Source organism: Plutella xylostella, chromosome 4 (assembly GCF_932276165.1).
Source record: "Plutella xylostella chromosome 4, ilPluXylo3.1, whole genome shotgun sequence".
NCBI classification, from domain to species: domain Eukaryota; kingdom Metazoa; phylum Arthropoda; class Insecta; order Lepidoptera; family Plutellidae; genus Plutella; species Plutella xylostella.
The window spans coordinates 3,246,983-3,377,829 of NC_063984.1; the positions used below are offsets into that span (position 1 = coordinate 3,246,983).

At 37.1% G+C, this 130,847-nt stretch overlaps 5 protein-coding genes across 8 annotated transcripts in view; 4 read left to right on the forward strand and 1 right to left on the reverse strand.

Moving 5' to 3' along the window:
- Positions 1 to 9,741, forward strand: part of LOC105381743 (clavesin-1) — a 17,750-nt gene extending 8,009 nt beyond the window's left edge. For both annotated transcript variants that reach the window (XM_048629778.1, XM_011551539.3), the window contains exons 3-6: positions 2,207 to 2,363; positions 4,229 to 4,371; positions 8,194 to 8,355; positions 8,850 to 9,741. In XM_048629778.1, coding sequence (XP_048485735.1) covers positions 2,207 to 2,363; positions 4,229 to 4,371; positions 8,194 to 8,355; positions 8,850 to 9,032 — 645 coding nt within the window. In that variant the 3' untranslated portion in view covers positions 9,033 to 9,741. The remainder of the gene's footprint in view (positions 1 to 2,206; positions 2,364 to 4,228; positions 4,372 to 8,193; positions 8,356 to 8,849) is intronic.
- A 15,905-nt stretch (positions 9,742 to 25,646) lies between these two features.
- On the forward strand, positions 25,647 to 34,368 carry LOC105397434 (alpha-tocopherol transfer protein-like). Its single transcript, XM_038121159.2, has 6 exons — positions 25,647 to 26,186; positions 29,464 to 29,558; positions 30,426 to 30,579; positions 32,367 to 32,560; positions 33,484 to 33,745; positions 34,002 to 34,368. The coding sequence occupies exons 1-6, from the start codon at positions 26,000 to 26,002 to the stop codon at positions 34,046 to 34,048; spliced, it is 939 nt and encodes a 312-aa protein (XP_037977087.2). The 5' UTR covers positions 25,647 to 25,999; the 3' UTR covers positions 34,049 to 34,368.
- Positions 34,369 to 34,695: 327 nt separating this feature from the next.
- LOC105381742 (alpha-tocopherol transfer protein-like) lies at positions 34,696 to 64,330 on the reverse strand. Of its 2 annotated transcripts, none has more exons than XM_011551537.3 (7): positions 63,990 to 64,330; positions 45,682 to 45,861; positions 40,839 to 40,933; positions 40,323 to 40,476; positions 37,295 to 37,488; positions 36,241 to 36,502; positions 34,696 to 35,793 (listed from the first exon to the last, which is right to left on the reverse strand). In XM_011551537.3, exons 1-7 carry the CDS (start codon positions 64,045 to 64,047, stop codon positions 35,762 to 35,764), a joined length of 975 nt encoding a protein of 324 aa, XP_011549839.3. In that variant the 5' UTR covers positions 64,048 to 64,330; the 3' UTR covers positions 34,696 to 35,761. The 2 variants fall into 2 exon arrangements, with proteins under 2 accessions (XP_011549839.3, XP_011549840.3); XM_011551538.3 differs by lacking the exon at positions 63,990 to 64,330 and adding an exon at positions 55,865 to 55,998.
- Positions 64,331 to 72,982: 8,652 nt separating this feature from the next.
- Positions 72,983 to 89,164, forward strand: LOC105381741 (alpha-tocopherol transfer protein). 2 transcript variants are annotated; one of them, XM_011551536.3, is made up of 6 exons: positions 72,983 to 73,138; positions 83,922 to 84,062; positions 84,852 to 84,946; positions 85,608 to 85,758; positions 87,161 to 87,354; positions 88,187 to 89,164. In XM_011551536.3, exons 2-6 carry the CDS (start codon positions 83,924 to 83,926, stop codon positions 88,532 to 88,534), a joined length of 927 nt encoding a protein of 308 aa, XP_011549838.2. In that variant the 5' UTR covers positions 72,983 to 73,138; positions 83,922 to 83,923; the 3' UTR covers positions 88,535 to 89,164. The 2 variants fall into 2 exon arrangements, with proteins under 2 accessions (XP_011549838.2, XP_011549836.3); XM_011551534.3 differs by lacking the exon at positions 72,983 to 73,138 and adding an exon at positions 73,552 to 73,692.
- Positions 89,165 to 113,339: 24,175 nt separating this feature from the next.
- Positions 113,340 to 114,248, forward strand: LOC119693584. The gene has a single exon (XM_048627723.1). The coding sequence runs from the start codon at positions 113,340 to 113,342 to the stop codon at positions 114,246 to 114,248; it is 909 nt and encodes a 302-aa protein (XP_048483680.1).
- Positions 114,249 to 130,847: the final 16,599 nt, after the last annotated feature.

The window sequence follows — 130,847 nt, forward strand, 5'->3', positions numbered from 1 at the left end:
TCTATTTAGCCACTTTAATTGCACAAAACTTAAGCTTTTCCTATTTAATTATAAGGTAAGGTTAAGTATGTAAAAATATTTTAAAGACGTTAGGACGAAATACAATTGAATAGTCTTAAGTACGCAAGAAAAACCCTGGTAGGTACATTATCACTAATTATTCTTTACTTTTTTATGTGGTTTGCATAGACTGACAAATAAAATAGAATTTAGAGGCCAAACTTAGATAATTTGTCTTCATTAAGTAAGTGTGTAAGTAGTAAGTACGTACCGTCTACATATCGTGCGTTGCCTAAAATATGTGTTACTTTAAAGCATTTCAAATCTATAAGTACACATACCTACTAGTAATTACGTTTTAGAATCCATGACCCGATTAAAAAAATAACAGTCTTCCAAGACCTTGCGGACTGCTCTTGGGCAAGAGATCATAAGTTCTTTGTTATTGTTTTAAATCGTACTTAGGTATACGTATTAATGTAAAACATGTTTGTAAACAGTTTGTTATCGAGTGATAATAATTGACCTAGGCATGAACGATAAACTGCACATAAATAACTTATACTATGTTAGTTACTGAGTTGGTTATATTTAGTTCGTTTTTCAGGAGCTATGTTTAATCCACCCCACCCTGTAACCGTAACCAAGTTAATTATTATATTTCGCGACCTTATACTTACTTACCATTTCCTGAAATTCTGAAAAGTATTCCATAAATTTTGGTAGGAATTATTCAATAAAATTGATTATCCTATATTCATACCATATGGAAGACTTTTCAGAATTTTCAGGAAAATTTGTAAATGTATGTTAGTTCAAATTACTATAACAGTACCTACCTAACCTAGTTATTTACTATTTACCATCATTTCAATGCACATGATATTTACTGGTGAGAAAGTGGTGTCGACGGCGGCGTGGTTAGCAATCAGTCATTCACCCGCGACTCTGCCGCCAGTTGAGCAACTGTATAATGCGCACGCGCCGCGCCGGCGTGCAGCATAACGTAACAAATTATCAAACAAAGACGCTCGAGTCGAGGTCAAGAGTTTTATTTCGATATCCATCCACGCCGCCCGCACCGGGGAACGCAATGTGTAGCATGCGGAGTGCGGGTTTTCACACCGTTCTAGTAGTGGCGGACCAACCCGCACTAGGCCAGCTTGGTGGATTAGGCCTAAACTCTTCCTATATTGGAAGGAGACCCGTGCCCCAGCAGTGGGGACATGATTGGTTGTGGCAAGTAAACGCAACTTCGTATAGCGCGGGAGAGTCGCCACCACGACCACGTGCTGCTCTGCGCCATACAAAGCGTCGATTTCCACTGCAGGATCGGTTGAGAAAAACCTACACTCGGCCCTCAGAACTGCAACACCTAATGGCTCAGCCGTCGATGCGGAGAGTTACGTGGCTACGTGATTTGCATCATTTGCTGTTTTATAGTTTTCTTCGTCCTTTGTTCGAATCGCGAATCGTCCTTAGCTATAAATTGCTGTAAAGTAATTTCCTTTATTGTTGTATCTACGTAGGTTTATGCACATCGTATTATCGAAACCCACGAGGAAGCATGGTGCTCTATTGTGCTCAGTAATGTAAACTGTTCAGTATTATGATAACAAGCTGAAATTGCATGACTTTTGAATGTTATAGCAATGTAAGAAATGGACAACGATGTGTATGATGTCATATAAACTATTTCATGAAGGCTATTGGAGGGTAAATGCATCTCCTAACTATGACCAAACAACAAAAAATTGTATAAGTGTATCAATGCGTCTCTCTGTAGCGAAAGAAAAAAATATACATTGCATGGATTATCCTGAGGCCATATCGGCATCGGCACCGAAAACCAGTGCAAATTTTGAATATTTTTAAAATTCAAATCTACTTATGTAAAAGCGACGGAACCTTTCTTCGTTTCTGTGTGTCTGAAATAACTTCAGCAAAAAATTTCATTTCCCTCTCTTTGGCCCTTTATAAGGCAAAAAGCTGTAATATTTCGTTTTATTTTGACCTTACCCATATAGTTACGCCCAACTAGTTTTATTCATCAAGTTGTTTTAATTTTCGATATGTTTATGATAACGGACGACCGTTAACCACCCCCTGGGAATATATTCGTTAAGCGCTTTGCCTATACGGTGGCAATACTTCAGACACTGCATCTACAAGGATTTTCATCACGTTCTTCTCTTTCCATCTGCAGATGCGTCGCGTGGCGGAGTTCAAGCGCGACAACGCGGCGCTGCTGGACAACCTGCTTCCTGATGATGAGAAGGAGGCCTTCCTCAACCACCAGGTCGTCAACGTCATGAAGGGCAGGGACCACAAGGGCCGCCGCGTGCTCATCGTCAATGTTGGAGGTGAGGAATTGACGTGTAAAAGATATCCGCAATGTAATAGTATGCCTGATACCATTGGACGGCCAATCTCCCACTATCTTCGAGCGGAAAGAGTTAGTAAGTACAGCTACCGTACCACCACCGACGCATTAGCTAACACCAACCAGCAGTTCGTCAATGTCATGAAGAGGAGGGACCACAAGGGCCGCCGCGTGCTCATCGTCAATGTTGGTGGTGAGGATTATCATTATTAATCAGAGTATGCATAATTGACAGTTGGCGCAGTTGATGGTAACACCAGTCCTGAGACCTTCGACCATTGTTAATTGTTATTAACGTAATTAAGGGCCATGACAATAACACTAGACTTGACTTGGTAAGCTGTACTGTACTCAAACCAAAAAATATATATTTTTATACACAAACATATTTTATACCTTTTCATAAAACCCTTCAATGTGTTATCTTTATATACTTATTAGTGGATATATACCTACCTAACTTAACTCATACTTATAAATTACAAAATATCTTGGTAAGTACCGTTTATGTGGTAGTTACAGTCCAAATACTTTAATAATACAAGTAACCACCTATAACTATTTAATTATAAAGTTGAGTTTCGGATGTTTTATGTTACACGATTTTGATTTTTAATGATCCAGTGTAGAGGTCTTATAAAATAAGAATATTTACGGTCCTTGGCATTGTAGAGTCATGGCTAACGCTTGAGAAGTGACATCAATTACAATTCATCAATGTAATTATCACGTAAAAAAATACGAAATTTCATCATTACGGTGTGGGTTTTATAAAGTTAAGATGGTCTAAAAGGTTGTTATTTAAACAGCACAAGTGTTTATTTGTACAATGTGCAAGACTTAGCATATCGCTACACCGGTAGCTATAATAATATTAACTTGAAACTGACGGAACTCTGCATAGATGATGCTTGTATACTTAAATCTGAGGAAGCCCTTATGTCGATTACCATTTTAGTTTTAATTTTAAGGCTAAGCCCTTGGTTTGAGAATACTTACCGGAAATTTAATTTTACCACAATAATAGATAAGTGCTATTATAAATTTAAGTACAACTTTACGAGGTCATTCAGATGAACTGCAAAAACATATTTGTATGCACAACATAAGACAATAATGACATTCCCTTGATCATTAGCATATAGTATTTCCTTAGTCTACGATTATTAATTTGCTAAATATATACAAGTAAGGAAATAAATGTAATAGAAACCTATAAGAAATGCCTTAAATTTAGTTATATATTTATACTTCCTTGTAATTAAAGTTAATAATAAGATCAGTACGATTTATGATGATTATCTTTTCTCAATAACAAGGTGTGATCTTCATCCGTTGTTATTGTGTGCTTGTATTTATAAAGATAAGAAGTAGACTCTATCTCTCTTATAACGATTCACAGTGATCATAATTATGTACGTAGCTATACTGTTGCATAATGCGTAAGAGATAGATTCTATTTAGCTTTGAGCAAAATATAATTTGTGATAGTATTCATATTGCGACGACCAAAGGGCGGCATGCCTTATGTTTAACTACAAATATACAAAACAAAACCTGACTTAACTATAATAATTCACGTTCCATTCAAGAGTTTTATGTAGTCTCTCGGTATGCATTTTTCATGTGAATACCCTGATTGAGACAGTGTCCTCGGCCGAGCATTCGGTTAATGGCTAGCTGTTCATTGGTCGAGGATCATGATCATCATCACGACCCATTATGTCCCCACTGCTGGAGCACGGGTCTCCTTTCAATGAAGTAAGGGTTTTAGGCCTAGTGCGGGTTGGTGGACCCCATTCTACTCATTAGTGTCACCTAATCACACCCCACACCTGCTTCCAGGCTCGTGGGACCCCAAGAAGGTGAACGCGGACCAGCTGTTCCGCCTGTTCTACCTCATCCACGAGGCGGCCATGCTGGAGCCCGAGTCCCAGGTTCGAGGCACCATCGTGCTCATGGACTTCCACAACATGGGCTGGGGACAGGTCAGTACATAATATACCTACAATATGGACAAAAGCTTACGTTTACTTTGCTGTATCTGCTGTAATCACGAATGGCTTGTCGGAAACAATAATGCGAACATTTTTTTGCCGACTTAAAAAAGGAGGGTATTCCGATTTGGTTAATTGTGAATAACCTACAGCTACCTTTTCTAACATAAGTTTCACAATAAAATTGTTTCCTCGAGAAAATTAAAACTTTTACCAAAACTATGTAAAGCTGTACTTTGTACTCCCTCTGGAAAGTTCTGTAGTACCTTTGTACTTACCTAATTGCGTGTCTTTTGTTTACAAGTGTGACTAATGTAATGTTATATTATAACAATTGTACATTACTCATGTGATAAACTACAATAACATACTGGTAAAAGTTTACTACATTACACATAAACACCCATAAGCGTCCATTTTAGAAAGGTCCTAGAATAGAATATAATAGTCAATAGTATCCACTAAACAGGGGGGATTTGAACATCTTCCACTTAGGTAGAAGCGATGTCTCTGATTATACTGATAGTTACACGTTACCAAATCCCATTAGTAATTTTATTTCAAATAATTATTTTTATTTTCAAATACTTATGTTAAGCTTCAAGATGATCTTGTTTTGTAATTCAATACGTATTTTTATTGTCACACAACTCACAAGCTCATCAACAAAGAATATTGTCTTGCAACTAATGAAAGAGATGTACAATAACTAGCTGATTTGCCAAGGAATTTTAGCTTTTTGGATATTACATTTTAAGGTGGATATCGCCTTGAGTCAGTTTCTGCGCACGCGGCTGGCCCACTGCCCGATTATTTTCAGGAAGTTATTCGAATGTAGTTTACTGAAGGCATTGTTTACATGATTTAAGTGACCTACTTATTATTATATACTTACTTATGTTATTTTTTTTCCATCAGATATATATTATATACCATGACGTTAGTAAATTAAACACATATTTTAAAAGAAGAAAATGGAAATTTTTCATCTTTATCGCAAAGATAATAGGAAAAACTTACCCCCTTATTCATAGAGAAGTTACAATACGTTTTAACTAATAAACTGTTTTGTCCCTCTCCGACAAAGAACAATTTGTTCCTTGACGGAGAGGGACAAAACAGTTTATTAGTTAAAACGTATTGTAACTTTTCTATGAATAAGGGGGTATGTTTATGTTATCACACGGTTGTAGAGTGGATAAATCACTTTCATTCTGTGTGAGCATTTAGGATGCGCGTGCGCATGTTGATGAAGCGAGCTGAAACTTACCCGTTTGATTGATATGCACGACATTCCGTTATTGCAATAGCTCGATGAAAATGTAAACATTGTGAGTGTTACATAATAAATCAGATTTGTTTTGTGGACGGTGCCACCGGGACGGGCATTGGGAATGTTTGGAACTCGTAGCCTAGTCCTACTCTTCTTCTTCTTAGCGTGTCAGTGACAATCATCAGGACTTGGGTTTGTCACTAAGTAGAAAGAGATTAACTAGCTGTTGTTGTTGTTAAAAAGTTTTCCCGTGGGAATTCCGGGATAAAAAGTAGCCTATGTTCTTTCTCAGGGTCTATACCATATGTATACCAAATTTCATTCAAATCCATTCAGTAGTTTTGACGTGAAAGAGTAACAGATAGACACAGTTACTTTCGCATTTATAATATTAGTTAGGATTAAGATTGATCAACTCGGTGACAAACCCTAGTCTAGGTTTATTAAAAACCTACTGTGTTAAGTATGTAGTATAATTCGGAATCGCAATTTTATACAAAAACAATAAAAGGGACTCTGTACTTTCTTACTTATTATTTACATGTACTTATGTACGTACGACAGTCCATCCGCCTCCATTGTTGTTTCAAAACAAATGTTTATGTTAAACTTGGATAAATACTGCGTTTGAAGATACGCGTTTGTTTGTATACTTTGACACCGCATGAATCATGCTGCCTTTTGTGATATCAACAAAGTAATATTATATATCCTACCTAAAGTAGTTCCTTTTTATTTTTACTAAAGATGAAATAATGAATGGTATGGTGCACGTTGTTCATATTACGACATCTAACACTGGAAATCAAAGTTCACTAAGTGCTATGATATTATAAGGTACCAGTACTAAAGTAACCTACCTAAGCCTAGGTACCTACTAGGTAGGTATAGTATATTTTATTAGATTCCATGAAACTATTTTATCCACGGCACTCAGTATCATCATCATAAAAGTACTAATTATCAGGTATTTTTATAAAATGCCCTATTGCCATTTTGTAGTGAGACTTTTACAGAATGTTGCTTATTTACCATTACCACTTCTAGTTGAGAATCCGATCACGATGCACCTTCACAGAGGTGGTATGATTCACCGCGGCTTATCAGCAAGAACTTGCGTCCGTTTCCGGTAGCGAAACCGGAAGTAGATAGGTTAAACGAAAGGTTCGGCTTTTTAGTTCCATTAAAAAACATTACAGTTTTATTTAAGTTGAGTGATATTAATACACGGGTTAAAAGAATATGGGACATAGGCATTTGATAGCCCTAAGCTTCTGTTTTACATGTTTCTAGATTTGTGGTAAGACTTCTAACCGATGGTTTATGTCCAGCTAAGGTTGAGTCTTAGCACAGGTAAGATGTGAGGAAAATCAGCAGAACTTGACACGTTCAGGGCTCAGTTTCCGATTCAAGGGACCTCATGTCCAGCCACAGAATACTAAACAGTTTTATGAATAATAACTTCGGTACTTACTCAACCTATTCTGCAGAAGTGCGCTCAAATAGGATGTAATCTTATACACACAAGTGCGTGATATTCTCGATGCAATCTCGTGAAGTTAACCGAGTACTTAGGGATATTATCTCATCCACGTATGTAGTCTAGTTGTTCTACATGTAAATAGTTTAGAACAAATATCCGCTGCTTGCCCTCGACTCGGCAGGAAGTCGGTTTTCCTTTAAGGTTCTCGCCAAACATCCTTAACAAGAAAATACCTTCAAATTACTGAACTAAAAATGTGTTAAATACAATTAGGAATATGCGTTCGTTATATGTTTAATAGCACCAAATAGTTATGATAAAGCTTGTCTAATGTTTCAGCACCGATGCAATAAGTATAATATAAATACGTGATTCTGATACTAATGATTTTAATACTAAAACAATCATCGAATTTTTAAAAGGTGAAATAGTGTGTAGGATTTATGTAGGTATGTTTTGATAACATTGTTGAGTTTGTGCCAAATTACTCTCAATTTAGGTTTACAACAGCATCTGAATGTTATCAAAACAAAACACTATCAATCAAGATAACGGGTATCCGATGACTGTTGTAGGCTTTCCCTTGTTAGCTAGAATTCATGACAAATTATCCGTGCCAAGATGTCAAATCAGTTAGATACTATACCAGAATGTAGGCCGTTGTTGTACCTTGGTTTTATTTTAGCCATATTTTAAACACATGGGCTACCATAATAATGGATGTAGAAGAACCTACAGCAACTTTTACGTTAGAAAACGGAATGCACTTTATTTATATACTTACGTATAAGTACACTGAAGAATATCTGAAGCAATAAAGCAACGTTGACTTATCATAAATATCCACTTTCTACTCTCTGTGGAGGTACAGAGATTTGAAAGTGCATATTGCAGGCATGGCAGGTTGAATGGCAGAAAATGCTTCTAGCATTAAGCATTAAGTCCACCTGATAGTGTCTTAATTGCCAGAGAGCGACAAAACAGTTCAACAGCTAAAACTTTCAATAATATTTTATATGAATAACAGGGTAAATAAATAAATCCATGTTGGTTGCAGACGATGGGCCTGACGCCGGCGTTCTCGAAGCGTCTGCTGACGTTCATCCAGGACGCCATGCCGCTGCGGCTCAAAGAGGTGCACTTCGTGAAGCAGCCCATGATCTTCAACGTCGTCTGGAACATGTTCAAGCCCTTCATTAGGGAGAAGCTCAAGAACAGAGTAAGTGGACTCTATATCAGAAAGTCGGATACCACCGCATCCGTTTCCATTCGAAGCCGTGACGGCCGCTTGTGGAGATGGACGGAGAATGAGCAATAAAACTCATGAACATGTAGTTTCAACTCCTTAAGCTGATTAATCAGTTAGCCTAACTATATTGCTGAGGCGTCATTATGTGTATGTAGCTAAGTCCATTCGAGCTATCATCAATATTTATTATCATCATGTACACGTGTACGACTCCATATTTTATTTAGGAGTGTTGCTAAACTCTGTCCTTGGCTTTCCATTTTTCAACATCTGCGTTAAAGGTTAAAAAGGCCTATAAACCTATCATCATCATCATCCAATAATCGTGAACAGCTGTAAATAGTGAACTCGCTCCAACGAACCTTTGGTCTTTGGTCTTACTGATTCAACAAATGTCTGTCTAATATCCGTATAGTAGATCAAAGAACACTCATGAGCTAACAAACCCTTCCCTTAATTCGCAGATCTTCTTCCACGGATCCAAGATGGCGTCTCTGCACAAGCACGTGGCCCCGTCCCACCTGCCGGCGGACTACGGCGGTGAACTACCGGCCATCGACTACTCCGGCGCGGACTGGTACCCCGTCATCAACGAGGTGCTGCCACACATCCACAACTGGAACTCGTATGGCTTCGTCAAGTCATAAGCGATGTTGCATCAGTGAACGGACTATCGCGGTCTCGCGGGGACTGTCGTTCGTAGTGATATTAGAATCCAGGGTTAGGTCACGTTTGGTTTAGAATCACAGTCAGCCGCTTCCTCAGTGTTTTGGTTGCCTCCTATACACGTTTATATTTATGGGAGGCGCCCAAGGTGCTGGCACAGGATTAGGCAAAAGTGGAATTGTATCCCGAAAGAGGTTAACTGAACAAAGAAATTCTTTCCAACCTGCTGAGTCACCGACTTTCGGGATACAGCTCCCTTTTCCAAACACCATGTGGATTTGTACGGAGAGGCATAGTGTTCGAATCGGCGTGCCCTAAGTACATCGAATTAGTGTAGTTGATTATTTCTGGAATGAGTAAAATGTTCGTTACGAGTATTGTCGAGAAAAAATATTTTATCCATTTCACAAAGCAGTTGTTAATTGAAGATGTGATAGCCATAAAAGGGTATGTTTGGTCGAACCTTGTGTTAGCGGAAGACGCTAGTGGACGCCAGTTTCCTAGTACATTTACGTTCTATTGGTTAAATAGAAATAAGGATATTTGTGAAGGAAATGAGTGCCTACGGATAGATTAAGTATTTTCCATGAAGAGCTATGGTGTTAATAAGACAAATAATATTGTGATAAGTACTCGTATGTATTGTGTGAATACGTAGGTTGATTGATATTACTTTTATTAATGTTTTTTTTTTTAATATATTTTAGAACTCATCGTAGAACTTAACATGGATAGACTCAGGGGTTTAATTTAGTTTCAATGTGGTATTTTGAAAATGAGATAATTTGGTGCCTTAAATAGTACTCTTAGGTCTTTTATTATAGGTCTTGAGGAGATTCCGGTATGTTTGATGAACAAACGGGCGTATTTCATGACAAAGATTAGTGGACCAGACAAAATATTTGTATTTATTAAGCTTAGTGGATAAATAGTAATTAGGTACTTATTAATTATTAAGTAAATATATATATCATATTATTGTATAGTAGTTCAGAGGCTGTGACATTTATAAAATGCTGCTGAGCCAGTTTTGTTACCATCTTCACTAAAATTTATTTAATCCTGAATTCATGACAGATTTTAATTAGTAAATTAATTTCTTGTGTGTTTACAGAGATGTTGTAAAATTATAAGTACTTAGGTACAATTCCGCTCTGATTCTTTAGAGAAATAATGTAAATGTAGTTACATTCCAAATATAATTTTAGATAAAACCAAACTTTTATGAAAATGTATACCTGAATTGCTCAATGGCTTTATTTACCCTTATAATATGCAAAGTCCTTAAGAAATTTTATTTATTACTTTTATAAGAATTTAATAAATGCAGTTTTTTAAAAGGATGTTTTTATTTACATGGGTTATTATTTAATAAAATATAGAGGTATTATGTCTTGTGTACCCTACGTGGATACACCTCGGTAAAAACGGTTAAGATATAATATCTACAAGGTTGGGAATAAGTACGAAGGGGACTAGTAAGTGTAAAAAAATCATGAACGATTATTTATTGGCATCAGCACTTGTAATTATTTGCTTTTTTTTAAAACCATAAGGGATATCGAAAATCTAATTAAAATTTGGTACCCCCTACGACGAATACCAATATGTTGTATATCGAACAACGGTCAACTTAGAATCTACACTACAAAGAGGATAAGTATAAAAACTATGAAAACACAATATCGACGGTGGAAAGGCAAAATGTATTATCCGCCACTTTTGGCGAATATGAGTTATATATACCGTTGGAATCGCCTGATTTTTCTCTTTCGAATGGTGCGGGTCTCGTTTCGATCTGAGCACTTTTTGGCGCTTAAGACAACGGTGATTTTGGAAATCTTAATACTTTTTTCATGTATTAAGAGCCACTTTTTTAGTCATTTGTATGTTCAAACATACTTGATCAAAACTAAAGTTATACAAAACATTGTACCCTCACTAAAACAGTAAAACATTGTGACTTAATTCATTTTGAACTAATGTGAATTTGTATCATTAGTTACTTAAGCGACCTACCTGATTGCGTAATTGATATAAAACAAAATGCCTTCTGGTCAAAAATAACATAAAATCACTTAGTACATTTTACAATTTTGTAATTTGAAGCCATACTGGCACTTAAACCATTTTACCAGTCAGCCTTACTCGCGGCGTTTGGCGGTTAATACAACTTTACCTAAATCTGTTTAGTGGTACAATTGGCACTTAAGCAGCTTTTTGCGATTTGTAGATAATTGATATAAGTGATATAAAACAATTCAAAAGAATCGCAATGAAGCGGTCTATGGTGTTTAAGCTGTTATATCCAGAAGGATATTGTGTGAAAACGCCAATAATATAAATAGTACCGGTTGGAAAGGTGTCGCTTCAGCACCCCGCCGGGACGTTCATTGGGAGAGGACGTGCGTCTATGCGACAGTTGGCGCCGCGTGCGCAGCGTAATTACGTAGGTACAAACTCAGATTCGTTCGCCAGTATAAAACTGTAAATATTTTTTGATTATATCACCGATAACTACATTAAATTATGATATCTATTATATTACTCTTTACACAGGTTCTAAATAATAGTGTTGCTATAATTAATATTTATTGAGTTATAAATATGCACTTGGATCCTTTCGCCTAAATTGCTGTTTCTATGCAAGTAGGGAATTTTAACGTTTCTCTAAAAGGATCCAACCAAATATTTATTTTTTATAAAATATTTTTTCTATGACAATATGGTTCTTAATGTAAAATATTTGTATTGTATTAACATGACATTACTTTTTATACAAAATAATAATTATATATCATAAATAAACTTATTCATAAATAATTTATATCGAAATCTAGTCAGAAACAGGATTTCTTATCTATATAAAAATCTAACCGAAAATGTGTTCCCAAGCGCAAATCTCTGGATCAACTTAACCGATTTTGATAATTGTTAGGTAATTATACGAAATAGAAGACCAGTGACCACGAGTACCACGACCTGTTTGTATCCCATAATTTTCAGAATAAAGTATTTCAACGAAAAGCAAACCTTATAGGAAAAAGTTGGACATGAATTAAATTAACTTTTCTCTAACTTCACTTCATCATCCTCCATCGCTGAAGAGTGCAATATCTGGTATATTCCATCTATCCTGCTTTTTATGCCACCGTAGGAAATCCATCGTTCCCTGGTACTTTGCCACTCTTCAGCGATCGTATGGTCCGTATCAATTCGTCTTATTCGGGGGTTGGATATTTAAATTTCTGTCAAGATGCAGGATAGTCATAAATCTCATCACGAACCATTACGTCCCCACTCCTGGGGCACGGGTCTCCTTCCAATGAAGGAATGGTTTAGGCCTAGTCTACCACGTTGGCCTAGCGCGGGTTATTGAGCCCCAACACAAGCAATCTTGTGCTGAGAGAGTTTTCGGGGAAGTGGGCTACCCAACTGTCAGACGTTTTCAAGCCACCCGAAGGCCTCTGACTAGCCTGTAAGACCTGCCGATTTTATTAATCATAATGATTACGATTATGCATCAAGATACAAGATGCTCCTGGTATATTTGCATCTGCATCCAACTCCCCAGGTGATGGTTAGGATCATTAAAAACTTCGGCAATGTGGCCATACCATCTTGAAAGTCACTCTTTCATAGTAACAAGGAGATATCCTGGGTTTTGTTGCAATGTTCTTCAAGATGCTTTGTATAGATCCTTCATGTTTCCTATGGCATCCGATGAGACCATCGCTGGATATAGGGTTACCCCTAGCAGCGTTTGTCCTTTTATAAATTTCGTTTGATATTAAGTTCACAAAGAAAATACTCGTACGCAAGTGCTTCTTTAGAATGGTCGTCTAGTTCGACGTTAAGTCTTCCTTGATGGTTGATCATATCCCATGTTTCTTTAGACATCCATTCATTCTTTAAGTGTTCCTTGTGCCTTATTATTTCTTCGCAAATTTTTAACAACACGTCTTTGATGCCAGTTGTTGCCGATCTGGATACTAAGTTTTCTTCTAACTTGTGGGTCCTGCAGCTTATTTACACGACACCTTTGGCAGATCTTGTGGCCTGCTCCTAAACTCCCGCTATCTTCAAGCACATTTTTCCATCGACTAAGTGGTGATCACTATTGACATCAGCAACCCTCTTATTCCTAACATCCAGAAGTGTCTCCATTTTCGACTAATCGTCGGTCGATTTGGTTCTCGGTCCGGTTGTCGGGTGAGACCCAACTCACATTGTGATAGTCCTTTGGGGTTACCACCACTAAAACTTAGCCATTAACAATCCTAAAGCATCGTCGCTTGCTTATCAAATCTAGCGTATCTTGTATGAATCTGACAGATAGTTTAAAGCGAGCGACGCTGCTTATGGATTGATAATTGCTTATGTGTCTTGCCCACACTAACATACGGTGCCGATACATGGACGCTGACCAAGGAAACTGTGCACCGAATCAGAGTTGCACAGAGAGCTATGGAGCGATCCATGTTAAGAATTTCGCTTACAGACCGTATTCCCAGCGTGGTAAATCACCAAAAGACAAAAGTCTTCGACGTCGGTATGCAGGTCACGGAACTGAAATGGGAGTCGGCAGGAAACTTGGCTCGAAGGCAGGACGGAAGGTGGACAAAGGCGGTGACAGAATGATGGCATAGAGACGGACGAAGAAATGTCGGTTGGATTATGATTATTAATTAATGAATAAGTAAACCTGCTGATCACTTGGATCTCAATCTCAAAGTGATTTCGCGGTGAACAATATGTTAATAAAGTTTATAATAAAATAATGCTTCGAGAAAAGGTACGGCCATGCCGCTTCTTTGCTCGACTTGGTGAGATATTATGAATTTTTTGTTTTCAATCTAGCTGGCCCGCAGGTACCGCTTCTTACCCTACCCTACCCTATCCTACCCTACCCTACCCTACCCTACCCTACCCTACCCTACCCTACCCTACCCTACCCTACCCTACCCTACCCTACCCTACCCTACCCTACCCTACCCTACCCTACCCTACCCTACCCTACCCTACCCTACCCTACCCTTCTTACCTTTTATACCTTCCCTGGACTTCCACAAATGTTTCTAGACCAAAATCGGTTCAACCGTTCTCGAGTTCTGAGGTCCAATTATAAGTTCATTTATTCTTTAAGTCATTCATCTTAGATATAAATTGCCTTAGTCTGGCGGTTAATTCATTCTTATGGAATGTTTAAAGTAACATAAATTATTATAAAACATTATCCTGGTGTGATGGTTAAATCTCCTTGGTGTTTAAATTGTTTTTACTTGTATTTAATTAAAATGTTAATGTCGTTTAAGCCAATTTTACCTGACTGAGATTTCAGATGCCTATGTCTTATGTCCCTTATTTCAGTAAATAGAATATGTACATTCATTTTATATACAGAATAACATAGAAAACTATTTCAATTTAACGTATTTTAATTTTCAAAGCCATAGCTAGAATAATTACAGAGATATGATTTTTTTTCGAAAATTTCAAACTTTAAATCGCTCTGGTGAACATTTTATGTCATGGCGCTTAAACCATTTTGCCTTTCCACCGTCGATATTTGGTCTCTTTCTGAAGCCGCGTACAGACCGGCCAAACGAACGGCCAACGAACGCTGAACGATGGATATTTATCATACATAATACAGGGCAGATTGCAGCAACGAAGGTCAACGAAACCCGTTCGTTGACGTTCGTTTGGCCGGTCTGTGCGCAGCTCTAATCAAAGCACGTGTCATTATTTCACAATTTCTTCATTCTTGTAAGATACTTGGTTAATAAAGTTAAAAGCGCCTGAATTTTTACATTCAGGCGCTTTTTACAAAGAATAAAGTTTAACAAAGCGCCTGGTATAAAGCTGCTTTGTTTATGCAGTTCATCTATTTGTTTCTCAATGGCTACGTGACGGCAAAATTAACTTGAACTGTTTCTACCTATGTAACTACATAATAATACATAATGATGTATTTGTACATACAGTATACATGTATAGTTGAACATTATAGGCTTTGCCATCCTTACGAATGTAGGTGATTACGTGTTTTTTTGGAGTGGTGGACTAGGCCATAAACTAGAATATTATGAATAGGCTAAACTCTTAAATCATGGAAGGAGTGCCGTGCCCCAGCAGTAAGGACGTGATGAGTTGTGGATGATGGTTATTAAGGTAAAGACAATCAGGCGCGGATCCACCCATATGGGCAAGGTGGGCATGCCCATCACCTAAATGACTTGCCATATCAAACCACGGGATTTTATAATTTAGTTATTTTATCAAATGGCTTTTTTTATAGTTATGATGAGATGATTTCCTGGAAAGCCATAACATTTTGAGTCATGTCTTCAAGAGTCTATGTTACGGCTTACGGCCAAAGTCACTATTTACGTATGGGCACAACGAGACTAGTTTCATCTCGATTAGTCAATAGGTAGTTTCGTTATTTAAAAGACACCCTTTTTTTTAAAAAACGACCGGAATTTCCGTTTTTTTAAAATATTTCCCCAATTTTGAGCCCTGGACTGGGTTTGTGTTTTAAATTTAGTTATTCAATTTAGTTAAAGGTTAGGATAAAAAAGGATCTTTCACATAATTATAATTTAAAAAATGCGGCACTTTTTTAAATGATGGCGCCTTGGGTTATGGCGGAACAACCAGAGTTTAAAAAATAAATAAATAGTTGTATACAATGTGTTGTTTTTCGAACCCGACAAACTTTAAGGGTGTATTCTACGATTGATTTCATCGAGAAAACACCCCCATATGTGCGGTCAAATTTCAATATTCTAGAAATGGTGGCCATTTTAAAGTTTTAGATACTTAGTTTTCATAAAAAATCATATCTCGAGATTTAAACGCCTTACGGACATGAAATAAAATGATTTTATCCGCAAAAAGTCATCTCTATCCAATAAAAATATGCACAACTGCTAAAAAGTTACATAAAATAAGTTACAAGCACCTAATCTAGTTTTTTTGACAAAAAAAAACAGCTATTGTATTGGTATCATTGTTTAGCTTATTTCAAATACTTTTTAATAAATATAAAAATACTATCAAAATGGGGCTATTTTCAAAGTAATTCAAGTAAATGTAAATTTTTGCTGATTTTTTGTCAAAAAAACCTAGATTATGTACATATTGTACACTATGTGAAGGTGAACAATATAAGTATTGTAAAAAACCGGCTAAGAGCGTGTCGGACACGCACGTGAAAGGGTTCCGTAGCTAAGTGGGTCTAAAAAAGTTTTCTCTTGTAAATTCCGCAATAAAAAGTAGCCTGAATTTAACCCGTTACTGTATACGATGCCATATTTGGCATTGAAAGTTTATGGCCCCTCATTTAAATTTTATGGAATATTTTAATCTGTGGCGTGACTTAAATAAATCTCAGATAACGTGGTTTGACGTTTATAAAAAAAAAATAGGTCCACCGCCAAAAAACAAAAAGTTATGTCAGTTTGTTTCTTGTTTGAAGAAAGTTGCTTCAGTTTACAGAGGATTTTTGTATGGTGTTCTTTCATAAATTGACATGTTACCTATTTCACATACAAGATTCATCTATTGAGAAGACATCAAGCTAAATAAAATTGAATTGGAATGAAAGACTTCAAATATTTTAGCTATCGAATGTAGTGGCCAAATATGGGATAGTATGCAGTTTAGCCAAAAAAAAATCGGCAAATATGGGATTGTATGCAGAAAGGGGATAAATATTTCCAAGTCAAAAATGGCATTGCATGCATTGGTAGAACTTTTTGAATATTTCTTTGGAATGTGTCTACAATATTTTATTTTTTGCTTGGTAACAATAATCTTGCTTTTTTCTTATAATGTATGAATAATAATGTGAAAAATAATTAAATGCATATTTTAAACACTCATGACGGCATATAAGGTGTAGAATCTTTAGAATGTTCAGGTATGAAATTAATTATGATACAGAAAAAAACTATTGTACATTCCTGAATTATGTAGGGTAACGTAACGTACCTTGGGACGCTTGTACCTCGGGACATTGATTGTATTTTAAAAACCGGCTAAATAAACACAGTAAAATTCTACCCTAGGCATAGAATTTTACTCGCTTGGCAAAACTAGTGAGTCTCGTGATCATACCAGCATCGAGTGTGTCGTGAAGACAATATGAAGTTTTTTGGAGTCAAAAGTAGCTTTTGTATAGTTTTTTGTGTTGCTTTATCTCATTGAAACATGCTCAAAATAAAGACATGGATGTCACGTATAACTTTTCAGTTATTCAATTTTATGACATGGCAATTATCTGAAAGATTCCTATTAATTAAAAATAAAGATATTTAAATTTTGGTTAAATATTGCTTTTTTGTACCTTGGGACACGATTAAATTTGTACCTTGGGACACTGTTTCCTATGGCTTTGTACTATGGAAAATGCAAACATCTAAATAACGCCTTATATCTCTGTTCTCATTAGTGCCAGAGTGAAACTAGACAGAAGAGAGTTGCAGTAAATCAATAAGAACAGAGATATAAGGCGTTATTTAGAAAATTGAATTTTCCATAGTACAAAGCTATAGGAAACAGTGTCCCAAGGTACAAACGTGTAACGTACCTTGGGTCAAAACAAGCATTTTTACTTTTATCTTAATTTAATAAAATCTGGCCACACTAAAGCTTTAGCACAAATACTAGTGATAATAGATTATATATCCTACCGAATAAAGAAAATTTCACATTAATATCTTAGTTGTACGCTGCGATAGCTTCATTCAAAGTTGGGGTAGTCGAAAATGTCCCTAGGTACGTTACGTTACCCTAATCATGATCTAATATTATAAAATAAGGGTGTGAGGCATTTTTAATTACCACTCTATTTAATTATTCCACAATATATAAGTAGTTAGGTTACATAATTTCGTATTCGAATGCATACAATATGGAATGAACCCAAAACTGCATACAATGCCATATTTGTATTTTTTAGTTTTCAGTAAATTTTTTCATAATTACATGACCTGGATTTTTTTCCTATTTTTTGTAGGCTTTTTGGATAGTATATTATAAAATATATTTTTTTCATCCAAAACAAAAAACCATGCAGTAAGGGGTTAAGTTCAGGATGTCAGTTATCTACATCGGTTTACAAACATCCATCCAAACTTATTTATAAACTTTTGCCTTCTGTAGGTATTTGGGTCAAAACTGTGGAAATCGGAAGGTTTTATCAAAAAAATGCGTTTCTTTGAAATAGCTGTAGGTATCTTAAAAAACTATTTTGCCTATAAAGTCAACCACATTTAAATGCGAATTTAGTCTAGTTGTTTAACGTGCCTCCAGCTATAATCCTCCAAAATTTAAACTCAATAGAAACTAATTCTGATGATGCCAAAAAATAGTCGTGAAATAGTCATAAATAGTCGTGCTTTCCAAAAAAATAGTCGTATCATACTTTCGGAGTTAGAGCTATACTTTATGGAGGATTATAGCTGGAGGTCTCCAGCTATAATCCTCCAGCCTCTGCAGAACAAACGGTAAGGCCTATCGACTTGGTTAAGGTCTCAAAAAATAGTCGTGAAATAGTCGTAATGACATGCCAAATTTCAGAAATAGTCGTCAAAAGATAGCAGAGATATAAAGGTACTTTGCTGCAGCCCTGGTGGAGGATTATAGCTGGAGGTTTTGAAAATATCGAATATCTTTGGAACTACTATGACTATCGGTTTGAATTATGTCTCAAAAAATAGTCGTGAAATAGTCGCTTCTATTTATTATAATTTTAAGCTTGATAAAAGCTGTTAAATAATTATATCAAATTCTTCATACAAATCAAAGTGGACGAGAATGCCAAAGCGAGCCAGTACACAAAAATAATAGCACCGTAGCATTGAAGTACTCATGTCGAATTTATCTATAAATCATTTATTTCGTCATACTTTGCATCAATAGTATCTAAACTAATCTTGGGTATGACATTTTATTGCTTTTGCTCTTAGCCTTTACCTTACTGTGTACAGAGAAAACGTATGCCTATACACGCACACATTTATCTCTGTTGTCTTGACAAACGATAGCGATGACGACTACGGTGAAGTAGTACCTAGGTCAGTTATTGTCATCCCTTACTATTCCGTGATCAGACAAATATTGCTATCCTTGTCTCCTTTCTAACCGGCATGCATCGCACGCATAGAACGCGTGAACGAACGTGTCATCGGTTGCATCTTGACAAGCGATAGCAAAGCGGTATTTATTACGTCCCTTACTATCCCGGGATCACACAAATAGTGCTGTCTTGTTTTTTTATTAGCGTTGATGTGGCCGCCACCTCCGCCGGTGAAATTGGGATTAGTTTTATTGAAGACGCAGTACAGGGTAGCACTCAAGCGATAAGAATAAAATACGGTGTTTGAAATATAACTCATTTAATTACAATCACCGGCCGAATGTTGTTTTATTTATACTTAAGTTATTCATTAAACAATCTTTAGGTAGATTAGGTTTCATACAATTATCTCAGTATTATTTGACTATTACCTATAAACATATTTAGTTTAATTTAAAATAATCACAGTTATTTTATTGCTAAGTAATAATATAATATTGACGTAGTTCAATAAAAAAAACATGGTATGAACTTAAATATGTAATTATTTCACTATTAAAAAATAATTATTTTCTAGCCCTATATCATAATAAGCTTAAGTTGAAGTAATCACAGATTGTTCATTAGTAGGTTTAGGTAAGTATAATCACGGTTATTGTCATAATGAAATATAACTCATTTAATTACAATCACAGGCCGAAAGTACTTTTATTTATACTTAAGTTATTCATTAAACAATCTTTAGGTAGATTAGGATTTAATTATTTTTATTCTCCATAGTAAAAAGTCACGTGACCAACTAAGTTTCTATGAAAAATGATATATTTTTTTAGCGAATATTTAAATTCTGTTTTCAGTTTCGGGCTTAGATATACCATGCTGCACATGTAGCTTTCAGCTTAGTATACCCTTTTTGCCACACCTTGTATAATGGTTTTAATAAATGTACCTAAATAACTTCGTAGGTGATTATAGGGTATCTATAATGCCCAGATAACTGAATCCTGTAGGTGTAGAACTTGCAAAAATTATCAACAACCACTGTAGCTTGCGACGTTATTAAAGAACACACGTAAGCTGCGCTGAAAAAAAAATAAGGCAAATTAACGTCTTATTAATAAAAATATTTGTTTTTTTTTTTAATATTATAAACATATATATATGATATACGAGTAGGTAGATACGAGTAGTAATAACGTTATTTCACCTAGACTATTTGTTTGGTAATTTATTGTCATTTGGAGACCACAGCAAACAGTGGAGTAAAATTTCTTATCAGTAACTTATTGCAACAATTACTTGAAACTGCGAACTTTTGTGCGAAAAGGGTAGAGTAGAAATACTGTTCATTAGTGTATTCGCCTTTTTCAATATATATGTCCCATAACCGACCTCTATTGTTTTTGAGCGAAAGAGATAGCTGAGAAAACAATTTGGCTTTTGTCCAAAACCGGTTTGGTCGGACGGTGCGTTTGAAACTTGTATGAAATTTCACAGGGTGTGAATTACTTACATAGGTATTTAGTTCAGAAACACGTTTTTGTCGCTTGTAGCTGATAGGTACAAATGAGTTTTGACAAGTAAATTGGCTGTTATAACTTTATCAACTTCAGCACCACAACACTGTATAGGCCTAGCATAAGCACAATACCATATGAAAATAGTGATAAATTCTTACCCAGGATTTGTAATCTGGTAATCATGTATTCGGAGCCATTGCAGTTTTTAAGCGCATTACATCAATGGAGTCATGATAATTTATCGGCGCATTACATCGATAGGCTGCGTTTTCACCTGAAATAATAATGGGCTTATAGGTATTTTTATTTTATTTTATTTTATTTTATTGGAAAAGGTGTAATAACAGCCAATAGATTACCATATTACATAAAATTCAGCACTATAAAAACATTTTAAATCTATTGCCCTATTGATAATTACACACAACATTTACATTAACACTAGCTTAAATAAAACTTAACTTAATTAAGCTAAAAATATAGGTAGGTTACACATATTTTTTTTTAATACATATATTTATTTGCCTAGTTTCATTCAGAAATACAAACAATAACGCCTTTTTTTGCTATTGAGGGGTAAATATCCACATTTAACCAGGACTACCATATGTAGGTAATCGATGATACCCACATATTTTCGTATCTACTAAGATATGTACATGAATGCCTTGATTGCATGTATGCACAATTTACTCGCTCATAGTGTAAAATTGCTAATTTAATAACAATCCCCATACATATTAAGCATAGATATTAAAAAAATAATTTGGCTACGTTACTTCAATAAAAAATCATGTTAATAAATAAGCTGAGCATAACAAAATGGGATGGCTTGCTTTGATATTGAGTATTAAAAAGGATACTTACTTGCAATATTCAAACATAGCACTCACTAAACACTCTTATCTGCATCCACTAATATCTTTTAGAATATAACATCTTGAATATTCATTTGCGTATAGAGCACTCACAATATTTTAACAACCAACAATAACACCGATCGTGACCATAGTTTGCACTAAACTGTAAACAAATTATCAAACAAAACATGCAAAATACTAACCCCAACTTCACCGGTGTCGGCGCGCGGCGGCGGTCACATAAATGACGAAATAAATACCGGTTTGCTATAGCTTGTCAAGATGTTATGCGGTCGCTCACGCGTTTTATGCGTGCGATGCATGCCGGTTAGAAAGGAGACAAGGATAGCAATATTTGTCTGATCACGGGATAGTAAGGGATGACAATAACTGACCTAGGTACTACATCGCCGTAGTCGTCATCGCTATCGTTTGTCAAGATAACAGAGATAAATGTGTGCGTGTATAGGCATACGTTTTCTCTGTACACAGTAAGGTAAAGGCTAAGAGCAAAAGCAATAAAATGTCATACCCAAGATTAGTTTAGATACTATTGATGCAAAGTATGACGAAATAAATGATTTATAGATAAATTCGACATGAGTACTTCAATGCTACGGTGCTATTATTTTTGTGTACTGGCTTGCTTTGGCATTCTCGTCCACTTTGATTTGTATGAAGAATTTGATATAATTATTTAACAGCTTTTATCAAGCTTAAAATTATAATAAATAGAAGTGACTATTTCACGACTATTTTTTGAGACATAATTCAATCCGATAGTCATAGTAGTTCCAAAGATATTCGATATTTTCAAAACCTCCAGCTATAATCCTCCACCAGGGCTGCAGCAAAGTACCTTTATATCTCTGCTATCTTTTGACGACTATTTCTGAAATTTGGCATGTCATTACGACTATTTCACGACTATTTTTTGAGACCTTAACCAAGTCGATAGGCCTTACCGTTCGTTCAGAAGAGACTGGAGGATTATAGCTGGAGACCTCCAGCTATAATCCTCCATAAAGTATAGCTCTAACTCCGAAAGTATGATACGACTATTTTTTTGGAAAACACGACTATTTATGACTATTTCACGACTATTTTTTGGCATCATCAAAAATAGTTTCTATTGAGTTTCAATTTTGGAGGATTATAGCTCGAGGGACGTGTTGTTTACGTTGTATTGTAATTTTTCCTGAGAGACACAGAGTTTTGTCTGTAAAAAAATTCAAAAACTGTAAGTAAGCACTTGTATTACAGTTTTTAATTATTTAAAAAAAATGCACTGTGTGACACCATCATAATTATCATCACTACAACAACAACAAGGACAAAAACAGCTATCAGTACCTCAAGGCGAGGCAAAATCAGTTTTTTCGACTTGCCCATCACCTATTTTGAGGTCTGGATCCGCGCCTGAAGACAATACACACTGAGCAGGTCCACGAGGCTCCAGGGTCGGCTGCTGCATTTCTGAGGTCAGTCCAGAATTACATACCCTAGTCAGCATGTGCTGGCCTGAGCCCCAGCGGCCTGGATCGATATTCTACATTTTACCGCTTTTAAAGTATTTCACTGGTTCCATCCATTCGGCTAGTGTATGTTAAAAATATTGCCTTGACAATAACAAGATTTTGATTAATAATTACAATTATAAGTATTGCTTTCGAAGAGGCACTGTGTGTATCCATATGTATAATACCTACCTATATGTATAGGTACATACCTTCCATAACTTTCTGACAAGTCAGGAATAATAAGGAAGTATTTAAGTCTTAGTCTCAGGACATTGTTGCGTGAATAAACACTTATATACCATAGGTAACTCAACTAGTCCCTTATGTAGGACATGTAAGGAAGTAGATGAGACGGTTGAACATATTCTGTTAGCTTGTCCACCTACTACAGAAACAAGATTATCTATTCTTGGACCAACAGAGCGCCTACCTCAGCTATTACAACACCCAGGCCTGCTACTCCAGTTTACTCGGGAGCTAGGCTGGCTGAGCTGAAATCAAGGGGATATGTACAAAGGTTCCACTCGAGAGAGCCACGTACAGGAACTTCACCCCCTATGAGAATAGAATAGAATAGAATAGATTAAGTCTTATGTATACTTATACCTTTCTTTTAAGTATATCTACTACCTAGAAATCTATGTATTATAAATTTATAGATTCAAATATTTATCTACTGATATACCTACTCATCAGTAGCTTATGGGTCACAGTTGGTTTTCTCTCCACCATGCGATAATAAACACATCTCACAATGTTTAACTAGGTTTCAGATAGGCTCAGACTACATAATAGACGCATTTTTCCTGAAATAAAAATGACATATTATGTATCTAGCCTATCTGAAACCTAGTCATTTCTGCATGGTGATATTACAACTGAGGCGCGCGGGCGACTCACTCTATTTATATAGGCACCCGCACCTTGCAAATTAAAGGTGTAGAGAAAAATGGACTTTATTTAACTGTCACTGTGACCCTTATGATGCCGAACACGGAGAAAGTCGAAACGCCATATCTCACAATGTTTAACTAGGTTTCAGATAGGCTAGATACATAATATGTCATTTTTATTTCAGGAAAAATGCGTCTATTATATCTAGTTTAACATTCTTTCTAATATAGAATAGCTAGTATGTTTGTGAATACTTTCTTCAATTAAAACTTATCATAATGTGAAAAAAACTATCAAACAAAAATTAACAGAACTCTTTGTTTAATAACAAACATTAAAATCGCTGAAAATATAACAACTTAATACTAAGAAATATTTCCATTTTTTTTTGCCTATAAAGCCGTTGTTTTTCAGCCGCTGTTTGCGCCATTGAGTCTGAAATGTTATACTGTAACAATATAATATGCTCAAATGTTATATTTGTACCATAAATTGAGTAACAGATATCTGAAAACTATAACCCCTGAGTTACTATAGCTACAACTGCGTTACTGAAAAAGTAACGAAGTGTAGCGGTAACGCAGTTGTAAAACAATAACCTATTTGAAGTTAGTACTTAAATGAATACACATACATAGGATACCAAAATGCCCTCATAATTGTTACTAATTATTACATATATTGCATGAAACAAAATAATAAATATCTAGAAAACTCACCGTATGTCGCCGGTAACTCAGTGGCGTCACAATAAATACACGCGCTACTCTCCAGGACTCTCATCCGAAAGACTTGGTCATTTTACCCGTCCCGCTCTCCTTCCTGCACTCCGATACAAATACACAGCCATTCAAATGATCTTAGGTGTAAGAAAGTGAAAAAAAGTTAATTTATGATTGAATTTCCTAGGGTAACCTAGTGTAGGTGTATTTTTGCTTAGGCTTGGGGACTCGGCCAGGAATATTAATTGTCCCATAATATGTTCATATAAAATCATGATTATTACCGTGAAGTAAAGTTTAAATAATGAAATATTCGTTATAATATTCAAAAAAATTGTTTCCATTATATTTTTTTACACACGTTGTGCTTGTTTCATATGACTCGCTCCGAGGGACAGACAATTTTTGTATGAAAAACAATTGCGTTACCAAAAACAACAACAGAGTTACCGTAATTTGTAAATAAATAAAGTATTTTTCATAAATTCATTATATTTTCTGTGACCGGTGTCTTATTTGATTCCTACAGACGGTAGCTTTATTCCTGAATTTCATTATTTAATTAAAAAAAAAAAGTTTCTTTGTAGGGGACCGATAATGGTACCTAAAATAAAATGATGGCCCAAATAACCGGCCTTATACATATATCAGCCTATCTTTCCGCCTTAGTGCCAATTTCACCATAATGGGTTAGAGCTTAGTTATGGATTCCAAAGTCATAGGACTCTTGCTATATTTTATAAAGTATAGGATAACCCTTACCCAGGCCACTCCAGGCTTGGCCACTTGTATTTTTTCATTGGATTTAGATTTAGTACTTAACTCAATATACAATACGTAATAAAATTTTAGTAAGTACTTTAAAATAATATGGTCTCGTAAGGTACACTGTCTGGTTAAGGGATAAATAGGAGCCGAATCGCCTGTCGGACTGTCGGTGCGTAAGTAATTCTCATGATGCAAGTGATTGGCCGGCGGAGGTGGAGACCTCTGAGACTAGTCACTCCGAATAGCGCTATAGTGCGCGCGCAGACTCGCCCGGTGTAGGTGCGCGCCGTCGGTCAGCAGTCAAATTGTTCCAACTTCGAAGCGAACTCCGAAAGCGCTACAACTTTCACAACCAGTTGACTGACAACTTTTGAATTAAATGTTAGTTTATTAAGTTAAGTGAAGACAGTGTTAAAGGTTTAACAGTGAAATCTAACATCAAACAAGATAAGTACATGTTGACGGATATTTTCGAAAATTGAAGAAGAAGAAAAGTGAAGGGCTACGCTGTGACCCACTGACACAGCCCAATAAAAAACAAAACACACAAAAGTTACGTGATCCAAACTATTGCAAAATGAATGAAATGAAACTGGAATTTAACGATGATGGATCACCGTACGTCATGTGGGGAGACAATAAGATTGAACTGGAGAAGAAGCCCATTACTGAGAAGTATTACAAGGAAATAGCGGAAACGGAACTGAGGGAAACGCCGGAAGTAGTCGAAAAGGCTTTAAAGGAGTTGCGTGTTCTATTGGCAGGTAAACACTAAACATAACTGGGATTCAGTTAAACTGTGGGTGAGCTGACCACTTTCTATTTAGCTAGTTAAAACTGGCAGGTAGCATGGCAAGTGGTACCTTAGTGTTATGTTTGATTATATACGTTCTTATAAATACCAATATTTTCCAGTTGTATTAAATGACAGCGTTCGCAAAAGTATGCACCTTCACGATGATAATTTAGTCAGATGATAAGTAATAAATGATTCCACTATCTGTAAAAAGTTGGAATTAGCAAGATAGATTTGTTTTTTTAATCTGGACTAACTTAGTTCATGATTAAAATGCTGTCCATACGTCTATTAGATTATATTGATTAAAAGATGATTTGTATTTTTTTCTTTATTGCAAGTTGCATTAAGCGTGAAGCCAATATAATGAAGATCGTTGGTAGAACTTTTTGGTGTACCAAGTAGCCGATGCGATCCGAGAAAACCTTTTTAAGGCTTTGCCCGCGTACATAAGCTAAATCCTAACTAATCCTAACTAATATTATAAATGCGAAAGTAACTGTGTCTGTCTGTCTGTCTGTCTGTCTGTCTGTTACTCTTTCACGCCAAAACTACTGAACGGATTTGGATGAAATTTGGTATACATATGGTCTAGACCTTGAGAAAGAACATAGGCTACTTTTTATCCCGGAATTCCCACGGGAAAACTTTTTAAGGCGAAGCGAAGCTCGCGGGAACAGCTAGTTTATAATAAAATACGCTTCCTGTGATAACACTACATAATGTATTAAAAAGCAAAGCCGTTTTTCGCGTCTGTCTGTATTGGTATCATGTATGCTCAATATCCTTTTTTATATAGAGACAGTGATTTAGACGGAAGGTATATTTTGTACTTTTTATCCCGGAATTTCCATGGGAAAACCTTTTTGGGCGAAGCGAAGCTCGCGGGATAAGCTAGTGTATTTTTATGTATACACAATTTACTTATTATCACACCGGAGTGTGAAATAATAAAAAATAGTATATTGTTTTACCTTCTTATTTAATTATTATTTAGCACGTCTGCTACAAAGTCGTTTTTATTGGTGCGATGAAGATGCTGATCCAAGAAGTTTTTGGATCAGCATCTTCATCGCACCACGCTTCTTGGCAAGAACCCCTCTAGGATATGTACTTGATTGATTGGTTAGTATGATTAAAATACAATATAATGTACATTATTAGAGGTGTGATGTTGTAATTAACTAATATAATCACATGTGGAACAATAATGCAGTGGGTATGTGTGTACGTAGGTACTTCATCTTACATAATCATGTAGGTATTTGCATATTTAATTATTTCTTATCAGATTCTAGATCTAATAACAACTAACAGATTTATCTTAGTTATTTTTAACTATAATTCTTCCTTTAAAGTCATCACACCACATCACCACACACCAATATAATTATTTTATGTTGTTGCTTGTCCATGTAAGGAAGTAAATATATATACCTAGGTATACGTACTATGTAATTGGTCTCAAGGTACATGGCACATTATCAAAAGTCAGTAGGTAAACCAGAGAGGTCATATCTTAATGAGTTGCAGATTATGTGCACTGACTACAAACCAACAACAACAGTTACACGGGTGCTACTAAACACATAATAGTGGCAATTTTCCTTGCTTATTATTTGGGAGTTAGGACTCCTTACATAGAAAGATTTTATCAGAGAAACCACAAACATACCTTTATTCAGAAAAATAAAAAAGCTTCGATTATTTGAATTACATTCACGGGCAATGAAAAAGTTCCACTCACAAAATATCGACACCGAACAACCCCAAGTTTTCCAATAAATTCATTAAAAATTTGAACAAAATATTATTGTTTTTAGTTGGTAATATCCTGATGTTCTGTTAAATGTACTTTAATGTTGCAGAAGGCGTCATTGAGCTAGTCTTTTCAGCTTAGGAGTAATTTAGTGCTTTTTTCAGTGGAACCTTAACATTGCCCGTGAGTGTATTTCTAAGATTTTTACTCAAATTCAACCCATTTGATGTTGATAATAATTATGATTATATACAATAATAATTACATAAGTATACTGATAAAAAAATACCAGCCACGGAACCTTTTCAGCTTTTTATATATAAGTACCCAGAAAAGGCTCGAAAGGCCGGTTATTTTTTAAAATGACGGTTCCATTGAGCAACTGTCGGCCAACCTCTGATGATGGTGTTGCAACTCATACCTAATAGTGGCAGATTTGAGGAATTACGTAAGTATGCGTTTTTTTCCTCAAATTTTGTAGACCACAACGTAATTTAGTAATTTGATGGTTATTCAGATTATATTCTTAAAATTTCAGAGATTTTACAGAGTTTGTAGTGACCAGTTCTTAAAGTTTTTATGAGTTCCAGTACTTACCACTACTAATCATAATTAGTTAGTAAGTACTTAGTATTTCGAAAATAGAAAGGGTGAACCTAAATTGTGCCAGGATGCGATTGTAGTTTTATATTTTACCAATATTATAATTTAATATTTTAATGCGATGCAAAGCTTGCGGGAATATCTAAGCTGTATTGAACAAAGTTATAAACAGCATACTTATATACCTACTTGCTATAAAAAATACATCATTTATGAGATATGCTTGGGTGCGTGATATCTCCACGTAGGCGCAGGTACTAGGTAAGTATAACTAAAGTAACGTGATGTCTGAAGTACTGAATTGCCGTGTAGTGAGAGAGATTAATTAATAATTAGTGCCAGACCAGTCCGTACATTTCCGCTCAATTATCCAACATCGAAGGATGGTGATGATGAGTCATCGTGAGTTGCAATTGGGATCATGATCGGACAATATATCATGTATTGAGATACTTCTAACTAGGTAGTAGACTATCTATGTACCTACACTGAACTAGGCTACTTGTTTAAATAAAGAAGTTTCATGCATGAACTAGCGATTTCATGTAAAGAAAAATACCAATGGGAAGATAATTTATTTTTCAAGGATTTTCAAAAGTCGTAGAACAAAAGTTGTTCAGAATGACCCTCCGAGGCAACCCTTTTCAGTTGACTATGCCACTTTTCAACACTCTGTATAAACCTACTGAGTACAAGCTACAACACAGGCGTTGGCCACCCGTGACGACCTAGGTAGCAGATATATACTGACTGCTCGAGGAGTCATACACGATTCGAGTTCACAGAGTTTTGTGGTGCTTCTTGGCATAGCACTTACTGATAGTGAGATGACGATTAAAAAAAGAACTATTGTCTTAATCCTTAATCTTTACTTATTTTACAGGAGAGAAAAATCTTCACGTGCCCCTGGACCGAGATGACTTTTTGATGAAATTCCTCAGACCATGCAAGTTTTATGCAGAAAGCGCATTTAAACGGGTAAGAAAATACAATCATTAACTGAATATATTTATTTATCATTATAAGCTAATTCATATTTTCAACTTATTTTATTTCAAGTTCAAGTCTGTGAGACAACTGAGACAAGCTTTGCATTATCTTATCAGTTAATCAATTATCTTAACTGACACAGAAGGTTTGTAATCTTTGTACTCATTATCTAAGTAGCTTATTAATAATTATTAATTAGCAATTACATACATTATCTACTACTGTAGGTAGCCCTGCAGTCGGGCAATAAGGCTGACAACCACTAGAAGTTTAGATGTAGACTGCTGATCGCACCCAGCGGGGATTTTAAAGAGCCCTATATATTTGACTGCTTTTTCATCTTATCTATAACAAACACTAATACTTAGAGTCGGTCTAAGGTTTGTCACCATGGTGAGAGGTTCAGTACGTTAGAATAGAGTCAGCCACAGACAGCCTAGGGTACCCAGACGTATAGCAATAAAGTAAACTTAATGCTATTCCCTCCAATGGACTTCTTTTGGTTGAAGACGGATGCGCGGACCTATAGGTACTTCAGGCTTCCAAGGCAACCAAGTGCAGTATTTTCTTACGTCTTACCCTACCTCACATTTACCTTCATAATTTAACTTCCACTTCGCTACCAAGTACCCACAGCTGAAAATTTGCCCAGAAGCGCCAAAGTCGCTGCATTTTGCTGAGCTGAGAGCTTTTTTCATTACCACAGCACTTTCCATATTAAAAATTGTTTGTTTGACTGTATAGGCTATAGGATTTTATAGAATTTAAGGTGAATACTGTGAAAAAGAAATAAAGGTTTTATCTACTTATCTATAAGATCCAGGCATAATAAAAGTCCCGTGTTCTATCTCTCAGATCCAGGCGTACTACAAGTTCCGCCTGGCGCACGCGGAGTATAGCCGCGACCTGACGTCCACCGCCATCCGGGCCGCCTTCGACCACTCCGTCATCTCCATCCTGGCGCCGCGCGACCAGCACGGCCGCCGGATCATGCTGGTTGAGTCTGGAGGTATGTGAAACATCATCACAGCCAATAATCATCCACTGCTGGACATAGGCCTCTTTCAAGGAGCGCCAGAATACTCAGTCCTCGGCCTTCCTCATCCAGCCACTACCGGTGGTAATGAACACAAGAAATCACACGCAAGAGCATAAACTAAAATATTGGTTGACAGAAAATGTATTTTATTCAATCAATGATGTTGATTCTGAAGGCAGAAATTCTAATTTTAACGCTGTCAAACTAAAAAAAATGCTAGCATAAAATGACATTTACGGAAACAATCATAGTCGAATTTAAAACAAAGAAATTAAGGTTTTGACGTCTCTAAATTTAAAATTTCCGCCTTCAGAATCGATATCAATGACTATTTTAATTATAAAAGAATGAATTATAAATTAAATTATGAGATTGCAAATGAATTTTAATATGTATTAATATTTTGTTATTCTTATTTTAATTTCAATTGACATATAACTAGTACCTATTTAATTAATTGTATTGAATTGGCATAGTATTTTAATTTATGTAATTATTGTGGTGCATTTAATACCTATTTAAGTAATCTCAATTTGTGCATGAAGTAACATTTTATTTGTTAAGTATTTCACATACCGATTCCTCGGTGAAGCATGATAGAAACTGTAATTTGATGTTTAAGATCTAATGTATAACCTTGTTTCTTGTGAATAAATGAATTCTATTCTTCTATTCTAAGAGCTAGAATCGATAAACGTTAGTTACTACATCCCATCATCGTCACAAACCATTACGTCCCCACTGCTGGGGCTCGGGTCTACTTCCAATGAAGGAAGGGTTCTTTGCCTAGTCCACCATGCTGGCATAGTGATTGATATGTTTCGACAGCAGAAGATTGATATTATGTTTCTGTTAACAGTAACAAAACATACACTATTACACGCTTTGTCGAAATAATATATTATGTATGAGTATTATCTGAAAAACACAACGCATAAGTACCTAGTAGTTAATACGAAAACCAGGATGTAATTACACTCCACGGGGCACCAATTTTCCTTTGTCATGCCACAATGAACTTTATACCCAGTTGAACTATTTAGTTGAAGCGATTGAATTGGCTTAATAAAACAAATTGGAACAGACTCGTTATAAATTTAAAGATTATTATTAGAATGTGAGAAGATGTATGCCATACCTTTATTAACTAGAGTCTAATAGACAACTGCCCTTTTAGAATACGTTATCATCGCTCTTGTCTGTGAATAATTCCAGCCACCATCCCTGCCTATTGTATCTTTCTGTGGTAGCATAGCTCCCATGTAGCTCCCAAACAGCTAAAACAATTTTCGTTATGTTTTTTTGGTCATAAGTACCCCGAGTGTTCTTAGCCATGTTCCATGAAAATCTGTTCAGTCGTTTAAAAGTTATGCGCCTTTTCATATTGAATATCGGAGGTTTTTAACGTCGTTGATTAGGTTATGGTACAACACACGTCCTTTTTCTTCAGTTGTTCAACGTCCTCCCTATCTTATGCCGAGTTGTTGTTGTTATGTTAAGTTGAGTTGAGTTAATTTCAACATTATATCTAGAGACAGGTCTCTTTCTGTCTGTATACTGTCAAAGCAAGGCAGCATTTATTTATTATTATTATTTATTACACACACACATTGTAACATAACAGGAACACAAAACCCAAATCGATCAATAATAATTTAACATATAGAACTCACTTTCATTACATTTAAGGTCATCATTAGCTAAAGTTCCTTTGTGCAACTCAGGGTTAAACTCTTCAAAATCTCTCCCTCTTCCAGAGCGCTGGAACCCCCGCGAGGTGTCGCTCTCGGAGATGTTCCGCGGGGTACAGCTGGGCCTGGAGTCGGCCATGGTGGAGCCGCGCACCCAGGTCTGCGGCGTCGTCGTCATCCTCGACGTCAAGGGACTCTCGCTGACGCACATCATGCAGTTCACGCCGTCCTTCGCCAAGATGGTCGTTGATTGGATACAGGTGAGATGTTGGGAAAGGTGGCTGGTAATGATTGGATAAAGGAAAGCTATAGATCGCATCCAGTGGCTTGCTTTGGGAGCGGCTTCCAGCAGTGGACTGGTACAGGCTGATGATGAGATGTTGTGGTTGGCAGAACCGCCATAATTATTGGGCTACTGATGCTGAACGATGACTGTAGCGTGGTATGCGATGCCATCATTTCAGGCGTGGTGGTGCTTGAAGGCAGAGATGTGCTTTTCCAAAATAACAGTGATTTATCAGTGTGTTGATGATTTGTTGACTTTTTAGAAAATATGGTTGTGAAAGTTATTATAGCTACCTACTCTGGGTATGACATAGCAGTAGTACTTTAAAATTAGGCTTTTGTCATAAGGAAAAATACAAACTTTTAATATAAGATCTACTTTAGAGGATACTTATGCATAATAGCATCATAGTCGACCTGTCACGAGTCGTTTAGAAGTTTTTTGTATCATTGACTTAAATTACCTTCGTACATTGGTACAGTTTTTTGTTCGTACTTTTTATTGAGCTCACGGTCTCACAAAAGACTTGCATCATCAGATTTGGCGTTCGACTTAGTATTACAACTGTTCTAATAATCTAATACTTGTTTAGTATTCTCTGCCCGTTGGTAGTTGGCGTGAGCAGTGGCAGCGTGTATTGCATCCTAATGGGGTCCAGTGAAGGTCCCTGGTGTACTACGAGCAGACTACGAGTGAATGCGACACGCATGTCGTTACTTTGTTGATGTCCCAGTAATTTGACCTTTATACCTCTTTTAACTGAGACTTTCATGTCTATGTTCGACGATGAGGTCAGAAAGCTTCGCATATTCATTTTTCGCTGTAATTTATATCCGACGGATAGTTAGGAGAATATCAAATCTGAACTCTCAACAAACCAATCCTCTCCCATTCCAGGACTGCACACCAATTCGCCTTAAAGCGGTCCACATCATCAACCAACCCTTCATCTTCAACATGCTGTTCGCGCTATTCAAACCGTTCCTGCGCGAGAAGTTGCGCAAGCGCATCTACTTCCACGGCGCGGACCGCGCGTCGCTATTGGCCCACGTGGACGCGCGCGCGCTGCGCCGGCGCCACGGCGGCGCGCTGCCCGACCCCGAGATACCGGGGGAACTGCTGTGGAAGATGCTCAACTATTACGAGGATAACTTCCAATGTAAGTGGTTATTCTGTCCTGCTCAGTTAGTTTGTATACAGTCAAAGCAAGAGAGCAATAGATTTTAAATGTCTGGTGCAAATCACCCTAAGAGGTGTGTGCCGTGTTACGCTCTTACGTTAAATTACCCAGGTAGCAATATAAGCTAGTTTTCATTATACATTGATAATAATTTATGGATTTGAATTATCCCATGTTATGTATTTGACTTGAAAATATTTAAGTACTTATGTTGTATGTTTTTGCATTTTTTCAGTGGCCAACTCGTACGGGTATAACGTCAACAACAATGAAAAGAAGTGAACTCAAGAGAAGACATAGAAGAATGCAACCGGAAGTACAACCATTTGCTTTTAAGACTTTAGGTGTAAGTATTGTTCAACCAGGTTTGCTGATCACAATTTGTGCAGTGCTGGTGGATTGGAAATCGGCTCATCCTAGGCACTACCACCCTTGTAAACGGATGTCTTTTCTATCTACGTAGATACTGGTGCCATGCCGCGGGATCAGATTCCCATAGAACATCTATAATATTTTAACTAAATATCAGCCTTTAGGATTTGAGCTCGGAACCTCCAGTTATGTAAAGTATGTAAACAAGTATGTTCTTAGAAGAGTTCTATGTAAAGACTTAGGCATATCAAATATTGTAGGTTTAAGGTGCGGAAGGATTAATTTTTAAAACTGTTGGAACAGACTGTGATTTTGACCCCTGACAAAAAACATATAATTATAAGCTATACAACATATAAAACATGTTACATTAAATAAACGGTATTCAATGCTTGATGATTATTTTTACAACATGTTCGTAAAATAATATTTATAATTTAACAAAAGGTGATTGTTGTGAATTTATGTTTATATGAAAAATCTGTAGTTTTTTCATATTTTTAGTGCTATCATACATAGCTGTTATGTTACTTATCTATATTTTTTAATAAAATTCGTTTTGAACATTTTAAAATATAGTTTATTATAAAAATATCCCATCTTTATCATAAATAACTAGTAAATTTGTGATAGGTTTACAATTTCTTGGCTCACTACACTATAACTCCCTGTATCACAGGATATACATTTATTACTAAGACATAACAGGATATTACATTTAACTTTTTTGAGATTTTGATATGATTTAATAACGTTTTCCATTATTACTTTCTGTAATTTTCTCTTCTATAAATAAGTACATGAATATATTGGATTACATTAGATACAAAACAAACCTATAAAATAAGGTTTATAATCTTTATATAAACCATGCAATCACAGCCTATACTACTTAATATTACATAAGGTTAAAAATATATAATTTATATCAATTTAGAGTTGTATATAATTTTTAGTCTGCCACCTCTGCCAGAGCATCAATAAGTTTAAAAAATATGCAGACGAAGTATTTAACAAAAATATACCTACCTACATAATATACTCACCTCGCCTTATATTATAATATAATTACTAACATTGACACATTGCAGGCTTTACAGCAATATAAATGGATAATTCTAAAAAGGAATGTAAAAAAAAATTGCATTATCACGTTAAATATAAATAAACCCACGTATTCTTAGAAAATACAGACTCCAAACTTAGAATGTGTTCAGGATACGGAAATGACCCTTTCCTGACTCCAGACCCCTTAGCTTGAATTTTCATCGTGAACGTGAAGTAGAATTCATCGAGTAATTTTGTATGAAAATATGAACATGCGGTAAGTAGCAGAACTAAAATTTCCCTACAAAATTCATCGAGTAATTTCACGTCACGTTCACGATGAAAATTCATGGTAAGGGGTCTGATAAAAAGAGTTCGACACCACTAAAGGAGCCTTTATTTTTTATAAATACGTGCACCAGCAGTCTTCTAAACAAACGCCTTCTCACCACTAAACATAATTGAGCTACTCCATCATCCTTTGTAGTCTAATAAACTCATCGATATGTCCCAACTCTTATCACAAACACTTGACGAGTCTAAGGCAAGATGGCCTGTGGACTGTGGACACCCACTTTACTTCTTCTTGTAGCCGTAGCTGTTGATGGCTGGAATAAAAAAAAACATGTGAAAGCTTATTCAAAGTGTAAAGGATAAAAGGCAGCCAGTAAGTAGTACTACCAATAAAATAAAAAAAAACGGCCTTGGATCAGTTGTTGCTCGCGAGTTTCGCTTCACCTAAAACATATTTGCTGCAATAGCGAGCAGAATACTATTCCATACCTACGCGTCATTCCATAAAATATTTAGATCATTATCAGCACTAGGGTGCACAAAAGGAGCCTCCTCGAGTGACGTATAACCTGCTTTTTATAATACACACATGAGCAATGAAAAAGTTTCTGTGACAGCACGTCAATGGCAGGTGAAACTTTTTCATTGCATGAGAGTATGCGATGCACCCTGGGCAGTCAGCGACTGAGACCAATCTGAGACCAAGCCGCACCACAGTGGTACTATTTCCCACAGACACGCTAACAAGAATAATCTCTCACCTCCAAACTCCTGATCGCACATAAGCAGCAGCTCCAACCACTGGGGTCCCGTGACTCGCGGCAGAGTGAGGGTTCCGCCGTAGCACTCCGGCAGACACTTGGGGCTGATGTGCTTGTGCAGCTGGTCCTTGTCACTGCCCATGAAGATGATGCGGGACCGCAGCTTCTCCTTCAGGAAGGGCTTGAAGAGTTGGAACACCATGTTGAAGATGTAGGGCTGGTTCACAATGTATAAGCCTTTGATCCTAAGCGGGATGCTTTCCTGGAAAGAAGGTTGGGTTTGGTTAGGAAGGTATAAGTGGTAGTAGTATTATTAAACGCTGACGCTGAGTTATTTTGTGAATTGTGACGAAGGAGTGTGAGTAGGAAGGAAGCACGGATGATCCTACAAAGTTGAAAATAATCAATGATGTCGTTTTTTATGGATGCATATTAAGAAAATTCTGTCCATATGGGTACAGGGGAATGATAGTGGTGGAATTGCAAGTTTTTAATTATATTGCTGATTATATCTTAATTACTTAATCATTGTAGGTACTCGTAAAAGCATGCCTTCATTTTATGACTTGATTATAATTACAAGTAGGTATCCCTATAAACTTTTATTGTCTTAATGGCACTAAGGAGGCAGTGATATCGATTCTGAAGGCAGAAATTCTAATTTTAACGCTGTCAAACAAAAAAAATTGCTAGTATAAAATGAGTTTTCAGGGAACAGTCATAGAGTCGAATTTTAAACAAAGAATTTAAGGTTTTGACAGCATTAAAATTAGAATTTCCGCCTTCAGAATCGACATCAGTATAGCTGGTAGTAGTGGTATACGTAAGTAAGTTTCATGTAAGTAATAAACAGAAAAGAATAGTTGACTGAATTTGGTCAGCTCTAAAATCTCAATCGGCAATAAAGCATAGTACTTACGGCCAATATTCGAACTACACTCACAGGCAATGAAAAAGTTTCATTGAAGTATGGAACGTGAGGTGGGACTTTTTCATTGCACGTGAGTGTATGAATGACGCCACCACAAAAACAAAACAAAACAAACAAACAAACCTGCAGCCAATCAACGATGCGCTTGGCGAAGGGCGGCGTGAACTGCCACACCTGCTGCATGGACAGCCCGTCCATGTCGAAGATGACCACGGCGCCGCAGATCTGCGTCTCCGGCTCCAACATGGCCGCCTCCAGGAACAGCACGCAGCCCTTGAACACCTCGTCCAGGGAGCACTTGTTGTGCTTCCATTTCTCTGGAAAAGGCGGGTGGTTTTTGGTTAGAATAGTGGAAAGCTACAGGAGAGATCATGACCGCTGTTGACGGTGCAGTAAGTGTTTGTTTCTCGTCAACATGATAAAAAGTTTTGATTTATGCTTTGAATTTACCAGTGATTTTTGTAATTTTTTTTGGGAAATGGGAAAGATAGGATCTTTTTGTGCTGAGAAATTACTTAAGTAACATTGCCTTTAGCGTGCTATGGAGAGAGCTATGCTTGGGGTTTCTCTGATGGATCGTATCAGAAATGAGGTTATCTGTCAGAGGACTAAGGTTACCGACATTGCTTGTCAAAATATGAAAGCTGAAGTGGCAGTGGACTGGTCATATTTGCCGAAGAACCGATAACCGTCGGGGTAGACGAGTTCTCGAGTGGAGACCACGAACAGGAAAACGCAGCGTGGGACGCCCTCCTGCCCTGTAGTGGTTGGATGAGGAAGGCCGAGGACCGAGTGTTGTGGCGCTCCTTGGGAGAGGCCTATGTCGAGCAGTGGATGATTATTGGCTGATGATGATTGCCTTTAGTGATAAAAATAATCTCTGTAAATGAATAAAAGCGCAAAGACCGCCGAAGATCTGATACCTCTTGAAACCTAACTACTGATCTGATAATAAATTCATCCGCGTAATTATCAGTACATTGCAATAAAGCGTATTTATAAGACTGCATGTGATGTAGTGTGTACAAGATCAGTTATTAACATTATACGTGCCTGCATTACCTTACAGTTTGCATGAAGTCACGTAGAATCTGAAATGTTTACAAGTCTAACGTGTAATTATGTGGATATGACGTTGGAATCATATTATACCTAGGTACATGTGCCTGCAAGGGGCAACATTGACTTGGTTCTTGAACTTTGCACGTTTAATCATTAATTTATCTTCTTGATTCTTGTAGTTGATGAAACCATAGACAAACATAGCAAGCACTCTTTATGTGCTACTGTTTTAATTTAACAAAGCCTTCGTCTGTTTTTGCCTTTTCCATATAAATAAGTACCTAAGTACCTACTTTGATTATATAACGTAAATGAATGAGAGAGAAAACTTCCTATTCTGAAGGAATACAAATTAGCACACTCTTTTTATTTTGGAAATTAGAATAATTATAGTTGTTAACCAATGTCCAAGCTAAAATTTGGAATCTAACAACTAATTTAACGTTTTGACCGTGCTTTATTTAAGTTAAGTTACCTAGATGCTTTCAGAATTGGCTGCTTGTTTCATCATTATTATTATTATGGTCTAAATAGAAACTAACTTCAGCACTGTCTTGTTAATTAATATGTGTATGCGATAGAATATAAAATAACACCTATAAGTAAAATGTTATAAAGTCAATAGAATAATTATAATAGTCTATCCGTATAGGAAGGTAAGTTTGTTTAAGAAGCGCATAGATACAACTTGGGTTTATTAGCACAATCATGTTGATGGATTCTTTTTATCAATTAACACTGCTATATAAACAATTTATTAGCATTTGATTAAAAGTGACCTCAGCTTCAGCCGGTTCCTAAAACTACGATTGATGTTACGAAATGTTCTATTTACGTAGTGTCGCTGTTCAACTATGGTGTAATCTTGTAGAGATAATTTTTATGTATTTTCTCTATTTGTACACAAAAACAGTACATAATTACAGACCATTACCTAATGTTGTTATGTCAAAAAATACAGCGATCGATAACAATCTGTATTACATTAAATTACTCTCAGTATAGGGCATTATTTTAGTAAAGAGGAGGTTATTCAATCCACAAATCCATGATCATCAAAAATTACCAAATACATGATGACCTCGATGGAAATGAAAATTTTCCGGGGTGAACGAAGCGCATCCAAATATATACTGCTGCTACACTCAGATATATATTTATATATTTTTTATGACGTCTGTCTGTTTGTAGTACTATAAAACACTATGTAATTTGTGTCATCACAAGATTCATAAGCGTAGAGATTCACGTGATATCGTCGGTCAAAACCATGATGATGATTACGAAGCATTATCATATTAATCATAATTTGTTCTGTATTTTGGTTTCATTTATTTGTTTACAGGTTTTGGTAAGATTAGATAAGGTAAGATTAACATTTCCAATACAACCTAGACAAATTGTGTTTGCTTCTTCTCCCTCCGCCCTACTCCCCGTGCTTGTGTGATCCAATAATTATGAATGTCTATGCGTTACACACTTTTGTCGGTTACGAGCATACCCTCCCTACAGGGACTTTGAACTCTGTCCTAATCTCGATATGGCCTAAATGGTGGACATGAGATACGGCCTACGGCCACCTAGGAAGTATTGACCCAATTGAACTGCGTTATAAAGAACATCTTATCAAACTGGTAAATAAATCTCACAAAAAATACACCATTGCGTAAACTAGATTAAAAAGGTATTCTGACGGACGTATATATTCCCATTTTGATTCTACTCACGTCTCAATGCAATTCTACGTACTTTCCACTTTTATTCTGTCAACTTTTCATTTCGCATCTACTCAGTTCCCAGTTCGCATCTACTCACTTCCCACTTCTCATCTATGTACTCATTTCCCAGTTCTTATGCGATTCTACGTACTTTCCACTTTTATTCTATCAACTTTCCAGTTCGCATCTACTCAGTTCCCAGTTCGCATCTACTCACTTCCCAGTTCTCATCTACTCATTTCCCAGTTCGCATCTACTCACTTCCCAGTTCTCGTCTACTCACTTCCCAGTTATCATCTTCTCACTTCCCAGTTCTCATCTACTCACTTCCCAGCTCTGATGTACTCCCTTCCCATTTCGCATGTACTCACTTCCCAGTTCGATGACGAGGATGCGGCGGCCCAGCTGGTCGCGGTTGGGCAGCACGGTGAGGATGTTGTGGTTGAAGATGTTCTGCTCGCGGCTCGGCAGCAGACCATCGTACTGCTTCTGGTGCTTCACCTTGAACGCGTAGTACCGCTTGATCTGCGAACGGCGGCTACGGTTAGTGAATGTTCTAGTGGTGGCTAGGGCCTGTTTCATAATATTGTCTGTGTCTTCTATTCCACAGGTAGCCATTATCCAGACATTGTGAAACAGGCCCTTATGTACAGTTTTTATAGCTGTATTGGATGATATAACCACTTAGTTTATTAGAGTATGGTTATTATTAGTTCCTGTAAATTCTAACTGCTATGCCCAGAACCCTGGGTACCATTCCCGGCTGGGGCAGAAGACAGAAATATTCGGTCTTTTAACCTGCACTGGGACAGAAGACATAATTATATTCGATCTTTAGTATGAAGTAATGAACTTTTTTTAACCAATGGCCAATTATATGTACTCACGAGATCGTATGCGCTCTCCGGGTAGAACTTGCAGGGCCGCAGGAAGCGCACCAGCCACGCCTCGTTGTCCAGGGGCACCAACAACTCTTTTTCATCTGGAAATAATATAGTTTTTTTATTAACACAACTTACCCTCAACCTTAGCCATCATAGCATAGCCTATTTTACGGGTTGCCCACTTACCCGACAACTCTCTCAGCACAAGCTTGCTTGTGTTGGGGTCCACCAACCCGCACTTGGCCAGCGTGGTGGACTAGGCCTAAACCCTTCCTTCATTGGAAGGAGACCCGTGCCCCAGCAGTGGGGACGTAATGGGTCGTGGTGATGATGATGATGACTATTAGTTGTGAAACATTTTTCAGAGGATTATATGGTAGAATGTATACTTAGATATACAAACTATACCTAGAAGATAACATCCTCCTCGTTCTAGCTAGGTAGCTAATTAATAATATGTTCGACCACTAGTGATTAGTATTCTAGTGAGATTATGCTAGTACCTGTACCTTCTAGGTACTACTGTAAGTTTAATGACATTTTAATCGTGGAAATTGCATTCCCTGTACGTGGAAGATGATCATAGTTTAATTAAAAACCCATTAGGTATTGAAATAAGTACAATATAATCTAGTTAGGTACCCTATTATAACAAAACTTGTTAATTATCCAATGTATTGAAGGTACATTATACCTATACTCGTAGTATAGTGAGAATATGACAGTAGGTACCCTTTATACAATGGTAAATATAATGAGAAACGTAAAAACTGAAAATAAATATTTTGGCTTCCTATGCTAACCTATGTACCATGCATAGCTCGTAAATAGGTAAGTCATTATTTCATACCATTACAAGAATATATTATTAGTGTTCTTTATTTGGAGATTCGACTATATTAACGTATAACACAATACAAGGAACTGTGAGCAAAGTATCAACCATCAAAATATTTATATAGATTCTAAAGTACTTCAGTGCTCTAACGGGATTGTTGAACTTCTGAACAAAAAGTGTGGGTAGTAGTGACATGAGCGTTTAAAACACACTGGACAGTAAATAGGTACATTAAATTGATGATTTTTTTGTATTGATTTGACATAAGCAGAAGTAAGTACCTACATATGTATAGGTAACTGTTATATCTGAATGTTCATAAATATTAACTGCAAACTTAACTCTTCTTTTTCTTTCTTCGTTTACTTACTCGGCCTCCGTCGAGAACAGACGTACATGGCAAATAAACCATAATTAAATAATCGCTTGCAAAATCGTGACCTAGATTTGTTAAACGTGTTTAAAATATTGATAGTAAAAAAATGTATCTGACATAAGTGAACTATAGACAATAAAATGAGTGCGTCGACGCCTCGCAGCCCGCCGGCTGCGCCTGCAGCCGCGCCCCCCGCGCCGCCCGCGACGAGCCCACGCAGGGAATGTGCCCAGATACTGTCCACTCCAGAGATCCAGGACTACATGAACAGGATTGACTGTTGTTTAAACGCTATCTGTGCTATTGCTACCGAGGGAAAACTAAATACCGACCAAAAAATTAGAATCCACAATTTATGCCGGAAAGTAGGAAGTGAGACCTCACATATAGCGGTTCTGTACCAGGCTTTGGGGCAGAACACTAGACAAGCCTATACCGCTCTGGATGCAGTTCAAGATAAAAATAACCTGTCCCAAAAACTTGAAGATCTTAAGTGCATTATAAGTGAAACCCCAAAATCTCATCCCGGAACCTCCACCTTCGCCGATATCCTGAAAAAAGGACCATTGCCCCATATCCAGCCCAACCACTCAAGTTCGGTAGCTATCTACCCTAGTGACAGAAATAAATCAAGTGAAGACACTAAGTCACTAGTCCAGAAAATTATTAGCCCCAATGACATGAAGCTGCATGTCACGGGGTTACGAAAGACGAGAAATGGAGGTGTCATCATCAGCACCGACACTAAGGAGGATATCGAGAAATTGAAACAGTCGAAGCAGTTGACGACCTCAGGTCTTACCATCGATGAGCCCCATAAACGAAAGCCCAGAGTTGCTATCATCGGAGTTCCTGTGAAGATGCAGGACTCAGAAGTTTTCAACTACCTCTACCACCAAAACCTCGCCGACAAACTCCAGGATACTACCCAAGAGTCCTTTATGAACAGTATTAAATTAAGTCATAAATCTGGTATGAGAGATGCTAAGACCTGCAATTTTATCGTCGAAGTTCCAGCAATGATACGCAATGTCCTTATAGCCCAAAGAAGAGTATTCCTTAACTGGTCGTCCTGCCCTGTGAAAGATTTCACAATTGTGACCAGGTGCTACAAGTGCCAGCAGTATGGCCACGCGGCCAAGTCGTGCCGGGAGACGATCGCTACGTGCGGCCACTGCGGGGAGAGAGGCCACGTGCAGAGCGAATGCACCAAAAAGGCTGAGCCGCCAAAATGTGCTACCTGCCTCCACTTCAACAAGCCCTGCAATCACAAGACGGGAGATGCCGAATGCCCAGCTAAGCTTATAGCCCAGAAACGGTACATTGCGTCAATTAATTATGAAGACGTCTAAAGGCGCCTCTTATTAAGTAGTCTAATTTGAACTTATTCATGTATAATATGATGTATGTACTTATCTTAATTTAATGAACTAGATTAATTCTACATAAGTAATAGAACACACGGAACTGTCCTACTAACCATAATAATAAACCCTTACCTAAGCTAATTTACACGTAAACAATGTATCAAACTAAATCTAAACAGACTTGAGAAAGAATTTTAGTATGTACTTAATACCTATCGATCTTGACCCAGTTTTCTAATATATATGATGATGCGGTCACCTCTGCACGTTGTACATATACACAATTATTCAGCAAACAATTTTACTTCTACTTAGCACATTCCTTTTACATAATTTTGCCTTGTTTAAACTTATTCATAATATTAAGATGTTTAGTTACTAAGATTATTTAATTAGATGCTTAAGTTTCTCTATGTAACTTTTTAATCTGTAACACAGGAAAAACTCTGTTATTTCCTAGTTCAGAGCAGTATTTCACCTACCTTTAGATTTAAGAGTTGACCTATTTTTAAAATATGTATTACCTATAGTTATCTGAATAAATTTATTCTTATTCTTATTCTTATTCTTCAGAGACGGAGTTCTACTTGATCGTACATTTTATCTGTGCTACCACAAAAAACTGTAAACACTGTTTAACAAGTGTTTAAAACGAAATTTGACAGATTTTGTAGGCGTTTGACAGCGCTAAACACCTGTTAAATACTGTCTAAGTTTTTGTGGTAAGGCCCTATATGTTTAGACTTTTATACGCCAAGCCAAATAACACATACTTAATGTATCTCATATATTATCTACATTATACATCAATGCTTTTTTATCGTGAAGTTGGTTAAAAAAATACATCTATCGTAAGGCTGTTATTTAGAACTTCTTCTGCAAGTCAATAGATTATGTACTTGAACTGTTGTTCTCGAGTTGCTAAGATTTAAAGCCTATCATTACATTCAAATAGCCACATTATTCACCCCAAGTTCAAAGGATAAACCAATTACTTTGCAGGAAAACAAAGGGTTTAATTCTACAAACTGTGAATACTGACTATTTATGTTTTATGACTTTTGACATGTGTGGTAATGCGCTCATTACACCATTCTTACCATTTAATTCGCAGGTTGGTGTTTATACATAGCGGAGTGTGTTCGCTAATGCCTGGCAATATCACAATCAAATAGCAAGTCACAGTGGTTCTGGCTACTTGGTCGCCATTACTGGTATGACATCATCCCATCGTCCGCGCTTTCTAAGCAGTCAACTATACTCCACTCTACTCCGTATGTTTACAAATAGGCATAAGTACATAGATACATACAGTTCATTGGCATTTAGAATAAGTTTAATTATAATTGAACTTGAAAGTAAGTTGACCTAACTATGAATTTAACAGTGGCAATTTTATTGTATTGGTGTTTTGCCTGCCATTACTGTTGTTGCTGCTATAGCAGATAGAAAAATACTGATTGTTTCTATTTATGTATAGCAAGACTAAAATGATCTTGATTAACATGTTAATACTCAAATCTAGATGTTTTCATGACCATAAGAAGATATAAATAACGTCTGCCCCAGTTTGGACTCGAACCTAATTGCACAGTACGGTACCTTTATGTTTCTTTTTTATCTATACTACATACGAGTAGCAAAAAAGCCTGTGGTCGTTGGAATCGTTGCTAAGTATTATTATACTAACTTGGCGAGGCCATGGGTGAGAGTACATTGCTCTTTGGTTTTTTTACTTGTTATTTCACCCTTTCAAGTACTACAAAGCTATCTTGCAGGCTCTGACTACGTTCCATCATTGAGTTATAATCTTATAATGTACTCATTCCAAAATGATTTTCTACTTATATGATAACTATTATTGACTCAACGTAAAATGCACACATAAATAGCCTGATAGGTAGGTATCTAAGTTGAAAATATGCTCGAGGAGTTTTTTTCCATATTTCTTGACCTGAGCGACTGAGCCTTTGTGAAATGGTGGTAGACCTGTGGTAGTCCAATCTATTCCTATGAACAACCTTTGTAGCCTTATAGGTACTCACAAGTCACAAAGGACATGGGAGTTACCATCGACACAACAAACGTAAAGAAGCTACCCAACAACTCACCAATAAGCAGCCGCTTCAGATCCTCAATGGCCGCGTTTGTTATTTTACCCTTTCAAGCTATACAAAGCTACGTTGCAGGCTTGGCCACAAAAAACCCTGATGCGCGCATGGGTTATCATCGGCACCACAAACACCAAGAACCTACACTACTCACCAATAAGCAGCCGCTTGAGATCCTCAATGGCGGCGCTGACGACCTCGGGGGTCTCCCGCAGCTCGCGGCGCGCCACCTCGCGCACCGCCTCGCGCGGCTCGTCCAACTCGATCTGCAGCAAGAAGTCCCCCAACTGCACGGCAGGGAGGCGTTCTACGTCCGTCAGCATGTGCTTGGATACTGGAACAAGATGGTAATGGTATTCACTTGTGAAATAATAACCTAAACTTTCTAAACAACGTTAAAAACCTCCGAAGAACTTACTCCCGAATTCAAAGAGCTGTTTTGCTTTTTCCACTTTAAAAAAAGATTTGTTATGATACCAATTATGGTATACGAATTTCGACTTTTTAACTGACACAAAGAGTTGTGTTAGCTATAACTATTCCTTTGTTAAAAATTGTTGTTATTTTCCAATATTTTTAAATATGTTATAATTATTTTGTGCATTTTTGTCGCTTACAACACATGATTAAAGACGATACTGGCAACACAGGATTAAAAAAGTAGGGATCAGAAAAAAAATATGAATGGCGGTTCGAAGTTACAATTGTTACAAATGTGCATGTGAATTACTGATAAATAAGCTTTGTTACTGTTTAAAAAGTTTAAATAAAGTGTAAGTGAGTAATTAAGGTGTCTAAATTAATAATTCAGAAGTGAAAAGACCAGCTCACCGATCGGTATGTACATATTTACGTAATAATTAGAAAAACATGTTGTGTTTCTCAGTTTATTGTGAGTTTACTAACGATGCATGTAACGATTGCTATCTTTAGAGTACCTAAAAGCACCAAAATAACATGAGATTCTAAGTTTGGTAGAGAATAATTATGGCTTCTGTATTTACACCGGATTTTATTTTAAGTTAGAGGCCTTGTTCACGAACATGAACTAACTGATCAAAGTGGTACTTAAACTGAACTGTAAATAAACTGAACAAACGAACATGATCATCAACCAGCAATAAACTTGTCTGGATCTGCACGTGGTCCTCTTCTAAGAGTCCTACAGTAGTTAGTAGTTGCTACTTAGTACATTTGTACGCGTGACTGAGTTTCTTTTATACCTAGTTTATTTTATAATTGTATGTGCTCTATTTAAAATTCTCATTACGTAGGTGTTTAATTAGGGAGCATCCGAATTTTGAATTTTTTTCAACATTCATTCAGCTTCCATAGGTACCTACGTAAATTTTAGACAATCTGTCATTTTGCCCGCGATTCTGCCAATATCATGTATTGGATAAAAAGTGTTCTGCCAATATCATGTATTGGATAAAAAAGTGCTCTGCCAATGTCATGTATTGAGTTGACATAGAAAAAAAAAGTATTCAGCCAATGTCGTGTTTTGGATTAGTTTTAAGTCATTAAAAAAATTATACAAATCCGCCATTGCCGTGTTTTAGATTAGACAAATATTACAATTATCAGTTTAAAATTAAATAAATAAACCTAATATTAATTAAATTGAAAATATACATTTTATTAATGGAGATAATTTTCTTCCTTATCCCTTCCTTATCCTTTTATACTACGTAACTTACTTATTGACAACATGTACTGACTTATAGCAACATGTCTGATGATAGTAATTGTACTCCACCTATTACGGAAGAAAGAAGAAAAAGGAAAAGTTACGATCCACTGGAATCCCCCTTTACTAAGCGGCGTTGTAGTAGGTCACGACCATCCCGCTCGAGATCTAGGTCTCGCCACAACAGACCGCATAGGCGACGCAGACACACCCGTTCGAGCTCCGTACATACTCCGAGTAGGCGCAGAGGAAGGAGTCGACCCCGCGCTCGTGGCTCTCACAAGCAGCACTGGGAACACAAATACGAGGCGAGACATTCTACGAGTCCGAGTACCAAGAGCTCAGATAGTTCTCGAAGCAGTGAGTCTTTCTCCTCACATCGGTCGCGATCAAAAGCAAGACGTTCCAGCTCAAGATATCGCAAGCGAGAGGCACGTCCAAGTCAAGGACGGTCTCATAACACCAGCATGATGGAACGATTTATTGATGCAATTAGCAACGGAAGAAACTCTTATGCTGGTGCTCATGAAGTTATACCTAAATTCGACCCTAGCCAGAGGGCACAATCTACTAAGGCTTGGATTAAGAAAGTTAAAGAGACTGCAGCCATTTATAACTGGAGTGACAAACAGACAGTTTTTCACGCTTTACCTAAATTGGCCGGTATAGCTCGAACATGGTACGATGGACTGACTTCGGTGAACTTAACTTGGAAAGAATGGCAAAGAAAACTGTTGCAGAATTTTCCCGATGATCGTAATTATGCGGAGAGACTAACAGAAATGTTAGCGAGGAAGAGCCGCAGGGAGGAGAGCCTGGAAGAGTACTTTTACGATAAATCTCGATTAGTCAGTCACTGTAACATCAAAGGAAAAGAAGCCGTAGATTGCATAATTCATGGCATATTTGACCATAACATCAAACTAAACGCTCAAGGGGCTAATTTTAAAAGCCCGACCAAATTACTAAGATATTTACGCAGTATTACGGTAAAAATCTTCAAAGATGAAAAACATCCTAACGCTGCCGCTGCTATAAAAAGATCTATGCACACACCTCAACAAAATGATAATTCATCCAACCATAACAGACATGTACCTAATAATCGAATCTGCTTTAATTGTGGTGGCCGTGGTCATTTTGCCCCTATTTGCAGTAAAGCACCACAGAAGTGCCTAAAATGCGGTCGGATGGGACATATGACTTCATATTGCAGAAAAGATAGAACGACAGAAGGCGCTCGTCCAAACCAGAGTATCGATAGCAAAAATACTGACGTTCAAATACAACGTATTACTGACCAGAGAAAATCGGGCATCATATACAATAAACTTGTACAAGTCAATGGTAAAACGAAGAGTGCATTCATTGACTTTGGGAGTCAGTGCACTGTAATCAAAGATAGCGTAGTAAATGAATTAAAAATACAAGTTTATGATGATAACTTACCATGTATAAAGGGTTTCGCGTTCGGAAAAATGCAACCCATAGGAAAAGTTGATATAGACCTTACACTTGATTTCATTGAAGTTAATGTCCAAGCTTATGTCGTACCAGACGAATTTTTAAGTACAGACATTCTTGTTGGTCAAAATGTTACTGAACTTCAGGATATAGTTGTATTTAAGACTAGCTCGTGTCTCGTACTCTACTCGGACAAATCAGAGGCTAACAAAATTAACATACACGTTATGGACGACATCTCTATTAACGGTATGCAAGCTATTAAAGTACGTTGTGATGAGAATTATACTGGTCACATTTATATACCTGGGAGCACATCTTTCAAGATCGGAGAAGAAATAATGATTTTGCCAGGAGTTTACTATGTTGAAGATGGTATCAGCCATATACCCGTTATAAGTTTTGTAGGTGGTGCGGTCACTTTAAAGAAAAATAGACTAGTGGCGAGAGTATATTGCTTACCGTCACTAGCAGAATTAATTCCTACAAAACCACCACCAGAGTTTGAGGTAGGTACGGAAAATTACTTTTACACAGACTGACCAAAATAATGATCCAGGACTTATTACCATAGACATGCTAAACGTAGGAAATGACGTTTCATATGAACATAAAACAATGCTTTTAGACTTATTAAACGAATTTAGAGATTGTTTTGCTTTAAATTTAACCGAATTAGGTACTATGAACATTACACAAATGCATATTAAGCTGCAAGATGACACCCCAGTTACATACAAACCATACAGATTACCTTATAGTGAACGGTTAATAGTTCGTGACTTAATCAATGAGCTCCTTGACACAAAAATTATACAAGAGTCCAATTCATCATACGCGAGTCCCATAGTCCTTGTAAAAAAGAAAAATAATGATTACCGACTATGCGTTGATTATCGGGCATTAAATAAGAAAACTTTTAAGGATTCATATCCAATGCCTGTAATAGATGATATTTTAGATCGTCTTAGTGGTAAATCATACTTCACTAGCTTAGACCTCAAATCTGGGTACTATCAAATTCCCATGGCAGAGAGCTCTAGACACTTAACTGCCTTCGTGACTCCCGATGGTCATTACGAATACACGCGAATGCCGTTCGGACTTGTCAATGCACCAGCTGTATTCCAGCATATGATAAACAAGGCCCTTGGAAAAGACAGGTATGAGTTAGCGATTCCCTATATGGACGATTTATTATCCCCAGCATCAACTATAGATGAGGGACTACTGAAACTTCGAAAGATTCTTGCATCGTTGCGTAATGCCGGTTTAACACTAAATATTGCGAAATGTCATTTCTTTCAAAAGAACCTCGACTATCTAGGCTATGAAATTTCAAGCGACGGTCTTAGACCGGGCAACCGAAAAATTGAGGCGGTGGCATCATTTCCAACACCTACGAATGTTCACCAAGTCAGGCAATTCGTAGGACTAGCAAGTTTCTTTCGCCGATTCATTCCCGGATTTGCTAGCATAGCAAAACCGTTAACACTTCTTACCAAGACGAATACTCCCTGGCAGTGGCAAAAAGATCAAGATGACGCCTTCAAAACGTTAAAGTCCAATTTGATTGCTAGGCCTATTCTTGCCCTGTACAACCCGAAATATATTACTGAGGTACATTGTGACGCAAGTAAACTTGGCGTTGGTGGAATTTTACTTCAAAAGGCAGACTTAATCTCTCCGTTCAAACCGGTCGCATATTTCAGTAAGCAAACCTCAAAAGAAGAAGAACACCTACATTCATACGAGTTAGAAACTCTGGCCGTGGTATTATCTTTAAAAAAGTTTCGTACATACTTAATAGGTCTTCCGTTTAAGGTATACACCGACTGCAACGCACTTATAACCACATTGACCAAACGTGATTTAGTGCCCCGAATTGCTCGATGGTGGTTGTTACTGCAAGAATACAATTTTAGTATTGAGTATCGACCCGGAGAAAGCATGCGGCACGTGGATGCTTTAAGCCGAAATCCTCTTCAAGGCACCGATCACGACGATCACGACGATGCACGTGAGTTCGAGGTCATGAACGTAACCACTACTGAATGGCTACAATCTGTCCAAATGTCGGATCCGAAAATTAAATTGATTACCTCAATTATTAAAGCTGGCCGTAAAGAGGTTAGCGACATCATGGATAGTTATGAAATTAAAGATAATAATATATACAAAAAAATTAACAATGAATTGAAATGGGTTGTACCAAATGGCGCCCGGTGGCGTGTGTGTCAGCTCAGTCATGATGAAGCGGGTCACTTTTCAGTAGAAAAGACACTGGACAAAATGAAAAAAGATTATTGGTTCCCTAAGATGAATAAATTCGTTCGAAAGTATGTCTCAGCATGTCTAAATTGCGCGTATAGCAAAACCTCTACTGCAAAAAGAAGTGGCTACCTGCACCCGATTCCGAAAACAAATATTCCTTTCCATACGTTGCATATGGACCACCTGGGCCCGTTTATCAGGAGCCGAAACGGTAATTCGTACATTTTAGGAATCATAGACGGGTTTAGCAAATTTATATTTATTAAGCCGGTTAAAAATCTTAAGAGTAAAACCACCATCAAGATCTTAGTCGATATATTCAGTATGATCGGATGCCCGAAAGTTATTATATCTGACAGGGGGACAAGCTTTACCTCTGCTACATTTAGTAAATACATGAAAACCATCGGGACGAAACACATTCTGAACGCGGTAGCAACGCCGCGTGCTAATGGGCAAATTGAGAGGTACAACCGTACTATATTAGAGTCCCTTGCAGCGTCTAATCATGGCATGGATGAACGAGACTGGGATTGTCACGTGAATTCCGTGCAATGGAGTTTAAATAACACTCAAAATAAAGGCACTGGTCTATCCCCGTCAGAGATAGTATTTGGGCATAGGACCGTCAACCCTTCGGAGGGCCCAATCCTTAATGCAGTTCAAAATGCGTTGGTTTCTGAGTCAGAAAACAAAGAAAAAATTACATCTCCGATTGTCAGTGATGAGGAGAATATGGTGACAGAATCGGTTAAAAATACTATAGATGAAACACGAAGTATAGCGCGTGAAACCGCTGCAGAAACTATTAGGAAAAATCAACAGGCTATGAAAACTCGATATGATCTAAATAAAGCACCCACAAAGTTCTTTGAATTAAATGATCTTGTAATGATTCCAAATCATAATTATCCAGCAAACGGCAAAAGCAAAAAACTATTACCAAAATTTAGAGGACCATTTAAGATAAGCGCTGTACTTAAAAACGATCGTTATCAAGTATCTAGCATAGACGGACATTCAAAACGTAAATACAAGAGTGTCTACCCTGCTGATGCATTAAAAAAATGGATTACTTTTGCGACATCAGATGAAAGCGACAATGACGATGACTTAGAGACTACTGAAAATGAAGATGACTCGAACGATAATGTCGTTATGACTAACACTAATGAACTACTATGAGTTGGACTAGCCTATTTACAAATCAATCCTACCATCATTTGAGTCCCAATCCCATTAGTTAACATTTTCAGAAAGACGACACTCATGTGATTAATGCAGCTGAGTAAAGCTGAAGAATGGATTATATGTCGCTGAAGGGCTAAAATTAGAAGGTATGTGTAAACCTAGTCTACTATTTCTTGTTAAGGTGACTGCCTGCGATAAGCAGCACTCACTGGTACTATTATCTGTTAAGGTGAGATTGACTGTGGTAAACAGCACTCACTGGTACTATTATTTGTTAAGGTGACTGACTGCTATAAGCAGCACTCACTGGTACTATTATCTGTTAAGGTGAGATTGACTGTGGTAAGCAGCACTCACTGGTACTATTATCTGTTAAGGTGAGATTGACTGGTAAGCAGCACTCACTGGTACTATTATCTGTTAAGGTGAGATTGACTGTGGTAAGCAGCACTCACTGGTACTATTATTTGTTAAGGTGACTGACTGCTATAAGCAGCACTCACTGGTACTATTATCTGTTAAGGTGAGATTGACTGTGATAAGCAGCACTCACTGGTACTATTATCTGTTAAGGTGACTGACTGCTATAAGCAGCACTCACTGGTACTATTATCTGTTAAGGTGAGATTGACTGTAATATGCAGCACTCACTGGTACTATTATTTGTTAAGGTGAGATTGACTGTGGTAAGCAGCACTCACTGGTACTATTATCTGTTAAGGTGAGATTGACTGTGGTAAGCAGCACTCACTGGTACTATTATTTGTTAAGGTGACTGACTGCTATAAGCAGCACTCACTGGTACTATTATCTGTTAAGGTGAGATTGACTGTGATAAGCAGCACTCACTGGTACTATTATCTGTTAAGGTGACATTGTGTTTAGCAATGCTAACTGGTACTGAATTAGACTCATGGATTCATATTCCTACAACCAACGATAAATTATTGATTAAGTATTATACATTTACTCATAGATTTTGTACTTTCGCAGGAGTCCTCAAGATTCTACGAATAACAGGGAAGATGCAAGTGCTCTCACTCAACCAGCATGGGATTCTGAAAAGAAAACGGAGAAAAGATCCACGGAAGATGCTTCTCTATACTAATTGTATTAGTAAAATTATTCATTATAATATTTTAACTACAGCCTTGATTTGGCCTTGGTGAGCCTGTTGTGTCGTTGTAATGTAAGAATTGAAACATGTATGAAAGTTTTTTTTTTTTGTTATTAATTTGATTTATTTACCTACTATGAATGTCGACTCCGTATGTTGGTTAATATTCTTACCTCAGCAATTAATTGTGTTAGCTTGTGTATTATGTTTTTTTTTTAGGTAGGTAATGCTCACTAATTAAATTCTCTTTATGATATTCAGTATGGCCGATGTGGAATAGGGGCATTCCAATAACAGGACGGCCGTCTGTTAGCTATAACTATTCCTTTGTTAAAAATTGTTGTTATTTTCCAATATTTTTAAATATGTTATAATTATTTTGTGCATTTTTGTCGCTTACAACACATGATTAAAGACGATACTGGCAACACAGGATTAAAAAAGTAGGGATCAGAAAAAAATATGAATGGCGGTTCGAAGTTACAATTGTTACAAATGTGCATGTGAATTACTGATAAATAAGCTTTGTTACTGTTTAAAAAGTTTAAATAAAGTGTAAGTGAGTAATTAAGGTGTCTAAATTAATAGTTGAAATGAAACTCGTGTTTCAAAGTCATTTGTAAACCTTCTCTAAACTTAAAATACGGTCTATGAATTCGGGGGTTATAAGATAAATAAGTTTGTTAATGACTGTATCTGTAAATTTACCAATTTAATTTAAGAAAACTAAATTGGTATTTAATGAGAAGTTAAAAGCTTTTCTTCTAGCTTGGTTCAAACAATTGGATTTTTCCGCCGGTTGATGGCCGGTTGGCTAAACCCAAATAAGTAGTACCAATGCAATAGAAGCAGCTAAGATCAACTTTAGGCAGACTCCGAGCGAGCTATATAATACGATCATTATAGAACATTGATGATCTAGATATACTCTATGATCGAACTTAGAAGGCGCCAATACGATAAAACTGATCCACAATAATTTCATCACAGAAGAAACATTCCTATAAGTAAAGTACTTTATGTATTTTGTGATACATAACACTCCTCGTTTGCCTTCATTGGTTTCGGCCAGTGGGTGACCGCGGGACGTGACATAACTCGCCACCATTAAATTTATTTAACTACTCGTCTTGCCATTTTAAAAAAGTGGTTTAAGATCTCATCCCATTGTAGGTAAAAAGTTTGGTATCTGTGCAACATTTAGCGAATAAATGCTCTTCAATTAAAAAACGCAATATTATTGACTATACGTACCTACATCCTTTTATTTAGTTTTAATTTGCTGTTGGTACCTAACAGGCTCCATAAAGTTCCTAATTTAATCAAATTTATTTAACGCCTGTGTAAAACTTATGGATGCAATAAATGATTAAGCTAGGTGATTTTGCAACAAATAACCCGGATCGAAGAAACATAGCATTCACTGTGCAGAGGGCACAGTGTCGATGACCACAGATGATGATGATTCCCTAAGCTATTCACAGTTGAATAGACCAACAGTGAATATTGTACAGAAGCACCTATCATTCGATATACAAAACGGTTGGAACTGTTGGTGAGAAAGTGGGTAGTTAGAGGCACGTATTAAACGGTACTTCATCATCAAACTGGTTCAATCTGCTTTGCAAGTGTACTTAGTCAGCATCTAGGTAAGGTTCAATGCTCTGTAACCGAATTTTTAAGAACAGTGTTTACAAACATTTCGGACAACTAACAGATAGGTACCGAATCAAATTTTTCAGTAAGATAAGTAGATAGGGAAAATTACTGTCGCTATACCATGTCGGTTACATAAATTTAAAAACTTTTATAAATTAAGAAGAGTTAAAATTGTCTAAAGCGTTCCTGATGTGACGCGCCATGAAAGATGCCCATTTTCAGCATGAGACGTTTACAGGATGCTATCATGATGAAGATAGGGATGCTCCGGATGCTATTTTAAGCTGTCCCTTAACATTGATTTGAATAAATTAATAGTAGGTACTTATAGCAATATTCATAATCAACTGCAACATTACCGACTTAGCAACAACCCGAACAAAGTGTTTAAAATCACAGAAATAATTGCCTACCGCATCTAAATTAATAATGACTTAGTATTCAATGATAAAGCACCTGATTTCTAATATCTAATGGAGGTACCTATAATTATATGCAATTAAATGCGTGATTAATCATCAATTGCATACAATTTGGTGCATCCAATTATGAATTACTTACTTATAGTATTGAACCTGTTGTACTGAAGTGTAAGTAAGTAGGTAATGGTAATGGTTTGGTAATTGATATCGACATGGCGATAAAATCACCCACCTATCTACAGAGCTTTTACTTAACTAAATAGGTGCTGTTCTTAGGTTGCAGGTGCACTCTCGCAATAGAAAGCTAGACTCAAGACAAGAGCCATTGCTTTCTACCTTTCATTGCAATTTAATAAACGTATAAACATTGATTACAAACATTAGTAAGGTACTTAATTGAAAAAATGCAGGTAGTTCCAAAACCGTTACCGTTCATGAGCAAAACATAAAATTTCGCTCAATATAAAATAAAATTAAGTGAATAAATGTATCGAAAATATACTTGATAAAAAATACGTACAATTCCCCATGGTCACCTCAGTTCTCAAAAAATCACAGTTTCAATAAGACACTAAAGAAGATGATCCTTCAACGACGTCCGTGTTGCGACTGCGGCGAGTGCGGCCGGCGGCGGCGGCGGCGTTGACTGCTGCGCGGGCGCACGTCACACACTGGGGGGTCTCTCTATACATTATAGTATAGGCTGATGCACACACTGTTTAGTAGACGTACATAGCTGGGCTTTTTGTATGTATATTGAATTTGCCATACATACTCAGCAATGACCGACAACTCTCTCAGCACAAGCTTGCTTGTGTTGGGGTCCACCAACCCGCACTTGGCCAGCGTGGTGGACTAGGCCTAAACCCTTCCTTCATTGGAAGGAGACCCGTGCCCCAGCAGTGGGGACGTAATGGGTCGTGATGATGATGATGACTCAGCAATGTACGTCTAAACAGTGTGTGAATCCGCCTTTATGACCAAGTTATTATTATGTGATACGAGTATGACGAAAAACCTAGTTTTGGAGCGCTGCTGCGCGAGTCACGACTCCATCTCGTTGTATTCAACGTGCCGATTGCATGATAGCTTTCGTTCGTTTTTCTGTATATAGAGTAACCCTTCTGTTTATATCACGAAATTAGTGGTTTGTGCATCCACCGTCAGCAGCGGGTAACTAATTGTAAGGCCAGTAATGCCGGTGGCTGATGTCTACTATGTGTAGGTTGTAAGTTTGATAAGGTTCTAGATTTAGATTGTGTTATAAAAAGGAAGCTGTATTCCAATCCTGAACAATCCTGAAGACGTTTTATTTATTGTTTTGTCTAGACTAAATATTTTGTTCATCATGTTGTTCCCACATTACTATAACAATAATTAATAATCAAACTATTACATGATCTACCGTAAGTACCTACAGGTTACACTTCTACACTAGGTACATACATAGCTTTGGAAATGAAATTTGGTGAAAACTTACAAATAGTGAAAAAAATCACGATACCTAGGTACACTACCCACTACGCTGATGTTAGAAAACGACTAAAGTACAGCTTTTCACCGTGACTACGCGGCGGCGGCAGCAAGGCGGCGGTGTTATGATTTCTCTGAAAGTTTTTGCATTGGTTTTCCCACACAGTTCTAGATTCCATGTAGGTACCAGGAATTAGGAGCTATAAAAATAAGAATTAAAATTTAATGCTTTAATTTAATACTTGTATGGTTTAAACATTGTTTAGATTAAACTACAAGTAATTTATTGCTTCAACTTTTAACTCTTATTTGTATTCAACAGGCAAGAAACGGCGCTTAAATAACTTACAATATCCTTGTGTGATAATATATTTGAATAGTACTTACCTCTATGTTATACTTTACAGTAAACGACCGAATGGCGTAGTGGTTAGTGACCCTGACTACCGAGCCGAACGAAGGTCCCGGGGTCGATTCCCGGCTGGGGCAGATATTTGTTTAAACACAGATATTTGTTCTCGGGTCTTGGATGTGCCCGTAAAATGGCAATAGGCCCGCCCCCTATTACATTGGGAAAAAAGTGGGCGAAAAGTGGGTGCAGCAATGCACCTCTGCCTACCCCGCAAGGGAGTACATTAGTACAAGATGTGTGTGTTTGTTTTTTTTTACAGTAAAATAGCTAACATCTCTGAAAGTATCGGAGGAGGGAATTGTGTAGTATAGAAAAATATTATAATATACATATTTTGTAATATTTTGTAATTATTATTTTTACAGATAAGCGCCATCTAGTGCTGAGTAGCACGAAAGTATGAATATGGCTACTCGTTAACAGATGGCAGTACAGATAGTTTACTGTGTCTCTCAAACTTTAATAGTAAATTCATTGGGTAGAGGAATATAGTACTTAATATTTTTAAGACATTAAATTTATTCCACAGAATAGGTAAAAATGCTAGAAACCTTATTTGATATTTCAGAAAAGCTTAGTGAATTCAGATTTTGGTAAAAAAATAATTGACCGATTCTGAATCCACACATGATAGCACTGTCTAAATTTAAATTTGGAATACAAACATTTGATTTATACAGCCAATCATAATTTAGAAATTAAAAAAAAAAGATAACATTTGGACGGCGTTAAATTTTTCCTTTACTTATGTCTAGAACCAATACTCACGATAGGTGGGTTTACATTTGAATCGTTTTTATTTTAACATTGTTACAAATTTACAATTTAAGTAGATTAGGTACCTATATTAAGATCATTCAATCTCTTGTATTTTACAGTAGGTACTTAATAAGGTTCTACCTTTTTTGGCCTAAGATTTATTTGCCTAATCTCGTATTGCATAGTAACGTTTGGTCAAAATCTCGTTTCGCCGAAAATCGTATGGCATAAATCTCTTTTAGTAAAAAGTTATTTCGCATAATCTTGTTTAGCCTAAAAATGGTATAGCCAAATCTTGAATAGCCTAATAATGCTATGGCATAGGTTATATAAAGTAATAATATTCGATTGGCTTTAACTTTGATGGAGCGTCTCCCTACATAGCGCAAACTGGTGCCTTGTATTGTGGCCGCTAAGTGGGAAACGCTCCGCTCCGCTTCGCTGCGCTCCGCTTTGCTTTTGACGATAATGTGCACCTAACACGCTCCTCCTCGCTTTGCTCGTCGTCTCACCTATCTTTAGGTTTCGATCCCATGGGGTTTAATGGCGTTTGTAATAATTATAATGGTCATTCACTTTCGATATTTTGATCATTTAATATCGTGATTTTCGGGATGTAGGAGAAAAATACCACAATTTGTACATTTAACATACTTAATATAGTATTTGTAAAGATAATATTAGGAGAAACAAGATTATACCAATACGAACAATTAGAGCAAACGAGACTTAGGTGTTTCAAGTTTGTGCCAAAAGAGTTTTAGACCAAACGAGTCTTATGCCACATAAGACTTGGCAAAGTGATGATTCTACCAAAAAAGTTTAGACCTTACGAGTTATGCGAAATGAGTTTAGGACAATAAAGATTAGGCCAGATGAGGGGAACCCACTTAATAAAGATCTAATGAAATCGTCCGGAACAATATCTAACGAGGCAACAATAAAGAGATGAGTCACTCAACAGTGCTTCTCGATAACAACGAGGAAGAAAAGGTCGGTTGCGCGAACACGGAGGTGGCTAACGGTATCGAGCCCGTGACCTAGAACACTGCGCCGCCGCCGCCGCCGCCGCCGCAGGGCACTGCACTCTCTGCCAACTAGTGCCAACGCCAGTGTTGTAACTAGCATCTCGTGAGCCAGTTGTGAGCGACTAGACCCTTCCGTTTTTAGGGTTCTAAATTTTTTGGGACACTATTTTCAAAACAACTGTTATATATCATATCATATCGGGTTGATAACCTACGTCTGACACTCACTTGGTTATTTTGTGTGTGTCCGCCTTGCCATATCTGTACGCCCTGTGCCTAGGCACTGTTGGCAATTGGCACACCCCAATTTACGGCACAGGCCAACACTACCGACTAATCGACTACATCACACCGACCAGCCGACTGCAACGAATGCTCTCTAGCTCGAATGACTCTCCCTACACTTCTTGTTATTGAGATCGATAGTGAAATGAAATTACCACTTTTATATTTACAAACTAGGTCAAAGCAATTGCTACAGTTACAGCTATGAGTTGCGTCCAATCTCTGTTACTTATACCTATATACCTACATTAAAGAATTACATGAAGATATAAAACTGTTTAAGTTAACAGTTGCTAATTTCACAGAAGTTAATACCTTACATTGTACCTTAGGTAGGAGGTAGCTGGTAATGTCTCAATAAAAATGCTGATGACAAGGTCTAGTGACGCCCCTTGGGAGAAGCCAATATTGGTACCCATACCTAGTGAAACAATTATAGATGTATAGAAAAAAAACATTCCAGTGACTTTATTCGGTTAAAAATTAATGGCGATGGCGTACAAAAATTTGTGTATATTTTTCATTAAAAAATACTTTTACACGTATTTCTACCCCTCCATAAGCTCAAACTTCAGCTCCTCACTTCCAAGATACCGTTTCCAGTAGTACATACATTGTACCTACGTACGAGCTGGATATACAGCATAGGCAAAGTTTTGTGATATTATATTAAGTACTTACGAGTATATAGCGTGATAGGTCAATGTGCATAAATGATTCAAATGACTCATTTTGTACGACAAAGCACGATGTGCCTAGTTGTAATTGTAGTGTCCTGCTGGCCCAGTTCACTTTCTGGGTGATATGATAACGAAATATGGAGTCATGATTTTACAAGCTGCACATTCAACATTTAAAATTTAAATATTTCTCATATGATGCTGTTCAAATCTATGAAAAGTAGCGGTACCATAAGGTTCTTAAGGGCATTTCTGCGATATCTCGACGCTCTGCCAAGGACACTTTTCTACCGTGGAGAGCTCGGCCCACTTGGATCTCTAAAGGTCACGGTTTATGGAGCTGGCAACGTGACATAAGTATGTTAAGGGGATGTTCCCGAAAACAAAAATGAACTTTTACGTTCGATCTCCGATACAAAACTTAAGTGTACTTATAGGAAATTAATTTATTGAAGTTCAAATCGTTGTTATCATAATCATGGGCTGGTCATATCAGAACCGATAACCGTTGGGGTAGACGAGTTCTCGAGTGGAGACCACGAACAGGCAAACGCAGCGTGGGACGCCCTCCTGCCCGCTGGACTGACGACCTTAGGCGAGTGGCGGGTAGTGGTTGGATGAGGAAGGCCGAGGACCGAGTGTTGTGGCGCTCCTTGGGAGAGGCCTATGTCCAGCAGTGGATGATTATTGGCTGATGATGATAATCATTATACTTCTATGCAATTATTTGCTCCATATAAGCAAGTACGTCTCCCCAGGAGGCGTTATTGGTTCATTGTTTATATTTAAATACACGAGCTTTCCTTGACACGCGTAGGTACCTATATCCATCTCATATTTTTACATCCGGCATCCTACTAATGCAATGGCAAAGCAAAATGAAGGGTTTTGTGTTTGACCCTGACCTTAGATGAAAATAATCTATTGATCAAAAAACTTGTTTTAGTATTACAACAGACACAATGTGTGAGGAGATCATCACTGATCTGCCTCCTCCATAAGATCCTCTATTAAATATAAGTTTTATTAGCTTCCGGCTTGGATGTTAGTGGATAATAATAAAATAATACATCACTCAGCTATATTTATCCAATTTCATAAATAAATCATAACAAAAAATAGATCAATGAGCCGTTTTCCTTGACAGCTGTCAGTTGAGCTTTTGGGTAAGCCGATAGATGGCGTGAAAACGCAGTTTACCAACTGTCAAAAATTACATAGAGAGCAAAGAGTGCTAAACTCAGAATAAGAACTCACTAGTTGTGATTCCGTCCAGTTAGTTTGGCATTCCGTTTTCGTAACTCTATCTTCAGATTGGCAAGGGACCATGATCCATAGTCCTTAGGCATTATTACAGTATAGCAGTCACTATCACAAGAGTCACTATCTCACAAGAGTCACTATCTCAAAAGAGTCACTATCTCAAGTGCACTAACTCTACAGTATCAAGGGAGGAGGAGCAGATAGCTCAACTACAACTCAATAAATACAGGAGAAACACAAGGAAACTGAGAAAACTTGAAAAGAACGGCTGTACGCACAATCGCACTGAACGCTGAAGCAACAGTGACATCGACATCATAGAGAAAATAATACTACAATTCTACCTACCTATAGTATATAAGAACAGGATAATCTCTCAATTTTTATATTATTTCAAGATTATTATTGTTTTTTAAACTTATGAGAGTAATTATGTACCTATTAATTTACATGTGAATTTTTTATTTTTTTATGTAAAATTAATAATTAATTAATAGAAATTAAAGTCATATTATTTTTTATTTTTTTTTTTTAATCTGTTAATTTGAATGCTATTAATATAATTTTTATGATATAATTTAATTAGTACGTAATTTGTAATGAAATGGAAAAAATTTATAAATTATTATATTATGATTTCTGTTAATGTATGTGCATGTAAATTGTAAAAAACGAGTTAAATAAATGGCTATCTTATCTTATCTTATAGTGCCACAAACTTATCTGTTCCGGTGAGAGCGAACTAAATTGGTCCATACCTCATTACTTACTAAATGAATTTCATATTGACATAGATTATATGGACCAATTTAGTTCGCTCTCACCGGAACAGATAAGTTTGTGGCACTATACGTCACTTTCACATTTCGTTAGCCTCACAGAATAACATATTGTGATCTGAGTGTGTTCTGAGGGTTTGAAAGTTGGTACAACCCCAGACAACGCCATCTATTTCTCCAAAAAGGAACTTTTTTTTTTTTAACAAACGCCTCATTATATCTGTGAACGTGATATACGTGACATTTCACCCTCTTTCTCTGTGAACCAGGCTCAAGGCCCAACATTTGTAAATTTATAGCTATTTATTTTCATTACTAAGCATAGGATATACTTTCCTACTGTACCATAATCCATTATTTACACTGCACGCGACTGAATTTTCCTCTTTCAGTTTAACTCGAGACAAATAAACGAAAAAACCAAAACTACAATGGTTATGAAATAAAACTGCACTTACAAAGCATTTTTATAAGATCGCGAAATTCTCTAGAAATATACCGACTAGGTCAAAAAGAACCGGTTACGTGTGATTGCAAATAACACGGTGAAGTTTATTATGAGGTAACTTTCGTTCACCTTGACTTGAGAGTCTTGAGACCCGAGACTGATCTTTGTACTTACAGACTAAAATGTAAGAAATGAACTCATTTTTTGAATTTAAGAACAAAGTCGTCCAATAATAGCTATCATAATTATAAATGATATTTTTGTAGGTGTGGTCCATTTCAGTGTTTAGGCACAATGTTATTGGGGACGAAAATATAGCCAACCTTCGGGCATAACCAAGACTGCTACTTAGCACCACCAGCAAAATAGAAAGACAATAATTAACACAATCGCGTATCTGGAATTTCCACAGCGGCTCGAAATTTTGAGATCGATCCAAATCCTTCAGCGCAAAGGCTCGAGTTAGGACCCACCTGCCCAGAGGCCATGGGATCGAATGACTATTGCCTATCCCGCAAGGGAGTTTGTGTTGTATTTTCGTGGATTTTGATGATGATTTTTGTTACCAATTCTATGGTGGTCCAATGTTATTTAAAAAATAGAAATTTAGGTAGGTAAGTACCTAAAGATGGCGTAGTTAGGAATTTCAATCGAAGGTAAAAGTTTGTAGTCGTTTAGTATTAACTGTAAGCGTTTCAATTATTGTGAAGGAAAAATATAAGTGATAAAACTGATAAATGGTCGCTTTCAGCTTGTTGCGATACACCTTCTATTAGTTGCCTTGTGTCTCAATACTGCTATTTATGCAATTCTTATGTCATCTTTAATCTGAAACTCATTAAAGATTTTACACAATACTTAATTTAGAGTAAAATAACACTTTGTAAATACAAATCACAAAATGTATCACAAGGTTTGCGAAAGGTGCTCGTAAGAGTTGCGATTTACATTTGTGACACTATTTTCAAACTCAAAGTACCTACATACTACTACCTATTGTCCAATTTCAGATGTGCGTAGTTGCGTACATGTTTGATAATCAGTTTCATATAAATTATTTTATATTAGTTATATAGTTATAGTTTCGTATAGATAAAAAATGAAATTCAATACTTATTGTTTACACAATAATTATATACACTCAAGTGTAATGAAACTGTTCCACCTATGTTACTGGAACTATTTCATTGCTCGCGAGTGTATTTCGCAAAAATCAAGATAAACAAAAATTTTGAGTGCGTGAAATTCTCTTATTTATAGGTACGTACTTCATTTAAATTTTATAATTTACCAAATGAAATTAACATAGCTGTTTCATAACCATTCAGCAACTCGGTAGATGAATCGATGATAAGTAGTAGGTAGCTAGGTACTTGCTTACCGTACCAAATAAAATTTCGAGATTTTTTTCAGTACCTACGTAAACTTACTAGTTAGTAGTTGTAGTTATACATAGATATTTATAATTATTAAATTATCATTAAAAAAATCTTTTAAGAAATAAATAAAATTACTCACTCTCCGGAGTAACCTCTCGAAGAACGACTCTTGATGTGACTTCGACTTCGGCAGGCATTTTTCTTGGTTATTATTCACAGCAGTCCACTTAAAAGTTAATACAACTTGTTTGCAAACAAACAATACATCCGCAGCTTTTGGTCCCGCGATAGATACTTGTGTGATCTTCTTTAATTAAAACGTATTGCTAATCTAACTTCAAAGATGTCACGTATTTTCCCGTCACTTTAGTCCATAGGTATATTAGGATGTATTTAGCGAATGAATTGTCGAAAAGCTTATGTAAAAGCTGCTAGTGGTGGATGTTGACACGCGTGTCGGTCGCGAGGGCCCGGCCGCGACTGCGCGCTGCGGACTCTCTCGGAATCAGCTGCTGCTCGCCAGATGGATCTCAATATTACAAAACTCAGCGGGAATTTCACTCTTTGTTGTTGATCATACTTACCAACGGACATAATTATTATCAAAACATTAACGTGACACCCACGTATCTACGTGTTTGAATGCTGCTTTGTTGAATGTACAGCTTGCGCCTATATCAATATCACGAAATGAACAAAATTAATCTGCGGCTTTCTACACGTATCATGAAAGTATTTTTTGTTACCTACCTATGTATTGTATAGGTTTATTTATTTTAAAGATTGATTCAAGAGATAGCTGTGTTATGAATATAAGCTTTTTTTTAAGTTTTTTTTAGACTTTTAGCTTTTAATATTTAATATAGGGGATATTTAATATATTCAAGGGGACATTATACTAAAAAGTATTTTTATAGTTAGTGCCATGCTTTGGTTCAGTTTTTACCGGCACAATAAAAAAAAACATATTCTGCACCTACCTGTTTAGTTATTATTACACTGTCACATTTAATTGGTCTCCAAAGTAAATTATTAGGTTCCTTTTTTAGAGATTTTTGAAGTCAGATTTTTAATTTTTTTAATGATATTTTTTATTTAATATGTTTTTTGATATGACTCAAACAAAAAATAATAATGCGACTTTTCTGATTATTTAGGTTTATGTTTATAACATGGAAGCAGCCTGCATCAATAAAATATTATAATTGTTGAAAGTTCTTGCAAAACAGATGCTATATTGCAGAAGTAAATTTAGCTGAAATGAAAAAACCAGCCAAGTGCAAATCGGACTCGTGCACACAGGGGAACCCATGCACCTATAAACGTGTGGGGAATGTGGAATGTCCTAAATGTTGAGTGCCTTTGGTTGAATTGAATAGAACATTGTAACCAAATGGTATTATAGAACTAAATAAAATCTGTCTTTTTCTCCATGTCGGAGCAACGGACGCATTCTTTGTAAGCAGTTCTGCTACTCAACGGAAGATGGCGCTCTTTATTATTATTTTATTTTAAGTCCCCGTCCGCCTAACATGGTAGTATAAGTTTATCGTGTCTGTGTTTATCAAAGGCATAGACTAAAAGGTATGAAAATAATGGACTGCATGAGAGAGCGGTGGTAGCTCAGCAGAGAGCGGTGGTAGCTCAGTCGGGTAAGCGCCCGCTTCTCACGCCAGAGATGCGGGTTCGAATCCCGGCGCTGACATGTACCAATGAGTTCTTTTAACTTAAGTACAATGTATACCATCGCTCTTACGGTGAAGGAAAACATCGTGAGGAAACCTGCATATCTAGATCTAGCACATCTAGATATGTGAACCCACCAACCCGCAGTGGACCAGCGTGGTGGGAAAATGGTCCAAGCTTAGGAAGGCAGTTCCATTCGAGAGAGCCAGGTGCAGGTAGTTACACCCCCACAGAGAATAGAATAGAATAGAATGGACTGCATGAGTACTCGAAGTCCCGCCGCGCGCGTCTAGGGTCAGTGTCACCGTGGTGGTGAAACGATACACTGACTCGCTGACTAGTTACCCAGGATGCGCCGGATGTACCTAAGTATATCCAAGTACAGTTGATAATTCACTCAGGGACTCACTTTTCGTGTACACACATGATAATGAGGAAGAAAAACCGCCTCATCTCTACCTAAGTGAACATCTTTTTTCTTGCAATACCCTTTTCCAACTCCTATACAGAACTTTGATTTACAAGTTGCTGAGTTGAGTTCTAGCTAACACTGAAAAATAAGGCGTTGATTGCCTTGTCGCGTTCGCATAGCCAGACTTAAACTAGATAACTATGCCTAATTGCCTATGTAGCAGTAAGTAAGTAACTAGGAAAGAAAGGTATACACATAAATATACATTTATATGGTATAGTATTAAAATTGATCGATCTCGGACACTAGACCAGGGGCTCATTTTCGTACTTAAAATAATTCAGAGTTCTAAATAAATGTGTTCCATTCAGACCTCAAACATACAAGAGGTTTTTCAGGGACCATGACAAAAAAGTTTTAATAGAACTAACGCATTCACTTGTTGATGATCGAGAGTCAACTCTTGTTTTTAAATAAAATACGCCTTTTTAGTAGCTTTGTATAATATTCGTTACATATTGATAATTAAACAAACAGGCTTTATAGGTTAGCGTCCAATTTTTGATCCTACCTATAATCCTGTTTAAAGATTACAATGATGTCCATTAACTGTGTTAAAAACATCACCTTATCATATTAAATTATATTTCTAAAAAAGCTAATTTGGTGTGAAGATCACCGATTATTCGATTATGTTGAACACAACTTTACTGTACTTACCTATTAATTCAAAATGTATTTGCAGACATTATAAGAATGGTTCAACCATAAAATACTTTAGTTAGGTATCTTTTATGTTCTAACTTAGGTACTATTAAAGTTTAGTGCGTCAATATACTAATTATACGGACGCAAAATTTATGGGAAAAAAATTGGTTGATGTTTTAATTTTAAACTCGACATTGAAATAATAACCTTGCCGAGAGTTCATTAACCGAAAATAGCAGTGGTATTGATCAAATTTGATTGCAAAAATTACTAATAATCACTACTTACATTATATTTAGAAAATATGAGGCACCCGATTCATTACAACCCATCACGTTCCCACTGCTGGGGCACGGGTATCTTTTCTATGAAGGAAGGGTTTATGGCGTAGTCCACCACGCGGGCCAAGAGCGTATTGGTGGACTCCAATAAACAAAAAAACACAACCAAGCTTGTGCTGAGACAGTTGTCGGGTAAGCGGTCAGCCTGATAGTGAGATGTTTTCAAGCTGCTCGAAGGCCGCTGACAGGCTTCACGACTGCTGCCGCAACAACAACCAAGACCGTGCACGGAAACGGGGACGTGCTAAACTACAACAACACTTAAAAATTCACAAAAAAAACTTTTTTTTCATGAATTTTCAAAATTTGTTAAACTAAAGTATCGATCATTTAATTTAGTATGACTAGCTAAGTATCACCCACCTTTTTGCCTTGACACTACTTTTGCAAAATCCTGTATAGTAAGTATAGATATTAGTAGATGTTTGCCAACACATAATTGACACCTAATTAGCACTTACTAACTTTATTAAGGGCCCGTACAGGGTGACGTGCCCCGCCAAATTTGGGTTTTCAATGCTCTTCACACAGCACACGCAGTGACACGCACACATGTAAGTTTGCACAGTGGGTCGATAAACTTTTACTCGTCAACTTTATTGACAATTATTTTCAAGTAGTGATTTGAGGGTAAGTTTAATTTTTAATTACACTGGTAAGCACCAGGAAAGAGTAGAAATTAATAGGGGTGCCACTTTTCTCCATACTCGGAACCCGATTAGATTTCTAAACAAATGTGGTATTTACTTGTAGAAAGGTAACTACAGGTATTAAAGTGTAGATAATAAGTTATACTAAGGGTATACTAAGCCGAAAGGGGATGACTCAAGGGGTCATTCTGAACAACTTTAGTTCTACGAGTATTGCAAAAACGCGAAAAAAAAATCGTTTTCCATGGTAAAAAGTCACGTGTCAACAAAGTTTCTATGATAAAGGTTTTTTTTTGGTTAATTTTTAAAACTCGTAGAACAAAAGTTCAGAATCAGTCTCACTTGTTTTAACCCGACTGCCGAAGGAGGAGAGTAATGTTTTTTGATTGTATGTATTTATGTTTGTAAGTATATTTTTTGGTGGCAGAATAATATTTTTTCATATTTTTAGAGTTTCGTACCTCAAAAAGAAAAAAAAGCAACCGTTATAAGATCTCTTTGTTGTCCGTCAGTCTGACTGACTGTCTGTCACTGCCCTTTTTCTCAGAAACGGGTAAAGATATCAAGCTGATATTTCGCATAGATATGAGGAGTACCCAAAAAAAAATGGGGTACTCCCTCTCCCATACAAGTAAATTGGGGCTGATATTTTTTCCGGTTATTTTGATGGTGTAGGTAGGGTATCGTTGAATAGGTCTTTTAATATAATAGGTATAAAAAAAGGTTAAAATATAATTATTTGGCTTTTACCCTTAAATTTGGGGACCACACCATAGACAAATCCTAATTTAAAAAATGATTTCAATAGATGGCGTGATTTTATGTTGGGTAACTCAGAATAAGAAGTGATGATATCTCAGAATAATAATGGTTAATGGTGCTATTCCGCTGAGCATCGAAACCGGTGGGACGCTAATGAAAAGTGGTCATGGAAATGCACCAGGGTAGACCCTGCTCCTAGAACAAGGCATGAGTTTGTGATTTGTGTGCGTGAAAAGCGAGGATGGAAACTTTGAATATTTTCTTGATTTTTTTATTATTGATGCAATAACATATACCTAGTATTATTTTGAGTTACCCACCGAAGTCACCCCGTGGCAGGTTGACTAGATAGGTACTTTTGCAAATCACGCCATATATCGTTGTTTTTATTAGTGGCTACTGTCTATAGAAGAAATTCCGTCATTGACAATTTTACGTTACGAATGAATTTAGTAATAATGTAATCCTAACTAATATTATAAAGCGAAAGTCACTGTCTGACTCTCCTACTATAGAATAGATTCATCATATTAGGTTTTGTATTTATTTCAGACAACTGAAAAACTTTAATACCGCGATGTAGGATCTTCATATTAATTGGCCTCGGTTCCATACAAGCTCTCTGTATTGCGCTTTTAGTGCCATCTGTTGGTTATATCCGGAACTGTCTGTCTGTCTGTCTGTCTGTTACGCTTTCACGCCAAAACTACTGAACGGATTTGAATTAAATTTGGTATACATATGGTCTAGACCCTGAGAAAGAACATAGGCTACTTTTTATTGCGAAACGGAGGTTGTAAGGGGTTAAAAGGGGGGGTTAAAAGTTGTATGCGAATACTTAATTTTAAAAGATAAAAATACTACGGCTGACTGGCGTAGTGGTTAGTGACCCTGACTGCTATGCCGAAGGTCCCGGGTTCGATTCCCGGCCGGGGTAGATCTTTTTTTAAATAAACTTTATATTTAAGCACTTGATGAGCAATAATTAAACATTTTGTTCTAGCGTTTTTGAAACTTCGACCTGTGAGTGGATGAAAAATAGGGGTTCATATTTTGTATGAAGTTCGTCATTTTTGAAGATAAAAACATTATATTTTGTATTTAGGCACTACATAATCACAAAAAAATAATAATTAGCATTTTAAAAAAAAACCCAGTGTGGGGGTGTAATATAGGGGTTGAAAGTTTTATGGGTGTTGAGTTTTTGAAGTTTAATTTATATAGTAGCTATGTCCGCTCCTAGATGGCGTTGTCGGGTATTCGTATAGATCGCTGTATGGTTTGATTTTAGCGTACATCAACTTATAGTTTGTATGTATTTGCAGTAAGTTTTGGAGGTCCTCGAAAACAACCCAATAAACGACTGTACTTTTCAATACGAAGTTTCATTCATTGTCATTTGGTTCTTAATAGTTCTTATGCGTCATTTTTGAAGATAAAACCATGAAACTTATTACGTAGGTGTTTTAGGAAAAATGTGCAGACATTTTCTATACGGAATTCCCGTGACTGACACGCACACGATATCAACGCACAGGCTAAACGTAGCGTAGGCACTTGAAATTTGGAAGGGACGTAGATGAGGTACCGTATTTCCCACAAAAACCGGAGTTAGCGGGATTTTCCCGCACGCGTTCATACAAGTATTCATTGTAACGCGTGGAATATGCACACGAGATGCGGGAAAATGGCGTGCTATCCCACGTGCGTGATGAAATCTGCATGCTGTTAAAACAGCCTAAAGCTTAGTTACAATAGGATATTGCAAGATACCTAGATGTTTTCAATCTAACATGTCTGCACACCTTAGTAAAGTTATGGTTTTGTTTTGAAAAATGGGAGTTAAAGTGAAAAAAAATAAGTAGTATGAAAAAAACCAAAACTGCATAAGTTAGATGCTTGAAATTAAACATTTATAAATTACTATTCTGCCATTGCTATACAACTCTTTGCTCAATGAAGTCATGAAAATCATTTTTAGTCAAGTATCTTCGTAGGTACTTATTTGTCAATTTTCATCTAATTTAATACCACCATGGCATGTTATTGGGTAGGTAGTTCGGGAGTCGTCCACGACAAAATAATTTTAAGGCGAAGCGAAGCTCGCGGGCAACAGCTATAATAATAATAATAATGTAATGTCCTCCTAGCCGAATTTCGACTACGGCGGCCAATCTCAATTGAGATCAGCCATCTACGCAGGAGTATATTATAGTGCCCAAGTGTGTGCGCAGTACACAGGAGCACTCTCTGTTCCATCACTCTCATAACCCAATGGGACGGATTGACCGACACGACTGGAGAGAGCTAGGCGCAGGACCGACTGCTTTACATGCCCATCCGACAGCATGGATCGTTTCACTGTTTCGGACAACAGGTGATCAGCCTTCTATGTCCTAACCAAACTTAGAACCACAATTTAGAAACACAAATTGATGGCCCCACCCGGGAATCGAACCCGGGACCTCTGGGTCATGAAGCGAAGCTTCTACTACTAGACCACAGAGGCAGTTAACAGAATTTAGTAAACCCAGTAAACCTAACTAATCCAGAGGAAACCTAAAATATCTTTCTCTCTCTCTTTGAAAAACATACTTAATAGCCCAAACTCGATTCTATTCTATTCTCTGTGGGGGTGTAAGTACCTGCACCTGGCTCTCTCGAGTGGAACCTTTGTGCATATCCCCAAGGTCTAAACTGCCTTCCTAAGCGTGAACCATTTCCCACCACGCTGGTCCACTGCGGGTTGGTGGGTTCACATATCTAGATGTGCTAAACCTAGATATGCAGGTTTCCTCACGATGTTTTCCTTCACCGTTAGAGCGATGGTATACATTGTACTTAAGTTAAAAGAACTCATTGGTACATGTCAGCGCCGTGATTCGAACCCGCATCTCTTGCGTGAGAAGCGGGCGCTTACCCGACTGAGCTACCACCGCGCCCAAACTCGATGCTTTTAGCTATTAAATCTTTGAAATAAAATTCAGTCACCTCCGTGTTACTGCCCTCATCAGATCCTCACGAGACCATGCCTCAACCAGCACCATGAGACTGTGTTTTTGAATCCTAACCTAATCTTCCTACGTATTGTCATCACTTAGATCCATTCACTATATTGCTGCTCCTCATCCCAGGGCCGTGGGGACCGGAGGCACGTCAGCTTTTTAAAGACATCAGCAGCGGACTAATAGAAGTCTCAAGGGACCCTAGGGCTGGCACTTACCTATCACAAAGGCTAAGCATCGCTATATAGCGGGGTAACGCGGCCAGCGTCTTGGGTACCCTACCCGACAGTGGCAGCGATCTGGCCAGCATCTTCTTTTTAGTTTAATTTTAATTTTATATTAGTTAGTTTTAGTTAGGCATTAATAATTATAATTTAATCAAGAAGTACCATGGACTTAACTAATAAAAAACATTATCATTTAATTTATTGAATATAGTATAAGAATTATGCTTCCTCAATTTCAAATCAAATTATGTTGGTGTCATAAAAGTTGAAAAAGTGCAATGACAACCAATGTGCAGTGATTTTGTGTCTGTACACAATTAGATCGCGAGCTGTCAGTGCCGCCTAAACCGACGTGACCCTTCTTTGGAGGCCACCGGCCGACTGAGTCAAACGTCGCTTGTGTTTATGATTTTATAACACAGAAAGCCGCCATAGATATTTGTATGAAGATTTGAGGGAAAAAAATTGCTCAAGTTTGGGATTAATTTACACAAAATAGGTGTGTGTTTATTAAAAAACAAGGTATTTAGCGCCTAGTCCTAGCATTTATCTTTATAATTTGATAAGAATCATATGAAAATTCTTAATAATTACGACACAGTTGTTACAATACGGGAGTGTGATTTACTAGTTTTTCGTAATTAATTTACAGTTATCCATAAGCATTTACTAAAATTCGAATGATTCAGCACCTAGCTAGACTCTTCGGCTACCTGTGTGATTTTTTTCAAGGCTGTAGAGCATCATTTACTACATAATTCTATGACAATGCCAACCCTCGATTGCCTATTGCTGACCCTTAATAATCTGACCTGATTAGTAATTTTCTTGATCCAATAATGCGATACCAGCTTACTTCCTGCACTTTCATGGACATACATATGGAGTACTACCCAGAGACCGCCGTTGTTGGTCAACTGAGCCGAATATGGGTGGATAAGTGGATATTATCTGGACGATTGCTGGCTGCGACGCGCCGCGCCGTGCTGGCGGAGGCATCAAACATTTACCTATAAGGATGTTACAAACTCAGAAGGTCATTACGAACACATTTTGTACTAAATTGAAAGAAGTGCAAAATTACAATAAGTTCTTACTTAAATGTGATTTCATGTTTCGTTGAAAATCAAGTGCAGATGTTCTCGAATATTTACAAACATTCAGCAACCCGAGTGAGAGGTTCCTTCCTGTACAGCCTATATTTCCATATTTGTAACGCTGGCTTTGAACTTCCGCTACGAAACGAATCCTTGAAAGCGTTCGTCCAAAACTGGTTTAAAGCCAGCGCAGTGTGTACGAAGTTAAGTAAATGCTTAGTATAGCGTGTGGCGAAGCTTGAGCGGTGTTCCCTGATTGGCGTACTTGCTATAGTTGGTGGATACGCGGGCGTAGTGCGACTGCGCAGTTGATGTCTGGCGGTGTGAGCGCGCGCGTCCCGACCACCGACCGACCGCAGAATATATTGTTCCAAATTCAAATTGTAAACACGTGCTGCAGGTGAGTCGACCGGCATACGTTTTTTTGTAGTTTTAGTGCATGAAAAATATTTATGAAAAAATATACATACTTACATGTATTTTTTTTATGGAATATACATTCATGTTAAAAAAGGGTAAGCTGATATGGGGTGACTTAAGGGATCATTCTTTACAACTTTTGCTTTTACGAATTTTAAAGTTTTTGGAAAAGAAAATTAATTAAATAAGTAAGTATAACAACATTTTTAATCCCTAAATAAGGAATAAAATATTTTCTGACATAGGTATTGATAAGCGTGTTATTGATTGCATTGCTTACGATAGATTGGCATTTGTCACCTAATTACTTGTTATAGATATCTATAATTTAATCATCATATAATTAATGTTTAAATTAATAATCTATAAACATAATGATATCTTTATTATCTAACTGTACACTAATACTCGGTACGAGTAAACTCAAAAATAGGAAGATAATTAGTATTTGTGAAAACTCGAGAACGCTTGGACCTTTTAGGCTAATTCCAGTTTTGAATTATTTGAAGTTCATGGAAGGTTCTAATCCTAAAGGTAAGTAAACAAAAATAAATAAAAAACTTTACAAACTTTACACAGATTCCCAAAATACAGTGTCAATGATTATGTCAAGGTGACCGAAATAATCTATGAAAGACGATATCACAAACAGGAAAACCTGCGACCCTGGTTAGAATTATTCATTTTACCTAGAAAGGTATAAACCAGAGTAAAACCCCAAACTGGAGCTAAATGTAAAAAATAGTAAACCCAGCATAATTTAACAAAAATGTAGGAAAAACTGTTACATGCATAATAATAGGACGGCACATCCTCGAGACTTGTCACAAGTCATTGATACAATGAATTGCTCCACTTACACATGGTTACAGTACTTACAGCCCAGACTAACAATACACGACCAGATGGAGTGCCAGTGCAAAAGAAACGTCTCGGCAAATATCCCACTTTTACCACTAAGCTTATATTTTGAATTAGTTCAGTCAGACGATTTGTAACTTAATTGATTGGTACAATGGTTTGAACTTAAAACGGTGTGACAGTAAAAAAAATGCGGACAGTTTTATGTTTTGTTTTTGTACTTATATGACAGACCATCTTGATTGTATATCGTTAATCTAAGGCTTCAGAACTTACAGTCATTGTGCCGTCGGACCATTGTTCTAAAAAAAGTGTCTGCTGAAGATTCAGCTGACAAGGATTTTTGGGTACAGCCAAATCAGTCTCGTATTCAGTAAACCAACACAGTATAATTTATTGTCAAAATAAAATATGTATCTTCACCGTAGTGTACAAAAACTATAAATAGATAGTAAAATCTTCCATCAAAACTTAAACACATGTTAAACGATATCAAGGAACTACGAACTTTCAAAACACAACCTGTTAGTAGTATTTTGTCTTGGTACCTAGCATAGTACTGATAGGATCTAAAGCCTTCTTGGTACTCCATAAAAAAGCGAATAATATAACCCCGGCTTAACTCTTGCATTTAGTTAGTCTTAATTTTGCTCTTAATTTATAAATAAAATACAAGTTATGCTTATTACGTTCTAAAAATAAGTACTCAACAACAACTTTAAGTATTTTTTAGAAAAACTAGTTTATTCACATTTATTTGCATTGTTCAGTGCACTAAATAATATAAAAACGCATATTTATTAAGTTTTTCCCACAGTCGCATACATTCACCTGGTCATTTCACTGATAAAATTTTACCGTGCATGTACCTACCTTACCTACATAATAATATTTTCATACCTTGGTCATAGAATGATGTTAGATTTGTTGTAGCCCGTTGCGGGATTTTCAGTAACCAAAGTAAACTCATGGGTTGTACATAATAAAATAAATGCACCACATTTGTAAATCAATTAAATGTGAGGTACTTACTTATAAATCTAGTAGCGAAATGTGGCAACAACAATGTATCCCCTACTCACACGCATTCGTGGCTAAAAATAGTAGCCATGCGATATAGTACAGTATAATCATTGGCTCACCAGGCTTTGTTTGCTCTTTATTCGGGAGTTGTAAGAGTCAATTTATCATAAGTGTTGCATATAGGGTGGCTTCCACTGTACATACACGAGTTGATAGTACCATACCTAAGTATATGTATGATGTTATTATGATGAAGAAGCTATCGACCGGTGCACGCTCTTGGCCGGAATATGCGACGCGCGTGCGCCCATACGTTGACATACATTGTAGCTACCCGAGTACTGTGTCAGACACGCGTGTCGAAAAAATATACTTAGGCCCGGGTCTCCTATTTACGCCGTAGGTCGCGTCCAGCGTCACGCCGTAGGCCGCGTCACGATGCTCACTATAGAAATGTACTGGTGCGGTCTCCCTCACACGCCGACGTTGGCGCGTAGACGTAGTGAGCATCGTAACGCGGCCTACGGCATGACGCTGGACGCAACCTACGACGAGAAATAGGAGACCCCGGCCTTAGGGTTGATCCGATTGATGCACTCAGGAGCAACGAAAAAGTTCCACTTCAAATCAATCAATCAATCAAATCGTTTATTTGGCAAAAGAAAATATTACAACTAAGGTACAAATAGTAGTTGCTTAATAGTTATACATTGGTTTTGTAACTAAGTAGGGTAACGTAACGTACCTTGGGACGCTTGTACCTCGGGACATTGATTGTATTTTAAAAACCGACTAAATAAACACATTAAAATTCTACCCTAGGCATAGTATTTTACTCGCTTGGCAAAACTAGTGAGTCTCGTGATCATACCAGCATCAAGTGTGTGGTGAAGACAATATGAAGTTTTTTGGAGTCAAAAGTAGCTTTTGTATAGTTTTTTGTGTTGCTTTATCTCATTGAGGCATGCTCAAAATAAAGACATGGATGTCACGTATAACTTTTCAGTTATTTAATTTTATGACATGGCAATTATCTGAAAGATTCCTATTAATTAAAAATAAAGATATTTAAATTTTGGTTAAATATTGCTTTTTTGTACCTTGGGACACGATTAAATTTGTACCTTGGGACACTGTTTCCTATGGCTTTGTACTATGGAAAATGCAAACATCTAAATAACGCCTTATATCTCTGTTCTTATTAGTGCCAGAGTGAAACTAGACAGAAGAGAGATGCAGTAAATCAATAAGAACAGACATATAAGGCGTTATTTAGAAGTTTGCATTTTCCATAGTACAAAGCTATAGGAAACAGTGTCCCAAGGTACAAACGTGTAACGTACCTTGGGCCTAAACAAGCATTTTTACTTTTATCTTAATTTAATAAAATCTGGCCACACTAAAGCTTTAGCACAAATACTAGTGATAATAGATTATATATCCTACCGAATAAAGAAAATTTCACATTAATATCTTAGTTGTACGCTGTGATAGCGTCATTCAAAGTTGGGGTAGTCGAAAATGTCCCTAGGTACGTTACGTTACCCTATAATAAGTGATCACTGAAAACCTAAACTAGGTTAAACCTGTATCATAGGTTTCAGTTCCTTCCATTTGACACTAAAGATAGAAGTTTAAAATTGACTACAAAAAATTCTCCATATTAAGGGTCTAACTTGTCTTACAAAATTACAACACCAATTTGTTTAGTCTTTAGAAGTATACTACAATATTGCAGATTTGGTGCTATTGTCACTGAAACTTTTTTCAGTTCAATTTTAATTCAGTGTATTAAACTGATTTACATTTTTCTATTTCGATTAGGTATTGATCACCCGCCGTTGATCATAAATTCATAAATCATATTCATGATCAATTACTATGTACTTGAAAAACTCACGATCATTTATCATAGCAATAAATATAGCAATAAATGTCACTAATAAACTATAACACCTAGGTAAATTACTTACCTAAGTAAGTAGGTATATAATTATGTTGTTAAGTTTACAAAATAAGGTCCATCAAGACATCAAACATTGTTAGTTAAGTATGTACGTGCGATTACTTCTATTATTCTCGTCAGTATGGTATTTTAAGGTTGTCTGGATGAAATTATAGTAATAAGACCACCTTTCATACCTTTGTATAAAATATTTAATAAACAGTGCCAAACTTGCTAATCCAGCAAAGCAAAATCCCAACGAAGTCGTGAATTTTCCGGGGTAGGTCATTTGTTTAAACAACAATCAAAGATTCCGATTGGATGTTTATTTTCCACCAAGGCTCACTCCGCTGACTCACCGTCATCAGCCGACAGGAATGCTGATTCATTTATTAAGCCGCTACAATACAATTGATTTGTTCTTCAGACTTGGTCAAGGTGTTTTCTACGGCATTAAAAAGGAAATTGCATTGAAAGTAAAACCGTGTTTGCGTTAATTTTGAACTTTGTGGAGAGGCGGTGCAGTGGGTTCAGTTCAGACCTTGAGATTCCGTTGACCCGAGTGTCCTTTGTGTGGAGCAGGAGACCGGTTCCTGGAGGGTTACTCTATACTGACGAAAAACAAATGGACGAGAGCTGTCGCGCAATGGACACGTTTAATATCCACGAGATAGAGTCTTCGACTTCGTTTTTCGTTATATAGAGTGGCCCCCCTTGGGAGGCAGCTCGCCACGGACAGACAGACAGACGTAAAAAACTACAAGTTGCCCGACTGGTTCCCGCGCGGCTGCAGGGAAGCCATTTTGCGAAGCGCACAGATTTTGTAGAGAGTGCTCTTGTGTACTTAGGTACTACCTATATATATGATCTTCTGGGCTCATTTTCTAAAGAAATTCGGCCATGGGAGCATTATTAAAATAAAAATACTCTGATTAATAATTTGCGCCTCGCTTGCTTCATACCTAAGCTTTATTAGAAAGGATATGTGTAAGATTGAACAAGATTTATTTATATGATACCTCAATGCACTTGACCTTCGCAGAGTGCATTTAAATTTATAGTTTTTGCCATTTATAATTTTTTTACGGTTATTTAATGCATTAACCAAATTACTCTATTTTTAGATAGGTAATGCAATCGCTATTAATATAATGCAATAGTTATTAGCATATTTTCAATTAAACATAAAAAGTATTGTTTCGTGTATCCTCTTCCCTCTACCGGACCTTGATAATGAGAATTAGTGCAAGAAATAAATATCCTCTGCCGGCACTCATGTTTCAGTCACGCTTCCCCGAAGCTTATCCTGGCCATGTAGCACGGGGCGCTATTAAGACGTGACAAGAGTTCTCCGTCGCGCTCGCTCTAGAGGCTCAGCGATGTGAGTAGGAAATGCAAGCTCGTCTCGCCGAGATCTCGATCTCGTGAGATCTCGGCCATATTTTACGAGATTGAATCTCGTCAAATTTTGTACGAGATCTCGCGAGATAACGAGATCGAGAAATGCAGCGTGACGACGTGGTTTTCATGCAAAATATGTGTTTTTTGACAAGCCATTTTCAGACAAACTAACTTGCCTTTCCGTACCTTGATAACTTCATCTTCTACTTTAAACTTATTGTATTTGATTAATACGATCTCACAACATTTATTACAAACTTGTGAAGTTAAATTTTTGTTTTTATTTATAAACAGTAATGTTGTATTACTTTTAATTATTGAAACTAAAGCAATACTTAATATAGATCATTATTTTGTTACCAATATTGTATGAATTTGAACTTATTAGCTACAGTAGGGACTTATAATAATTAGGTATAGACATAAACAAATGTTATTAGAGTTAGAGACAAAATAATAAGTACTCTGCTGTTGATTTTTAAAAGAAACTTACATTATTTTAATAACTAACAACGAAGTTATTATTAAATTACAAATCATGTCATTTACTAGTTCCTAATACAAGCATTTGCATAATGTTTTTATTGACATTCTCCCAATCTCGCGAGATCTCGTAATTTGCGAGATCTCGCGAGACTGCGTTTTGAGTCTCGCGAGATCTCGCTAGGTGAAAATCTCGTACGAGATTGCATTCCCTAGATGTGAGTGAGCGCGATGCAAAACTCTTGTCACGTCTTAAATGCGCCCCGTACTAGCCCTTCTGACTGGCAAATCCTTATTACACAGCGACAAACACTAGATTAGTGCGTTTGATACCCACCAATCATATTCATTGTTCCAAATAGTAAAGTATTGGTGGCAACACATAATATATAAGCACATCTGTGGTAGAAAGGTACCCTTACTGCACTACCGTCACTAAGTGCCAATTTCTCCATAGTCGGTTAGAGCATAACCAGGTATTAGTGGCTAACTTTTGACACATCTGTCCATCATTTTATATGGAGATGACGTATAATTGATGAACCCGACTATGGATAAATTGGCACTAAAGCTTGCAGCAAGGACGAGAAAGGAATTCACGGGGAAATTACAATCCCGTCCGTATTGTAGACGCCTATCACGTATGCTACATATACTTCAGCAACGTAGAAATATAAATAGTAAAAAAATATAATTTAGGATTTATTACATACATGTTATACGAGTTTGAATTGCGTTTATAAAGAGCATAAGTATATCTTCATCCAAGGCAAACCACGGCGATCGGTTAGTGTACATATTTGGTTTCAAGGTCTAGCTTCAAAATAATAATGTTGGTATCGATTATTGTATTAGGTGTGACCGGAAGATAATATTTGCAAATATGCCGAGAAGGAAATGTAAGAAAATATTTGTGACCAAAATATTAACATAAGACTTAAAAAATACGTGCTTTAAAAACCGCTAATGCGTCAGCTAGTCTTCATTTGGAATTCAGAAAAAATACAGATTTTTAAACGGAAAAATCTAGATATCTGGTTTAAGAGGATCTGGTTTAAAATATGCGTTTGACTAACCGGTTGGTGTGGTCTTCTAGAACAAACTGATTATACAGGGTGTTGCAAAAAAGGGTATAGTATGCTGAAAGAGGGTTACTCAGGGGGTCATCCTGGAGCACTTTTTTGGAACGACTTTTGAAAACACAGGAAAAAAAATATACTTTCTCCATAGATACTTTGATGATAATGCGAGTTTAGACTATAACTTTTTAATAATTTCCAGAAGTTGTAAGTACAAGAAAAATGTTTTAGAAAAATCATGTGGTTCCCGCCCTTTCGGTTTTACTATACTAAAAAAAAAAACACGCACTCACGCCTTGTACTAATGTACTCCCTTGGGGGGTAGGCAGAGGTGCATTGCTGCACCCACTTTTCGCCAGAGTGTTATGTTAGTCCCAATGTAATAGGGGGCGGGCCTATTGCCATTTTACGGGCACATCCAAGACCCGAGAACAAATATCTGTGTTTAAACAAATATCTGCCCCAGCCGTGAATCGAACCCGGGACCATCGGTTCAGTAGTCAGGGTCACTAACCACTACGCCATTCGGTCGTCGCTATTTTACTATACTATACTACTTTTGCAACAACCTGTAGAATAACGAACGTAGTAATTGTCTGTGTCCTAGACCTCATACTGGCTGGCCGGCTAGTGGCCACGTTCAGTAACTAATGCAGGTTTAACTTGTTAGCCCTGTAGTTTCTGTCTACGAGGTCCAAAGAGTTAAGTAGCAACAAGGTGACTGGAGATAGTGTAGAGAGTTTCCGGAAGTTCTAACGTCGTCCCGCTGGGGATTCGAACTGGGGACCGCTCGGTGTTGGAGCTGAATGAGCTTCTACCCCTTGACCATAGAGGCAGATAAATACTGGCAGCAAAACTATCTTTATGTTTACAGAGTTTTTTCCGTATACTTACGTTATTATTATTATTATTCAGTGATGATGAAAAAGTTATTATTAATAGTAAGTTATTAATAGTATTGATCTGAATTTTATAAAAATAGTTCCTAGTTATAGACAGATTTTTTTCAAATAATTTGGTTTATAAATAGCTTGCAATGCATGATATGAGCTGAGGGTTACGGAAGGTCTTTGGACAAGTTCGTTGGTCTCTATGTTTTTGTATGGGTCGGCATTTCTTATATCATGATCATGAATAATTTATAATAGCATGTTATTACATGGCTGTTGTACGTTAATCACAAAATTATTTAGACGACTTTAATCCCAAGTTTAACCAAAATGACTAAAATACCATCTTATTTTTAATCTCTATTTATTGTTGTTTGTGCGAAGTTTTTTTTTGGTCTTGCATTCTGTAATATTGTTATCGCAATACCATATTCAAGAAAAAAAATTATAAATAGGAAAAAAGATATCAAAATCTAGTATAATCCACACATCTTCTATGTGCCGTGGCGCCATTTTCGATGTAGGTATTTTATTTATTAAACTTATGCCCAAAATATTATGGCTCATCATTGATAAATTTTTCAGCATGTTTAGGTACCTACATTATTGTTTCTTATAATCCCTAGGCGGGTCTCGTAACAGCTCGAAAGTTCTTCATTAGAACAGGTTCCAAACATCCACAACTATCTCTTCAGGCTGCAGTCGTAGTCGTGACCATACCAGCTAGCCCCGCCTACTTCCTTGCTCCAATCTAGCTCCTCACGATATCAACTTAAACAACTAAGGTCTTTAAGGACGATATTTCCGCAAATGTGGAGCCTCAAAGTACCACCAGGGTAGTTTCACCGCACTTTCTATCTTCGTACACCTCTCCCTAAATTGCTATTAAATGTTTGCTGCCATTTACCACGGCCACAGTGAGAGTAATCTTGAGATCTCACGGCTCATTTCCACCGGTATCGCGAGATGTCTTAGTTCCTAATGGTTCCGGGAATACGACTGACAGAGCGTGATAAGTGCCTATACGCACTCGGGTTTACAGTTCCAAATTCAACCAGCAAGTCTTTTTTAATGGCTCACAACTTGAATAAAAGTCGAAAAGTATATGATTTTTCAAAATTTAATAGCAAATAGAAACATTTTGTGCACTTGAAAACTAACTTGTAATTTTGTAAGGATAAAAATAAGAGCTAGGGTGTTAATAAACGTTGCTTGAGTGCACTGAATATTAAATACCATCTATATTAATATCATAAGTAGAAAACTACGTATGGCTCGGTTTCATAACTCTTCCGTATTGTCGTATGTTAGAACCTACTAAGGCGCATACATTGCGGCGTTTAGCAAACAAAACTTTTGTATTGTGTTTGCAAATCACGGTATGAACGCTAACGTAACGCTTATGTTAAATAATTTGACTTTAACTTGATGTAATATGTAAATAGATAATATTTACAATACGTAATTCGAATATGATCTAGAGTTCGAGTACTTCACTCGTTGGTTGTGTGATATCTAACAAGTTTTTTTATGAGATTCATTATCAATATAGGTTTATTGTACTGACTAGGTATAGAGTTAGATGCCATACTTGGCTAATCAGATACGTTATATTGTTTTAGATAGGTACATAGAAAATTTCAACTTTACTAAACTTTGGCGGTCGGGTGTAATACTATAAGTTTAGTACCTATGTAATATTACAGTACCTACGCGATATATCAATACTAAACGACTAATAAGTCACTAACAACATCACAAATGGCGCAATAAAATTGATTGGCTTGTATGGTTTCTTGTTGTCGGTTTGTTTGACTTCTAGAGCAAGGTGCCTTTGAGGATCTGGGGGGTCACTCTATTGACGTAAAACGAAACGAAACTCTATTTCGTTGTATTAAGCGTGCCGATTGCACGACAGCTCTCGTTCGTTTGTTTTTCGTTAGTATAGAGTAACCCTTCTGTGACGGGTATCAAAGCAAAAACGGGACTGATTACACGCCTTTTATGCTTTACAACGTAACAAAACTATTAAATATACTTAGTTAGTAATTAAGTAGTGAAGAGTATTCTCAGAATGGGTAATACTTTGGCTTTGAGCGATTATATTCGCTTTATTGTCAATAGGTTCATATTTTAATGATGCTGTTGGAGTAACTTACACAGTCGTTAATTGTAACTTCATTAGTAAAGTAGTTTTTTTACTGTTTTTGCTAAATCACGTCATGCCGAGATTTTTGAAATATGAAATAGTATGACTTTTATTAATTAAGCAACAAACAAAATACTTGTTTATAAAAATTAAGTTTAATACAAAAGAAGTTCATTCGTACAGCTTTGTTACAAAAAAGGTCTTTGTTTTTGTTTACAAGAAGCCACTGAAGAAGCCTTTAATCTAAGAAGAAAAATATTCTGCAAAGAAAATTATAACGCTTTGTTTTTTTAACAACAACAGAGACTTAAAATGTAGTTAGGTACCTTTATTATTATTTTTCAATGCAATTTCGTCGTAAAAACCGTTTGTTTCCAATCGATGGTAGTTGTTTAATGGGAGAGTGGCACTATGAGGCTTTAAACAGTATGTCACCAGCCACAGACCTATGTGACTAGATGCCACAAATGCACTCATTTCTATGAGAACCAAGTATAGGAATTATAATTTTTGACACTGATAATGACAGCTGGCCGGAACTGAAATGTATGAACCAAAATTTGATCATACCATGATAATACGATCAACTTTTTGACACGCGCAGTACGTACGGAAATCTAGTGTCATATACGTCTATGGCACCAGGGGGGTTACTCTATACTGACGAAAAACTACCAAACGAGAGCAATCGGCACGTTTAATGCAACGAGATAAAAAAACTTCGTTTTTCGTCTTAGTGAGTGACCCCTACCTCTTTCCACTGATGTAATGAAAACCCTCATGTCCACATTACAGAGATGCCGAGTCCGGACTACAGCGTGGCACAAGTTCCATATCCCACTCACGTATCCCCCTGTTCTTCCCCAGAGATGCCAAGTCCAGACTACACTAGTTCCAAATCCCACTCACACCACGCTCCCGTTCTTCCGCAGCTATGCCGAGTCCAGACTACAGCGTGGAGCTGGACCTCGGGGAGCCGCCGCCGGAGCTGCTGCAGTACGCACGAGAGCACTGCGGGGAGCTGCCCGACACGCGCCTGCAGGCCGTCGAGGACCTCCGGACTATCATCTATGGTAATTATTAAGGCTATGTCCGCACAGGCAGGAGGTCTGCTTAGCGCCTAGATTCTAGCGACTCACTTAGCGAGTAGCCTAGTAAAGTAAACATGGAAGGGCAATGACAGGTGGAATTTTTTCGTGGTCCCAGTGTATCGCTGGCGATTTCTCCATCACCACCGTTATCGTTGTCTATATTTTAAATGAAAGTGTGTTTTTAGGTAAAATTGGCTAACTTGGCCCATATTTTTTTTCCTGTATACATATATATATATACACATATGTGCAATATAATGTTGGCTATAAAAATCAAATGTCATAAAGTGATAATACATAGTACCACACTGACTGACCACACGCTCTATAAGTACATACATAGTACCATCCATACCCACTGACAATACATCAATATTAGCAATAGTCGATGTTTGCGTTAACGATAACAACATTGCATCATCATGGACACACAAGCTATAAGTATAGTGGTCTATGATTGGCCGGTGATATACTGTGTTGCCGCTCGATAGACCATGTCAATTGTTTATCGATAGTTGAAGAAAAGACTGTAGTATCGATAAATTTGTAATATCGATAGTAAAATGATGTATTATAGTACCTACAACCAGCAAAGATATTGATTCTGTGGATAATATTTTAAATTACCGAAGTAGTAGGAGAAGAGATATCGATACAATCCATTGTATCAACTGTCGATATGGTACATATTTATAGCGTTCGATAATCGATAGAAAAACTATAAATTTTCATGCAACACTAATACTAATAAATGAACATTGCTATTTCCAGAGCGCGGCGAGTGCAGCCCGCACCGCACGGATGACGAGTTTTTGGTGAAATTCCTGCGCGCGCGCAACTTCATACCTGCCCGCGCGCACAGACTGGTAAACAATACCCCATTGTCCCTAAACACTATCACTCTATAACCCCACAACTATAACATGGCGAAAGAAACGGCTGATACATAGTAAATTGCTCTAAATATCAAAATGGACAAAATGCACATTCAGCGAATAGAATCCCACGTTTTGATTCGCACGCTTTCAATGAATGTTTTCGCATTATTACTGCAGCTGTGGAAACGTTTAATGATGATACTATAGTAGTAGTACAAGTACAAATTATAAATTCAAATTGGATCGAACATCCGGCACTGTCGAGCGCAGCCTCGTCAGGGTCAGACGTAAGATAATACTATGCCAGGAATGTTACGTGAATGAGTGCATGATGGATTTACTTGCGCACAGTTTATTTATACGTTAGTGCATTATCTAGGTTGATAATGTGTCATTCTGGACAAACTATCATGCAACAACAACATTAGAGCTGGATTAGGGTTTGTCACAGTGCGCGGTGGTAAGAAGATCAGCCAGTCTGATTAGCTATTCGTTGCTGACTACCCAGGGTGCCCTAGACGTAGGAAGGGACAAATGTAATGTTCAGTTAATACGTTACTCGGAGAGGCTCCTTAGTCCTTACATGCACCAGAACAACATATTGCCACAAAGAACTCAATGAATAAAGATTTTTAATTTGTCCTTCCAGTTGGTAAACTACTACCGGTTCAAAGAGGAGAACTCGAAATTGTTCAAGAATGTGTTTCCGTTCGACCTGCGCGAGATCGGCGACCGGCAGATCATGTCCGTGCCGCCCTACCGCGACCAGGACGGACGCAGGCTGCTGCTGTACAGAATAGGTGAGGAGTTTACAGTTCTAATAGTGAAGTACCTACCTAACTGTATAAGATTTAGATAGCCCGTGAAGTGGCCAGCATGCATTTTACATAGATTTCATTTTCAGCGTGTCGGTGAAAGGATAGGCAGTCAGATAGGTGGTCAGACGCTGACTGCTCAGTGCCAGGGGCTGCCCCTATCGCGAACTTGTTTTGGCAACGATTGTAAATGGAATGGATTCAAAATGTAAATTAATTTACTTCATAAATAGTACTTCGTTTTGACTTCGAGATAAGGCTGCTGCGGCGGACCACGTATCACTAGAGGAGGCTTTCACGCAACCCATAAATGAAAAACCATATATTACATTACATTAGTACAGGTACCGAGTACAATGGCAGATAATATCAAATAGTAGATTTGATTGTTCCATCCTCTCACTGTAATGCCATGGCAATTGCAACACAATACATTGACCACAATGTGATTTGCCGCTCATAGATCAATCCAGTAAATTATTCAAACATACATTAGCTATACCTATATATGTGCACAAATATCTTCTCTTAGATAGCTTCAACAGTCAATCGCGTAGGATGTAAGAAAAGATACTTTATTTATATTGCGGACGTTTTTCTTTACATAAAGGTTCAAAGTTTTTTCAAGAATGCAGTAGATAGTACGACCGTCTAGTCTAGGATGTTAACAACCTTTATTTATAAAAAAGTAAATGTTGAAAGTACCTTGTAAAATATTACTATAATCATATTATGTAGTTAGAGCTGGGTTACGTAGACGTTTTATTACCCTGTAGCGTGCCGTAAATGCAATAAACAATATGAGCTTTTCCGTTTAGAAGCACTTTCGCCTTTTCCGCCTCCAAGTTTCCATTTAGAGTTCTCGGCATGTGCCTGTTCACACTTATGTGATGAAAACCGGTTAATTAATATTCTTGGGCTGCAAACTATTGGCTCCGTTTCCTGGTGTCGTGTTTTGAAAACGGCGTGTTATTATTGTGACTGTAGAAATGAAAAATATGAAAATGGTTATAATTTAAAAGGAAAGGAAAGTTATGATCTTGTTAAGATTTATTGTTTTAGATAACTATAATAAAATAGTTGTAAAGTTGTCTGAAAGAGACGGCTTTGTAAGAAGAGAGCCTTAAACATGTTGGAAACTTGAAATTCTGTACTTATATATTATATTTATATTATAGACCGTGTGCAAATAAAAAGTACAATAAAGTAATCTACAAAACAAAATCAAACACCTGCTTCATCAAGGGCCCCATCACCTAGCTCTCTTATTCCATCCATCCAAAGGTGTCTGGCAGATAACGTTTTAAGTGATAAGACGTAGTACGCTAATTAAGTTACAACTTGTTAATTTTATATTCTATTTTAACCAACCTTTTCTACCTCCCAGGCTGCTGGAGCCCCAAGAAGATCCCGATCGACGACCTCTTCCGCGGCACCATCATGGCTCTAGAGCTGGGGCTGCTGGAGCCGCGCAGCCAGATCCTGGGCGGCGTGGCGCTGTTCGACCTCGAGGGCATCGGCACCAAGCACGCCTGGGAGATCACGCCGGGCGTCGCCTCCAGGATCATCAAGCTGCTTGTGGTGAGCTGGACAACAGAATATAACTAGTGCTGAACTTATTTGTTGGAGTGTGTGGGTGACACACTTTACACGCCGGGTTAGGGCTTTTAGTGACAAGTGGTGGTTTCATTTTCACGCACTCCCTCATGCTACAAGAGGTATACAATATTGTTTTTGTTTCTTACTCATACATCTTATGAGAGTACTCATTTCTTATAGTTCTATGTTATTCTCAATGTAATGTTGATAATGAGATCTCACCAAGATCTCACAAGGCGCATTTGATTACCTTTTGGAAGTTCATTCATACACTGTGAATGGTATCGATGGTTGGATAAGTAATCGTTTATAAATATTGAAAAAATGTTGCACGCAGATCTGCGAAAAATTCGACTAGCCTCAGGTACTTTGAACTTAACCTTTAATATTGGTTTTGTTATTACGTTTCTCATAGTTAGAATTAAGTATAAATTATTTCATATCCAAACACTTGCATAAAACTTTATAACAAGAATCATTTTCCTAAAAGCTTATTTACTGAGGTTATTAGTTTACAAAATGTTCATTATTTATCTGAGTCAGCGAAGAGCTAAAAGGTTGAGCACCTTTAATCAACAACGTTGAATATTAGCGAGGTTAATGAAACGACGCTTCCGCTCTCGCCGTGGAGCCTTCAGCAAATTAACAAATAAATAAGAAAACGGTAGCTGTTTACTTTATAAAAGCAAAGCAATGACCTCCCGATGTCGGGTATTATATTTATTTTTAGGTCCCCTATTGAAATTTCATACTTGTTTCCTTTAACATCTTTTGGCTATACAAACATGGATTAAGTAACATTTTCTTATTCCAGTCAAGCTTCCCGGCCAACACGCACGCGATCCACATCATCAACCACTCCTGGGTGTTCGACAAGATGTACAGCATCTTCAAGCCGCTGCTCAACTCGCAGATGAAGTCTAGAATATTCTTCCACGGCCACGACTGCCAGTCGCTGCACAAGCACATCCTGCCCGCTCACCTCCCCGAGAGGTACGGGGGCATCCACCCCGATTACTCCTACACAATCTGGCTGGACTCCCTGAAGAAGAACTACAGGGTTGTCAGCGAGCTGATTGACTGCGGGTACAAGTTCCGGGAAGACGAGGTCGCTCCCGAAGTGGTTAGGCGGTTGAAGGAGGAAGGGTTTAAGCTGTCTTGATGCGAGGATGTTTGTCGCTGGTGCTAGCGGAAGCGGAGGCATAGGGTCAGCTATTGAATGTTGACTGTACATAAAAATATGTGACGTTATCAAATCTGATTTGATAATGAGTAGACGTGTCTTAAACATTACCTGTGTCTTAAACAGTTTCGTTAATATGTTTAAAAAAAACATGTCTATATTTTATGGACATGCATGAGTTTTTTATGTTTAATGTATGGTGGTAAGTTAATTTATAATACGTTGTTGTATCCAGTAGATTTAATTCAACACATATAATAAGTTGGGATTAGGACTTACTTAGGCATATTCCGTTTGCGAAATCGTCAAAAGTCTGTGATAAAAATGCTTTGAGTTTAATGCAATCTAGAAAATAGCATTAATTTTTTTGCTTTGTATAAATTAGTACAAATTCGTAATTAGGTACGACGCTTCATCATCACGAATAGAAATAGTATCTTAATCAAATATACGTTATGTAATACTATTTTTACTTATACAATTTCCAGTTGTAACCATGTTGTAACTAATGAAATTATACAAATAGCTTTGATATTTTTTGTACTTATGAGTGGAATGAAGGAGTCAAGATCATCGATATTACAATAATAATAAAGTTAATAAAGTTTATAAGATTTTTAGTTTTACATAAACTGGACGCCTAAACGGTCTAAGCTCTCGGGCTTGTTAAGTAAAAAAAATGCCAGGGGATGGAAGATACTTGAAATCCTTTCCTGTACAAACAAACATTTCATCCCCTTTGGTATATATGTTACTGTAAAAGCCCGAACAATGGTAAATCCTAGGATTTACCAGTAAATCTTAGGATTTACCAACATGAGTTGGTAAATGTAAGGATTTGTGAAAATGGGTGATTTTTTTCGGGCTTTTACCATTAGAATTTGGTAAATGCTAGGTGTTACCACTGACACCTAGTAAAAGTTGGTTATGGGAATAAAACAAAGATTAATTATAACCTATTCATTTATTTCAATCAAAAACTTAAATTATTTTCATTCAGAATTTATATTATTTTTTATGAACAGTCATTTTAAAACCTTTAAATCAACATTATTTTAACAATGTGTGATAATCATATATTTTTTCATTTTGTAATTATTATCCACCTCTAAATTATTTCCTAAATAGTTAAGATTAAAACTATTAAAATGTCTTCTCAAAAACATAACAGAATCGATATTATATATTTTTTTTGTTAATTATTGGCATTTATTAGTAGGTACAGAAATATACTTAGAATGTCCGTCACCCATAACACAGGTTCTGCCTAGCTTGGGGTCGGATGGCCGTGTGTGAGATGTCCCCACATATTTATTTATTATTATTATTATTTATTATACTTGTTGAAAACAAATTGGAGGTCAAGGTCATTCATCAACTTTTGGGCGATGTAATGCACCGGATTATGGTATTTATGTGTATAGTAATAGATGCGAATTATCATTGAATGCTGGATTATTGGAAAATAACTTTATTTTCACTCATTCACTGAACGATAATTTAAACACGGAAACCAGAAGTAAAATAATTTTCACGTATTATTATTGTTCACGTCAAGTAGATTACAATAATAAATATTTCTAAGTTCGGTTAGTTATAAGTTATCATCATCATCACGACTCATTACGTCCCCACTGCTGGGGCACGGGTCTCCTTCCAATGAAGGAAGGGTTTCGATCTAGTCCACCACGCTGGCCTAGTGCGGGTTGGTGGACCCCGACACAAGCAAGCTTGTGCTGAGCGAGTTGTCGGGTACGTTTTCAAGCCGCCCGAAGGCCTCTGACTAGGCTTAACGACTGCTGCCGAAGCAGCAACCGGGACCCACGGCTTAAAGTGCCGTCCGAAGCACGAAAGCATCCAGAAAAGAACCACTTGAAATCGGTCACCCATCCAATGGCTGACCATGCTGGTTGTTGCTAAACCTCAGTGATCAGTTACGATCACTGAAGCCCGCTCGACTACGGACGCTTTGTTCGACTACGGAGGTTATAAGTTATAACCTGGCTTTTTCAACATTTACCGTGCCTTAATGTAAATCCTAAGATTTACCAAGTGAATAGTGGTAAAAGTGCGAATCGCAAAATCTTTCGGGCTTTTACCATTAAGAGTAGGTAAATCTTAGGTTTTACGCGTAAATCTTAGGATTTACCGTTGTTCGGGCTTTTACAGTAACATATATATATATTATTTTTAGCACTAAGTCCATTTCCAGACAGAAAGTTAGCTTTAACTTTCCTGAAGTTGAATTGCGTAGGAAGTATTTTAGCTAGTACTCAGGTACAAGTATAAAGTTGATCTGCAACTTTGAAAGTGAACTAATAATAACTATGAAGGATTATCTCTAAAATAACATACCTAAACTAACTTTTCACGAAATAAACTTATAAACGAGCTTTCATGATCGACTGAAACTAAGTTTCTAATACTTTTTCTGCTCTATGTAGGTACTTACATACATTTTGCGTTACAATAGCCTATTCATGAATGAATCAGCTCTAGCCAGTTCATTAAAGTGATGACGTAGAGCAGACAGTGTCGGCTGTCGATAGCGAGACACGCCCATCTCAATCACCGACCCGCAGTTGTACTGCTTCTGAACCTACTGACACAAACTAACCATTATACGCTATAGAAAAATTAAAGCAACTTACCAGTAGCGAAGGGTAATTCTTTTTCTTGGGGAAGCCAGTGTGAAACATTATATTATTTCATAATATAGGTATCAAATCAGTCGATCCAAAAGGGAAGCCGACGAGAATCGTGTTGTATAGACTTTTCCCCGTAAGGAATCTATTGTTTAAAACAATATTAAGAGCTTAACATTTACAATAACATTTATTAAATCCACAAATCATCTTGAGCACTTAAATAACTTCAGACAAACTGCAACTTTTGCCCATGAAATCACCTTTGCTGCTCGAGTGGTGCAAGTAGTTGGCCTCCGACCTGGTCTCATCAGACTTTTCTTCTCCAATTCTCTCTAGATCCGATTTGCGGTGTGTGGTCCGTGGACGCTCGCACCGCGGGAACTTGAAGTGGGAGGCTTGAAGGGAGGTACTATCCGCAGGGAGGTCACGTGACGACATCGTGATGTCACCACTGCGGCGGAAAATACGGAACGTTTTCTTTAAGCGGTTGAAGAAGCTCATATTACTGCATTTCGGAAACGGCAATACCTGGTTCATTGGAAGTAATGGCCGCTCTGTAAGTACCCCTGGGTACTCAAGACCTCTTGCTGCTGGTTGTAGCTTAGGTGAAGAGGTGGTTGTGGACAGATTGCAGCAGCTCTGCGTAGACCTGTGTTGTTCCGAAGATCTGTCTTCGAGTCTTCGCCTGAGGAAGTGCAGGCTGGCGGTGTAGAAGAGCTCCTCATCATCAGGCTTGCTCAAGGCTTCGTCCAGTGGCACGGGCGATTCATAGTTCCCCGTAGTATACACTTCCGTTGTTGCTTGTTGCATCACTCGCTATAGCGGGCCTTTGCATTTTTATTTAATCATCTACAGTATAACAATTAAAAAGTAATGTAACAAAATAAATAAATAAACAAAATGAAATTTATAAGTGCGTTACTCAATGCACTGACGTCTAGGTGACAGATAGGTATCGGTTCGTTTCATTTATTGTCAAAATGATAACAATATTTTCTTAAATTATTAATGAAAGAGGTTACGTACATCATCATCATCATCAGCCAATAATCATCCACTGCTGGACATAGGCCTCTCCCAAGGAGCGCCACAACACTCGGTCCTCGGCCTTCCTCATCCAACCACTACCCGCCACGTCGTCCCACGCTGCGTTTGCCTGTTCGTGGTCTCCACTCGAGAACTCGTCTACCCCAACGGTTATCGGTTCTTCGGCAGATATGACCAGCCCACCGCCACTTCAGCTTGCATATTTTGACAGCTATGTCGGTAACCTTAGTCCTCTGACGGATAACCTCATTTCTGATACGATCCATCAGAGAAACCCCAAGCATAGCTCTCTCCATAGCATAGGTTACGTTCGCTATGATAAAATACACACAAAAGCTATTTAGTAACTATTTTAAATCGGAATAGTAGATCCTGATATATTACCCCTTACCTAAAAACCTCTTTAACTTAACCAATTTATCAGAACCTATACAAAAAGTTCTACTTTGATGCGTTTATTCACCTCCATTGACAATGTCTGTAACAAAAAAGGAGCAGCCCTTAGGCGCAGTTTACCGTTCACACGGCTGGTATATTTTAGTGACGCATCTCATTTCCTACAGAGGGTTGATTGGCCTGAAACTGTACAAAGTAGCGAGTGTGGCCGCGACACTGCCCACACCAATGACCGACCAACAAGAGAACACCAAAAAAAATTAGTTTGCATAGTAGTAAGTATATCTATTAGTGATTTTTGAGGAAAAACTGTTACATTAGTTTTCATTTATTTTTATTGTTCTAATAGGTTTAATATATTTAAATGAAAATAATACAAAGTTTAGAACAATAATTTGGTTCTCACTCCTTTTGAATTATTAGTAAAATACTAAATACATACTACCTACTCTCCTAACATCAAACACTGTTACAAATACAAATAATAAGACGGTAAGTATATGTAAAACAAAAAAAAACTCAAAAATACTCATTAGTACCTTATTGTCTTCATGAGATTTGTGAACTTACTAATTTTAATTTAGGTACTCTACCTACCGTACCGATGATTAAAAATTTTCATACAATCTTAAAGGTTCAGTTTGTATAATTAGGTAGTTCAGTTGGTAACATAGTGTCTTCTTTATTATTCGTCTTATTAGTTATAATATTATTTATTTTACTAAATTAATCTTTATTTTAATTAATCTTACATAATATTAGTTTACTACCAGGCATAGGTAGATAGAGTTATAGAAAACTATAACTGATTACCCAAACTTGTAAAACCACTTCTCTTTTCCTGTGTGCGGAGGCTCAACCGCAGTCCCGAACATCACTTCCAGATCCCATTCTATTCCACATGCGAAGTGAGCAACTTAACCCCAGAGGTCGCCGACCCCGGGCCAAGGTCGACGCTCTCTTACGATTGAACTTTTGCACCTTTTTGCGAACCCATTTGACAAACACCTTTAAAATAGAAAACTTAAGTTTGCATCGATAAAATGATACTGAAAATAAGAAAATAGTTATTAAAGTATTTTTTTAGACTCAATGTTTCCCACTTTATTTGGCATTTATAGTTGTAAGAATACAATATTGGAGACTGTTGGACATAAGCTATTTTTTAATTTTAAAAGTACTTATTTATTTATATTATAGTACATAGGTAGGTAATTTTTTTTGCTGTGCATAGTTACTTCAACAGTTAGTTAACCAAGAATCATGGCAAATTAATTCAGCAGAAACCAGAAACCAAATAAACTAAACAGAAAACAAACTTTAGCTCAAGTCCCATATTGTCAATTAAAAGTAATTTGAAAAGACAACTCGGAGATGAAGTTTCCCAGAACAGCTTTTTATCGAATTGGCCTACTTTAGTAAAAGTTCCTATGGTTTTTATTTTATGGAATTGTTTAGGAGTGCACGAAAGATGAGTTACTGCAGAACAACATTATATCAGTGGGCTTAAACTTTAAACAACTTTGTTTTACCTACTAAGATAACATTTTTTACACCAGTAATGATATTGTACTTGTAAACTGACTGAATCGTACATGCAATCAATCACTACACTCTATTTAACAGGTGTATTAAATAACCACGGAAAACCGAATCCATACGCTGGCCTTTTTTCACAAATCGTTTAGAAGCAGACAGAAATAGCCACCAGCATTGATCATTATTCACGAGGGACCTCCGCTGATGATACTCGTGGAGTTCCGCCCACCTGGCTCAGGCACAGGGTGAATACACTGTAACCTCCTGAAATAATACAGGAAATACATGGACGGTCACTAACGACTTACATTCGTTAACTGATTGCGGTCTTTCATATAACAAATTGATATAAGATGGTAGCAAAAAAGTATAAAATTGAAATAAGTAATACTATTTTTCAATTATATATTTCATACTATTTTTATTTGCAAAGAAACACATGAAAAGAAATGTATATGAGTTTTGTGTGAAAATAAAATTTTCAACGGCTACGGACTACGAGCTACGCCGTCGTAGCGGGAGCCCAAAATTCGTAGCGCTACGACACGCCTACGAATGTGGCGTAGGCTTTGAATACTTTCATGATGAAATTTTGTGGAAAGTTTATTGGGATACTGCAGGAGCCTTAGTTTACAAAAAATAGTTTCTAACGCTGCTGCGTTACCCACTAGGGCATGCAATACCGGAACTATTTTCAATACCGGTATTGAGTTCCGGTATTGCAACTCAATACCGGGATCCCGGTATTAATACCGGTATTAGATTTTCTTGTAATAAATGGCATATATTGTGATTAAAGGTCGTATAGGTCAAAATAAAACGAGAAAAAGCAATGAAATTCAGTTTTTTGTAATAGATTTTTACGAGAATTGAGTATTAGTTTAAATTTTACAATATTTTTTTTTTTTACATCCGGTGTCCGTTTACGCATGGACAACAGTAGATATCAAACGGCCGAAAACTGCATCAAACGGTTGGAAACAAGTGCGCTTTCACAGTACATAGGAATACTATATCTTAATCGCTTTATTATAGCCTAAAAAAGTCCGATTTCGGTATTACTTCAATACCGGTATTAACTTTCAATACCGGTATTGAAAAAAGCGTGAATTTTGCTCCTAATACCGGTATTACGAATACCGGTATTGCGGTATTGCATGCCCTATTACCCACCACTAACTTAATTTTTTTGTCATGCTAGAGTGTCTCTATCCTGACCTTCTACGCCGTAATTAGAAAATGTAAATACAAAGTCGGGAGTGAAATAAAATTATTAAGTCAATTTCCATCATTTACTGTTTGGTACTTTACAAGAGTGGTACTGCACGTAGATGAAGAATGTAATACGGGGTGTAATTCTACACGCGCGCTTGTAAACTTCAGTGATCTGTATCTCTGGAAGCGTGGGAAATGCGGCCCCCCTGCACCCCCCTCTCTGCACGTGTAACTCAACAAATGAGTAGCGCTGCAGTCCGAGCGACAGTGAAATGTTGCCGCATTGTTGTGTCACTGCTGTCATTTGTTTACAAAGTTTTGTAGTGCTTTTTGGGACACACGCTTTTATCTATCTTGTACTCGTTGAAATTATCTGAAACTGAAATTAAAAGTTCACAGTAGACAGGGCAAGTTAGATTATAGATGGACTGGTAGTAAATGCTTTTAGCACTAGTTCCACCCTTTGAAAGTAATAACTAATTGTATAAAATAGTCCATTTTAAATACTTACATAAATAAAAAATATACGTTGACCTGCCAACGGGGAAATCCCTGCGAAACTTCTACTAAACGTATAAACTAACGCAATAAACCTAAACAAATCCCTTCAAACCCAAAAGTTAAACAACTTTTACTTATCTTTATAGATGCGGTTTTCCTCGAAGCCTTTTCTCCAATAAGCTTCCTGTAACTTTTCTCAACCGTCCTGAAGTTGTAATAATTAATTAAAGAGTTAGATATAAACGATTCAATTCAATTATCTTATGTAGTGAACCAAATTTGCAGGGTCAATGACCTACGTTGGAGTACGGTTTAAGGATTGCTTCAGGCATCCCGCGATAACGTGTGGGGGCAATTAAATGTGATTCCAATAACGATAAATTCTTTTGAGAGTTTATTGTTGTTGGGATTTAAATTATATTGCATTAGGCAAGTCTTGTATCAGCCATTGAATGTTAAATGTATTGATAGGACTGGAAATAATTGGGGGCTGGATAATATATGTAGGTATTATGTTATTAAAAGAAAGGAATCTGCAAATCACAAACCGCAAAACACATTTATTTTCTATGTAGAAAAGAAAAATATTTCCAACAATTTTTTTTATAGAATATAAGCATACAATCCAATCAACTTAGGTTTGTTTAAACGAAGTAGATTATTTAATGTTATTGTATATTGTAAGTACTAAGTTTAGTTAGGCCCGGGTCTCCTATTTACGCCGTAGGTCGCGTCCAGCGTCACGCCGTAGGCCGCGTCACGATGCTCACTATAGAAATGTACTGATGCGGTCTCCCTCACACGCCGACGTTGGCGCGTAGACGCCGTAGGTAGGCCGTAGGACGTTGATCGAAACGTTTACGTCAAAGTCGGACGCCGCATAGAGCATAAAATAGGAGACCCAGGCCTTAAGAACCATTTGGTGCAGGGAAATATTGCACAACCCTAGCCGCCATTTCTTGCATTCGTGCCATGAATATTTTAATATCCTTAAAAAAACCTGTGTTATGAATTGAATTGAGAATGCGATTGTAACTTTTAACAAAAGATTTATATCTGGTGTTTTAGGACATGGTAAACCTTTTATAAATGCATACCTTACTACCTCACTAAATTGTAAAAATCTGTTTTATATTTTGTGCAGTATTAGTTTCTGCTATTAAAAATTCCATTAGTCTCGATGCCAAAGACCTTAGGAATTATACCAGCCACTAATTCTGTTAGGAAAATTTATACTCCGTTATATTTCAGTCCCGAAAGCTCCCTAGATACGAATAGTAGGTTAAAGATCAATGAGATTGTGGAAAGAGCAGCTACAGGTGAATGAATGAACGAGTCATTCACTCCGGGACCGGGACCTGCCACAACCAATAATGACAAATAATAAATTATCTGAGTTGTAGGCATGGAAGTAATAAGTACTTACGTTAGTACTTATTACTTCCATGGTTGTTGGTGTTGTACCTTGCTGTCTTTTTCATATTAATAATTGTGATGTTAAAAAATAAAGCTAGGTAGCTACTTATTTAAATTTTACTTTGAATAGGAGAATTTTAAGTCGTAAGTAGTTACCCGGTTTACTCATTCTAATCATTAGTTGAACACATTTTGGAAAACACATCTGACCAGGAAGGTTTATTAAAAGGCGAGTGTGGGATTTCCTCAGTGCACACTGCACATACATATGTTACATTTCCCTACAATTATATATCAGAAAAACAATAAAATGTGAAGATCAAGACAGAGTGTACAGAATGACATATTTTGATTAAACCTCCAGAATTTATGCTAAGCCACCTAGGAGTGGATGCCCTCCGTTCAATTCGGCAATGACCGTTGACCTCTGCCGACCCCGCAGCTTACTGCAACTCTTGGAGAAGTTGAATTTTCTTTAAACCTTAATAGGGCATGGCTTTTCTTTTAAAAAACGTTCGCATTAAGGAAAACCTTCTTTTTGAACTTGGGTATTAACATCGAGTATACTTAATCTACTATTGTTTGTTTCAAATTTGCCAGGAAGTACCTGACTTAAATATAAAGGGCCATAGGTATACCTACACAAAATAACGAAATGTTAATGTTGCAGAAGAATTGAAAACACTTCCTAAAGAAAAGTGTGTTTCCTATTTAGAGTTCCTCGAACTTCGTTATAAGGTATTCCTTGCGCATAACATTAGGTCCTCTTAGTAGGCCTTTTTATTCGAAGGTGCTAGAGGAGGGATCTAAATATGTAGGACGAACGTGTGCTGTTTTATATTAATGTTTTTGCCATGTAAATAGGTTAAGCAAATAATACTAGAGGTATTGTGTAGGTACATGTATGTATAAGGAACCTTTTGGTGTAAACGTCCTTAGATTGTATTGCAGACGAGTAGTTTTTTTGTTTTTTACACGTATACGATTGTCTCCTGTCAATAGCAAGGGCTTTGAATAAAGAACAGCCATCCTCGTTTTCCGCCCCGCATCCCGCATCGCAGAGCCATGCCGCACTAATGGACCTACTGCATCGACAAAGGTAAACATTCGGGGAACTATAATTAAATATCTACGAACCGTCACAAGAAAGATGAAAATGGGCAACTTATATTTAAAAAGACTTGAAAGGATGATACATTATGTACAGGCAGGACAAAGTAAAAGTAAAGTAAAAGTAAAAGTAAAAATGTTTATTTCCTTTAAAAATATACAAGAGATGGTGAATGTACTGACCCCCACACTAGGCAATGCCTGTCCCGTGGAGGATAGAGATAATAATTAACCCATTTAAATACGGCTTTACAAGAACATAAAACATAAAACAAAGAAAACGATATTTGTCTTTCTTTACAAAGGTTTATATATACCTACCTATATATTGTACATACTTCTATGTACAATATACAGGGTGTTGCAAAAAGGGTATACTAAGCCGAAACCTACATGTGCAGCATGGTATATCTAAGCCTGAAACTGAAATCAGAATTTGGAAATTCGCGAAAAAAATGTTTTTTTTCCATAGTAAAAGTCACGTGACTAACAAAGTTTCTATGAAAAAAAATTATTTTTTTTCGCGAATTTTGAAATTCTGTTTTCAGTTTCGGGCTTAGATATAACATGCTGCACATGTAGGTTTCGGCTTAATATACCCTTTTTGCAACACCTTGTATAGGTAGGTACTATATTATTCTTCTGCGCGTTGCTGCACCTTTTTAATAATGCAAATCTTCATAAGTCAGCGTGCAGTACAAAAAAATACTTTTATCGCCCTTAAAATTGCGAATTCTAATAAAAGATTTTAACGACTGATGTCCCCAATATTTAAGATTCCATCAGGATGTTGACGTTTATAAATAATGAATCGTGCGCCCGTCGTTCGAAACTTTCCGATAGAATGTGCGTCGCCGCCGGCGGCGGCGGCGGCGGCTCCAGAAACTCATCCAAAGATAATTAACCTCGTAATGTGCTACCGGTATCATTTCCATTGCAAATTTCTGTCTAAAAGAGTGTTGTTTAATACATACACGGTTAAAAAAATCTTTATTAAAAACTTCGAGATTCCTATGCGGAACGTGTGTACTTGAAGTATGATGTTTTTTATTAATTACGAATTAATAATATTACTTACGAAAATAAAATGCGTGTACTCACTTTAACTATCCATCATTATACAGGAACGTATCTTACCGTATTCCGATTTGCATGAAATTTCTCAGATTGCAGAAAGAACTGCACTCCAGTTGAGGCGTGCTTCCCCGCCTTTAGCGATGAGATGAAGTGTCGAGATCCAATAGATCCTCTTTGATGACGCTGATGAAGTCAAGAGCAAAACTGTTAGCCCGGAAATAGCATCCGGGCGGCATCGATGGCTGACAGTAATTATAGAGCTAGTCTCTAAGTAAATAAATACTTTGCCGCGTCGACGTAAATACTAAAGTTCTACGCAATATGAGAAAAACAGTTTTTAATTAAGTAGAGTAGAAATGCACAGTAGGTACTCTAAGTATCTACTTAAAGTTAATAAATAGGTATAAAGAGATCTTGGGAAAGCTTGAGTTTCTAAATGTTATTTAAATAGTCTATCAAGCAAAGTTGGTAGGGTAACGTAACGTACCTAGGGACATTTTCGACTACCCCAACTTTGAATGAAGCTATCGCAGCGTACAACTAAGATATTAATGTGATTTTTTCTTTATTCGGTAGGATATATAATCTATTATCACTAGTATTAGTGCAGGAGCTTTGGTGTGGCCAGATTTTATTAAATTAAGATAAAAGTAAAAATGCTTGTTTTGACCCAAGGTACGTTACACGTTTGTACCTTGGGACACTGTATCCTATGGCTTTGTACTATGGAAAATGCTAACTTCTAAATAACGCCTTATATCTCTGTTCTTATTGATTGACTGCATCTCTCTTCTGTCCAGTTTCACTCTGCCACTAATCAGAACAGAGATATAAGGCGTTATTTAGAAGTTTGCATTTTCCATAGTACAAAGCCATAGGAAACAGTGTCCCAAGATACAAATTTAATCGTGTCCCAAGGTACAAATAAGCAATATTTAACCAAAAAATCAGTATCTTTATGTTTATGTTAGCAATCTTTCAGTTAATTGCCGTGTCATAAAAATGAAATAACTGAAAATATGTACTTGATATCCATGTTTCAATTTTGAGCATGCCTCAATGAGATAAAGTAACTCAAAAAACTATATAAAATTTACTTTTGACTCAAAAAAACTTTATGTTGTCTTCACCTCACACTCGATGCCGGTATGGTCACGAGACTCACTAGTTTTGCTAAGCGAGTTAAATACTACGCATAGGGTAGAGTTATAATGTGTTAAATTTGCCGGTTTTTAAAATATAATCATTGTCCCGAGGTACAAGCGTCCCAAGGTACGTTACGTGACCCTACGGTTTCTGTAAGTACCTACATAATTTTAATATTTACACGTAACATATTATTTACTTCTTTAAACCATACCCGATCTAAATTAGGTTCATTCGTCAAAACATATAAAACCGTCATCACATCATGTACTGAAAAATATTATTTAATATTATGCTCACTAGAGTATCTATACTTAATTAGGTTGTGATCATGCTATAAATTTCCTAGCAGTCGATTGAGCTAAAATTAACGTCTCTGTCAATATTTATTTGGTTTAATAAAATAAATCGGTTTCTTTGAAAAACATCCGTAAACCGCGACGCGGCGGCGGCGGCGGCGGCGGCGGCGGCGGAGCGGGGCGGCGCGGCGGCGCCAGGTATTATAATATCATCCTTAAATCCCTGAACATTTTGTAAACACCGTCAGCGGAAACCGAGTGTTTTTTAATGATACTTGTTATTCAATATTAAGTCACTGTCCTTTGTACATTGTACGTATATAATTTTGAATCATACGGCTTAGTGTGAAATGAGAAGCCTTTAATTATGTCACTGAAGATTAGGGTTCCGATACACAGTCCGGTCTTAATTCTGTCCGCTTTCTTATTTTATTCCTAGTAAGGCGATAGCGACTTTTCAATTTAATTTTGCAAGTTATAAGTTTCTAAGATTATTTGTGTCTTTATGGGGCTCTGAAACTTTAGTAGACCTATAATGGGCTGAAGCCAACAACGATCAATCTATGAAGTGAAACAATAATAAGCCTCGTCCACATAAGGTTGAGACTATGGAATAACCTGCGTATTTATAGTGCCTAATAATTTCCACTTGGACTCAGATCAAAGTCATAGTTTATGGTTTTTACAAATAAACAACAGTCCTATTATCCAGCGCATTAAAAGCAGTTAAAAGAATCAAGGCAAAGTCTTCAATTTTGGCCTTCCGTATTGACCTAGAGGTGTCAAAAACCGACTTCAAAAAACCACTAAAATGTAAGAAATAATTTAAGGTTTACACAAATTCTACTCGTATGAGACAGTACAAATATACCTAAGCAGGAACTGTTCTTTTTTGATGTTGGTGCGGTGACAAAGTAATCTGAAGAAATATGGCACCAACTTCAAAAAAGAACAGTTCCTGCTTAGGTATATTTGTACTGTCTCATACGAGTAGAATTTGTGTAAACCTTAAATTATTTCTTACATTTTAGTGGTTTTTTGAAGTCGGTTTTTTAATTTTTTTAATTATTATTTTATTTAATAGTTTTTAGTTTATTTGTAATAATTTTCAATCAAAAGTAAGGTGCAAATGATACCAAAATGTCCTACTAATCAATACGAATCATTCAAGCCTAAACACGAAGTAGTTGCTATATACCGTTGGGGAGTTCCCCTGACTGCCTTCCGTTTCCATCATCAGATCAGCTCAAGGTCACCATCATATTTTTTTGTTATAAGAACTATATTTACGTTCTTAATTTCATTAGAATCGGTTAATATGTGCCCAAAATTGAAATTCATACCCTGTTTTTACCCCTTTACCCACCCTTGGGGGTGAGATAAAATTCTGAAAAAAAAATGGGACCACCTGGAAGCTCAACCCAATACAAAAAAAAAAGAATTTTCAAAATCGGTTCATAAACGGCGGAGTAATCGGTGAACATACATAAAAAAAAATATAAAAAAAAAAAAAAAAAAGATCCCGACGAATTGAGAACCTCCTCCTTTTTTTGAAGTCGGTTAAAAATAATAACGATATCGTTGTAATTGATAGCCGTTATTTACAATCGGTTTTATTATGAACGGTTCTTCAGCTGTCTGCTAGGTGACCTTAATGGAACATGAGATGAGCTGTTTATAGCTCATGCGGAGAACCTCTACTATCGGTTTAAGGTGAGCGAACCAGAACAAGTGTAACAATAATAAAAATCATAACAAATCCAAAATTAATAATAACATTATTAACTGATAAAATACTGAGTTTCTGACAAATAAGTTCAAATACTATAATTTGAAGACCCACAGTACTTAGAGTATGACGGGATACATTCCCAGTTTATTAAAATAAAATACAGCAAATTCTCCTCGACAAAGACCTGTCCCAAATAGCGCAACCACTACGACCACGGTCTCGCCCATCTTACCGCTACCTGTCTACGACCGTCGATCCAGGCTAGGGAATAAGAATCTTCACACAGAAAATATATCCTGTAATCTGTATACTTAATCGAATCATGAAACTTTTAAAATAGCTTCCATTCCGCACGATCCGCGGCCGTAACCTTTGCGGGGCTCGCCTACACGAGCGAACCGCCAGTCGGGTGACTACAGTTACGCAAGTCCACTCCGATCGATGCACCGCGAGCCACCGACTAGCTTGTTCTGGGAACTTCCACTGGTTACGTGGCGACTCAGCTCAAGACCCCGTTGCGTAATCATAAGCATCGATCCACAGGTACGATTCGCAACGAGGTAGGTATACTGCGTTGCGTAACAAAGGAAACCAATCAAAATGCACGATTGCTTTTTTCATTCCAGACAGAGTTCCCCTCAAAGTAAACGTCGTTCAAGATCGTTCACCTCCACGGCGCCGACGATTTCTGGATCCAACCGTTTTTATGGGAAGTACTTTGTCGAAAATCATTAAAAACAAATATATCACCGCGATGCTCCTTACAAACGGCTGATGAAAGCGCGGTCGAGTGAAAGTGGGAAGGAATTTGGCCCAAAATGTTTCCTCAAGTAATGATAAAAATGCATTTTATTTATAGTATTACCGTAACAGTGAAGAACGCAATGCAAGGTAAGTACTTATATTGAATTTTTTATTAAATGTGTAGCATTTGGGAATTTTATTTTTATGCTAATGCAATTTGAGACTACAATGCTGCATAGATGATTGTCCTATTATGTATAATTATTATTACGAATAATTTTTATAAGGTTTTGACTAAGCTCATCAATCTGAACAACTTTAATTCTATGACTTTTGATAATTCATAAAAAAATTACCTTGTCCCCATACCAAACCATAGTAAAAGTTCTATGGAATAGCAAAATTTTTAATCGCCGGTTTTCAATATTTCGCTTTCTTAGTATACCCTAAATTCTAAACTAAACTCTGTATTTATTAGTGAAATATATAGAATCATATAAAGTGGGTCTGTACAACACAACACAAGCAGGTGGCCTATGATTATACCTGCATAATATATTCCAAATACTTCTTATACTTACTTCAAATTTCGTCTTAACCGATGAATCACCACTTCCGAAATTCAGAAGATATGTTACCATTCCCGCGAACTATGCGATACCCACAACACGAGTGGTCGATCTCAAGCAATGATACAGCTAACAAACACACAACGAAATCGAAAATTTCTGCTAATTGTAATACAAAAATACTTATGCACAAGACTCACCAGTGAGTGGCAACTACTATAGCGGAATCTGACCCCAGTCGGATCACTTTGCATCTCGGCCTTATCTTCCCACATGACAGGCCCAATTAATTGTGAAAACAACTCTACTCACGAAGGTTAAACTCCGGTCAGCCTCCGTTCAGTTTATTGCGATTTCTATTTTTCAGCTGACCTTTTCAGTTGCGGAAATACAACTGCTCCCCCTTTGCGATTAACATAATCAATCTTTCTTATTTTAACAGTCGACGAGGTGAGATACATTGTACAAAGGAAAAACTGTTGAATAAGAATAACAGATTATAAGAATGAGTACCATTTTGTTTTCCTATCCACTTCGAGATTAAATTCTATTATCCTTGATAGTAAGTATAACACAGTTTCGTCAACAAATTGTTTTTGTATCAATGAGTGTGAAAATAAATATGTCGGGTCATCATCATCAAGCAAGGTTTTAGTGTGCCATTTTCCCTGTGAATTGGCAAATAAAACTGAGTATTGTGCAATATGATTGTTATGCTGTCACCACAAGGTCGTAAATATGACGCCATAAAGTGTTGGGTCTAGCCACTACTACGCCGCGGAGTGGCGCAACGGTGTTGAATGAGGAGAGCCGACTGAACCCGCCATAGATGAAACGAAGGATCTAGATACGGACTAAGAAAATATAGTTACTAAACGAGCGGAGGAACGATACGGGGCGGCACCTTTGACTATTCAGACTAAGCTTGAGGGGAATAATTTGAATTTGTAAAATTTTATCTTATAGTTCAGTTTTCATAATTATATTTACAATTAGGTTAGACTTCATTACTAAACCTATTACAAATGAAATCTATCACTTTTCAGCCGTCCCACTTGTGTCTTATGGATATATTTATGGAGCCTAAATCTGTTTGTAGAACTTGCACCACATTTTAATTAACAGAGTAACCTTGTGGTACTTTCCAGCGGTCTTAGATCTTATGTGTCTGTCGGCATTACTCGGTTTTCACATCTCATAAAGAGCCATTTCAACCTGCGCTCGTAAGTTTATCTCTGTTGGTTTTTTCTTGTAGGCACATCTGTGGAAGTCTAATCTTTACTTCTATCGTGACCCGATTTTACAACAAATTTGATTACTCAACACCAAAAAGATTTTATGAATGAAGTATCTGGACAGACAGACTGTTTCGATGTTTTCATGGCACATTTTCATCTGTTTGAAAGCTCTTTTTATTTGTAGTGTTTAAAAAATAAGTATTTGTATTACCTAACTGTGCGAAATGGGATAACAGGGTGATGCAATAGCATAACAAAACATGTAACGTAACCAACAAGTAGGGAAGTTTAGTAGTTTACCAGGTCAAGGAATGAGTCGTCCATGTGTTATTGAATTATCAGTGAATTATTGATTGTATTACTGGTTGTGAACTGTGTCTAGTCTAGTAATCTAGTTACTGTCCTATTTTGCAGCGAGAGATTGATTGATTGTAATACAATCGAACTGCCCCCAGCGTGGGCGGCGACTAATCATCGAATCGTTCCCGATCGGCTAATTTACAGTCCTGCTACTTAGCACTTTAACAGCTACGTGGAACCGCAACTCAGTCAGTAGAGTAGAAAAATGGTTTCACGATTTCCACGAAGTGTATGGATTTGTGGTCTATATCCAGCTGTGAATGGAATAGTGATTGTGCAACTGTCAGGCATTCCTTGGCGGCGGCGCGCGGAAGTCTGATGGAGTGAGGGTTGCGACACCATGGCCTCTATGGCTCTATAAGAGCCAGATAATTTTTTCTTCTACCATATTTCTGGGTCCAACGCTGAATTCGTAAGAACCTTCCTAAATTAAGCAAAACTATAACAGCCGTTTCCGTTTCTCCTGAAAATAAACTAGGCTTGGTAAGAAAATCTTTCATTGTGATAATAATTAGCAGCAGTCACTTTAGACTTGTTTTCTGGCTATGCTCTAACCGACTTTGGAGAAATTGGCACATATTCTCACTTACCATTTACATAAACTTTGAATAAGTATACTTAAGGCTTATAGGATTTATAATATTCTATTCATCATTCGTGAAAATGGATAAAGCAACCGCGTAGTAAAAACTCAAAATAATATAATAAGACACAAAGATCCACTCACAGGAAACCGGCAAATAGGATCTAGAGCGCTGTGGCAAGATGTATCTAATTCAGTGGCCACCGATGTGATAGTTATATATCTTTGTATTCAGTATAGGCCCGGCTTATTTTCAGTCTCGTGTATAAAGCCGGAAGCTTCGTCTAATAATGTCTTTCATAGTAGCGCGGTTGCATAATACGCGCGGGCGCTTTTCGTGAATGAACTGCTAACTGGCCCGCCCGCCGCCGCCGCCGCCCGCCCGGCTGCGTAGAAGTGACAACTGCATCGATTATGTTACATGAGTTTTACTGGAACCGCAGCAGATATGTTTAGAAAGTTTTGTGAATTCATTATAATAATTGAAAAAGGAAATGACTGATTACGATAGCCATGCAGTGAGCAATAATACAAATCTATAATATTGGAAGAAGTTAGTAGTAAACAGGGGGTTGCGCAAAAGTAAGCTAAAACGGTTTCCAAAATTCGTAGAACAAAAGTTGTTCAGAATGACTCCCAGTGTAATGTTAGTCTCTTTCGTCTTACTACGTAAAATAATATTAATGCAGCAGAAGAGAATCGTACGGAAAATTACATAGGATAGGTACCTAATCGTAGTCGTACTATAAATATTATGAATTCTGAAAATGGCAGGCAGTGACTGTTTGCATAATACATATAATAGTTACAATAAAAAATATATGTAAGAAACTGAAATTTTATTCCTCGCTGGTTGTAATAATAGTCTAATAAATATTTCGGGTGTTTTTAACTGAGCCTACTATGCAAATACATAGGATAGAGGTGATAGTCATTAATTTGGTGACAATCAGCTCAAGAGCCAAGGTTAGGTACATGTACTAGGAAATGGAAACTAATGACCTAGGTATGTCTCGAACTAACAAAACGGAACTAATGCTAAGTATACTTTACTAAGAATCGTTACGTTAAGGAAATAACAAGAATAATTCGTCAATGCCTGGTTCAGAATTTCGAAATATTTCCGATGAGAAAGGAACAGAATGATTCAACTTGTTGACATGAAGTGGGTAGCTGTGTCCGCTATATCACGGGTTTTCATTCTTCAGCTTAGGGGCCGTCCATTAATCACGTGAGGTCGTTTTTCTCATTTTTTGATATTTGGTGAGGTTTGGGACCAAAAGCTTTCCCTTGCATTGCATAACTGACATCAAAAAGCCCAATGCCTCCACTATCTCTCTGTTTCTAGTTCAACATGGACAAAGAATGTTAAAATAGCCCGCGGTAGCCATTAGGCGCATCGACTGGGAGTTGCGGCGGGTGATAAATTTGTGCGCCGGCGCCGGTCGGTATATTGCACCTCGAAGCTACGATGTCTGTCGGAAGATTTCCTTTATGAGTAAACAAACTGCAAAACAGTGCAATTTAGGAACTCACGTCATCGCAAGTCATAATAATTCCTTCGATCGCTGATGTGTCAGTGTCGTCCTGTCAGTTTCTCAAGAGTTACAACATATTTTTGATGGATATGAGTGTTTAATTAATTTGTGATCATAAAAGTTTAGCGCCAGGTGTTTTTCAGTTCGAGCAGGCTCGCCTGTGCAGGCGACACGTGAGGGGCGGGTAGAGTTTTATGTACTCGTAGGTACAATTTTGAGGATATTTATGTTTTTTTGAGAGTGAGATCTTACCAGCGGCGATTGTACCAGTTGCAACCACTAGTCACAGTAGGTACCTACCCGCAATGAAAGCAGCATATGGCCCATCTAGCAATTATTACGAAATCATGACACTCATCATTACGTTAAAAATAGATTGACCGATATTACTATTGATTTGTTTGGACCGCATGGCTGGGTAATTGATTTATGACTATTGACTTGGTACAATAATACCTTTCTATTATTTTCAGTTTGTGTCTCTCTCTTCTCTTAAAAAGTACAAAGAAAAATATTAAAACTGTCCAAGGTTTCGACGAAAATTCCGGTAAGTAATTAGTAATGTAATTAGTCAAGTTGTTGATTCCCATTAGCCGGTGTCGGTGACGCTGACCAGCGAACAGACGTTTTGTTCATTTATCTAATTACCACTGCGCTGTTTGTGTTTGCTCTTACCGGACTACGACGAGGTAAACTGAAGGGTAATGTTGTGTACCTACTCGTGATGCCAATTTTTTTTCAATGCTTAGCTTGATTAACACATATAAATATACTGACTGTGGGTTTTTTGTTAGGATTCGGATTTAAGTACTAAAAGCTGCTGTTTAAACTATTAATTACTGTAGTAAAGTGACAATTAGCTTGGTTAATGGATTTGGTGCACATTTGTTAGCGAGCCAAGAATGTACTCTCGCCTCTCCCATCCTCGCGGGCCTCGTGACATTGCGCCTCTCTCATGGTTCACGACCACACTAATTCACTTACTCATTAAAACTATTAATTTCCAGAGGAAATTCAACAGTTGCTATTTATCTCAAGCTTCTTGACAAGGTTACGTGGGATTTTGGCTAATTTCAAGAAATTTGAATAATGGCAGTGAGAATAAACTTTATAGTTTTGAGGTGTAATGTAATCCATTTGATGAGCCAGTTATATTTGATATGTGTTAAAAACCAGAACTTTAACTATGATAGTGACCGTTAATTGTGTTGGCTAATCCTTACACGGCTACAGTTTAAATAAGATACATGTCTCAAGAATATGTAAAATATGTTGTTGACTTACGTTCTAAGCTGTATTTTATGGAAATAGATTTCCCTACCTATTCAAAAGTCGTGCTTTTATCTCCTTTCTCAGATTCGATGTATAGGCGGTTATAATTCCTGATCTAACGCAGATTATATCCATGCACTCAAGACTTACTGCCGATCGTTCACCTCTGACGGAGTCTGGTATGGTTGCGAGATTACCGCTAAAAGTAATCTCTTCGAAACGTGCCGATCATTTTAAAGCCGCCATTACAGGACCGCGTTCCAAATGGAATAACTTTTCAGAGTCTATTCATTGCAATGGCATTTCTCGATAAACTTTGGCAATATCAGAACGTGTATACCTGTTTTACAGTTACGCTTTTAGTTCAAGACTGTTGACTTCGATAACTTATGCTTACTTATTTTTACCTTCCATCAGTTTTACAAAATCACATAAAATTACTTAGGTACGCCGTTACGGTATAATAATGTAGAAAAAATCTCAATACTTACGTAAAATTTCAGTTTCATAATAAAGAAAATATAATAATGCGTAACGATGCCGATGTCCAAGTGGCTTGTTTATTTACACTGCTCAGTACCGCCGAACCTATACTCCGGATTCACGATTACCGAGTTCCCATGCAAACTACGACTCAATCGCCTTGTATTAGAGGTGTCGGGTGGCTGTGGACCGGAGCAGTCCAGGGGGGTCACTCTATATGACGAAACACGAAGTTTTTCTATCTCGTCATATTAAACGTGCCGATTGCACGACGGATCACGTCCGTTCGTTTTTCGACAGTGTAGAGTAACGAGCTCCGAATCGTTTTCCGAATTACTTACTCTTCTCCGATAGCACGGTTCGAACAGAGCTTTCGACGAACCGTCATCATCATCATCACGACCCATTACGTCCCCACTGATGGGGCACGGGTCTCCTTCCAATGATTGAAGGGTTTAGGCCTAGTTCACCACGCTGGCCAAGTGCGGGTTGGTGGACCCCAACACAAGCAAGCTTGTGCTGAGAGAGTTGTCGGGTAAGTGGGCAACCCGACTGTCAGATGTTTTCAAACCGCCCGAAGGCCTCTGACTAGGCTTAACGACTGCTGCCGAAGCAGCAACCGGGACCCACGGCTTAACGTGCCGTCCGAAGCACGGAAGCGTCCAGAAAAGCACCACTTGAAATTGGTCACCCATCCAATGGCTGACCGTGTCAGTTGTTGCTTAACCTCAGCGATCAGTTACGATCACTGAGGCCCGCTCGACTACGGACGCTTCGACGAACCGTGCTATCGGCGAATGATTTCTTCGTCAAAGCAACCATCGTTGAACAGTGCTTTCGACGAACCGTGCTATCGGAGAAGGATTCTTTCGATGAACAAACCGTCGACGAACCGTGCTATCGGAGAAGAGTAATTCGGAAAACGATTCGGAGCTCCAGAGTAACCATCCAGGTCTTGCGCGGCCTTCGCCCCGGCCGCAGATGACCTGGATTCCGCGTGACTCATTGTTTGGCTACAACTACGGGCGTCCTCCTGCATATTGTATTTCAATTACAATGTGCTACGCCATAACTGGGACTTGTAAAACGTTTGAACACAAGAGTAAAAAATGTAAATGTTTTTGTGTTTGTTCAAAAAGGATACGCGTTTTTTTATCTTAAAAGATTCAGATCCATGGAACATTAGTAAGTACTTCTGTAAAGAGAAACACAGATCTCAGTTTATTCCTTAGAATAAACAAAGCTCTCATTGTATTTTACATGATATCTATTAGATTAAGTATACTTACTCACGCAGTATCCGCATTAGGATGAGGGTAAAAAGGTCATTTACAAACACACGTGTAATAAAACGTAAACATGTTTTGTTGAGAATAAAAGGGATGGTATTATAGGTTAACCACCTGCGGGTGAAGCTTCAAGAAACCTAACAGGGGGGTCACTACTGATAAAGAACGAACAAACAAGAGCTGTCAGGCAATCGGCACGTTTAATGCAACGAGATAGGGTTTAGGAAAAACGAAGCCGTTTTTCGTTCGTTTGATTTCCGTAGTGAGTCCCCTGTTTTTTAGGTGTCAGGGACCTTTAACAGGGTTATTGTGCAATTTTCACCAGCCTCTAAATTGATCTCAGTTAAATTTTACGAAATAGCGTGATCAATATTATATATGTAGATAGGTAAGCTAACCTGTTGTCGTCCTAAGGTACCCCAGTGGTACAGAGGGCCTTCACGAGAGTGCGCCACGCCGTCCTGTCCTCAGCAACCGCTCTGGCCTCCGTCCAGCTCAGGCCTTGCGCTCGCAGCTCGCCGTCCACTGTGCGCCGCCATGTGTGCACGGGGCGACCGCGTCTCCGATGGCCTCCTAGCGGTTTCCACTCGAAAGCGATGCTTGCCATGTTATCGGCTCCCCTTCTTATAGTGTGACCGATCCATCTCCATTTTCGCAATGCGATTTCTTGCTCTATGGGCGACTGTTTGCACACTTTCCACAGGTCAGCGTTGCGGATTGTGTTCGGCCAGAAGATGCGGAGGATCGACCTCAGGGATTTGTTGACGAACACTTGTATTTGGTTCATCAATCCCTTAGTCACTCTCCACGTTTCACAACCGAACAGCAGAACCGACTTCACCACGGAGTTGAAGAGGGAGATTTTCACGCGACGCTTGAGTACGTTGGAGTCCCACACAGATCTTAATTGTGCGAAGGCAGCTTTCGCCTTATTTATTCTAGCTGCGACATCTTCATCTGCCCCACCCTGGCTTGTGATCGTGCTGCCAAGGTACACAAAGCGAGGGACAGACTGCAGGCTCTCGTTATCCAGTACAAGTGGATCGGTCTCGGTCGGGTTTACGCGCATGTCCACAGTTTTTTGTCGGTTGATTCGCAAGCCCATCTGGCCAGCAGCAGTTTGTAGTTTCTCTAGCTTTCCTTCCAACTGGGCTAGTGTTGGCGATATCAACACTATGTCATCCGCGTAATCGAGGTCCTCCAGAACACTTGCTCCCCAACTGATTCCTTGGACATTGGTGGTCACATCCCGCATAACATCATCCAGCACAATTATAAACAGTAGTGGAGAAAGAAGGCAACCCTGTTTTACGCCAGCGGTAATATTTATAGGTGCGCCAAGCTCTTTATCGTGGATAACCCTACAAGTGCTACCCTCGTATAGCGACTGGATTATCCTGACTATGGCGCTCGGTATTCCTCTGCGGTACAGGCTGGACCACAGCGCGCTCCACTTCACGGTGTCGAAGGCTTTCTCAAAATCTACGAACGCGAGATAAAGTTCGGATTGCCATTCGACACACTGTTCTATCAGGATGCGCAGGGTGTTGGTGTGGTCGGCGCAGGAGCGGCCGGGGCGGAATCCGGCTTGCTCTTCTCTAAGAGTGGGTGCTACTTTATTCAGTATGCGGTTGAGCAATAGCTTTGCTAAAACGCTGCAAGCTTTGCTTTTTTATTTTTGTTATAGTTAGGTATGTATTGAAAATTTTACATACACTTTACTTATAAATATTTCAAGCGAAACAGCGTTATAACATAACCGGTGCACGTGTTTTAGAAATTACTCATGAAATATATAAGTTTTCACTACTTTCATAATATTAGAAAAGTTCTGTAAATTTTAAAGCAATTTAATGCGAAGCTCTCGTGGATAAAACCACAAGATTAATAAAGTGAGTCGCGTCGAGTAATGGTCCTCGTGTTCTGGGGTCAGTCTAGCTTACAAAAGCGAAAGATCTTCAGCGCTGCAACGTCTCTCTCGCTGTCTAAGGGCCACTTGCACAAACATATTTAATCTAGATTTAGTGTTAAATCTCGATTTAAGCCATAAATTTATATGGATTGACGTTTCTTATATCGACATTTGACACTAAATCTAGATTTATGAATTATGTTTGTGCAAGTGGCCCTAAAACCTATCAATCGCATGACAGCTCTCGTTCGTATTTTTTTTGTCAAGCTCGAGTAACCCCCCTGGGCAAGCGCCCCATTCGGATAATTGAATAAACATAATTTAAGTAGACCATGTATGGATTAAGGAAATGTATGGAATGATGTTGGAGGCTTGGTTCGGGACTATTGGGAGTACTTAGATCAATCGTAGAACAAAGTCATGGGTAAACTCGTTGTGTTGTTTTGCAAGAAAAATCTATTAAACTGTTTTATTATAAATACGGAAGATTACCAGCTTAAAGTTATTATAATCGAGAGTATAAGTTGTGGTGAACACCCAAAAGTGTTATTTCATCGATCCCCTCGTGATTGCTGAGCAAAATCTCGGTTGCATTTTGCGCCTGCGTCCCGCGTCGTCGTAACCGTAACCGTCAGTAACGAAGCCGCGCCGTCCTTCTGAACGGGGATAAATGGAGTGTCAAAAGTGCAAAAAGGCGCTGCCCAAGAAGGGGGCACAATTCAAATGCACTGGCACATGCCAGGGCACATTCCACAAATCTTGTGTCAAGGGGCTGGCGGCGGACCTCAAAGCGGGTAAAACAAGGTTATACTGCAATAATTGTGGTGGCGAAGACTCGGACACGGACGAAATCGATGACACCAACAACAATGTCTTGAAGGAGATTAATCAGAAGATCAACATAATCAAAGACGTGAAGAAACAACTCATTACTTTAACAGAGAGCATGGAGTTTCTCTCTGAAAAATATGAAATATTGCTGGCTGAGCACACTCAAAGTAAGGATAGAATAGAAAAGCTGGAAAAATGTGTAACAACTCTCAACAACAAAACCACTTACTTAGAAAAGTGCAATGGAGCGCTTGAGGAGAAAATCCAAGAAATGCAGCAAAAATCTCGTCAGTATAACATTGAAATTGTAGGAGTGGAACAATTGCCTGAAGAAAATATGAAAGACATGATGGAAAAAATAGGAGCACTACTTAAAGTAAATACAGAACACATTTACAGCTTCAAAAGGTTGCTATCACGGAACAAAAGCAAGCCTCCACCGATCATGGTAAGGTTCAGAAATGATGATGATGGCTATGCAGCACGTGAGCTGTGGCTAACACAGCGTCGGTTGGTGAAAATAGTAAGCAACCAGATAACCCTAGGAAGCAGCCAGGACAGAGTGTATGTCAATGAAGACCTCACAAGGGACATGCGTGACTTACTATGGAAGGCGAAGACAGAGCTGAAGGATAAGTACCAGTTTGTATGGGTCCGCAACGGGCGAGTCTACGCTAAGAAGGACACAAATGCAAAGCCACTGTGGGTTCGCTCTGAGAGCGACATTGCAGAGCTCAAGGATAAGTGAAGGTGATGGTGTTGATATGGTATGTACAATACCTATCTATTATACTTTTGTGTTAGTGTCTTTTAAGTGCTAAATACCAAACTTAACATTCCCAAATCTACAAGATATTAGTCATATCATAGACTGTGTAGAAAAAACCTCAAATAGTGTTAAAGACTGGACGTCAACATTGCTCAATAGAAAAGAACTATATTTATTCCATACTAATATAAGGTCTATGCGTAAGAATTTCAATGATCTCTTGGTTACCACCAAAGACTGCTTATGTGATCTAGATATTATTGTAATTACAGAAGCAAACCTAAAACATAGTGAACTATGTATGTACAATATAAAAGGTTATGATATTAATAGTTGTACTAGAGCTGGTCGAACTGGTGGGGGTGTGTTAGTATACACTCATGTTGACCTATGTGCTCAGCCTTACTTATGTCCAATTCAATTTAAAACTGCTGAAGTGGTCATTGTTACAGTGGGTCAAAGTGCAAATTTATCTTTCATAATATCAATATACAGGCCGCCAAGAATAAATAAACAATCAAAAATTTTACACTTTATATCAGAACTCAATACACTTCTACAACATTTGCCTAAATCAAGCAAAGTAATATTGTGTGGGGACATCAATATAAACCTATTGGACCGGTCTGACTCCAAAACATTAAAGTATGAAAACTTATTGTCTGACTATGGATTCACTAAATGTATCAGTGATGTTACTAGAAGAGAAATATGTAATGGGGCTATTGTTGAGTCATGTATTGATCATATATTTGTGCGTGCACCTACATTTGAAATCAAATCTGCAGTAATACTTCATAAAATTTCAGATCATTATTGTACGGCTGTGGCACTGGAGTCTCTCAATACACATGGTGATGTGCCGAGCGGGTCAACCGGCGCCGCCGGTGCCGCTCCTCCATACCGTGCTGGTGAGTCCGGGAGCGCTCGACGGAGCCGGCGTCGCCGCTCGGCCCGCTCGACGCGCCCCGCCCCCACTGCCCCCAGCTCAGGTACCCAACGCCCTGTATTAGATAATAAAAAAGTGCGAGATGCTCTGTTAGAAACAGATTTCTCTCAACTAATTCATATAGAATGTCCATTAAAATTATATAACGAAACTATAAAGCTATTTAAAAGTGTATATGATAAAAACTCTAAAATTAAAATTATAACTAGTAGTAATAGAGATAATAAGAGTTGGGTAACAGAAAATATGAAAGTTATGTTATTAGAGAGAGACAAACTATTTTTAATCTGGTTGAATGATAAGAAAAACATGCAAAAAAGACTTAATTATACTAAATACAGAAATAAATGTCAAAAAACATTCTTTAAGAAGAGATGTGAATTTGAACGACAAAGTATTATTGATTGTAAGAAAGATAGTCGCAAGGTATGGGAAAAAATTAATGCAATGTTAGGAAATGTCAAAAAGTCACCCGATGATATTATTTTAAAACATTTAAAGCATTTAGGTACTAATTCTAATATATCAACTAGTTTTGCAGATACTTTTAAAGATGAAATTGAACAGATAAGACATAATTGTGATACTAAGTTCCTGTCCAGAGAGAATTATGTAAAAGAAGCACCTATCTCTATGAGATGGCAACCGGTAACAAGTAAAGATGTGTATAAGATAATTCGTAACATGAGTGTAAGAAAATCAGCAGGTAGCGATCTCATAAGAATGTGTGATTTAAAATGTATTATAGATAAAATAAGCCCCATAATTGCTAAACTTACCAACCTCTGTGTGATCCATTCTAAGTTCCCTGAACGTTTAAAAGAAGCTATTCTACGCCCCATATTTAAAAAAGGTGATCACAAATTAACTACTAACTATAGACCCATCGCCATTTTGTCAAGCATAGAGAAAGTCATTGAAAAATGTATTGTGAACCAATTAGGCTCATTCTTAAGCAATAACAACATCTTGGACCCTAATCAACATGGTTTCCAGAGAGGCAGAAGTACTGGAACTCTTTTAACTAACTTTACAGACAATATTAATACACATCTCAATAACAAACAATTTATTGTAGCAATATTTTTTGATTTCAAGAAAGCGTTCGACACCCTCGAGCACGAGATGCTGCTTCGCGCCATGGGGGAGTGCGGGGTGAGGGGGCCAATGAACGAGTGGTTCCGAGACTACCTCACCTCGCGCTCTTACCGCGTGCGTGTGGCGGACTCGCTCAGCGAGCCGCGGGGCGTGCGCTGCGGGGTGCCGCAGGGCTCGGCGGCCGGGCCCGTGTGCTACCTGATGCTGGTCAACAGCCTGTGCCGGGTGCTACGGCACTGCTCGGCGTACATGTTTGCGGATGACCTGTGCGCGTTCCTCGCGGGCCGTGATATGGCCGAGGTCCAGCGTCTTGTGCAAGAGGACGTAGATAACGTAATTAAATGGTCACACGATAATGGAATAATAATTAATGCAGATAAAACCAAAATGTTAGTCATTCACTCACCGTATGCTTTATTATCAAATAACACTTGTAATATAATAACACATTCGTACGAATGTTTTCATAGAATGCAAAATCACTGCACGTGTGGGTCTATAGAACGAGTCGAACAAGTCACTTACCTTGATATGCAAATAGATGAGAACTTCGGATGGATCAAACATGTAGATTATGTTATGAACAAATTAAGAATTTTATTAAGTAAATTCTATCAACTAAGCTTTAAAGTACCTAGAAGTATATTGAAATGTCTTTATCTAGCCCTGGTTGACAGTATAATTGGTTATTCTCTGCACTGTTATGGACTTACATTCAAAACTCATATTGAAAAGATAGAAAAAATGCAAATAAAATTCTTAAAATTAATTATAGATAAAAAGACAAAAGCTAAATGTAACCACGATTATAGAATCCTTTTTGAAACATGTAACATTTTACCAGCAAGCCTTAAGCATAAATATCTCCTCCTTGTAAACAGCCATGGTAGTGAAGAACATAAAATACCTATCCAGCATACTTGCGGCACAAGAGGGGCTGTGCAAGGAAGGTACCAAATACCATATACAAATAATTATTTTGGTGGAAGAATGCTCTGTAAACAAATACCCAAATTATATAATGAATTACCGGTAAGTATTAAAAATGAGAAAAAATTATCTTTATTTAAAACATTATTAAAAAAACATTTACTTAAAACTTATTACGATACTTAAAACTTATTATGATTGAGAGTGGTGCCTTCCTTGCACTGCTCACTTGACACAGTCAATATATTGTTTATTTTGTTAATTTTTAAATAACAGCTTAATTAAAATGTCACCGTTTACCCACAGTCAAACCAAAAATATTGGTTTTGTGGGAATTCTTCTGTACCCTATGTATCACTGCAATGTTTATAAATAAATAAATAAATAATAAATAATAACTGACGCTACGGCAAAACTAAATCCTTCTGTAAAGATTATTATCATTGTTTACGATTACGATGCCTCCAGTCCAGCAGAATTACTAAACTACTAAACTAAATAATAATAATAATAATAAATAATTTATTGATCCAAAAACATTTTTTTTTTTTTTTTTTTTTTTTTTTTTTTCTTTTTTTTTTAAGCAAAATAATCCTTAAAAACTAATATTTACAATATCAGCCAAACAACTGAGCTGTTTATCGGCTGGTAATACTCCCATTTATGTTACACTAAACAAGTACCTACTTAAGTTATAAATACATGCATATTATAGCAACTTATGTAGGCAATTACAATTAACAATTATGTTTACTTACGTTTAAATAAAAATGCTCGATTTACAAAAGGTGTTTTAGTATACACTGCCGTCCTAAGGATAAACGCAGTAAGTCGGGTTTAGGCGGTTCCGAGAAAAACGCGGTCAAAGTTTTGTGGCGATATTCTTCCATTTTTTTTTTTGTTTTTGATCACATCTTGACGGTTTATACCTTAAACGAAAGAGGACCTTTGCCCCTATCTGGCACTCAATTTTAGACCAAAACTCTGCAATATAAAGGCACAATAAACTCATTTATGTAGTTATTCTAAGTATATCCTAAAATATACTCAAAGAGGATACTTAGCAGAAATAAAGTAAGTACTTATTTTACTTCGTTTATGCTAAGTTACCATACAAAGTTATAAGGGAATTTTTTGTGGTTATCCTGATTTTACGACGAGTTTTGCTTCTCCTCTAAAACGTTTGTAGAATTATGAGATAAAGGGTAGCTAATGTGATTCTCTGATGTTTAAGCTCTATCAATGTAAAGTTTCACTCAAATCCATTGAGTAGTTTTTGTTTGGAGCAGTAACAAACATACTCACGAACTTGCGTATTATATATTTTCTTGCTTTTTCCCATTGATATTGTTTCGGTTTTACAGGTTTTCCCGCGAGAATTCCGGGAAAAATGTAGTTTAATTGTTAATCTGACGTGTAAGCTCCATTGCTGTTTAGTTGCATTTACATAATATGTTCAGTACTTTTTGAATGATAGGGGATCAAAAACAAACACCTCACAAATTTTTGCATAAAAAAATATTAATTCATGTTAACTATGTCAGTTTGGGGTGCGCATTGCGACGTATAAAAACGAAATGTATAATTTCACATTAATAACGTTCACAACATATAATGAACGTTACGTATAACAACAAAATCTATATTTTCATAAGGTATAAGATTCAATTGGTATAACGTACATTTTATATAATATCAAAATATATAATACTTACGAGGACTAATATCAATTCGTATAACATACATTACGTATATCGTTTAAAATATATACTATCATTTAGTATACAGTTCATAAAACATACTAACATACAATAACATAATCTGTGTTTAATTACCAAACACCGTCAAACCCCTTAGCACCAAAACCTAAAGATAGGTGCGACGACGAGCAAAGCGAGGAGGAGCGTGTTAGGTGCACATGTTCGTCGAAACCAAAGCGGAGCGCAGCGAAGCGGAGCGGAGCGTCTCCCCACATAGCGTCAATAATAATAATGTCAAAACCCCTTAGCACCAAAACCTAAAGATAGGTGCAACGACGAGCAAAGCGAGGAGGAGCGTGTTAGGTGCACATGTTCGTCGAAACCAAAGCGGAGCGCAGCGAAGCGGAGCGGAGCGTCTCCCCACATAGCGTCAATAATAATAATAATGTCAAAACCCCTTGTACCAAAACCTAAAGATAGGTGCGACGACGAGCAAAGCGAGGAGGAGCGTGTTAGGTGCACATGTTCGTCGAAACCAAAGCGGAGCGCAGCGAAGCGGAGCGGAGCGTCTCCCCACATAGCGTCAATAATAATAATAATACCAAAACCCCTAGTACCAAAACCTAAAGATAGGTGCGACGACGAGCAAAGCGAGGAGGAGCGTGTTAGGTGCACATGTTCGTCGAAACCAAAGCGGAGCGCAGCGAAGCGGAGCGGAGCGTTCCCCCCACATAACATCAATGATAATGAAAATACGATACGACAATCTTCTATACTTTTTGTGCATTATACATTATAATAATTACATCCGTTGTAGAATATATGTTATAAACGTTATATATTATAAACGTTATGCATTTTAATCGTTATATCAATTGAAATTATACTTTTTGAACGTTATTCTTTACGAAATTATGTATTTAGTAATTATGCCTTTCGTTTGTTATGCACAGTGATCGTTATACTTAATAAATTTATATCATATGGGCGTATACCTTGGGAATGTTATACCATTCGTTTTTATACCTCGTATTACTTACCCGTCAGTTTGTTATTATTATAGTGGCAATAAAACAAATACTATGAATAATCAATTTATTTAAAAAAAACACTTGAGTAAAGTACCTAATATTTATCAAATAATATTTATTGTCTCTTAGTTATGGAAATAAACTCGCAGATGTGATATAGTTTTCTTTATGTTACTCACAATAACAACAACTCTTAACTAAAACTTAACATGTTATTCAGTCTTTTTTAATACTTATTAATTTTTAAAAAATCACAGACAAGTACTTCTTCAGTACATTTTCTATCAAAACAAATAAAAATGAAACTTAAAAAAAATATTCTTTATAGTAACCAGCTTTAAACATTATAATTAACAAATTGTAAATCAAAATGACTAAACATAAAACTTTCTTCTTTATAGAATTACAAATATTTCAAACGGGAACACCCAAATATTCCGAAAAACTTTTTTCCGAATTTGAAAACACCGAATATGTAATTTACGAAATATTGCAATACCGATTTTTTTAAATGCCGAATTCTAAAATCACGTAAATTATAATTTCGAATATTATAATCACGAAGATTTGTTATTACGATTGTCAAATACACGAACGTTAAAAAATACGATTACTTAAGCATACGAAAAATAAAATACCGATTTATTATAATGACGAAAAATTGAAATCCCGATCGAAAATGTGATATTTCGTGATATTGACAAAAAAACCGTAAACGTCTTAAAAACCTTAGACCCAAAACCTAAAGATAGGTGCGACGACGAGCAAAGCGAGGAGGAGCGTGTTAGGTGCACATAGATATCGAAAAACAAAGCGGAGCGTTTCAAATATAGAGCAAAGCAATTGCTCGGAATTTTATGGTGTTTAACCTTAAAAACCTTAGGACCTAAACCTAAAGATAGGTGCGACGACGAGCAAAGCGAGGAGGAGCGTGTTAGGTGCACATAGATATTGAAAAACAAAGCGGAGCGCAGCGAAGCGGAGCGGAGCGTTTCACATAATATAGCTTAAAAAATATTGTTAAATTGTATACGGATTATGCTGTTAATAAACACACTATTCTTAATAACTATTTCTTGTTAACTAAGATACATTCGGGAATTTGTATTTTCGGAATATTAAAACTTCGGGATTCGTAATTTTAACAATTCGTTATAATAAAAGGTCGTACTTTTAAAACATCGAAATAATAATATTCGGAAAATTGACTTTCGTCATTTTAATAAATATGTTGTTTGAAATTTCGTTTATTATCTATTCGAGATTTTCGTTGTTCGGAAACTTGAAATTCGGGATTGTGAATTATTCGGAACTATGAAATTCGTAATTTTAAAAATCGTTATTTTCATATTCGTAAAAAAGTAATTCGGATTAATGTAGTGTACCCATTTCAAACATATATTTAAATCAACGAAAATAAAAATGTAATTAAAAATACAATCAACATAAAACATAAAATTTTTTTCTTAATTAACTACAAAAGATCACACACTGAAGAAAAGTATATTAATAACAATAAATCTAGTTTTAATAAATCTAATCATCTAACTCTTTTGAGAGATTAGCAGATACCTCGTTCGTAGGCAAATGTCTCCAGAATGGTCTCTTGCTGGGTAGCATCAGCGGAGCCAGATCTTTTACTATTTTCTCCTTTCTAGACGATGCTACGCCTCTTGGAGATTTTCTTTTTTCGGGCTCAGGGAAAGCCTTGTGTTTTAAAATCTTTAGTTGCAAAAAGTTTAGACTTGTAAACTCTTCTTCAGTGTGTGATATTTTGTAGTACAAATTGTACTCACCACGCACAACCTTAACAACTGTGAAATTCTTTACATATTCACGATCTTTCAGCGCTCGCATCTTTTGTTCTGAATGAAAGTCACAGTATTTGTAAAAATCACCCGTAAGTATCCATTACTTTTACCGTATTTAATCTCGAGTTTGATCTTTGAACGGCATCCACAAAATCCGTGAAATCACAAACATTAGTTTTTTCTCCTTTCAAGTACTATTAAAATGTACTACGAAACTATTATTAGGACAATTTAGATCAGTGTTTTATCATGTTCACAGTAAAGCAACTTTACTGCATTGAATTAATGACGTAGCATTATGGCAAAGCTAAATAGACATGCAGTAGAAATGACTTATACTTGATATAATACGTTATACCATCAAATTGTACATAGGTGATTCGTAAGTATGAGTGCAGTGTAGCTACCTTACTTCCTCCATGATACGTAAACCGAAACATTTAGGTATAACCACTGTCTTAACATTAACACAGTATAGCTACTTTGCTTTCAGTACAATACGTACTTTACTTAGTAAGAATTGATTACCTAACTTACTACAATTACAGTATGGCATCGTACTGTCTTTGAGGTAAGTTATCCAGAACATAATACCTAATGATCATTACTAAGTATATATGCAGGGTAGCGACTTACTGTATTTATATTATTTAACCAATAATATAAAATTTTGGCTTGTACGTAGTTAAATAACAGTATGGCATCATACTGTATTTAATACTATATAACTCTAATAAGTATAATTATTGGAAACTGCTAAGGCTAAATGTAGCATATCTTCTTACTGGCATTTAGCTAGGCTAAATTCAATTTTTTATCCTGTATATTACTGGTCATATTAGTCGTATAGATGTCATACTGCATTTAAGACATGGACACTGAATAAATACTTCTGCAGTAAGTGGATAGGCTTCAATCATGCTTAGTAACGAAAAAAAAAATCCCAAGTTACTGTAAATATAAAATTGCTAAAATTGCTTTAAAAAGAGATAGAAACGAATGGGTAAGATCAAAATGTAGATCTCGTTACCGTGATCACGCCTATATATATAACTCAATTTCGGAAAAAACCCGACTTACTGCGTTTATCCGTAGGACGGCAGTACAGTACACTATTTTTTTTAGTACACTATTATTATTAAACTACACAGTTTCTAAATTGTTCAGTAAAAATTCTTTCACACGATTCTTAAACATGTTTTTGGATGTAGATCTGAAAAACTCCGCTGGCAACTTGTTATAAAATTTCGGCACTAAGTATTTGAATAATCTTTCACCATAGTAATTAGTTGGTTTAAAGCATTCAATAAAGTTTTTACCTATTCTTCTTTTATTTGTTTTACTTGGGTTTTGAAATATGAATTCTTCCGCTTTAAAGTGATTAATCGCAATGCTATAAGTAACTTTACAATGTATAGGTAGTATTTTACAGTGTTTAAATAGTTTATTGTAACATCCTTTACAGTCTCGTTTTGTTTTACTACCAACTAACATTTTAAGGAATCTAACTTGTAGGTTCTTGATTTGATTTAAGTTTGTTTTGAAAGTGCGTCCATAGGTCATTAACCCATAATCTATAAGAGAATCTACCAGTGCAAAATAAACCATGTATAAGGTTTTTCTATTTAAAACTCGCTTAAGCTGGTGAAACTTACATAACAAATATCTCATTTTCTTACAAATCTCATCAATATGATATTTCCAATTAAGGTTTCTATCTATGACTAATCCAAGGTATTTGAAAGTAGATACAAATTCAATATTATCACAACAACATACTTTACATTGATTATGGAGACATTCATAAGTATGTCCTACTATATGATATTGTTTACCATGCTTTATATTATGCGGGGACGATATGTGCATACCTTTTGTTTTCGATATATTTATAATAATCCCATTGTCATGTGCCCACTTTGTTATGCTATCTAGGTCACTTTGAATATGTTTTTCTATGATGTCCTGATCTTTATGCGCGTATATGATGCACATATCGTCTGCATACATGTACACGTCGCAGTTATGGATTACATTGGCAACATTGTTAACGTGCATAATATACCCAATCGGCCCAAAAACAGATCCGGTCGGCACACCGGTTCTAATATCTGCAAATACACTTTTAGTCGCACCCACCGCTGTGCTCATCTGGCGGCCAGTGAGGTACTCTCGGAGCCAGCTGTTGACCCCCCCGCGCACGCCGCACTCCCGCATGGCCTGCAGCAGTAGGTCGTGCTCGAGGGTGTCAAAAGCCTTTTTGAAGTCAATAAAAATGGTTACAATATGCTTACGATTATCTAGGTGGTTATACATTGTCTCAGTGAACTGAGATAAGGCACTGGCCGTACTCTTATGTTTGCGAAACCCATGCTGCGTTTTTGTAAGTACATTATTATTATGTAAAAATATACATCGAGTGAACATTATAAATATGGTAAACCTTGCCACCTAAACTAGGTTTAAGGCCTGTAATATAGGTGACAAGCTCTTCCGTTAAATCTAAGTAAGAGCATGTGAATGTATACAATTTTACAGACAAAAGTATTGACAAAAACAAGAACATTTTAAAAATAACATGCAAACTTAACTAACTATAATATCTTGAAAAACAATTTTGAAAGTTATATATGTAATATAATGTATGTATATAATCACTAAGATTATTTATTTTTATATGTATGTAGGCATCTAGTTAGTAGACTAAATTTATAAGCAATAGCAGTTATACCTCACAGATAATTTATTTGAGTTACAGTATTTTCATTATAGAAGGAACTACATTATCCCCGAAGGGGTGATATTAATATTTTTTCTGTCTCTTCATAATTAAGTGGTTTGAGCCAGTTTAAAAGTATTCGCTTGGTTTCAAATTAATTAAGAGCATGAATATTATATAATTTGTTAGCAACATTATAAAGAAATCCACCAAGGTAGGTCTCTAATCTGTTTATGAAACAAGTCTTAAAGCTTTCAGTTTTAGAGATGTTATGGGAACGACGGGTCGCGATGGTGGCACAGGAGGGAGAATAATGCGTAGACGAATGGTACCGAATTATAGCACACTGGATATATAACTGCCTCACCGTAAGTACACCGCACTCTCTGAATAGGTCGGAAGTTGGGTACCTGATGGGCTTGAAAGAGCTTACTTTCACAGCATCATTTCAGCACATTGACAGCATCTTCAGAACTCGTCCCTGGATTTTCAACTTTCATTCGTTCTATTAAGGTAGTATACAGAATGTTGCAAAAAGGGTTTACTAAGCCGAAAGGGGTGAGGGTGACTCAAGGGATCATTCTGAACAACTTTTGTTCTACGAGTTTTGAAAATTCACGAAAATAAAAATTTCTTTTCCATAGAAACTTTGTTGGTCACGTGACTTTTCTACTATGGAGAACGTATTTTTTTTGTTCACTTCTGCTTATTAAATAGATTTGATTAGCTACAAGCAGGTTTCAAAGGTAAGTGTTAATAATTGAAGTTTTCTTTCGAATTACCTAATTTATTTTTCAGCCCCATATTTTATGAACATCAGCGGGATTCGAATTAAATTCAGTAGTGAAATTCCGGTTATTCAATGAGCCGTTTTCCTTGACAGCTGTCAGTTGAGCTTTTGGGTATGCCGATAGATGGCGTGAAAACGCAGTGTACCAACTGTCAAAAATTACATAGAGAGCAAAGAGTACTAAACTCAGAATAAGAACTCACTAGTTGTGATTAAATGTCGGGTGGTAGCGCGAGCCATCCTTCCGAGGCTCAGACTGCATGTGGCTTGGGATAGTGCTAAGTATTCTGTGAATAGTTCTACCCGCGCCGTTTGAACGGGTGCTGCGTGCGAGAACTGATTTTCTATTTTTATTTATTGTATGATCCTAAATAAGATCCCAAAGAAATACTTACAAGACAAGATGAGAATGTGTGCCGTCGCAACTTGTAAAAATAAAGGACATCATAAATTTCCAAATGATGAAAGCCAGGCGCAACAATGGATTAAGGCGAAATAACAATACGAGCAAACTTAAAATCTTATAGAATTTAGAAATATTAGAGATTTATTTGAACTGTCACCGGAACAGATAAGTTTGTGGCACTATAGCTACAAGAGAAACCGAATGACATAACATTTGTTTTGTAGTAGGTCTGTGACATTTGTCATCTCCGTTTCCTCAGAAGAATGTAGCTCACTACTAAAAACGACAGGCCAAATGCCATCTATTGGTCGATTTTGGAACTACTGGAAAATCTCCCATTATAGCAGACAGTTGATTCAGCCCGAAACACGTGTCGAGGTCGCCACGACACAGCTGATGATCTGTTTCATACTATTTACTGGAGATAGATTCACGTGCTCCGCGGCCGCAGCGGGGTGCCCCCGTGGCCCCACAGTGCCCCCGCAGTGCCCCCACGGTGCCCCCTGGTTCTTACCCCATGTCCTTGGATAATATCGGTGTTTACCAACTCAATAGAGAAACGTGCCTAAGCGCCACGTGTATCATTCAGTTACAATAACTGAAATCAGCGCTTCTGTTGTTAGCCGCGATTGAAACGATCTACATACGCTTGTTTTGCAAAGTAGCAGGTCAGCTGATTATACGGTCTGTTTTGACGGTTTATGCTCTTTCACAGTGATCGTGTGTTTTTATGTAACTAGTTTGATTGTTTTTATATAGTTAATATTCGTTAAAATTAAATACGCTCTCGGTCTTTCTCACAAAAAACCCATAGAACCTCAGAATTCCCGTTTATTCAGATACAATTTTCCTGTTTAATTATAGCATCAAATTACTGACAGCCAAATTGGAAGATATAAATTGTAATAAAATAATAACAGATAATACCGGTATTGACGGCGAGTCGATGGCTGTGAGCGGCACGTGCAGGGGCAACGAGCTTTTGTTTCCCTTTGTCCAATCAATAAATACCTAACTTAAATTTGTACAAAACAACAAATTTACTTGATACTTACTTATTTATTACTTATTATGGCTATGCTAAAATTGGTAAATGAATATAGTTATGGCTTTAGAAAATAACTACAGGGTGTCCTTTCGGCTTACTAAAAAATTTTTGCAGCACCCTGTATACTGGCCATTTTAAGCCCCGTGACTAGTGGGGATTAACTCAGGAATCTGGTGATGAAATATTGATTAAAGGAAGCGGAGCGTCGACAGCAGTGTTCATGAGTAGTCCTCAACATTCCTGAAGGATTTGTTAGTTATGCAGGATATGTTAATGTGGTGGATAAATATAGCTTTGCTTTGTAAAATGAAATGTTGAGAGTTATGTTTCGGAAAATATATTCTGAAAGTCGGCTCTCTCGCTAAGGAAATTATGTTTTTACTGCGGCTACAATACAACTTCCTTCATCTCAATCATATATCACAACTCAAACTTTTACTTACGTAAATATAATATTACACTCACGGGCAATGAAAAGGTTCCACTGAGAAAAGCACCAAATTAATCCTGAACGGTAAAGGCTATAGCTTAATGGCGCCTTCTGCAACATTGAAGTACGTTTAACAGAACATCAGGATATATTCAATTAAAAACGGTTTTGTTTTATTCAAATTTTAAATGTGCAGCATGGTATATCTAAGCCCGAAACTGAAATCAGAATATCAAAATTCGCGAAAAAAATTATTCATTCTCCATAGTAAAAAAGTCACGTGACCAACTAAGTTTCTATGGAAAATGAATAATTTTTTTCGCGAATTTTGAAATACTGATTTCAGTTTCGGGCTTAGGTATACCATGCTGCACATGCTGGTTTCGGCTTAGGCCGAGTTTTTTGATCCGTGGTCAACTTTAACCATTAGTCAAGTCACTTGTCAAACACGACAGCTGTCTGTTTTTAACTAATAGTAGTCATTTTTGACCAATGGTTGAGTTAACTAGGGATCAAAAACCTGGCCCTTAGTATAACCTTTTTGCAACACCTGTATAGCTATATATAATTAAATTCCATGGTTTTTTTTTGTATTCTAAAAAATCATTTTTGTTACATTGCGAGATGCAGGCGCGTCACTCCACTGAGCTACGTCCCGCTCAATCATTGGGAATTTATGGGCATATATACTTAGTATGTAAGACAATACGAAGCTAGAAACTGCAGGTGAGGTTGCTGACCGGTGTTGAACAAACAAATCCTTCTCCGAAAACACAAGTCCGACAACCGCTTGATCGAATGTTCAGTCGGACCATCCTGTATACCGGAACACACAAGGGGTCGCCGAGTGTCATTGAACTCCAGGGGTCTAGGAATGCTTACTGCAACTTCCGATGTTTGGGACCACCAACTAATTATACGTTATCTTACTGTAACAGATGACTGAACTCGGGTAGCCATTGCTTCCTTGATCTAAGATTGTTTTGGGGTTCATTGGGATCTGTGCAAACAAAATCTCCGTTGTTTGCTGTTGTTTGCGATTCTTTCGGACTTTGTTGATGTTACAATCGGCATGTCATGACAGGTCAGTCGTATTTCGACAATGACGAAAGATTCGTCAATGTATTTCGACCATTTAATTTTTGAGCGTTACATACTCTACATCCAAGGATCTAAATGTAATAACCTACATTTTAACTATCAAATAGTTCATTAAAACTGCAAAGTAGCTTATAATGAACAATGAACAAGGAAGCAGTAAGTGGAAGTTTGTGAAAATCAATCCGAGTGATTCAAATTACGAGCTACAAAGTTACATGATGAGCGCAACACAAACAACAACTAGGTAAAAGCGAACGTACCGAACGTACCAACAGATATACTCACTATGTCAATCAAATCTTGTATTGTCTTGAAAAAATCGCTTTTAGTGATAAGACCGCCTTTTTTGTACCTAAGTGTGTTTGTATATAATCTTTATAAATTATGTTTTTGTGTACAAATAAAGAATATTCTATCTATCTATCAAATCAGACTCAGGTGCATTATACTACCATACCATACCCCTCCAACAAATAAAACAATGAATAAATGACGAATGAATAAATTTTAACAATAATATTAAATGTTATATCAGCCTTTTCGGCACTTTCAGCCACTTTGAGGCTTCGTGAAACCCCGTGACGTAGGTCATTTTTTTAAATAGCTTTACGTTTTCCTGCTATCTATACAGTCAATGTGATATCGAAAATTTAATATCTTCTAATCGCCGGGCACGGGCGGCGTTATATCAAACCACTCGATATTATAATATAGTTCATAAATTATATTTTTATAGGCAGTACTCGAAAAAGGCACCAAGAGGAGTAGGGTATTTGAGATTAGGTTTAACTATCTACTCTATATAGCCTACTATCTGTTCCCGCGCGCTTCGCTTCGCCTCAAAAAGTTTTCCCGTGGGAATACCGGGATAAAAAGTAGCCTATGTTCTTTCCCAGGGTCTAGACCGTCTGTATACCAAATTTCATTCAAATCCATTGAGTAGTTTTGGCGTGAAAGAGTAACAGACAGACAGACAGACAGACACAGTTACTTTCGCATTTATAATATTAGTTAGGATCTAGGCATACTCGATAAATGTTTATTTTCCACTTTTTATTCTTTGGTAATGTGTCAGATTGTCTCTTGCAACGTGAAAAGAGTAATGCTGAGCCCATAATGAGTACTTCGGTATTCGGATTAATGTATTATAACCAGCACAAGTACTAGGTATTTTATTAAAAGGGCGATGTTAAATATTTACTTAATACATTTTTAACAAGCTCTCTCTACAAAATGTTTATTTAGCAGATATTAAATTAGTCCCAATGACTCAATGCTGCTCGAATGTGGTGGGCGTGGGATAATCCGACTCGGTATTTTTACTTCATTATTTTTTGCTTTTATTTATAAATCTTATGATACAATAATAACAACCTGTCGCATTGGCACTGATATGATTAACAAACGTGATTTGTATCAGTGGTCATTGGTTTATCGTAAATAAAATTGTTAAATTGCACAGTGTGCACCTTTGTTACTATGCTGTTTATGAAGGAAAATTTGTAATTGGCCTTACTAAATAACGATGTAATAGTTTATAAGACTTTTGTATACGCTGTAAATTTTCTTAATAAATAAATAAATAAATAAATAAATTTGTCAGAGTCTTGGACAAAAGCAACTAAGAAAATAATAAAATACTTAACTATTATAATGATGTAAATATTTTTTTCTACGTTCTCTAACAATATAGATAAAGATTTCATCCAGTACGTGCAAGCACCAATACGATTCAGTAAAAAATTATGTAACAAAATGATGCATTTATAAAAAATAAGTACTTACCCGTTTTTGCAACACATCACATTTTTGTTATAAATGTGTAGCTTTTAAATCGTTACTAAGTTCTTAGAAAGCATTGATTATTGCTGAGCTTCTATGAAACAATCACAAAAGGAATACCTCGTGGACTTTGTTATTAAAATATTTCAATCTAAACTGCAGGATACCATAAATATTTGTGCGCTGAGTATAATAATAATAGGAGATTTTCACTCTGTATCTCGTTGAAAAGCGAAGGGCAAATAAATATGAAAATAACGGCGTTCATCCGGCGAGGAAGGGACAAAGACGGGCCACGGGGCTCACTCTCTAAATCCACAAACTAACGAACAAAATTTGTCATGCAATCAGCACGAGATAGAGTTGTGGCACTGGTGGCTCGCGTAGCAGCACTTATTACGAAGAATCTTAGTTTTTTTTCATATAGAATGACCCCCCTGTCTGTTTACCACAGAACATCACTCAACAAACTCAACAAGGCACTACACTTTTGCCATTCAAATATGACATGACCCAGCAGGACGCACAAATTATCAACATTCCTAATTAATGCCCTTAGAAGTCGCCCACTGTCTAAAACTAACAAGGTAGGTAAATAATGATTAGGATTTTAATTCATAATCAAGACTTGAAAACACATAACTCGACTGTATTTATTATGTGACTCCCAATACTGAGGAATCATGTTTCATATTTCAGGAATATTCACAAATCGAATCATTTCAGCTTACTACTGATTGAGTTATTGATATCATCGCGTTGTCTGAACAGTATTTGAAAGGA

What these genes read in the sequence shown, in the direction of transcription:
- LOC105381741 (XM_011551534.3), top strand. Translation starts at nt 73,671, where the DNA reads ATGGAAGGTTCTAATCCTAAAG. An exon ending in GGAAGGTTCTAATCCTAAAG is followed by an intron (nt 73,693 to 83,921) that starts GTAAGTAAACAA and finishes GTTCTTCCGCAG; the next exon opens with CTATGCCGAGTCCAGACTAC. An exon ending in CTGCCCGCGCGCACAGACTG is followed by an intron (nt 84,947 to 85,607) that starts GTAAACAATACC and finishes TTGTCCTTCCAG; the next exon opens with TTGGTAAACTACTACCGGTT.
- LOC119693584 (XM_048627723.1), top strand. Translation starts at nt 113,340, where the DNA reads ATGGAGTGTCAAAAGTGCAAAAAGGCGCTGCCCAAGAAGGGGGCACAA.
- LOC105381742 (XM_011551537.3), bottom strand. Translation starts at nt 64,047, where the DNA reads ATGCCTGCCGAAGTCGAAGTCACATCAAGAGTCGTTCTTCGAGAGGTT. An exon ending in CGGAGAGCGCATACGATCTC is followed by an intron (nt 40,477 to 40,838) that starts GTGAGTACATAT and finishes CGCCGTTCGCAG; the next exon opens with ATCAAGCGGTACTACGCGTT. An exon ending in GCATCGTTGATTGGCTGCAG is followed by an intron (nt 36,503 to 37,294) that starts GTTTGTTTGTTT and finishes CCTTCTTTCCAG; the next exon opens with GAAAGCATCCCGCTTAGGAT.
- LOC105397434 (XM_038121159.2), top strand. Translation starts at nt 26,000, where the DNA reads ATGAATGAAATGAAACTGGAATTTAACGATGATGGATCACCGTACGTC. An exon ending in CAGAAAGCGCATTTAAACGG is followed by an intron (nt 29,559 to 30,425) that starts GTAAGAAAATAC and finishes TCTATCTCTCAG; the next exon opens with ATCCAGGCGTACTACAAGTT. An exon ending in CATGCTGGTTGAGTCTGGAG is followed by an intron (nt 30,580 to 32,366) that starts GTATGTGAAACA and finishes TCCCTCTTCCAG; the next exon opens with AGCGCTGGAACCCCCGCGAG.